Source organism: Nerophis ophidion, linkage group LG10 (genome assembly GCF_033978795.1).
Source record: "Nerophis ophidion isolate RoL-2023_Sa linkage group LG10, RoL_Noph_v1.0, whole genome shotgun sequence".
Lineage (NCBI taxonomy): Eukaryota > Metazoa > Chordata > Actinopteri > Syngnathiformes > Syngnathidae > Nerophis > Nerophis ophidion.
In genome coordinates this window covers 53,281,009-53,425,187 of record NC_084620.1, presented here as the reverse complement: position 1 = coordinate 53,425,187, position 144,179 = coordinate 53,281,009, and the positions used below count along the sequence as shown (strand labels likewise).

Here is a 144,179-nt window from a genome sequence, read left to right as displayed (position 1 = left end):
ACAGACAGTTGATGGGTAGAAAACAAAGATGCTAAACTGACAGTTGACAGGTAGAAAACAAAGATGCTAAACTGACAGTCGACAGGTAGGAAACAAAGATGCTGAACTGACATTGGATAGGTAGAAAACAAAGATGCTAAACTGACAGTTGACAGGTAGAAAACAGATGCTAAACTGACAGTTGACAAGTAAAAAACAAAGATGCTAAACTGACAGTTATCAGGTAGAAAACAAATATGCTAAACTGACAGTTGACAGGTAGAGAACAAAGGTGCTAAACTGACAGTTGATGGGTAGAAAACAAAGATGCTAAACTGACAATTGACGGGTAGAAAACAAAGATGCTAAACTGACAGTTGACGGGTATAAAACAAAGATTCTAAACTGACGGCTGACGGGTAGAAAATAAAGATGCTAAACAGACAGTTGATGGGTAGAAAACAAAGATGCTAAACTGACGGTTGACAGGTATAAAACAAAGATGCTAAACTGACAGTCGACAGGTAGGGAACAAAGATGCTGAACTGACATTGGATAGGTAGAAAACAAAGATGCTAAACTGACAGTTGACAGGTAGAAAACAGATGCTAAACTGACAGTTGACGAGTAAAAAACAAAGATGCTAAACTGACAGTTGTCAGGTAGAAAACAAAGATGCTAAACTGACAGTTGACAGGTAGAGAACAAAGATGCTAAACTGACAGTTGACAGGTAGAAAACAAAGATGCTAAACTGACAGTTGACAGTGAGGAAACAAAGATGCTAAACTGACGGTTGACAGGTAGAAAACAAAGATGCTAAACAGACAGTTGATGGGTAGAAAACAAAGATGCTAAACTGACAGTCGGCAGGTATGAAACAAAGATGCTAAACTGACAGTTGACGGGTATAAAACAAAGATTCTAAACTGACGGCTGACGGGTACAAAACAAAGATGCTAAACTGACAGTTGACAGGTAGAAAACAAAGATGCTAAACTGACAGTTGACAGGTAGAAAACAAAGATGCTAAACTGACATTGGACAGGTAGAAAACAAAGATGCTAAACTGACGGTTGACGGGTACAAAACAAAGATGCTAAACTGACAGTTGACAGTGAGGAAACAAAGATGCTAAACTGACGGTTGACAGGTAGAAAACAACGATGCTAAACTGACAGTTGATGGGTAGAAAACAAAGATGCTAAACTGACAGTTGACGGGTAGAAAACAAAGATGCTAAACTGACAGTCGGCAGGTACGAAACAAAGATGCTAAACTGACAGTTGACAGGTAGAAAACAAAGATGCTAAACTGACAGTTGACAGGTAGAAAATAAAGATGCTAAACTGACATTGGACGGGTAGAAAACAAAGATGCTAAACTGACGGTTGACGGGTAGAAAACAAAGATGCTAAACTGAAAGTTGACAGTGAGGAAACAAAGATGCTAAACTGACGGTTGACAGGTAGAAAACAAAGATGCTAAACAGACAGTTGATGGGTAGAAAACAAAGATGCTAAACTGACAGTCGGCAAGTACGAACCAAAGATGCTAAACTGACAGTTGACGGGTATAAAACAAAGATTCTAAACTGACGTCTGACGGGTACAAAACAAGATGCTAAACTGACAGTTGACAGGTAGAAAACAAAGATGCTAAACTGACAGTTGACAGGTAGAAAACAAAGATGCTAAACTGACAGTTGACAGGTAGAAAACAAAGATGCTAAACTGACATTGGACAGGTAGAAAACAAAGATGCTAAACTGACGGTTGACGGGTACAAAACAAAGATGCTAAACTGACAGTTGACAGTGAGGAAACAAAGATGCTAAACTGACGGTTGACAGGTAGAAAACAAAGATGCTAAACTGACAGTTGATGGGTAGAAAACAAAGATGCTAAACTGACAGTTGACGGGTAGAAAACAAAGATGCTAAACTGACAGTCGGCAGGTACGAAACAAAGATGCTAAACTGACAGTTGACGGGTATAAAACAAAGATTCTAAACTGACAGTTGACAGTTAGGAAACAAAGATGCTAAACTGACAGTTGACAGGTAGAAAACAAAGATTCTAATCTGACATTGGACAGGTAGAAAACAAAGATGCTAAACTGACGGCTGACGGGTACAAAACAAAGATGCTAAACTGACAGTTGACAGTTAGGAAACAAAGATGCTAAACTGACAGTTGACAGGTAGAAAACAAAGATGCTAAACTGACACTTGACAGGTAGGAAACAAAGATGCTAAACTGACAGTTGACAGGTAGAAAACAAAGATGCTAAACTGACACTTGGCAGGTAAAAAACAAAGATGCTAACCTGACAGTTGACAGGTCCGAAATAAAGATGCTAAACTGACACTTGAAAGGTAGAAAACAAAGATGCTAAACCGACAATTGACGGGTACTAAACAAAGATGCTGAACTGACATTTGACAGGTAGAAAACAAAGATGCTAAACTGACAGTTGACAGGTAGGAAACAAAGATGCTAAACAGACAGTTGACAGGTAGGAAACAAAGATGCTAAACCGACAGTTGACAGGTAGAAAACAAAGATGCTAAACTGATGGTTGACAGGTAGAAAACAAAGATGCTAAACTAACAGTTGACAGGTAGAAAACAAAGATGCTAAACTGACACTTGACAGGTAGGAAACAAAGATGCTAAACTGACAGTTGACAGGTAGAAAACAAAGATGCTAAACTGACAGTTGGCAGGTAAAAAACAAAGATGCTAAGCTGACAGTTGACAGGTCCGAAACAAAGATGCTAAACTGACACTTGAAAGGTAGAAAACAAAGATGCTAAACCGACAATTGACGGGTACTAAACAAAGATGCTAAACTGACAGCTGACAGGTAGAAAACAAAGATGCTAAACTGACATTGGACAGGTAGAAAACAAAGATAATAAACTGACAGTTGACAGGTAGAAAACAAATATGCTAAACTGACAGTTGACAGGTAGGAAACAAAGATGCTAAACTGACATTGGACAGGTAGAAAACAAAGATGCTAAACTGACAGTTGACAGGTAGAAAACAAAGATGCTAAACTGACAGTCGACAGGTAGGAAACAAAGATGCTAAACTGACATTGGATAGGTAGAAAACAAAGATGCTGAACTGACAGTTGACAGGTAGAAAACAAAGATGCTAAACTGACAGTTGACAGGTAAAAAACAAAGACGCTAAACTGACAGTTGTCAGGTACAAAACAAATATGCTAAACTGACAGTTGACAGGTAGAGAACAAAGATGCTAAACTGACAGTTGACAGGTAGAAAACAAAGATGCTAAACTGACAGTTGACAGGTAGAAAACAAAGATGCTAAACTGACAGTTGACAGGTAGAAAATAAAGATGCTAAACTGACATTGGACAGGTAGAAAACAAAGATGCTAAACTGACGGTTGACGGGTAGAAAACAAAGATGCTAAACTGACAGTTGACAGTGAGGAAACAAAGATGCTAAACTGACAGTCGGCAGGTACGAAACAAAGATGCTAAACTGGCGGTTGACGGGTATAAAACAAAGATTCTAAACTGACGGCTGACGGGTACAAAACAAAGATGCTAAACTGACAGTTGACAGGTAGAAAACAAAGATGCTAAACTGACATTGGACAGGTAGAAAACAAAGATGCTAAACTGACGGTTGACGGGTACAAAACAAAGATGCTAAACTGACAGTTGACAGTGAGGAAACAAAGATGCTAAACTGACGGTTGACAGGTAGAAAACAAAGATGCTAAACTGACAGTTGATGGGTAGAAAACAAAGATGCTAAACTGACAGTTGAAGGGTAGAAAACAAAGATGCTAAACTGACAGTCGGCAGGTACGAAACAAAGATGCTAAACTGACAGTTGACGGGTATAAAACAAAGATGCTAAACTGACAGTTGACAGTTAGGAAACAAAGATGCTAAACTGACAGTTGACAGGTAGAAAACAAAGATTCTAATCTGACATTGGACAGGTAGAAAACAAAGATGCTAAACTGACGGCTGACGGGTACAAAACAAAGATGCTAAACTGACAGTTGACAGTTAGGAAACAAAGATGCTAAACTGACAGTTGACAGTTAGGAAACAAAGATGCTAAACTGACAGTTGACAGGTAGAAAACAAAGATTCTAATCTGACATTGGACAGGTAGAAAACAAAGATGCTAAACTGACGGCTGACGGGTACAAAACAAAGATGCTAAACTGACAGTTGACAGGTAAAAAACAAAGATGCTAAACTGACAGTTGACAGGTAGAAAACAAAGATGCTAAACTGACATTGGACAGGTAGAAAAAGATGCTAAACCGACAGTTGACAGGTACGAAACAAAGATGCTGAACTGACATTTGACAGGTAGAAATCAAAGATGCTAAACTGACAGTTGACAGGTAGGAAACAAAGATGCTAAACAGACAGTTGACAGGTAGAAAACAAAGATGCTAAACTGACAGTTGACAATTAGGAAACAAATATGCTAAACTGACAGTTGACAGGTACGGAACAAAGATGCTAAACTGACAGTTGACAGGTACGAAACAAATATGCTAAACTGACAGTTGACAGGTAGAAAACAAAGATGCTAAACTGACAGTTGACAGGTAGAAAACAAATATGCTAAACTGACAGTTGACAGATAGAAAACAAAGATGCTAAATTGACAGTCGACAGGTACGAAACAAAGATGCTAAACTGACAGTTGATATGTACGAAACAAAGATTCTAAACTTGCAGTTGACAGGTACGAAACAAATATGCTAAAATGACACTTGACGGGTACGAAACAAAGATGCAAAACTGACAGTTGACAGGTACAAAACAAAGATGCTAAACTGACAGTCGACAGGTAGAAAACAAAGATGCTAAACTGACAGTCGACAAGTACGAAACAAAGATGCCAAACTGACAGTTGATGGGTAGAAAACAACGATGGTAAACTGACAGTTGACAGGTAGAAAACAAAGATGCTAAACTGACAGTCGACAGGTACGAGGTACGAAACAAAGATGCTAAACTTACAGTTGACAGGTAGAAAACAAAGATGCTAAACTGACAGTTGACAGGTGGGAAACAAAGATGCTAAACTGACATTGGACTGGGAGAAAACAAAGATGCTAAACTGACAGTTGACAGGTAGAAAAACAAAGATGCTAAACTTACAGTTGACAGGTAGGAAACAAAGATGCTAAACCGACAGTTGACAGGTAGGAAACAAATATGCTAAACCGACAGTTGACAGGTAGAAAACAAAGATGCTAAACTGACAATAGACGGGTAGAAAACAAAGATGCTAAACTGACAGTCGACAAGTATGAAACAAATATGCCAAACTGACAGTTGACAGGTAGAAAACAAAGATGCTAAACAGACAGTTGACAGGTACGAAACAAATATGCTAAACCGACAGTTGACAGGTACGAAACAAAGATGCTAAAATGACAGTCGACAAGTAGAAAACAAAGATGCTAAACTGACAGTTGACAGCTAGAAAACAAATATGCTGAACTGACAGTTGACAGATAGAAAACAAAGATGCTAAACTGACAATAGACGGGTAGAAAACAAAGATGCTAAACTTACAGTCGACAAGTACGAAACAAATATGCTAAACTGACAGTTGACGGGTACAAAACAAAGATGCTAAACTGACAGTTGACAGGTATGAAACAAAGATGCAAAACTGACAGTTGACAGGTATGAAACAAATATGCTAAACTGACACTTGACAGGTACGAAACAAATATGCAAAACTGACAGTTGACAGGTAGAAAACAAAGATTCTAAACTGACAGTTGACGGGTAGAAAACAAAGATGCTAAACTGACAGTTGACAGGTAGAAAACAAAGATGCTAAACTGAATGTTGACAGGTAGAAAACAAAGATGCTAAACTGACAGTCGACAGGTACGAAACAAAGATGCTACACTGACAGTTGACAGGAAGAAAACAAAGATGCTAAACTGACAGTTGACAGGTAGAAAACAAAGACGCTAAACTGACATTTGACGGGTACAAAACAAAGATGCAAAACTTAATATAGCTACGAACGAGGCATAATGATGTAATATGTACATACAGCGAGCCTAAATAGCATGTTAGCATCCTGATTAGCGCTCCACACAAGTCAATAACATCAACAAACCTCACTTTAGTGCATTACCCCACCGCATAAAAAAGTTTGGTGGACAAAACGAGGCAAAGAAGGAGCGGCAGCGTCGCAGAAAGTTGCGCATGTTAACAAACGACGGTGCGTTCAAGGACCGCCGAAAATTGTAGGACAAAGCGGCGCTCTACAAATACTCTCATCAGTGAAACATGGACGACTTAAAAAGTGGGATTTCTAACAATTAGGAAGGTTTGTGTCATGACAGAAACCATATTTTTTTTTGCCATTTTGATACATTTTTGAAAAAGCTCCAGGGCTGCAAGAGTGGATGTACTCTGCAGGAACAACGGCTGCTGACTGATAAACAACTCGTGATTCCTGCAGCTGACTTGGAGAATGTGGGCCATGGCGAGTGCATCTGAGTGTGCAGCCTCCCCGCGCACTCGGATACACTCCGCACTTTGTGCCTTGCGAAAGGTCAACGCACTCGCAGTGATTTCATCAAGCGGCGCACACCTCCCCTTACCGTATTTCCTTGAATTGCCGCAGGGCATATAGTATGCGCCTGCCTTCGCAAAATAATTAGCGCAAGTTTAGTATTACCACCGGGTCAAACTTGTGATATCACAAGTGACACTTCCCCTGTCATCATTTTCAAAACGGAGGAGGCTGATTTCAATACTGGTCATTTGATTAAGAGCTATTAAGTAGGATTTAAGGTCCAAGCTATTGAATGCTAAAAAGAACAGCTATGTTTTATTAATATGCCTGTGGAGCCGACGGTCCGACAGACAGGCAGGGCACGCTGGAGCCCGGCCCAAGATGGCGGCGGGGAGACTGCGAGCGAGCGGAAGAGCGACCTGGACTGAGGTTTTATTGAAAAATAAACAAAGTCAAACTCCTCAAGCCATGTCCTTCCTAGGTGGTCCTGGGAACCCGCAAGACGACGGCTTGAGACCGTCACAATACCGTAGCTGCGTCTGTCAAATATGAGTCGTCAAATGACTCCCGCCTGCTGGTGGTAGAGGGCGCTAGTGATCCTTCTTGCGACTACTCGGCTGCAGAAGAAGTGAAATGAGTGACGTGGTATAACGAAGGAAGATCTCCATCGAGACCGAGAGACTTTTAAAAATTAAGAAAGTTAAAGTACCAATGATTGTCACGATTGTGGCGAAATTATTCTCAGCATTTGACCCATCACCCTTGATCACCCCCTGGGAGGTGAGGGGAGCAGTGGGCAGCAGCGGTGATGCGCCCGGGAATCATTTGTTGTGATTTAACCCCCAATTCCAACCCTTCATGCTGAGTGCCAAGCAGGAAAGGAATTAGTCCCATTTTTATAGTCTTTGGTATGACTCGGCCAGGATTTGAACTCACGACCTACCGATCTCAGGGTGTACACTCCAACTGAGTAGGTAGACAGGGTAAGGAAGACTTCTATAAACAAGTTATCAATGCTTTTGATCAGAAGGAGCTGGCATGGACTATATTTATGAGTAAAGGTAAGACCATAATAACGTTTTTTTTTTAAATAAATGTGCTTTTCATGATGGTATCCTTACATCACACTCAATTTTTTACTGCATGCCTTTGGTAAGTGCCGGAATGAGAAGAGGTTTTAAAATAATTAGCGCATGCTTACTTTTACCGCATTCTTTTGGTAAGCGCAGGAGTGAGACTGCTCAAGCCATGTCCTTCCTTGGTGGTCCTGGGAACCCGCAAGACGACGGCTTGAGACCGTCACAATACCGTAGCTGCGTCTGTCAAATATGAGTCATTAAATGACTCCCGCCTCCTGGTGGTAGAGGGCGATAGTGATCCTTCTTGCGACTACTCGGCTGCAGAAGAAGTGAAATGAGTGACGTACCATGAATTGATTAACGTGGACCCCGACTTAAACAAGTTGAAAAACTTATTCGGGTGTTACCATTTAGTGGTCAATTGTACGGAATATGTACTGAACTGTGCAATCTACTAATAAAAGTATCATTCAATCAATCAATCAAAACATTTGATATGTGCTGGAGGAGGTAATAAAGGAAGATCTCCATCGAGACAGAGAGACTTTTAAAACTGAAGAATGTTTAAGTAAGCTTAAGAATGCTTACTTTTACCGCATGCCTTTGGTAAGTGCCGGAATGAGAAGAGGTTTTGAAATAATTAGCGCATGCTTACTTTTACCGCATGCCTTTGGTAAGCGCAGGAGTGAGAAGAGGTTTTAAATTAATTAGCGCATTAATAGGCGGCTCTTGTTGGGAGGGTGTGTTTTGTTTTGTGCAAAACGAAATCTGTGGCAACAATAACAAAGATTTGCTCAATATTTCTGTTTGCAGTGAAAAGATTCCGGGAGCCCGTGGGGATCCGGCGACCTTGGAGGATCTGGTTAGAAATATTTATTATTATCTCCACTGCTGAGCAAACACTTTTATTTCATCCATCCATTCTTTCATCCTCAAAATAATCTTATCTCATCGTACAAAATATGACTTATTTCACCATTTATTATTTATTTTTTGTATGGTGATTACTTATGAGGTGGCGACTTGTCCAGGGTGTACCCCGCCTTCCGCCCGATTGTAGCTGAGATAGGCGCCAGCGCCCCCCGTGACCCCGAAAGGGAATAAGCGGTAGAAAATGGATGGATGGATGGATTACTTATGGCAGGGGTGTCCAAACTTTTTCACTGAAAAATCTAAGCAAGCGGGGGCCATTTTGATATGTTTTTATTTCAAAAACCAATACAATATTTGTGTAAAAATATACATTTAGGCCTCCACTCAGGCTTGATCCCAGGGACCCCAAAGGATTTTGGTCCCAAAAATATTTAAAATGTGTCATTGTATTGTATTATTGTTATTCAAGGTTTAAATCTCAACATTAGGTCTATCTGTCAATATAACGTTTTTACAGATTTAAGTTGTATGCCATTTTTGTTTTGTTATGGGAAAAAAAATGCAATAGTTTACCCCAATATAATTTTAAAGTGGATTATTTGAGATTATAGAATAATTGGAGCATTAAAAATGTCAACACATAACACCATTGATTAAATTTTTTTTTATTTTTTTTATTTTTTTAAGCAATGACCAAAAAAATCACACTAAAATTATTGTGGATCAAAAGGGTCCCACTCAGTAAAAATAAAAAACTTTTTTTTTTTTTTACTGTTTACTTTAAACACAATCGTCTTGAGATCAACTTCAGATGCATCTGTCAATTATAATTTTTATTGCTGTTTGTTTTTTGGGCCAGCATAGCTCGCATGGTAGAGTGGCAGTGTCAGCAACTTGAGGGTTGCAGGTTCGATTCCCGCTTGTGCCATCCTAGTTACTGCCGTTGTGTCCTTGGGCAAGACACTTTACCCACCTGCTCCCAGTGCCACCCACACTGGTTTAAATGTAACTTAGATATTGGGTGTCACTATGTAAAGCGCTATATAAATATAATTCACTTCACTTTTGTTTGCTCTTGTAAGGCCCCTCTTTAGAAAAAATAAAAACTTTGTTTTTTATATGGCAAACAAAATATGCAACATTTTCCCCCCAAAATATCTCAAATTGGAATATTTATTGTGACATTGATTTTGATTAATTATTTTTATTAAAGAAAATAACAGCCTGCATGGCAGCTTTGTGTTATTAGAGTAAACATTGCCACATTTCACCTGTTTACTCTTTTATACAACTTTTACTGTTTTTTATTTTTTTAATCGTATTTTTAGAATGTGCTTAGGGCCGTTAAAAAATGACCCGCGGCCGCACTTTGGACACCCCTGACTTGTGGCGTATATTTTGAATAAATTGAGAACAAGAAGTGAACAAAAGTTTAAGCAACTGTTATGTAAAAGAAAAAGGGTTGGGATTAAATAAGCTCTGCTTCTTCCTACTCCTTTTACCAACATGTTGGAAAGAGAAACTGGAAATTGTGATGTATCATGTTGTATGCTTGCATGTTCCAAATGAACTCAAACATATAGTGTGTATTAGGGTTGTACGGTATACTACAATACTAATGAACTATATTCGGTACTATACCGCCTTTGAAAAATACGCATTTTGGCTTAAAAACTAACGATAAAGGTGAAGTTTTACCACTGAAACACCCTCCGGAAGAGGTGCTTTAAGACATGGCTAGCTAGTTAGTGAGTTTTATCACTTCTTAATCACTAATCCTCGCCTCCATGGCGACAAATAAAGAAAGTTTCTTACAAGTATCATTTTCACTAAAGGACGAGGAATAGCTAAACATGCTTCACTACACACCGTAGGAGGATACAATAGCTCACCGGCGATACAAAGGGTGGATCTACACCAGACGTCCACTGTAATGATACCAAGTACAACAGCGTATCTATGATTACATCGATATTTTTTATCGTCACAAAAGTATTTTTTCCTTTTTTCATATTATGTTTATAAACTCAGGACATATGTCCCTGGACACATGAGGACTTTAATATGACCAATACATGATCCTGTATCTACTTGGTATCGGATCGATACCCACATGTGTGGTATCATCCCACACTAATGTAAAGTATCCAAACAAGAGAAGAATAAGTGATTATTACATTTGAACAGAAGTGTAGATAGAACATGTTGAAACAGGAAAATAAGCAGATATTAACAGTAACTAAACAAGTAGATTAATAATCAATTTTTACAGTTTGTCCCTCATAACAGGCAGATAAATGACACAATATGTTACTACATAGACTAATTAGGAGCCTTTGTTTGTTTACTTACTACTAAAAGACAAGTTGTCTTGTATGTTCACTATTTTATTTAAGGACCTTGATAAGATAATTCTTCTCACTAAGCAGATTTTATGTTGGAGTGTTTTACTTGTTTTAAGGACTTTGGTCCTAAATGATCTCAGTAAGATATCACAGCTTATACAGAAAAGTGAATACAAGGCATCCTTGGTCAACAGCCATACAGGTCAAACTGAGGGTTGCCGTATAAACAACTTTAATTAACACTGTTACAAATGTGTGAACCCACACCAAACAAGAATGACAAACAGAGTTTGAGAGAACATCCGCACCGTAACACAACAGAACAAATACTCAGAACCCCTTGCAACACTAACTCTTCCGGGACGCTGCAATATACACACCCCTTACCCCCTAACCTTAACCTCCTCATGCTCTCTCAGGGAGAGCATGTCCCAAATTCCAAGCTGCTGTTTTGAGGCATGTTAAAAAAAAAAAAAAATGGCAGTGCCATGTTGGCATTTTTTTTCCATAACTTGAAGTTGATTTAATCTGGAAAACCTTGTTACATTGTTTAATTCATGGTTGTCAAACTCTGGCCCGTGGGCCAAATTTGGCCCGCCTTGTGATTTCATTTGGCCCTCGAGGTAATATCAAATTAACATTAGAATTGGTCCGCCGGTATTATACAGGGCCAGTGCCGCTGTAACAACGCATGTGCCAACCCTCCCGAATTTCACTGCCCCTCCCTGCCTTTAGCGTCCTCTACAACCTGTTGTCACGTCGGCTTTTCCGCCATAGAAACAATGTGCCGGTTCAGTCACATAATATCTGCAGCTTTACCACACACGAATGAATGCGAGCCATACTTGGTCAACAGCCATACAGGTCACACTGGGGGTGGCCGTATAAACGACTTTAACACTGTTAAAAATATGCGCCACACTGTGAAGCTACACCAAACAAGAATGACAAACACATTTTGGGAGAACATCTGCACCGTAACACACGTAATACCCAGAACCCGTTGCAGCACTAACTCTTCCGGGATGCTATAATATACACCCCCGCTGCCCCCCCCCCCTCCAATTTTTATTTAAATTGTACTTGATATGCCATTGATATTTTTAAATCATTATTGATAGGTTGATTGGAAACACTACATTGGCCCTAGTGTGCATGTTGTCTCTCGATCTGTCTTGGCCCTGTGATGAGGTGGCGACTTGTCCAGGGTGTACACTGCCTTCCGCCCGAATGCAGCTGAGATAGGCTGCAGCGGCCCCAGAAGGGACAGGCGGTAGAAAATGGATGGCTGGATGGATCATTTGAAACTGGACTTTGCATGTCACTATGCCATCAGCATGCCACTGTGAATTGTTCCTGTTTGCGGATGACTCGGCCCTCCTGGTATCCGGCAAGGACAAGTCACAGGTGGAACAAATCTTCAGTGCTGAACTCCTCAATATTTGCACCTGGCTCGCTGACGACAAGATATCCATACTCTTAGGTAAAACGGAATCCATCCTATTTGGGTCCCATATCAAACTTAAGAAGGTCAGTGACTTCACTATAAAAGTGGGTGACATTGTTATCACCAGGAAGGATGAGATCAGCTACCTAAGTTCCATTCTAGAGGCTAATCTTTCCTGTGATAAAATGGCAACCAAGGTGATCAAAAAGCTCAAGATTCCTCTACAGAATCTCCTCTCTGGTCAACAAAAGCACCTTGAGGATTCTAGCGGGAACTCTCATTCAACCCTTCTTCGATTACGCTTGCACCTCCCGGTACCCCAGCACCTCCAAAACCCTCAAATCTAGACTCCAAACATCCCAGAATAAGCTAGTCCGGTTACTTTTAGACCTCCCCCCCAGATCACACCTCAATCCAACCCACTTCTCCAAAGTGGGCTGGCTCAGGGTGGAGGACAGAGTAAAACAACTTGCACTGAGCCTAGTCTATAAAATCCGCTACACCTCCTTGATACCGAAGTACATGTCAAACTACTTCCTTAACGTAAATGACCGCCATAACCACAACACCAGGGGGAGCTCCACAAACCACATTAAACCCAGATTCCGATCTAACAAAGGTCTTAACTCATTCTCTTTCTATGCCACATCAATGTGGAATGCACTCCCAACAGGTATAAAAGTAAGTGCATCTCTATATTGATGTGGCATAGAAAGAGAATGAGCTACTTTTCAATTGACCAACTCGAGGGGATCTACCTCATTTATATATATCATTTATATTTATTTATTTATGAAAGAGACATTTTTGTAAACAAGTTAAATGTGTTTAATGATAATACAAGCATGTGTAACACATATAGATGTCTTTCTTTCACAAAGACAAGAATATAAGTTGGTGTATTGCCTGATTCTGATGACTTGCATTGATTGGAATCAGACAGTAATGATGATAACGCCCACATTTTCAAATGGAGGAGAAAAAAAGTTGTCCTTTCTGTACAATACCACATGAAAGTGGTTGGTTTTTGGCATCTAATTCATCCAGCTTCCATACACTTTACAAGAAAAACATTGGCGGCAAATTCCGTAGCTTGCTTGATTGACATTCACGGCACCCGAGGGTCTTGTGAGATGACGCTGGCTGCTGCCAGTTCATTATTATGAAAAAATGACAGAGAGGAAGGCGAGAAACACTTTTTATTTCAACAGACTTTCGCGCCGTCCCTTCCGTCAAAACTCTAAAGGCCGACTGCACATTTCCTATCTTCACAATAAAAGCCCTGCTTCATGCTGCCTGCGCTAACAAAATAAGAGTCTCGGCACTTGTGCACGCCAGCTTTCTGAGGGATCGCTTGTACACACCAGTTTTCCGAGACTGTATTTTGTTAGCGCGGGCAGCATGAAGCAGGGCTTTTATTGTGAAGATAGGAAATGTGCAGTCGGCCTTTAGAGTTTTGACGGAAGGTACGGCGCGAGAGTCTGTTGAAATAAAAAGTGTTTCTCGCCTTCCTCTCGGTCCTATTTTCATAATAATGATCTTGCAGCAGCAAGCGTCATCTCACAAGACCCTCCGGTACCGTGAATGTCATTTAAGTGACGTCTTGGTGAAGATTGATCATCACTAATTTTTAGGTCTATTTTTTTTAAAAGCCTGGCTGGAGATCGACTGACACACCCCCCGCGATCGACGTAATGGGCACCCCTGTTCTAATGTATATACTTGTTCTTATGCTATGTGAACTCACTATGTTCTCTGCTGGCTGTACATATCCTACTAAATAAGACCTACACTGTTTCAATGTCCACATTTCTCTGTTGATGCGATTGTTGATGACTGAAGTTCTGATATCAACCAAAGCTCCTCATCCCACCCCCCGGATTGTAAATAATGTAAATAATTCAATGTATATACTATGATGATTAACTTGTGTGATGACTGTATTATGCTGATAGTATATATTTGTACCATGAATTGATTAACATGGACCCCGACTTAAACAAGTTGAAAAACTTATTGGGGTGTTACCATTTAGTGGTCAATTGTACGGAATATGTACTGAACTGCAATCTACTAACAAAAGTATCAATCAATCAAAAACTATAAAGTTATATAAGCCTTGCTCGTTCAACCTTGGCACGCGGCTTTGTTCCATTTTACATTTTGGCCCACTCTGTATTTGAGTTTGACACCCCTGCTTTAATGCATCCAGCGGGGCATCACAAAAAAATTAGGCATAATAATGTGTTCATTCCACCACTGTATTTATCAGTATGGGTCAATATCGGAATTGGTAATTAAGAGTTGGACAATATCGAAAATCGACAAAAAAGCCATTATCAGACATCTCTAGTCTTATGTGACGTTGCGTAACAAAATGATTTAGTCCGACAAGATGTTCAATCCTTTGTAGGTTTTACGACACATCCAAGCAGGCCATCGGTGCTCTCTTCATCCACTTCGCCAACGTCTTTCTGTCCACGCTCACCAAGGAGGACCCGTGCTCGCTGTCAGTCCCGCCTCTTATTTCTTCTACTCGATAAATCAAATCCTGATAATAATCCTCTTTTTTTTTTTGTTCTTCTAGCTACCTGATGAACTTCCTGCTGGACGCCACAGTAGGGATGCTGGTCATCTGGCTGGCGGTTAAAGTGGTCTCCAAAGTGGTGGAGCACAAGCAGTGGACGCCGCTCACCTTTGGAGAGTACGGTGAGCGCAGGGATGCTCAAATGTGGCGTAGAACGCTCGTCTTGTCGTAGCATCAAAACACGGCTTGCTTATTATTCGTGTGCACTTTTGATAAAGGCGCCGCTTTGGCAGTAAACGGGCAATAAAACATGACAGCGCGTTGTCAATGGTGGAAAAAGCTCATTCTTAAAGCATTTTGGTTGCTGGGGGAGGTGACTAAATACTGCCATCGTGTGGCCAACCCATGCAAAGACGGCTTGGAATCTACTTTAAGATGGAACATTTTATTTGTTGTGTACATTTGGGACTCTAAGCCATACTTGCCAACCTGGAGACCTCCAAATTCGGAAGATTTGGGAGGGTGGGCCAAAGGGGGAGGAGTGTGTATATTATATATATATATATATATATATATATATATATATATATATATATATATATATATATATATATATATATACCTCAAATTTACTGAAATTCAAACATTTCTTATATATATTTCTTATATATATTATATTCTTCAAGTAAGAAAATATTACTTTAAAAAAGTAGTTTTATACTCTTGAGTAGAGATGTCCAATTCAATATTGGACTGCCGATATATGCTTTAATATCGGAAATTATCGGTATAGGTTTAACAATTATCGGTTTCAAAAAGTAGAATTTATGACCTTTTTAAGACGCATCTGTGTACGCGGACGTAGGGAGAAGTACAGAGGGCCAATAAACCTTAAAAGCACCGTCTTTGCGTGCCGGCTTAGTCACATAATATATCTACAGCTTTTCACACACAAAAGTGAATACAAGGCATACTTGGTCAACAGCCATACAGGTCAAACTGAGGGTGGCCGTATAAACAACTTTAACACTGTTACAAATGTGTGAACCCACACCAAACAAGAATGACAAATGCATTTTGAGAGAACATCCGCACCGTAGCATAACAGAACAAATACGCAGAACCCTTTGCAGCACTAACTCTTCCGGGACGCTACAATATACACACCCCTTACCCCCCAACCTTAACCTCCTCATGCTCTCTCAAGTAAGAAAATATTACTTTAAAAAAGTAGTTTTTACTCGTGAGTAGAGATGTCCGATTCAATATTGGATTGCCGATATATGCTTTAATATCGGAAATTATCGGTATAGGTTTAACAATTATCGGTTTCAAAAAGTAAAATGTATGACTTTTTAAAACGCCGCTGTGTACACGGACGTAGGGAGGACTATAGAGTGCCAATAAACCTTAAAGGCATTTCCTTTGCGTTCTGGCCCATTCACATAATATCTACAGCTTTTCACACACACAAAAGTGAATGCAAGGCATACTTGGTCAACAGCCATACAGGTCCAACTGAGGGTGGCCGTATAAACAACTTTAACACTGTTACAAATGTGTGAACCCACACTAAACAAGAATGACAAAACACATTTCGAGAGAACATCCGCACCGTAACACAACAGAACAATTACTCAGAACCCCTTGCAGCAATAACTCTTCCGGGACGCTACAATATACACACCCCTTACCTCCCAACCTTAACCTCATGCTCTCTCAAGTAAGAAAATATTACTTTAAAAAAGTAGTTTTATACTCGTGAGTAGAGATGTCCGATTTAATATTGGACTGCCGGTATATGCTTTAATATCGGAAATTATCGGTATAGGTTTAACAATTATCGGTTTCAAAAAGTAAAATGTATGACTTTTTAAAGCGCCGCTGTGTACACGGACGTAGGGAGGAATATAGAGTGCCAATAAACCTCAAAGGCATTTCCTTTGCGTGCCGGCCCAGTCACATAATATCTACAGATTTTCTCACACAAACAAGTGAATGCAAGGCATACTTGGTCAACAGCCATACAGGTCACACTGAGGGTGGCCGTATAAAGAACTTTAACACTGTTATAAATGTGTGAACCCACACTAAACAAGAATGACAAACACATTTCGGGAGAACATCCGCACCGTAACACAACATAAACACAACAGAGCAAATACCCAGAATCCCTTTCAGCACTAACTCTTCCGGGACGCTACAATATACATCCCCACCTACGCCCCGCCCACCTCAACCTCCTCATCCTCTCACAGGGAGAGCATGTCCCAAATTCCAAGCTGCTGTTTTTTAGGCATGTTAAAAAAATATTGCACTTTGTGACTTCAATAATAAATACGGCAGTGCCATGTTGGCATTTTTGTCCATAATTTGAGTTGATTTATTTTGCCAAACCTTGTTACATTGTTTAATGCATCCAGCGGGGCATCACAACAAAATAAGGCATAATAATGTGTTCATTCCACGACTGTATATATCGGTATCGGTTGATATCGGATGATATCGGAATCGGTTATTAAGAGTTGGACAATATCGGATATCGGCAAAAAAGCCATTATCAGACATCTTTACTTGTGAGTGTTGATGACAGATTTGCATCGGTTGATATTCCAGTTTCAAGCATGTTTTACTCAATATCGGTCATAAAATCTCAGCAACAATCTGTGATATCTTACTGAGATCATTTAGGACCAAAGTCCTTAAAACAAGTAAAACACTCCAACATAAAATCTGCTCAGTGAGAAGAATTATCTTATCACACAGAAAATAAACAAATATCACCCTTATTTGAGATATCTAATCTTACTTAGATTTCAGCTTTTGCAGTTAGGTCCTTAAATAAAATAGTGAACATACTAGACAACTTGTCTTTTAGTAGTATATCTGTGTTTGCCCTGTGATGAGGTGGCGACTTGTCCAGGGTGTACACCGCCTTCCGCCCAATTGTAGCTGAGATAGGCGCCAGCGCCCCCCGCGATCCCAAAAGGGAATAAACGGTAGAAAACGGATAGATGGATAAACAAACAAAGGCTTCTTATTAGTCTATGTAGTAACATATTGTGTCATTTATCTGCCTGTTATGAGGGACAAACTGTAAAAACGTGTTTATTTACTGTTAATATCTGCTTATTTTCCTGTTTCAACATGTTTTATCTCCACTTCTGTTCAAATGTAATAATCACTTATTCTTTTCTTCTTTGATACTTGACATTTGTTTTGGACGATACCACAAATTTAGGTATCGATCCGATACCAAGTAGTTACAGGATCATACATTGGTCACATTCAAAGTCCTCATGTGTCCAGGGACATATTTACTGACTTTATAAACATAATAGATTTTTTTTTTTTAATATTGTGAAGATAAAAAATATCGATGTAATCATATTAGTATCAACGAGATACGGTCTTGTACTTGGTATCATTACAGTGGATGTCAGGTGTAGATCCACCCACGGCATTTGTTTACATTCAGGCATCCTAGCTTTTGTTATTGTATCCTACGGTGTGTAGTGAAGCATTTTTAGCTGTTGCTCGTCCTGCAGTGATAATGATACTTGTAAGAAACTCACTTTATTCGTCGCCATGGAACAGAGGATTATCAATTTACCAATGTTTACTTATATAACCCTAAATCAAAAGTGTCTCAAAGGGCTGCACAAGCCACAACGATTAGGGATTTGGAAGTATCTAAAATACTGCCGACTGCGGATGAACGTTAGCCGCTAGCTATTTAGCTAGCCATGTCTTAAAGTACCTCTTCCTGGGGGTGTTTTAGTGTTGTATTTATCTTTATTCATTTTTAAGCCAAAATGCGCCCGTTCTCCCTTTTTCTGTCTACACACTGTGTCCGCTTGTAAGTACTCTGTGTGTGTGCGCTGCCAAACATGCTCCTCTGCTCGTAAAACCAGCAATGATGTTGGTTTTGCATAATCAAACCCCCTTTTAAGAGTTCATTACCAAATAAAGTTTTTTTTTCCGGTCCAGGTGACCCCCCCCAGGCGGCGGCGTGGCTGGGTCAGTGTGGCGTCTACCTGCTCATCATGGTGCTGGAGAAAGGCGCCATAAGCCTGGTGTTGCTGGTCCCGGGATGGTCCAAAGTACGTAAATCTCCTCCGACAGCCTGTGGGAAATAAAGAAGTTGGCGAATTTAGATTTTTTTTTTCCGGAAAAAACAACAATCTGATCGTCCTTCGCAGCTCCAGGCGCTTCTGCTGGGCTACATCGCCGACCCTCAGCTGGAGTTGGTGCTGGTCATGCTCATCGTGCCCTTCATCGTCAACGTAAGACGTTTTCCCGTCTTTCCCGGACTACAAAGCCCGTTTCCATATGAGTTGGGAAATTGTGTTAGATGTGAATATAAACGGAATACAATGATTTGGATATCATTTTCAACCCATATTCAGTTGAAAGCATTACAAAGACAAGATATTTGATGTTCAAACTCATAAACTTAATTTTTTTTTGTTGCAAATAATAATTAACTTAGAATTTCATGGCTGCAACACGTGCCAAAGTAGTTGGGAAAGGGCATGATCACCTCTGTGTTACATCACTTTTACTTTTAACAACACTCAATAAACGTTTGGGAACTGAGGAAACTAATTGTTGAAGCTTTGAAAGTGGAATTCTTTCCCATTCTTGTTTTATGTAGAGCTTCAGTCCTTCAACAGTCCTGTCGTATTTTACGCTTCATAATGCGCCACACATTTTCCATGGGAGACAGGTCAGGACTGCAGGCGGGCCAGGAAAGTACCCGCACTCTTTTTTTCACGAAGCCACGCTGTTGTAACACGTGCTGAATGTGGCTTGGCATTATCCTGCTGAAATAAGCAGGGGCGTCCATGAAAAAGACGGCGCTTAGATGGCAGCATATATTGTTCCAAAGCCTGTATGCACCTTTCAGCATTAATGGTGCCTTCACAGATGTGTAAGTTACCCATGCCTTGGGCACTAATACACCCCCATACCATCACAGATGCTGGCTTTTCAACTTTGCGTCGAAAACAGTCTGGATGGTTCGCTTCCCTTTCGGTCCGGATGACACGATGTCCCCAAAAAAATTTGAGATGTGGACTCGTCAGACCACAGAACACTTTTCCAATTTGCATCAGTCCATCTTAGATGATCTCGGGCCCAGAGAAGCCGGCGGCGTTTCTGGATGTTGTTGATAAATGGCTTTCGCTTTGCATAGTAGAGCTTTAACTTGCACTTACAGATGTAACGACCAACTGTATTTAGTGACAGTGGTTTTCTGAAGTGTTCCTGAGCTCATGTGGTGATATCCTTTAGAGATTGATGTCGGTTTTTGATAGGATCAAAGGTCACGGTCATTCAATATTGGTTTCTGGCAATGCCGCTTACATGGAGTGATTTCTCCAGATTCTCTGAACCTTTTGATGATATTATGGACCGTAGATGTTGAAATCCCTAAATTTCTTGCAATTTCACTATGAGAAACGTTCTTCTTAAACTGTTTGACTATTTTCTCACGCAGTTGTGGACAAAGGGGTGTACCTCGCCCCATCCTTTCTTGTGAAAGACTGAGCATTTTTTGGGAAGCTGTTTTTATACCCAATCATGGCACCCACCTGTTCCCAATTAGCCTGCACACCTGTGGGATGCTCCAAATAAGTGTTTGATGAGCATTCCTTCTTTGTCCCGTGTTGCTGGCCTCAAATTCTAAAGTTAATGATTATTTGCAAACAAAAATAATGTTTATGAGTTTGAACATCAAATATGTTGTCTTTGTAGCATATTCAACTGAATATGGGTTGAAAATTTGATTTGTATTCCGTTTATATTTACATCTAACACAATTTCCCAACTCATATGGAAACGGGGTTTGTATGACGTCAAACTTAAATCTTTTTCCCTCTGCAGTCCATCATGTTCTGGGTGGTGGACAGCCTGACCATGAGGAAGAACAAGAGCGTGGACGACTCGTGCGACAGCTCACTGAAGGCCGACCCGCTGCCCTGGGCCGTGGACGACGAGTCCCGGGTGAGAGGGACTATTCAACCAAGCGTGTTCATGTTGCTACGCTGCACACAGCCACTAGGGGGCGTACATGCACTGTCTTTGCCATCATTCAGTTATTCGGGGGTGTATTTTTTTAGCGTCTCACCTGATTGCGCCACTTTTTTGTGCCCGCAGGTTCTCCTCACAGTGGACACGGACACCGACGAGGCCCCGGGAGGTGAAGATGGCGAGCCTGGCGAGGCTTTGCCTGCGGTGCAGTACTCCGGAGCGACGCTGAGGCCCAGCTGGGTCGTGGTTTGAAGCTCTGAACACACACACACACACACCAAAAAATCCTACACACACGGTTACCTGGACAAATGAAATGTGCGAGCACCTTGGGCAGCGCGGTTCGGTTGGAGAAATAAGCCGTGCCAGCAACTTGAGGGTTCCAGGTTCGATCCCCGCCTCCGCCACCCTAGTCACTGCCTCGCAGGGCAAGACCACCTGCTCCCAGTGCCACCCACACTGGTTCAAATGCACCTTACTATGTAAAGCGCTTTGAGTCACTAGAGAAAAGCGCTATATAAATATAATTCACTTCACCTTTCAAGTGGGACCACCGCCACGTGAAGTCGTTTCAGGACCAAAAAGCACGACATCAGATCTTCCAAATGGAGGGAGATAAAAAAAATGGACTACCCACGTTCTTTTGGGGGACTTTTGGGAACACCCCCGCCCCCAAAGAGGAGCCAGAACTGCTTTTAATCCAGCTTTTGACGCAAGGTGTAATCATCACTCCTGCACCTTTTTCGCCCACTTGCAAGGAAGTTAGCCTTTATTACAAGACTGCGACGCTTCAATCGGTTCCTGTTGCGGAAAAAAAAAAAACAAGACATTTTATGGACAATTTCATGGGAAATAAGCAGAAAGAAAATACTTCTGTTTACATCTGTGAGGACTGAATGTGTTTTTGGAGATGAATGTTGATATTTGTTCAACACATACTTGCCAACCCTCCTGATTTCCATGGGAAGAGTCCTGAATTTCAGTGCTCCGCCCCGAAAATCTCCCGGGGCAACCATTCTCCCGATTTCCACCCAGGCAACAATATTGGGGGCGTGTCTTAAAGGCCTACTGAAAGCCACTACTAGCGACCACGCAGTCTGATAGTTTATATATCAATGATGAAATATTAACATTGCAACACATGCCAATACGGCCTTTTTAGTTTACTAAATTACACTTTTAAATTTCCCGCGAGGTATCCTGTTGAAAATGTCGCGGAATGATGACGTTTGCTTGTGACCAGCACCACTCACGGCTAAAATCGTCCGATTTAATCGCATAATTACACAGTATTCTGGACATCTGTGTTGCTGAATCTTTTGCAATTTGTCCAATTAATAATGGAGACGTCAAAGAAGAATGCTGTTGGTGGAAAGCAGCTGCGTTTAGCAACACAAACACAGTTGTGAAGCTTTAATATGGAACAGAGCGGTCAAGCGAACATGTTTCCCTACCACATGTCAACCCTGCTGGTTTTGGTGAGAAAATTGTGGTAATAAGTCGGCTCTTACCGGAGACATGAGTGGAGCTTGCGTCCTCCTGCAGCTGTCAAAGAGGCAGCTGCGACTTTCTTGGCTTCACTCAGAGACACTGGCGGTCACCACACCTGTCCGACTTTCAGGTCTGACTTTTATAATCTCACTAAAACACTAGTAACAGTATAAGCAGATAAGACATTTTCCAGAATTATCCTAGTAAATATGTCTAATAACATCTGCATTGCTCTCACTGCCCTCGCCCTTTTTTTTTTCTTCTAGTCCTTCACTCTCACTATCCTCATCCACAAATCTTTCATCCTCGCTCAAATTAATGGGGAACTTGTCACTTTCTCGGTCCGAATCACTCTTACTGCTGGTGGCCATGATTGTAAACAATGTGAGGAGCTCCACAACCCGTGACGTCACGCGCACATCGCCTGCTACTTCCGGTACAGGCAAGGCTTTTTTATCAGCGACCAAAAATGTGCGGACTTTATCGTGGATGTTCTCTACTAAATCCTTTCGGCAAAAATATGGCACACACACACACACACACACACACACACACACACACACACACACACACACACACACACACACACGGTCAACAGCCATGCGGGTCACACTGAGGGTGGCCGTACAAGCATTTTTAACACTGTTACAAATATGTGAACCCACACCAAACAAGAATGACAAACACATTTCGGGAGAACATCCTCACCGTAACACAACATAAACACAACAGAACAAATACCCAGAACCCCTCGCAGCACTAACTCTTCCGGGACGCTACAATATACACCCCTGCTACCACCAAACCCCACCCCCATCTCCCGAATTCGGAGGTCTCAAGGTTGGCAAGTATGTGTATACAATACGGACCAAAAGTTTGGACACACCTTCTCAATCAATCAATGTTTACTTATATAGCCCTAAATCACAAGTGTCTCAAAGGGCTGCACAAGCCACAGCGGCGTCCGTGGATCAGCGCCCACATAAGTGCAAGGAAAAACTCACAACACAGTGGGACGTCAATGAGAAACCTTGGAGAGGACCGAGACCTTGGAGAGGACCGCAAATGTGGGTAACCCCCCCCCCTGGATGCAATGGACGTCGAGTGGGTCTAACATAATATTGTGAAAGTCCAGTCCATTGTGGATCTAAAATAATAGTGAGAGTCCAGTCCATAGTGGATCTAACATAGTAGTGAGAGTTGGATTCACTATAGACTGGACTCTCACTATTATGTATGATCCACTATGGACTGGACTCTCACTATTATGTTAGATCCACTATGGACTGGACTCTCACTATTATGTTAGATCCACTATGGACTGGTCTCTCACTATTATATTAGATCCACTATGGACTGGACTCTCACTATTATGTTAGATCCACTATGGACCGGACTCTATTATGTTAGATCTACTATGGACTGGACTCTATTATGTTAGATCCACTATGGACTGTACTGTCACTATTATGTTAGATCCACTATGGACTGGACTCTCACTATTATGTTAGATCCACTATGGACTGGACTCTCAAACTATTATGTTAGCTCCACTATGGACTGGACTCTCACTATTATGCTAGATCCACTATGGACTGGACTCTCACTATTATGTTAGATCCACTATGGACTGGACTCTCACTATTATGTTAGATCCACTATGGACTGGACTCTCACACTATTATGTTAGATCCACTATGGACTGGACTCTCACTATTATGTTAGATCCACTATGGACTGGACTCTCACTATTATGTTGGATCCACTATGGACTGGACTCTCACTATTATGTTAGATCCACTATGGACTGGACTCTCACACTATTATGTTAGATCCACTATGGACTGGACTCTCACAATATTATGTTAGATCCACTATGGACTGCACTCTCACTATTATGCTAGATCCACTATGGACTGGACTCTCACTATTATGTTAGATCCACTATGGACTGGACTCTCACAATATTATGTTAGATCCACTATGGACTGCACTCTCACTATTATGTTAGATCCACTATGGACTGGACTCTCACTATTATGTTAGATCCACTATGGACTGGACTCACACTATTATGTTAGATCCACTATGGACTGGACTCTCACTATTATGTTAGATCCACTATGGACTGGACTCTCACACTATTACACTGCTGGAAACGTGCAAGAGGCCTTTGACTTGTTCTTTTCATTTTGACCCTTGATGGAAAAAGTTTGGACACCCCTGGTGTATGTACACATACTGTACGTAAGTGAAAGTCACCTTCTAGAAGTTCTCCTGTCATTAATTTACTTCTGCTGCTTTCACCACAGACACATGAGTTATTTCCCCGCTTCAGGTTAAACTTCAGCTTTTTCTTCAGAACATTCCGAACGCTGGCCATTTTACGTTGTATATTTGCACGATCCTTTCAGTATTTATTCTCATCATTTATGTGTACTTGAATTTTTTTTTTTTTTTTTTCCATACCGCAATTGTTAAAAGACTTGAATTCTTGTATCGTCATGTAGTTTTGTATCTTTTGGCGGCGGTCGCCATGGCGCTTCTTACAGGATCATTCTTGGATAGCTGTCACCGTAAATAAAGACAATTGACGCATGAGTGGCAGGTCAATTACCCGTGTGTGTGTGATTGTGGGCAGAGCCAGCGGCACAGTGACCTCCACCTGCTGACCTTATCGCAGCCCGAGTTGAGTTTATACCAAAAAGTTCTATTTTGGTTTCATCTGACCACATGACATTCTCCCAAACCTCTGCTGTATCATCCATGTATCCATTTTGGTATAAACTGAACTCGTCGTGTTTGGAGGAAGAAGAATACTGAGTTGCATCCCAAGAACACCATACCTACTGCGAAGCATGGGGGTGGAAACATCATGCTTTGGGGCTGTTTTTTCTACTAAGGGGACAGGACGACTGATCCGTGTTAAGGAAAGAATGAATGGGGCCATGTATCGTGAAATTTGGAGCCAAAACCTTCCATCAGTGAGAGCTTTGAATACTTATTTTCCACCATAATTTACAAATAAATTCTTTAAAATTCCTGGATTTTTTTTTCACATTCTGTCTCTCACAGTTGAAGTGTACCTATGATGGAAATTACAGACCTCTGTCATCATTTTAAGTGGGAGAACTTGCACAATCGCTGGCTGACTAAATACTTTTTTGCCCCACTATATATATACATATATATATATATATATATATATATGTCTTGATTGGATTATCCAGAGAATAGTGCTCGATACCGTGGTAGAGCGCAATATGTAGGTGTGGGAAAAATCACAAGACTACTTCATCTCTACAGAACTGTTTCATGAGGGGTTCCCTCAATCATCAGGAGATCATCTCCTGATGATTGAGGGAACCCCTCATGAAACAGTTCTGTAGAGATGAAGTAGTCTTGTGATTTTTCCCACACCTACATATATTTTTATATATATATATATACACCCATGACTTGTCCAGGGTGTACCCTGTCTTCCGCCCGATTGTTGCTCATATAGGCACCAGCACCCCCCATGACCCCAAAGGGAATAAGCGGTAGAAAATGGATGGACGGATGGATAAAAGGTTCTATATATACAGTCAAGAAAATAAGTATTAGAACATCCTGCTATTTTGCAAGTTCTCCCACTTAGAAATCATGAAGGGGTCTGAAATTTACACGGTAGGTGCATGTCTACTGTATGAGGGATAACCTAAAAAGAAAAATCCAGAAATCACAATCTATGATTTTTTAACAATTTATTCATTTGATAAAGCTGAAAATAAGTATTTGAACACCTGTCTATCAGCTAGGATTCTGACCCTCAAAGACCTGTTAGTCCGCCTGTATTATCCTGAATCAGATGCACCTGAGTGAGGTCGTTAGCTGCATAAAGACACCTATCCACCCCATACAAGCAGTACGACCCAAACATTCAGCATGGCTAAGAGCAAGGCGCTGTCCACAGACACCAGAGACAAAATTGTACAACTCCACGAATGGCTCTGGAGAAATTGCCAAGCAGCTTGGTGAAAAAAAAGGTCCACTGTTGGAGCAATCATTAGAAAATGGAAGAAGCTAAACATGACGGTCAATCCCCATGCAAGATCTCACCTGGCGGGGTCTCAATGATGCTAAGAAAGGTGAGGAATCAGCCCACGGCCGGACTTAGTCAATGACCTGACAAGAGCTGGGACCACTGTTTCCATGGTCACTGTTGGTAACACACTGAGGCATGGGTGTCAAACTCTGGCCCGCCGTGTAATTTCATTTGGCCCTTGAGGCAATATCAAATAAACATTAGAGCTGGCCCGCCGGTACTATACAGCGGCAGAGCCGCTGCAACACTGCCTTCGCCGCTAATACTCATACTTGCCAACTCTCCCGATTTTCCAACCATTCTTCTGATTTTCTCCAGATTTCCACCCGGACAACAATATTGGGGGGGCGTGCCTATAAGGCACTGCCTTTAGTTTGTCTACAATATGTTGTCACGTCCGCTTTTCCTCCATACAAACAGCGTGCCGGCCAAGAAAAATAATATACACACACTTAAGTAAATGCCAGCATACTTGGTCAACAGCCATACAGGTCAGACTGAGGATGGCCGTATAAACAACTTTACAAATATGCACCGCACTATGAACCCACACCAAACAAGAATGACAAACACATTTCGGGAGAACATCCGCACCGTAACACAACATAGACACAACAGAACAAATACCCTCAACCCCTTGCAGCACTAACTCTTCCGGAATGCTACAATATACACCCCCCCGCTACCACCAAACCCCGCCCACCTAATTTTGTATTTTATTTTAGAATTTATTAGCCTGCGGAAAAAGTTAATGTTGATATCTACCTCAGAAGGCTGCAAATAGAAAAGAGGCATTAATTTTTTAAATTACGTTTTATTTAATATACCACTAATGTTTTTTCGTTTGTTTTTTGAAAGTTGATTTTGCACTATTTTGTTATATAAGCTCTGCCTGTTCCATGGGAGGAAGCCCGAGTACCCGGAGGGAACCCACGCAGTCATGGGGAGGACATGCAAACTCCACACCAAACAAGAATGACATACACATTTCGGGAGAACATCCGCACTGTAACACAACATAGACACAACAGAACAAATACCCTCAACCCCTTGCAGCACTAACTCTTCCGGGACACTACAATATGCACCCCCCTGCTACCACCTAACCCCGCCCCCCAACCATCTCATTATTTTATTTTAAGATTTATTAGCCTGTGGAAAAATGTAATGTTACCTCAGAAGGCTGCAAGTAGAAAAGAGGCATTAAATGTTTTATTTAAATTTTATTAATTTTACCATTGATGTTTTTTCTTTTTTTGAAACTTGATTTTGCAAATCAGTGTAGCAAACTGAGCAATAACTTAACATTTTATTCATGCACTTTCTCTTGCTACTTCAAGGCTTGAATGTTTGATTCATTCATTATTGTTGTTTTATTTTCAAATGTATTATTAGCCTGTGGAAAAAGTTCATTTGGATATTTACCTCAGAAGGCTGCAAATAGAAAAGAGTCATTCAATTTTTATTTAAATTTTATTTGATATGCCATTGATATTTTTTTAATTATTATTATTATTTGAAACTGGATTTTGCATGTCACTAAAGTTATATAAGCCTTACTTGTTCAATATTCACGGTGGCAGAGGGGTTAGTGCGTCTGCCTCACAATACGAAGGTCCTGCAGTCCTGGTTCAATTCCAGGCTCAGGATCTTTCTGTGTGGAGTTTGCATGTTCTCCCCGTGAATGCGTGGGTTCCCTCCAGTACTCCGGCTTCCTCCCACCTCCAAAAACACGCACCTGGGGATAGGTTGATTGGTAACACTAAATTGGCCCTAGTGTGTGAATGTGAGTGTGAATGTTGTCTGTCTATCTGTGTTGGCCCTGCGATGAGGTGGCGACTTGTCCAGGGTGTACCCCGCCTTCCGCCTATTTGTAGCTGAGATAGGCGCCAGCGCCCCCCGCGACCCCGAAAGGGAATAAGCGGTAGAAAATGGATGGATGGGATGGATGTTAAGACCCGTCTTAAGTTTGCCAATTAATCAATTTGGATGATCCAGAGGAGTCATGGGAGACAGTTTTGTGGACGGATGAGACCAAAGTTGACCTTTTTGGTCATAATTCCACTATGCGTGTTTGGAAGAAGAAGAATGATGCCTACTAGAGATGCGCGGTTTGCGGTCTCATCCGCGGATAAACCGCGGGTCGGGCGGGTGACATGACGAAAAAATAGATTTTAATTAGATTCGGGCGGGTGGCGGTTGAACCATCCGGAAATATTTGATATACATGGTTCTGGGATCGGTATCCTTTGCCATTCAAAGAGCCATTAAAGACCCGTGTCATAAAGCGAAGAAGACAATAAGAGACGCAAATATACTCTAGACCACGGGTCGGGAACCTTTTTGGCTGAGAGAGCCCATCCATCCATCCATTTTCTACCGCTTATTCCCTTTTGGGGTCGCGGGGGGCGCTGGCGCCTATCTCAGCTACAATCGGGCGGAAGGCGGGGTACACCCTGGACAAGCCGCCACCTCATCGCAGGGCCAACACAGATAGACAAAGAAAATTCACACTCACATTCACACACTGGGGCCAATTTAGTGTTGCCAATCAACCTATCCCCAGGTGCATGTCTTTGAGCCATGAAAGCCAAATATTTCAAAATGCATTTCCGTGAGAGCCATATCATATTTTTTAACACCGAATACAACTAAATGTGTGCATTTTTAAGTATAAAAAGTCTCTTATTCTTTTTAATAACATTGTTATTCTGAATCTAACCAATAATAAATCAAATGTCATGTCTGTTGATCATGTTTTTGTTTGGCCATGTGCTGTTTGTCCTTTGGACTCTTTAAGTTCCTGTTTTTTTCCCATTCCCTTGTCTGGTTTCCTTGGTTACTCATTTTGTCCACCTGTCTCTGGTGGACAAAATGCCCGCTCACCTGCTTCCCGAGCACTAATCAGAAGCAGTATTTAAGCTCGTCTTTGCCAGTCAGTCGCCCTGGCGTAAATTTGATCTTTTCTTGCTCTGTGCTGACTTGTTTCATGCCTTGCCATAGTTTTGTGCTTCATGCCATGCCAAGTAAGTTTTGTTTGATTTATGTTGATAGTCTGTTTATGCGTTAGCTTTGTTCCTTAGCCCAAGTTGTGCCTCCGCTGTGAGCGATTTTTGTTTGTATCTTTTTTTAGTTTAAATTAAATCATGTTTTTACCTAAATTCCATGTCCCGAGTAGTCCGTCTGCCTTCCTGGGGGAACGACCCTGCAGCAAGCTGCGACCCCGCCCCATCGTGACATGAAATACTTCTTACCATTAATGCGACTTCTTGAACAGGTGCGGTAGAAAACGGATGGATGGATATAAATGCATGAGAATGTTTTATATTTTGCACGTTATTTTTAGCACTGTGATTACCAGCAAAATTATTCATAATTATCGCGTTAAGCAATGTCAGCTAAGATTTATCTGAGAGCCAGAAGCAGTCATCAAAAGAGCCACATCTGGCTCTAGAGCCATAGGTTCCCTACCCCTGCTGTAGAATGAATACCGGGAGTCACCCAGATAATAAGTATAAGGGCGTGCTGTGGAGTCATTGACTTTGTCGCCTACTACAACATGTAAGATCTGCTTGCCAGTCCAGCATCATGTTGTGTGTGGCTTCCGCAGCAACACGCACACGACTGCAAGGCATACTGGGTGACACAGAGTACACTAATGGTTGTGATAGAAACAATTTTTAACACTCTTAGTAATATGCGCCACGCTGTGAAGCCACACCGAACAAGATTGACAAACGCATTTCGGGAGGACATCCTCACAGTAACACAACATAAACGCAACACAACAAATACCCAGAATCCGTTGTATCCATGACAATTCCTGACTATTTTATAGCAGCAAACCCCGTCACCCACCCAGTGCGTCGGTAAGGTGGGCGGGGTTGGGGGCACGGGGGTGTAAAATATATTCAGGAAGTGTCACAGATACAAAGGATTCTGGGTATTTGTTGTGTTGCGTTTATGTTGTGTTACTGTGAGGATGTTCTCCCGAAATGTGTTTGTCAATCTTGTTGGGTGTGGCTTCACAGCGTGGCGCATATCAGTAAGTGTTAAAGTTGTTTATATCACAACCACCAGTGTACTCTGTGTCACCCAGTATGCCTTTCAATCTTGCACGTGTGTTTGCGGAAGCTGCACACAACGTGTTGCCGGACTAACAATCGGCAACACGTTGAAGGCGTCAAAAGGCAATGACTTCACAGCACGTCTGTCACGATCCGTGACTCGGATCGTTTATGGTTTTGCCCTTTTTATATGTTTCTGTTCATGTTTTGTTTCTGGACTCTGCCGATCCTTGTTTGAGCACTTCCTTGTTTGTGTTAGTCACCCTGGCAACGTATTGTGTTCCTTCGCACGGGCTCCCGTCACACACCTGTTTCTAATAATTATTTGTGTATTTATGCCCACCTGACTCCTTAGTTCGTCCTCGGTCCATTGTTTGCTTTTCGCAACACGTCACGGTTTGTATTTGGTATCATCGATTATTTTGTGCTAAGTTCCGCCTTAACTTGTGGCACGTCGTTTAATGTTTTCTGTTTCCTGCTACGTTTTAGCATTAGCTTTCCGTGCTTTGGCACGCGTTTTGTTTTTCCCCTTTTTTGCACCAGTGTTCTTTTGTTTTATTATATTAAAACTTGTTCCTACCTGCAATCCTGCTGACTGGACGTGTGTGCATCCACGAAGTGGCAACTCCGCGCAGCAAGTGCGCCGCGAAGCGTGACAACGTCCTTATTTTTGTCATCGGGATGAACTCCAATTGGATATTGGCGAGAACGTTAGCGGCTCCAATTCTCTTCGTTACTCTGTGAAACGGGTTTAAACAGCTCTGTGAGGGGCAAAGGTGGCCAACCTCTGATGTATTTCAGCGGGCGGATGCGTTTCTGATAAAATGTTGGTTCGGGTGGATGACGACTTTGGTGATGCGGTTGCGGATTATATAATTGCCTGTCCGCGCATCTCTAATGCGTACCATCCCAAGAACACCATCCCTACTGTGAATGGGGGTGGTGGTAGCATCATGCTTTGGGGCTGTTTTTCTGCTCATGGGACAGGACGACCGTACTGTATTAAGGAGAGGATGACTGCAGTCATGTATTGTGAGATTTTGGCCAACAACCTTCCTTCAGTCAGATCATTGAAGATGAGTCGTGGTTGGATCTTCCAACATGACCATGACCCAAAGCACACAGCCAGGAAAACCAAGAAGCGGGTTTGTAAGAACCATATCAAGATTCTGGAGTGGCCTAGCCAGTCTCCAGACCTAAATCCAATTGAAAATCTTTGGAGGGAGCTGAAAGTCTGTGTTTTTCGGCGAGAGCCCAGAAACCTGACTGATCTGGAGAAGATCTGTGTGGAGGAGTGGGCCAAAATTTGAATTTTCCTGAAGGAACTCTCCTGACGGAATATATAAAGTACTATCTAATCTAATCTAAAATCCCTCCAGCAGTCTGTGCAAACCTGGGGAAGAACTACAGGAAACCTTTGGACGGGGTCGGGTCCAATGACCATGGATGAAGTACTGGCTGTCCAGAGTCGAGACCCAGGATGAACCGCTCGCCTGTGTATCGGTTGGGGACATCTCTACGCTGCTGATCCGCCTCCGCTTGAGATGGTCTCCTGTGGACGGGACTCTCGCTGCTGTCGTGGATCCGCTTTGAACTGAACTCTCGCGGCTGTGTTGGAGCCACTATGGATTGAACTTTCACAGTATCATGTTAGACCCGCTCGACATCCATTGCTTTCGGTCCCCTAGAGGGGAGGGGTTTGCCCACATCTGAGGTCCTCTCCAAGGTTTCTCATAGTCAGCATTGTCACTGGCGTCCCACTGGATGTGACTTCTCCCTGCCCACTGGGTGTGAGTTTTCCTTGCCCTTTTGTGGGTTCTTCCGAGGATGTCGTAGTGGTTTGTACAGTCCTTTGAGACATTTGTGATTTGTTGCTATATAATTAAACATTGATTGATTGATTGATTGACCTTTGACCTCTGTAATTGCAAACAAAGGCTACTCTACCAAATATTAATGTTGGTGTTCAAATACTTATTTTCAGCTTTATCACACAAATAAATTGTTAAAAAAATCATAGATTGCGATTTCTGGATTTTTCTTTTTAGGTTATCTCTCATACAGTAGACATGAACCTACTGGGAACATTTCAGACCCCTCCATGATTTCTAAGTGGGAGAACTTGCAAAATAGCAGGGTGTTCAAATACATATTTTCTTGACTATATATATATATATATATATATATATATACACACACACACACACGTATACTCACACACACACACACACACACACACACACACACACACACACACACACACACACACACACACACACACACACACACACACACACACACACACATACACACACACACACACACACACACACACACACACACACACATACATTGTTTTTGGGTGATGTGTGGGAAGAAAGCGGGCAGGATAAGATCTGGGGTGTGGAAGTCTTCCTGGCTGTTTCCTGCCACTGGATCTGTTAGCTAAGACTGGAAAAACAGGTTTCAAAGTGGGAGACTGAAAAAAAGACAATGTTCATGAATCACAAGTTTGAAATTGGGATGTTTCATTCTGTAAAAGTCCTGACTTTTGACTTCTATCTGGAATCCACTTTTGAAAGAGCTCTAGCTCGGTGCTGGAATGGAAACACTTCTAATAGTTGTCATGCATCGTAAATATAAAGAACCATCTCCTGCTCATCACTGGGATGTGTTTTTAGTAACGCATTGTAAATATTAAATACTTGCACAAACCCCGTTTGTAATTTGCAAATCCTTTTCAACCCATATTCAGTTGAATATGCTACAAAGACAACATATTTGATGTTCTAACTCATAAACTTTGTTTTTTGTTTTTGCAAATAATAATTAACCTAAAATTTCATGGCTGCAACACGTGACAAAGTGTTCACCACTGTGTTACATCACCTTTTCTTTTAACAACACTCAATAAACGTTTGGGAACTGAGGAAACTAATTGTTGAAGCTTTGAAAGTGGAATTATTTCCCATTTTTGTTTTATGTAGAGCTTCAGTCCTTCAACAGTCTATGTCATATTTTACGCTTCATAATTTTCGATGGGAGACAGTACTGAACAGGGGCGTCCATGAAAAAGACGGCGCTTAGATGGCAGCATATGTTGTTCCAAAACCTGTATGTACCTTTCAGCATTAATGGTGCCTTCACAGATGTGTAAGTTACCCATGCCTTGGGCACTAATGCACCCCCATACCATCACAGATGCTGGCTTTTGAACTTTGCGTCGATAACAGTCTGGATGGTTCTTTTCCCCTTTGGTCCGTTGGACACGATGTCGAATATTTCCAAAAATGTGGACTCGTCAGACCACAGAACACTTCCACTTTGCATCAGTCCATCTTAGATGATCTCGGGCCCAGAGTAGCCGACGCCGTTTCTGGATGTTGTTGATAAATGGCTTTCGCTTTGCATTGTAGAGTTTTAACTTGCACTTACAGATGTAGCGACCAACTGTATTTAGTGACAGTGGTTTTTTGAAGTGTTCCTGAGCCCCATGTGGTGATATCCTTTAGAGATTGATGTCGTTTTTTGTTACAGTGCCGTCTGAGGGATCGAAAATCCCGGTCATTCAATGTTGGTTTCCGGCCATGCCGCTTACTGGGATGAATTTCTCCAGATTCTCTGAACCTTTTGATGATATTATGGAGCGTAGATGTTGAAATCCCTAAATTTCTTGCAATTGCACTTTGAGAAACGTTGTTCGTAAACTGTTTGACTATTTGCTCACGCAGTTGTGGACAGAGGGGTGTACCTCGCCCCATCCTTTATTGTGAAAGACTGAGCATGTTTTGGGAAGCTGTTTTTATACCCAATCATGGCACCCACCTGTTCCCAATTAGCCTGCACACCTGTGAGATGTTCCAAATAAGTGTTTGATGAGCATTCCTCAACTTTATCAGTATTTATCGCCACCTTTCCCAACTTCTTTGTCACGTGTTGCTGGCATCGAATTCTAAAGTTAATGATTATTTGCACAAAAATAAAAATGTTTATGAGTTTGAACATCAAATATGTTGTCTTTGTAGCATATTCAACTGAATATGGGTTGAAAAGGATTTGCAAATCATTGTATTCCGTTTATATTTACATTTAACACAATTTCCCAACTCATACGGAAACGGGGTTTGTAAATAAATGTCCTCTATATCGCCCACAAAGTCGTGTAAAAAAGACAGACCAACAGTACTCCGATAAGTGTCGTGACCTGAATATTAGTCGTGATATTGTTATTAGAAGAGTTATGACAGAGGAACTACTTTTAGCGGTGCCGTGAAAAAATGGTGTAAAAAAAAACAAAAAACATCAATTTTCTACCACTTGTCCCTCAGGGGGGGTCGCAAGGGGTGCTGGAGCCTATCTCAGCTGCATTCGGGCGGAAGGCGGGGTGCACCCTGGACAAGTCGTCACTTCATCACAGGGCCAACACAGACAGAATATATTCACACACTAGGGAGCATTTAGTGATCCCATAGAGCAGGGGTCAGCAACCTTTTTGAAACCGAGAGCTACTTCTTGGGTACTGATTAATGCGAAGGGCTACCAGTTTGATACACACTTAAATAAATTGCCAGAAAAAGCCAATTTGCTCAATTTACCTTTAATAAACAAATACATCTATATATAAAAAATGGGTATTTCTGTCTGTCAATTCCGTCGTACATTTTCTTTCCTTTTACGGAAGTTTTTTTGTAGAGAATAAATGATGAAAATAACACTAAATTAGACGGTTTAAAAGAGGAGAAAACAGGAAAAAAATGAAAATACAATTTTGAAACATAGTTTATCTTCAATTTCGACTCTTTAAAATTCAAAATTCAACCGGAAAAAATGAAGAGAAAAACTAGCTAATTTGAATCTTTTTAAAAAAAATTATAATAGAATTTATGGAACATCATTAGTAATTTTTCCTGATTAAGATTAATTTTGGAATTTTGATGACATGTTTTAAATAGGTTAAAATCCAACCTGCACTTTGTTAGAATATATAACAAATTGGACCAAGCTATATTTCTAACAAAGACAAATCATTATTTCTTCTAGATTTTCCACAGCAAATTTTTTTTAAAGAAATTCTAAATACTTTGAAATAAGATTTAAATTTGATTCTACAGAATAATTTTTTTAAAATTTTAATCATAATAAATTTGAAGAAATATTTCACAAATATTCTTCGTCGAAAAAACAGAAGCTAAAATGAAGAATTACATTAAAATGTATTTATTATTCTTTAAAATTAAAATAAAATACTTTAACATTGAGCTAAACCGGGGCGGTTTAGCTCGTTTGGTAGAGTGGCCGTGCCAGCAACTTGAGGGTTGCAGGTTCGATTCCCGCTTCCGCCATCCTAGTCACTGCCGTTGTGTCCTTGGGCAAGACACTTTACCCACCTGCTCCCAGTGCCACCCACTCTGGTTTGAATGTAACTTAGATATTGGGTTTCACTATGTAAAGCGCTTTGAGTCACTAGAGAAAAAGCGCTATATAAATATAATTCACATAATTCACTAAAGAATAGGAAGGTATTTAAAAGGTAAAAAGGTGTATGTGTTTAAAAATCTTAAAATCATTTCTAAGGTTGTATTTTTTTTCTAAAATTGTCTTTCTGAAAGTCATAAGAAGCAAAGTAAAAAAATAAATGAACTTATTTAAACAAGTGAAGACCAAGTCTTTAAAATATTTTCTTGGATTTTCAAATTCTATTGGAGTTTTGTCTCTCTTAGAATTAAAAATGTCCAGCAAAGCGAGACCAGCTTGCTAGAAAATTAAAAAAAATTTTAAAAATAGAGGCAGCTCACTGGTAAGTGCTGCTATTTGAGCTATTTTTAGACCAGGCCAGCGGGCGACTCATCTGGTCCTTACGGGCGACCTGCTGCCCGCGGGCACCGCGTTGGTGACCCCTGCCGTAGATCTTTAGAAATACCAAAACAACGTCAAAATTGTGACAAAGTGATCTTTAAACTTGTCATCGTTGAAATGTTGTGAAAACCTTCCTGCGTGATGAATGTTGTCTGTGAAGATAAAGGTGGACACCCAGATCCCACTAAATCACAGGCGGGATTACCCCCGTTCCGCCTCGTGCTTGTTACCGCCCCACAGCGTTGTGTGCAGCGCTGAGGAGCACCAGGCCTCGCGGTGGAGGAGGACAAGGACGCTGCGGGCGGGTGAGGAAGAACCGTGTGTGTGCGCGTTAGTGTGTGTGTGTGTGTGTGCAACATTCCTGGCATGCCCATGTCATGGAGGAGGATGATGAAGGACACGAGGACAGAAACGTTTGAGGAGATGAAGTCTAAGCTCAAATGTGGAACTGAAATGCCTACTGAAATGAGATTTTCTTATTTAAACGGGGTGAGCAGGTCCATTCTATGTGTCATACTTGATCATTTCGCCATATCGCCATATTTTTGCTGAAAGGATTTAGTAGAGAACATCGACGATAAAGTTTGCAACTTTTGGCCGCTAATAAAAAAGCCTTGCCTGTACCGGAAGTAGCAGACGATGTGCGCGTGACGTCACGGGTTGTGGAGCTCCTCACATCCGAACATTGTTTATAATGTGAGTCTCCAGCAGCAAGAGCTATTCGGACCGAGAAAGCGACAATTTCCCCATTAATTTGAGCGAGGATGAAAGATTCGTGGATGAGGAAAGTTAGAGTGAAGCACTAGAGAGAGAAAAAAGGCGATTCAGATGTTATTAGACACATTTACTAGGATAATTCTGGAAAATGCCTTATCTGATTATTGGGTTACTAGTCTTTTAGTGAGATTGTAAAGTCATACCTGAAAGTCCGAGGGGTTGTGAAGCTGCTCACATCTGAACATTGTTTACAATCATGGCCACCAGCAGCGAGGGCGATTCGGGCCGAGAAAGCGACGATTTCCCCATTAATTTGAGCAAGCATGAAAGATTCGTGGATGAGGAAAGTGAGAGTGAAGGACTAGAAAGAAGGGAAAAAAAAGGACAAGAGGGCCATGGGAGCGATTCAGATAGGGAAGATGCTGTGAGAGGCGCCGTAGTAGCCGTGGGGGTGGCAGGACCACTCGGCCAGGCCCAACCGCAACAAGGGATAGAGCCATTGTCACGCCTGTGAATCTGGTTTTATGTTTGATCATGTTTTGTTTTGTTTTTGGACTCTTGCGTCACGTTTTGCATTTCCTGGTTTTGTTTGTTTCCGTGCCAACCCATTGATTTTCACCTTGCCATCCTAGTCAGGCCCTGTCCCTCAGCTCTCACACCTGTTTCTCATTACCACTGCTACTATTTAAGGATTTTACTTTCTGTCCATCAGTCTGGGATTTTTGAATTCTGCTTCATGCCTTCACGCACCCTCAATTACCTTGCAATCCATGCCCCTTGTACCTATCACAGTAAGTTTTATTTTGTGTTAGTTATTCATAGTTTTGCCACAGTGCAAGTTTAAGTTTAGTTCATTGTCTTTCATGCCATCGAGCAGTTGTTTTGTTTTCCTGATTGTATTTTTCTAGCCAAGTTTTGTACCTCTTTGTGAGCGCCCTTAGTTGGTTTATTTTGGTATTTAGAATTCCAAATAAACAACATGTACCTTAATTCACGCCTGGCTCGTCCTGTAATCCCGCCGCGTCGAAGGAGCACACACCATCCATGTCCAAGCTTGACAGCCATACCGCTCTGAACCCGACGCTGACGGTGACGGTCAGGACGACGACATAGCTGGCCTTCAAAATACAGAATGGTAAAATGTTTTTTATTAATACACACAATACACTGTACTTTGTGTGTGTGGTCCACTCCAACTGTGTTCGCTGGACCGCTCTGTTCCATAGTAAAGGTTCACTGTCATCTTTCGGGAATGTAAACAATGAAACGTCGGCTGTGTTTGTGTTGCTAAAGGCGGCCGCAATACACGCTTCCCACCTACAGCTTTCTTCTTTGATGTCTCCATTGTTCATTGAACAAATGGCAAATGTGTTGCAATGTTAAGATTTCATCACTGATAGACTGCGTAGTAGTGGGTTTCAGTAGGCCTTGAAAGAATAGATGTGAGGGGGTGGGACCTCTCATCCATGTTGATCAGCCTCTCACAACTCTTGGAATACATGTCATACATATCATAAATGTTGTCAGGCTTGCCACTGACAGTTTATGTTTTAGTTTTTCCTCTGTGTTTGTTAGTATTTCCTGTTTTTAGTTCCTGTCAGCTGTCTTATTTTGTCTGTTCCCTGTTTTTTTTTTGTTTCCCCCTCAGCTGCAGCTGGCTGGCACCTGGCCACACCTGGTGTCAATCAGCCTGCTCCTATTTTACCTGCTTTGTTCCTCCAGTCAGTGCTGGATTATTGTCGATGTCACTTTTTGTCGCTCTTGTCGTTGCTACCTGTCCGGTCGTGTCGTAACATATCGTGTGAATGCAGCGTATCAAATATAGCGTTAAGCTATATTTGATAGTACTTTGTAGCTTATTGTCTTTTGTTCCCTGCTTCCAAGTTTGTTTTCATATAATAAGTATGACTTATGTTTCTTGCTCGATACCTGCTAGCCTCCACGCTAGGCCTTTTTGTTTGTTATCCGCCCACGTGAGCGCTTTTTGTTTGTACCCTTTCTTTGTTTTTTGTCTTAGTGTTTTAAATTAAATCAGGTTTTCTCACTCCATTTCTGCCTCCTTCTCTGCATCTTGGGGTTGGTCACAAACCAACTCTGACACATGTATGACATGTTTTTTATTACATATAATTTTCTGTGTGAAGCAATGGTGTTGAGGAGGCGGGTCATACCTGAGTGGATAAACAGCTCAGGGAAATAAACATGAAATCTTGGAATTCTTGCCTTTTTCACCATCACTTTCTGATCACTTTCACCTGTGTGCTTCTTGTTGGCCCCGCCCCTCTTTGACACTGTCAGCCAATCAGCTTGAAGTGTTTCCACCCAGCTGTGCTTCATCTCGCTAATGACTCTTTCAACTTTTCAACTCTTCTTTTCATACTTGAACGTATTGCTGCTATCTTTTTATGAGGACTGTTTTACTGCGCAATGACAAGTCAATAAGATACAGTATGTACAGTGACTACATACACACTGCAAGTATATATGTCATGTAGTAACAGACACCTTCATAACAATATGGAATACGTACAATATACACACCCACATATAATGTTAAGGTGTGGGACTGGCACTGGTGTGTATATGTATACATGTGTGTGTATATGTATATATGTGTGTATATATGTATACAATCTTGCACTTTCTGTTTTGGAAATGACATGAATGTTTGTGCCACTGTTTAATAAATACACTTTTGCTAAATTGACTTAGTTGTGATTTCCCTCTCTGCATGAAAGTTGAAAAGTAGCATATATTAATGCAGTATAAAGAATGTTTTAATATAGACACATAAAATCATCGTACTGCTGTGATTATACACATTATATATGTATATATACACATATATACTTACATATACATACACATAAATACATACAGATATATATATATATACACATACATACATATACATATATACACATACATACATACATATATATATATACATAAACATATATATATACATATAAATATACATATACATACATATACATATATATATATATATATATATATATATACATACATAGTGTATATATTATATATAAAATAAATGTGTGTATATACGTATACATATATATGTCTGTGCGTCTATATACATATATACGTTTGTGTACATATATGTATATGTATACGTGTATTTATGTATATATGTATGTGGTGTGTGTGTATATGTATATAAATATATATATAAATATATATATATTTATACACATATATATACACACACACCTATATACATATAAATATACATATAAATTCATATATACATACCTATATATACATATACATATATACATATATATATAAATACATGTGTGTATATATGTATACATAAATGTGTGTATATATATATATACAAACAGTATATAGGTTTGTGTACATATATGTATATGTATATAAATGTATATGTTTGTGTATTTATGTATATATGTATGTGTGTATATATATGTATATATATATTATAATATATATGTATATATACACATATATACATACATACGTATATATACATATATATACATACATACATATATACACATACATACATATATATACATATAAATATATACACATATATATATATATATACATAACTATGCATACATATACATATAAATATACATAAATATATATTTACATATACATACATATATATTATATATAAAAATAAATGTGTGAATATATGTATACATATGTAATATATATGTGTGTGTATATATACACATACATGTATGTTTTTGTACATATATGTATATGAATGTATATGTTTGTGTATTTATGTATATATGTATGTGTGTATATATATATACATATATATATATATGTGTGTGTATGTATACGGTATGTATATTTATTTTTAATGTGAACTGCATTATTATTACAGATTCATACAAAAGTCCAGCAGATATTAGATTATTAATTTTAAGACAAAACATGTTTGAAAAGTGTTCAATATGATGAGATGATGTTAACTAAAAAATATGTGGACTTACATGCATGTGTTTCATTCTGGTACATTTAGTAAGAAAAGGGCTTCATTGACAAATGTTATTTCCAGGCCTTGAGAGTGACAGCTGCCAGTGGACGTCTGCTGTGGATCACTCCGACAGTCAGAGGTCTGATAGAGGTCCTCTCAAGCCCTGATAGACAAGTATCAGTGTGTCTCCTCTCGTCCCTGCACTCACGCAGCATCACCTCCTTCCTGTCGCTCACCTCTGACCCCATCACCCTGCGAGCAGCGTCACCCCCAAAGTCGGGGGAGGAGGGCGCTGACTCAAAGGAGGCCCACATCTGGCACACAACTCCCTTGCAGCTCCAGATGTGGCTCCACTTGGTACCAGGCAAACGATAACAGGCCGTAAGATCCTCCCACAGTACTACTCATCACACCATTCAAGCATCACTGGACAGGCACATATCTCGTCGATACTATGATGATTACGTTGATATTTTTTATCGCCACAAAATATATATTATGTTTATAAAGTCAGTAAATATGTCACGGACAAATGAGGACTTTGAATATGAGCAATGTATCATCCTGTAACTACTTGGTATCGGATCCATACCTAAATGTGTGGTATCATCCAAAACTAATGTCAAGTATCAAAGAAGAGAAGAATAAGTGATTATTACATCTTAACAGAAGTGTAGATAAAACATGTAAACACAGAAAATAACGCGACACCTACCCTTTACATCAGTATTTATACATCAGTATTGGTTTATTAGGTATTATATTTTATTGTATCATCCTGTAACTAATTAGTATCGGATCCATACCTAAATGTGTGGTATCATCCAGAACTAATGTCAAGTGTCAAAGAAGAGAAGAATAAGTGATTATAACGTTTTAACAGAAATGTAGATAAAACATGTTAAATACAGAAAATAACGCGACACCTACCCTTTAAATCAGTATTGGTTTATTAGGTATTATGTTTTATTGCATCATCCTGTAACTACTTAGTATCGGATCCATACCTAAATGTGTGGTATCATCCAAAACTAATGTCAAGTATCAAAGAAGAGAAGAATAAGTGATTATTACATTTGAACAGAAATGTAGATAAAACATGTAAAAACAGAAAATAACGTGACACCTAACCTTTACATCAGTATTTCTACATCAGTATTGGTTTATTAGGTATTATATTTTATTGTATCATCCTGTAACTAATTAGTATCGGATCCATACCTAAATGTGTGGTATCATCCAAAACTAATGTCAAGTATCAAAGAAGAGAAGAATAAGTGATTATTACATCTTAACAGAAGTGTAGATAAAACATGTAAAAACAGAAAATAACGCGACACCTACCCTTTACATCAGTATTTCTACATCAGTATTGGTTTATTAGGTATTATATTTCATTGTATCATCCTGTAACTACTTGGTATCGGATCCATACCTAAATGTGTGGTATCATCCAAAACTAATGTCAAGTATCAAAGAAGAGAAGAATAAGTGATTATTACATCTTAACAGAAGTGTAGATAAAACATGTAAAAACAGAAAATAACGCGACACCTACCCTTTACATCAGTATTTCTACATCAGTATTGGTTTATTAGGTATTATATTTCATTGTATCATCCTGTAACTACTTAGTATCGGATCCATACCTAAATGTGTGGTATCATCCAAAACTAATGTCAAGTATCAAAGAAGAGAGGAATAAGTGATTATTACATTTGAACAGAAGTGTAGATAAAACATGTAAAAACAGAAAATAACGCGACACCTACCCTTTACATCAGTATTTCTACATCAGTATTGGTTTATTAGGTATTATATTTTATTGTATCATCCTGTAACTACTTGGTATCGGATCCATACCTAAATGTGTGGTATCATCCAAAACTAATGTCAAGTATCAAAGAAGAGAAGAATAAGTGATTATTACATCTTAACAGAAGTGTAGATAAAACATGTAAAAACAGAAAATAACGCGACACCTACCCTTTACATCAGTATTTCTACATCAGTATTGGTTTATTAGGTATTATATTTTATTGTATCATCCTGTAACTACTTGGTATCAGATCCATACCTAAATGTGTGGTATCATCCAAAACTAATGTCAAGTATCAAAGAAGAGAAGAATAAGTGATTATTACATTTGAACAGAAGTGTAGATAGAACATGTTAAAACAGAAAATAAGCAGATATTAACAAGTAGATGAATGATACATTTTTACAGTTTGTCCCTCATAATGTGTAGAAAATAATAGGTGTATAAATGACACAATATGTTACTGCATAGACTAATTAGGAGTCTTTGTTTGTTTACTTACTACCAAAAGACAAGTTGTCGAGTATGTTCAACATTTTATTGAAGGACTAAATTGTAATAATAAACATATGTTTCATGTACCATAACATTTTGTGTTGAAATAAATATAAATCCAATAATGTATTTTTTTTTTTTGTGGTGGTCCCCTTTATTTAGAAAAGTACCAAAATAATTTTAGTACCCATACCAAAATATTGGTATTGTTAAAACAATAATATATATATATATATATACATGTGATTGTTGTTTGTCTATCTGTGTTGGCCCTGTGATGAGGTGGCGACTTGTCCAGGGTGTACGCCGAATAAGCGGTAGAAAATGGATGGATGGATGTGTATATATATGTAATACATATATATATAGTGTTGGAGTCATGTTCCTTATGTATGAAACTTGGTGCTTTTTATAGAAGGTTAAGAGTGGATGTGGGCGGGGCCACAAGGAGACACACAGATGTGAAGAAAGAAGAGGAAAGGGAGGAGTGTGTGTGTGTGTGTGTGTGTGTGTGTGTGTCATAGTCCCTAAGCAAAAATGTGTGTGTGGGTGTGGGTGTGTGTGTGTGTGTGTGTGAGTGTGTGTGTGTGTCATAGTCCCTAAGCAAAAATGTGTGTGTGTGTGTGTGTGTGTGTGTGTGTGTGTGTGTGTGTGTGTGTCATAGTCCATAAGCAAATATGTGTGTGTGTGTGTGTGTGTGTGTGTGTGTGTGTGTGTGTGTGTGCGTGCGTGCGTGCGTGTGTGTGTGTGTCAGTCCATAAAAAAAGATGCAAGTGGATGTAAGACAAGCGAGGGTGCGGCTCAGGAAGCCATGGAGGGGAAAAAAAGCCTTTAAAGGCACTTCCTGTGCTTCTATGGCAGGAAATGACATATGTCCTTTCAGCCCTGACAGGAAAAGGGACATTTTCAAATGACTTGCGTTCACACACGATACACCGACATTGGATACCACGTACACACAACCGGATCACTCTAAATTCTATATAAAATACTACCTCCACAAATGACAACAACCGGATCACTCTTTATAGTCCAAACCCCGTTTCCATATGAGTTGGGAAATTGTGTTAGATGTAAATATAAACAGAATACAATGATTTGCAAATCCTTTTCAACCCATATTCCGTTGAATATGCTACAAAGACAACATATTTGATGTTCAAACTGCTAAACATTTTTTTTGTGTGCAAATAGTCATTAACTAGAATTTGATGCCAGCAACACGTGACAAAGAAGTTGGGAAAGGTGGCAATGACTACTGATAAAGTTGAGAAATTCTCATCAAACACTTATTTGGAGCATCCCACAGGTGTGCAGGCTAATTGGGAACAGGTGGGTGCCATGATTGGGTATAAAAGCAGCTTCCATGAAATGCTAAGTAATTCACAAACAAGGATGGGGTGAGGGTCACCAATTTGTAAGCAAATTGTCGAACAGTTTTAGAACAAAATTTCTCAATGAGCTATTGCAAGGAATTTAGGGATTTTACCATCTACGGTACGTAAAATCATCAAAAGGTTCAGAGAATCTGGAAAAATCACTGCACGTAAGCGATGATATTATGGACGTCTGAGCCTTCAGGCGGTACTGCATCAAAAAACGACATCAGTGTGTGAAGGATATCACCACATGGGCTCAGGAACACTTCATAAATCCACTGTCAGTAACTACAGTTGGTTGCTATATCTGTAAGTGCAAGTTAAAACTCTGCTATGCAAGCAAAACCCATTTATCAACAACACCCAGGAACGCCGCTGGCTTCGCTGGGCCCGAGCTCATCTAAGATGGACTGATGCAAAGTGGAAAAGTGTTCTATGGTCTGATGAGTCCACATTTCAAATTATATTTGGAAACTGTGGACGTGGTGTCCTCCAGAACAAAGAGGTAAATAACCATCCGGATTGTTATAGGCGCAGAGTTCAAAAGCCAGCATCTGTGATGGTATGGGGGTGTATTACTGCCCAAGGCATGGGTAACTTACACATCTGTGAAGGCACCATTAATGCCGAATGGTCCATACAGGTTTTGGAGCAACATATGTTGTCATCCAAGCAACGTTACCATGGACGCCCCTGCTTATTTCAGCAAGAAAATGCCAAGACAAGTGTTACAACAGCGTGGTTTCATTGTAAAAGAGTGCGGTTACTTTCCTTGCCAGCCTGCAGTCCAGACCTGTCTCCCTTCGAAAATGTTTGCCGCATTATGAAGCGTAAAATACGACAGCGTAGACCCCGAACTGTTGGACGACTGAAGCTCTACATAAAACAAGAATGGGAAAAAATTCCACTTTCAAAGCTTCAAAAAATTACTTTCCTCAGTTCCCAAACGTTTATTTAGTGTTGTTAAAAGAAAAGGTGATTTAACACAGTGGTGAACATGCCCTTTCCCAACTACTTTGGCACGTGTCGCAGCCATGAAATTCTAAGTTATTTATTATTTGCAAAAAATAAAAAATAAAGCTTATGAGTTTGAACATCAAATATCTTGTCTTTGTAGTGCATTCAACTGAATATGGGTTGAAAAGGATTTGCAAATCATTATATTCCGTTTATATTTACATCTAACACAATTTTCCAACTCATATGGAAACAGGGTTTGTAATTTGCCCTGAAACCAGACTGAAAGGGTTCACCGAAGTTGTTAGATGCTAAGTGTTCATTTAGCTGCTGTGCAACTATTTTTTCGAGGATTTTGGAAATAAAGGGAAAGTGAGACACCGGTCTGTAGTTTACCATGAGGTCAGGATGGAGGTTAGGTCTTTTGAGCAGAGGATGAATAATTGCTTCTTGGAATGCTAGGGGAACCGTGCCAGAGGAAAGTGATAAGTTTATTATATTTAGCACTGATGGACCTAATATTACAAACAGTTCCTTGATAAGTTTCCCAGGATGTGAGTCAAATAAACATGTTTGTTTTGTCCCATTTAGCACATGTTACAATTTGTCAGGTTTGTACCTGACAGTTTGGTCATGTTTTACTTTTTCCCTGTTTGTCTTATTTCCTGTAAGCGCTTTTATTTTGTCTTTATTTCCTGCTGTTATCCCTGAGTGATTTTCCCCTGAGATGTGGCTAATTGGCACCGGGCTACACCTGGTGTCAATCAGCCCGCTACCTATTTAGACCTGCTTGTTCCTCCACTCTGGGCTGGATTATTGTCACCACTACCTGTCAATGTCATTATTACTTGTCGTTGTAGATGTGTCTACTTCTGTTCACTCTGCTCATTCCATACTTCCTTCATGTCACAGTAAGTGTTTTTGTTCATAGCCAAGTTTGTTAGTGCCCTTTTGTTTGGTTTTGTTTAAGTGTTTAAATTAAATCATGTTTACCTGCACAATGCCTGCCGCCTTCTCTGCATCTTGGGGTTCGTCACAAACTCAATCTGACAAAATTCCTCTAATGTTATTTCATCAAAAAGACAGACTATTTTGGAGGGCAGTATCTGTCGTATGTACCGTACATGGAGTTTGTAGTATATACTTCTATACACCTTTTACTATATTGTAGTATTTGTAAGTATATACTTTTAAACATGATTCACTAGTTTGTAGTATCTTTGAGTAAATACTTGTATGCACCTTTCACTATATTGTAGTATTTGCTAGTGTATACTTCCAAACATATTTTACTAGTTTGTAGTATTTGAATATGTTACAAAGACAACATATTTGATGTTCAAACTGATAAACATTTTTTTTTTTTTGCAAATAATGATTAACTTTACAATTTGATGCCAGCAACACGTGACAAAAAAGGAATGCTCATCAAACACTTATTTGGAACATCCCACAGGTGTGCAGGCTAATTGGGAATAGGTGGGTGCCATGATTGGGTATAAAAACAGCTTCCCAAAAAATGCTCAGTCTTTCACAAGAAAGGATGGGGCGAGGTACACCCCTTTGTCCACAACTGCGTGAGCAAATAGTCAAACAGTTTAAGAACAACGTTTCTCAAAGTGCAATTGCAAGAAATTTAGGGATTTCAACAACCACGGTCCATAATATCATCAAAAGGTTCAGAGAATCTGGACAAATCACTCCATGTAAACGGCATGGCCGGAAACCTACACTGAATGACCGTGACCTTCGATCCCTCAGACGGCACCGTATCAAAATCTGACATCATCCTCTAAAAGGATATCACCACATGGGCTCAGGAACACTTCAGAAAACCACTGTCACTAAATACAGTTTGTCGCTACATCTGTAAGTGCAAGTTAAAGCTCTACTATGCAAAGCGAAAGCCATTTATCAACAACATCCAGAAACGCCGCCGGCTTCTCTGGGCCCGAAATGATCTAAGATGGACTGATGCAAAGTGGAAAAGTGTTCTGTGGTCTGACGAGTCCATATTTTAAATTTTCTTGGGAAATATTCGACATTGTGACATCCAGACCAAAGGGGAAGCGAACTATCCAGACTGTTATCGACGCAAAGTTCAAAAGTCAGCATGTGTGATGATATGGACGTGCATTAGTGCCCAAGGCATGGGTAACTTACACATCTGTGAAGGCACCAATAATGCTGAAAGGTACATACAGGTTTTGGAACAACATATGCTGCCATCTAAGCGCCGTCTTTTTTATGGACGCCCCTGCTTATTTCAGCAAGACAATGGCAAGCCACATTCAACACGTTACAACAGCGTGGCTTCGTGAAAAAAGAGTGCTGGTAGTTTCCAGGCCCGCCTGCAGTCCAGACCTGTCTCCCATCCAAAATGTGTGTCGCATTATGAAGCGTAAAATACGACAGCGGAGACCCCGGACTGTTGAAGGACTGAAGCTCTACATAAAACAAGAATGGGAAATAATTCCACTTTCAAACCTTCAACAATTAGTTTCCTCAGTTCCCAAACGTTTATTGAGTGTTGTTAAAAGGAAAGGTGATGTAACACAGTGGTGAACATGCCCTTTCCCAACTACTTTGGCATGTGTTGCAGCTATGAAATTCTAGGTTAATTATTATTTGCAAAAAAATACAAAGTTTATGAGTTTGAACATCAAATATGTTGTCTTTGTAGTGCATTCAACTGAATATGGGTTGAAAAGGATTTGCAAATCATTGTATTCCGTTTATATTTACATCTAACACAATTTCCCAACTCATATGGAAACGGGGTTTGTACTTCTATACACCTTTCACTAGTTTGTAGTATGTGTGAGTATATAATTGTATACACGCCTGACGTACTTTTTGCACGTACAATTTTTGCCTGAGAGTGTCAAGAAGAAGATGACAACTTCCTGTCCTCAAACGCTCGCTGCTGATGTGACCCCCGCACCATGGCGGGGGGGGGGGGACATTGTCTGGGAGTTTCCTTTGTTATTAAAAGCTCTGCAGGCTGGATAAGAGGCAGCTCGGCTTTGGGAGGTGACAACATCCCTGCTGCACACACACGGGGGGGAGAGAGAGAGGAGAGGAGAGGAGAGAAACCAAGGAGACGGCAGAAAAAAAGTTTTTGAGAGGAAGAAAAGCATTCTTGCCTTTCACTTTCAGGCAGGAGGAGACAAAAGGAGCAGCGTGGTTCACTTGCAACTGGAGCAGAAAGACGTGACGGACACTTTCATCACTCTGTGGCAACCATATCTACCATAGCAGCGATATCAACGATATCAGCGATATCGACATCCAGCAGAAGACAGGGAAAGTCTGAGGAGCGACCATGAAGTTTGCCTGCTTGATGCTCGCACTCGGTGAGTCTAATACTGCTCACTACCAGTACTGACTAGTAGTACTCAATGAATACTAGTAGTACTCTCAATGAATAGCAGTAGTACTCTCATTGAATACCATTAGTAATCTCAATGAATACTACAAACCCCGTTTCCATGAGTTGGGGAATTGTTTTAGATGTAAAAATAAACGGGATACAATGATTTGCAAATCCTTTTCAACCCATATTCAGTTGAATATGCTACAAAAACAAGATATTTGACGTTCAAACTCATCACCTTTTTTTTTTGCAAATAATAATTAACTTGGAATTTAATGGCTGCAACACGTGCCAAAGTAGTTGGGAAAGGGCATGTTCACCACTGTGTTACTTCACCTTTTCTTTTAACAACACTCAATAAACGTTTGGGAACTGAGGAAACTAATTGTTGAAGCTTTGAAAGTGGAATTCTTTCCCATTCTTGTTTATGTAGAGCTTCAGTCCTTCAACAGTCCGGGGTCTCCGCTGTCGTATTTTACGCTTCATAATGCGGCTTGGCATTGTCTTGCTGAAATAAGTAGGGGCGTCCATGAAAAACACGGCGCTTAGATGGCAGCATATGTTGTTCCAAAACCTGTATGTACCTTTCAGCATTAATGGTGCCTTCACAGATGTGTAAGTTACCCATGCCTTGGGCACTAATGCACCCCCATACCATCACAGATGCTGGCTTTTCAACTTTGCATCGATAACAGTCAGGATTGTTCGCTTACCCTTTGGTCCGGATGACACGATGTCGAATATTTCTAAAAACTATTAGAAATGTGGACTTGTCAGACCACAAAACACTTTTCAATTTGCATCAGTCCATCTTAGATGATCTTGGGCCCAGAGAAGCCGGTGCCATTTCTGGATGTTGTTGATAAATGGCTTTCGCTTTGCATAGTAGAGCTTTAACTTGCACTTACAGATGTAGCAACTAACTGTATTTAGTGACAGTGGTTTTCTGAAGTGTTCCTGAGCCCTTGTGGCGATATCCTTTAAAGATTGATGTCGGTTTTTGATACAGTGCCGTCTGAGGGATCGAAGGTCACGGTCATTCAATGTTGGTTTCCGGCCATGCCGCTTACGTGGAGTGATTTCACCAGATTCTCTGAACCTTTTGATGATATTATGGACCGTAGATGTTGAAATCCCCACATTTCTTGCAATTGCACTTTGAGAAACATTGTTCTTAAACTGTTTGACTATTTGCTCACGCAGTTGTGGACAAAGGGGTGTATCTCGCCCCATCCTTTCTTGTGAAAGACTGAGCGTTTTTATACCCAATCATGGCACCCACCTGTTCCCAATTAGCCTGCACACCTGTGGGATGTTCCAAATAAGTATTTGATGAGCATTCCTCAACGTTATCATTACTTATGTCCACCTTTCCCAACTTCTTTGTCACGTGTTGCTTGCATCAAATTATAAAGTTAATGATTTCTTGCAAAAAAAAAAAGTTTATCAGTTTGAACATCAAATATGTTGTCTTTGTAGCATATTCAACTGAATATGGGTTGAAAATGATTTGCAAATCATTGTATTTTGTTTATATTTACATCTAACACAATCTCCCAACTCATATGGAAACGGGGTTTGTAAAAAGAGAATACAACAAATCCTTTTCAACTTATATTCATTTGAATAGACTGCAAAGGCAAGATATTAAATCTTCACACTGACAAACTTTGGTACATGTTGCAAATACTAGCTCATTTGTTTCCAAAAAGCTGGCACAAGTGGCAAAAAAGACTGAGAAAGTTAAGCAAAGACTTATTTGGAACATCCCACAGGTGAACAGGCTAATTGGGAACAGGTGGGTTCCATGATTGGGTATAAAAGCAGCTTCCATGAAATGCTCACTCATTCACAAACAAGGACGGGGTGAGGGTCACCACTTTGTCAACAAATGCCTGAGCAAATTATTTAAGAACAACATTTCTAAGGTTAGGGATTTTACCATCTACGCTCCGTAATATGATCAAAAGGTTGAGAGATTGTGGAGAAATCACAGCACGTAAGCCATGATATTACGCACCCTCCATCATTCCGGCATCAAAAAGCCACATCAGTGTGTAAAGGATATCACCACATGGGCTCAGGAACACTTCAGAAAACCCCTGTCAGTAACTACAGTTGGTCGCTACATCTGTAAGTGCAAGTTAAAACTCTACCGTGCAAAGCCAAAGCCATTTATCAACAACACCCAGAAACGCCGCCGGTTTCGCTGGGCCGGAGCTCTTCTAAGATGGACTGATGCAAAGTGGAAAAGTCTTCTGTGGTCTGACGAGTCCACGCTTGATATTGTTTTTGGAAACTCTGGACCAAAGAGGAAACGAACCATGGGGACTGTTCTAGTGTGAAAGTGTAAAAGTCAGCATGTGTGATGGTACGGGGGTGTATTAGTGGCCAAGGCATGGGTAACTTACACATCTGTGAAGGCACCATTAATGCTGAAAGGGACAGTACATACAGCTTTTGGAGCAACATATGTGGTTATCATGGACGCCCCTGCTTATTTCAGCAAGACGATGGCAAGCCAGATGTTACAACAGCGTGGCTTCATGATAAAAGAGTGCAGGTACTAGAATGCCCTGCCTGTAGTCCAGACATTGACGATGGGAGACTGTTGTGTGTCACACCACACCATCTGTGTGTGTCACACCACACCATCTTTGTGTGTCGCACCACACCATCTTTAGGTGTCGCACCACACCATCTTTGTGTGTCACACCCCACCATCTTTGTGTGTCGCACCACACCATCTTTGTGTGTCGCACCACACCATCTGTGTGTGTCACACCACACCATCTGTGTGTGTCGCACCACACCATCTTTGTGTGTCGCACCACACCATCTTTGTGTGTCACACCACACCATCTGTGTGTGTCACACCACACCATCTTTGTGTGTCACACCACACCATCTTTATGTGCCACACCACAACATATTTGTGTCACACCACAACATATTTGTGTGTCATACCACACCATCTTTGTGTGTCTTACCATACTATCTGTGTGTGTCACATCACACCATCTTTATGTGCCGCACCACAACATCCTCATGTGCGTGTGTCACACCACAACATATTTGTGTCACACCACACCATCTTTGTGTGCCACACCACAACATCCGCGTGTGCGTGTGTCACACCACACCATCTTTGTGTGTCTTACCATACTATCTGTGTGTGTCACACCACACCATCTTTATGTGTCACACCACAACATATTTGTGTGTCACACCACACCATCTTTGTGTGTCTTACCATACTATCTGTGTGTGTCACACCACACCATCTTTATGTGCCACACCACAACATATTTGTGTCACACCACAACATATTTGTGTGTCACACCACACCATCTTTGTGTGTCTTACCATACTATCTGTGTGTGTCACATCACACCATTTTTTTGTGCCGCACCACAACATCCTCATGTGCGTGTGTCACACCACACCATCTTTGTGTGCCACACCACAACAACCTCATGTGCGTGTGTCACACCACAACATATTTGTGTATCACACCACACCATCTTTGTGTGCCACACCACAACATCCTCGTGTGCGTGTGTCACACCACACCATCTTTGTGTGTCACACCACACCATCTTTGTGTCACACCACAACATCCTCATGTGCGTGTGTCACACCACAACATATTTGTGTGTCACACCAGACCATCTTTGTGTGTCTTACCATACTATCTGTGTGTATCACACCACACCATCTTTGTGTGCCACACCACAACATATTTGTGTCACACCACACCATCTTTGTGTGCCACACCACAACATCCGCGTGTGTCACACCACAACATATTTGTGTGTCACACCACACCATCTTTGTGTGTCTTACCATACTATCTGTGTGTGTCACACCACACCATCTTTATGTGCCACACCACAACATATTTGTGTCACACCACAACATATTTGTGTGTCACACCACACCATCTTTGTGTGTCTTACCATACTATCTATGTGTGTCACATCACACCATCTTTATGTGCCGCACCACAGCATCCTCATGTGCGTGTGTCACACCACAACATATTTGTGTCACACCACACCATCTTTGTGTGCCACACCACAACATCCGCGTGTGCGTGTGTCACACCACAACATATTTGTGTGTCACACCACACCATCTTTGTGTGTCTTACCACAGTATCTGTGTGTGTCACACCACACCATCTTTATGTGTCACACCACAACATATTTGTGTGTCACACCACACCATCTTTGTGTGCCACACCACAACATCCTCGTGTGCGTGTGTCACACCACTACATATTTGTGTTTCACACCGTATTTGTGTGCCACATCACAACATCCTCGTGTGCGTGTGTCACACCATAACATATTTGTGTGTCACACCGCACCATCTTTGTGTGTCTTACCATACTATCTGTGTGTGTCACACCACACCATCTTTATGTGTCACACCACAACATCCTATGTGCGTGTGTCACACCACAACATATTTGTGTCACAACACACCATCTTTGTGTGCCACACCACAACATCCTCGTGTGCGTGTGTCACACCACACCATCTTTGTGTGTCACACCACCCCATCTGTGTGTGTCACACTACACTATCTGTGTAAGTTACACCACGCCATCTGTGTGTGTCACACCACAACATCTGTGTGTGTCACACCACAACATATTTGTGTGTCACACCATCTTTGTGTGTCTTACCATACTATCTGTGTGTCCCACACCACACCATCTCTATGTGCCACACCACAACATCATCATGTGCGTGTGTCACACCACACCATCTTTGTGTGTCACACCACACCATCTTTGTGTGTCTTACCATACTATCTGTGTGTGTCACACCACACCATCTTTGTGTCACACCACAACATCCTCATGTGCGTGTGTCACACCACAACATATTTGTGTGTCACACCACACCATCTTTGTGTGTCTTACCATACTATCTGTGTGTGTCACACCACACCATCTTTGTGTCACACCACAGCATCCTCATGTGCGTGTGTCACACCACAACATATTTGTGTGTCACACCACATCATCTTTGTGTGTCTTACCATACTATCTGTGTGTCACACCACACCATCTTTGTGTGCCACACCACAACATCCTTGTGTGCGTGTGTCACACCACACCATCATTGTGTGCCACACCACAACATCCGCGTGTGCGTGTGTCACACCACACCATGTTTGCGTGTCACACCAAACATTTGTCCCACTGCTGGTGAAAGGCAGCAGGGAGGGTAGTTGTGTGCTGCAGTGGCACGTGTTGGCGAGGTGGAGCGACAATAAGTTGGCCATAAAAATGTCAATCTGTTCCCGACCTTCTCCAAGTCAGTGCTGGAGAATGCTTGCAAAGTCATTGAAACGTGAGAAATAAAGATCATCACAATACTGACATAATTGAAAAAGTCACAACTCACGACAACGTCTTTAACTTGAAGACAAAATGTACTATTTGTATTTCAGACTGCAAATACTTCTGCAATAATGACAACTATTGACAATTATTGCTGCAATGAGGAGCCTTGTTAAACTACTCTTCAATATTACTCATCAATAATAACTCTCACACTAATGTACTGCAACATATTACACAAAAGTACACATTAAATATTAATAAATCATTCAACAACAAGTACCATTTATTGCCATATGAACGGGTGAAAACTTGTGGTTGGTGCTATACACCAGCATCAGTTCTACAGATGTGCCATATCACAGCGATACTGGAGCCGATAGGATACCAGCAGGACTTGTATCATTGAGTAGTGTGAAAGGATGAAAGAGAGAACGAGTGTGCCAACTAAATGTTGAAGTTTTTGTGTGAATGAATGAAGAAGTGGAGTAATCACTTCATCTCAAGGCATTTAAAGCCATCTGATGACAAGTGGCATCCATCCAAGGAAAGGAAAGATGATTATTTGGATATTAGACTTATATATATATTCATAATAATAAAAATAATAATAATAATAATAACATATTACATTTAAGTTGACTTTTCCTACGCTTTTCTTTTAAGGTGACAACATTAATTCACTCCAAATGAAGACTTATGTAGTTGCCATGGCAACACTGGCACACTGACAGCATCTCCAACCACCACCATTCATTCATACACATTTAATTAATTCATATTCCTACATCATTCATTCATATTCATACACCATTCATTCATTTATTCATTCATACATGCACTTAACATTAATTCATATTCATACACCATTCATTCATTCATATTCCTACAACAAACAATAAATCATATTCATACACCATTCATTCATTCATTCATATTAGTACAACAGACATTCATTCATTTATACATTATACATTTATATTCACTGCTGTACATGATATGACACACAAGTAAACACTCTGCAGGACGGCTTATATCACACATGATATCACACACAAGTAAACACTCTGCAGGACTGTTTGTATTGCACATGATATCACACACAAGTAAACACGCTCCAGGACTGCTTGTATCACACATGATATCACACACAAGTAAACACGCTGCAGGACTGCTTGTATCGCATGTGATATCACACACAAGCAAACACTCAACAGGACTGCTTGTATCACACATAAGATCACACAGACGTAAACACGCTGCAGGACTGCTTGTATCACACATGATATCGTACACGAGTAAACATGCTTCAGGACTGCTTGTATTGCACATGATATCACACACAAGTGAACACACTGCAAGACTGCTTGTATCACACACAAGTAAACATTCTGCAGGACTGCTTGTATCACACATGATAACACACAAGTAAACACTGCAGGACTGCTTATATCACACATGATATCGTACACAAGTAAACACGCTGCAGGACTGCTTATATCACACATGATATCGTACACAAGTAAACACGCTGCAGGACTGCTTGTATCACACATGATATTACACACACAAGTAAACACTCCGCAGGACTGCTTGTATCACACATGATATCACACAGAAGTAAACACTCTGCAGGACTGCTTGTATCACACGTGATATCACACACAAGTAAACACTGCAAGACTGCTTATATCACACATGATATCGTACACAAGTAAACACGCTACAGGACTGCTTGTATCACACATGATATCGTACACAAGTAAACACGCTAAAGGACTGCTTGTATCACACATGATATCACACACAAGTCAATACTGCAGGACTGCTTGTATCGCACATGATATCACACACAAGTAAACATTCTGCAGGACTGTTTGTATTGCACATGATATCACACACAAGTAAACACGCTGCAGGACTGCTTGTATCAAACATGATATCAAACACAAGTAAATACGCTGCAGGACTGCTTGTATCTCACATGATATCACACACAAGTAAACACTCTACAGGATTGCTTGTATCACACATGATATCGTACACAAGTAAACATGCTGCAGGACTGCTTGTATCACACATGATATCACACACAAGTAAACACTCTGCAGGACTGCTTGTATCACACATGATATCACACAAAAGTAAACACTCTGCAGGACTGCTTGTATCACACACAAGTAATCACTCTGCAGGACTGTTTGTATTACACATGATATCACACACAAGTAAACACGCTACAGGACTGCTTGTATCACACATGATATCGTACACAAGTAAACATGCTGCAGGACTGCTTGTATCACACATGATATCGTACACAAGTAAACATGCTGCAGGACTGCTTGTATCACACATGATATCACACACAAGTAAACACGCTGCAGGACTGCTGGTATCACACATGATATCAAACACAAATAAACACGCTACAGGACTGCTTGTATCACACATGATATCGTACACAAGTAAACATGCTGCAGGACTGCTTGTATCACACATGATATCGTACACAAGTAAACATGCTGCAGGACTGCTTGTATCACACATGATATCACACACAAGTAAACACTCTGCAGGACTGCTTGTATCACACATGATATCACACACAAGTAAACACTCTGCAGGACTGCTTGTATCACACATGATATCACACACAAGTAAACACGCTGCAGGACTGCTGGTATCACACATGATATCAAACACAAATAAACACGCTGCAGGACTGCTTGTATCACACATGATATCACACACAAATAAACACGCTGCAGGACTGCTTGTATCACACATGATATCGTACACAAGTAAACATGCTGCAGGACTGCTGGTATCACACATGATATCCCACACAAGTAAAAACGCTGCAGGACTGCTTGTATCACACATGATATCACACACAAGTAAACACGCTGCATGACTGCTTGTATCACATATGATATCACACACAAGTAAACACTCTGCAGGACTGCTTGTATCACACATGATATCAAACAAGTAAACACTCTGCAGGACTGCTTGTATCACACATGATATCACGCACAAGTAAACACTCTGCAGGACTGCTTGTATCACACATGATATCACACACAAGTAAACACGCTGCAGGACTGCTTGTATCCCACATGATATCACACACAAGTAAGCCCTCTGCAGGATTGCTTGTATAACACATGATATCACACACAAGTAAACACGATGCAGGACTGCTTGTATCACACATGATATCACACACAAGTAAACACTCTGCACAGGACTGCTTGTATCACACATGATATCACACACAAGTAAACACTCTACAGGACTGCTTATATCACACATGATATCGTACACAAGTAAACACGCTGCAGGACTGCTTGTATCACACATGATATCACACACAAGTAAACACTCTACAGGACTGCTTATATCACACATGATATCGTACACAAGTAAACACGCTGCAGGACTGCTTGTATCACACATGATATCACACACAAGTAAACCCTCTGCAGGACTGTTTGTATTGCACATGATATCACAGACAAGTAAACACGCTCCAGGACTGCTTGTATCACACACAAGTAAACACGCTGCAGGACTGCTTGTATCACACATGATATCACACACAAGTAAACACTCTACAGGACTGCTTGTATCACTCATGAGATCACACAGAAGTACACACGCTGCAAGACTGCTTGTATCACACATGATATCGTACACAAGTCAACATGCTGCAGGACTGCTTGTATTGCGCATGATATCACACACAAGTAAACATGCTGCAGGACTGCTTTTGTATCACACATGATATCACACACAAGTAAACACTGCGCATGACTGCTTGTGTGTGTGTGTGTGTGTGTGTGTGCGCACAGACTTTCATGCAGTGTGTGTGGTGAGGAATGTGTGTATCAGACAAGAAGGTGGAGGTCATCAGTTGGAGTGAGCAGATGAAGCATGAGGTGTCATCTTGTTGCTCAAACATGGAATGCAGGAGTGAGGAGGAGACAGAAGAAGAGCTGATAAAGTTGGTGCTGGTCTACACCAGCCTCCACCTCATCTACATCAGCCTCCACCTCATGTACACCAGCATCCACCTCATGTACACCAGCCTCCACCCCATCTATAGCTGTCTCCACCTCATGTACACCAGCCTCCACCACATCTACACCAGCCTCCACCTCGTCTACACCAACCTCCACCTCATCTACACCAGCATCCACCTCATGTACACCAGCCTCCACATCATGTACACCAGCCTCCACATCATGTACACCAGCCTCCACCTCATGTACACCAGTCTCCACCTCGTCTACACCAGCATCCACCTCATGTACACCAGGTTCCACCTCATCTACACCAGCCTCCACCTCATCTACACCATCCTCCACCTCATCTACACCAGCCTCCACCTCATCTACACCAGCCTCCACCTCATCTGCACCAACCTCCACCTCATCTACACCAGCCTCCACCTCATGTACACCAGCCTCCACCTCATTTACACCAGCCTCCACCTCATCTACACCAGCCTCCACCTCATCTGCACCAACCTCCACCTCATCTACACCAGCCTCCACCTCATGTACACCAGCATCCACCTCATGTACACCAGCCTCCACCTCATGTACACCAGCCTCCACCTCATGTACCCCAGGCTCCACCTCGTCTACACCAGCCTCCACCTCATGTACACCAGCATCCACCTCATGTACACCAGGTTCCACCTCATCTACACCAGCCTCCACCTCATGTACACCAGCCTCCACCTCATTTACACCAGCCTCCACATCTTCTGCACCAGCCTCCACCTCATGTACACCAGCTTCCACCTCATCTACACCAGCCTCCACCTCATGTACACCATCCTCCACCTCATCTGCACCAGCCTCCACCTCATCTACACCAGCCTCCACTTCATCTACACCAGCCTCCACCTCATCTTTACCAGCCTCCACCTCATGTACACCAGCCTCCACCTCATATACACCAGCCTCCACCTCATCTTTACCAGCCTCCACCTCATGTACACCAGCCTCCACCTCATGTACACCAGCCTCCACCTCATCTGCACCAGCCTCCACCTCATCTACATCAGCCTCCACCTCATTTACACCAGCCTCCACATCTTCTGCACCATCCTCCACCTCATGTACACCAGCTTCCACCTCATCTACACCAGCCTCCACCTCATGTACACCAGCCTCCACCTCATTTATACCAGCCTCCACCTCATGTACACCAGCCTCCACCTCATGTACACCAGCCTCCACCTCATGTATACCAGCCTCCACCTCATTTACACCAGCTTCCACCTCATGTACACCAGCCTCCACCTCATCTACACCAGCCTCCACCTCATGTACAACAGCCTCCACCTCATCTGTGGCAGCCTCCACCTCATTTACACCAGCCTCCACCTCATCTGCACTAGCAGATACCCATTATATAGATGATGTAGATCAGGAGTCGGCAAGCCGCGGCTCCGGCTCTTTGGCCACTCTGATGTGGCTCAGCTGCATAATCGCGGACCACCCCCCCCCCCCGATTTTTTCGGGAAGTTTCCGGATTTTGGTGCCTCTCCCGGAAATCACCCGGACTACAATATTGAGGGCGTGCCGTGATGGCTACACTTTTAACGTCCTCTACAAAATGTCATCGCGCCCGCTTTTACACCATGCTATATGCGTGCCGGCCGGACGCATGAATTTCGCTGCTTCTGTCATCACCCGTACCAGATTGCAAGGCATACTTGGTCAACAGCCATACACGTTACACTGAAAGTTGTGATATAAACAACTTTAACACTCATACTAATATGCGCCACACTGTGAACCCACACCAAACAGGAACGACAAACACATTTCGGGAGAACATCCTCACAGTAACACAACTTAAACACAACAGAAGAAATACCCAGAATCCCATGCATCCCTAACTATTCCGGGCTACATTATACACCCCCGCTAACACCAAACCCCGCCCACCTCAACCGACGCACGGGAGGGGGGGGTTGTGTATAATGTAGCCCGGAAGAGTTAGGGATGCATGGGATTCTGGGTATTTGTTCTGTTGTGTTTGTGTTGTGTTACAGTGCGGATTTTCCTCCCGAAATTTGTGTGTCATTCTTGTTTGCTGTGGGTTCACAGTGTGGCGCATATTAGTAAGAGTGTTAAAGTTGTTTATATCATAACCTTCAGTGTAATCTGTATGGCTGTTGAACAAGTATGCCTTACAGTCGCTTGCGTGTTGAGTCAGCAGCAACACAGTGTGTGGCCGGCCGGCATTCAGATAGCATAGTTTTAAAGCGGACGTGACGACATGGTCGAGAGGACGTTTAAGGCATTGCCACCACGGCACGCCCTCAATATTGTTGTCTGGGAGAGGCACTGAAATCCGGAAAAATGGGTGTGTCGGAAAGTATGCAGCTGAGCCACATCAGAGTGATCCAAGAGCTGCATGCGGCTCTGGAGCCGCGGGTTGCCGACCCCTGTTCTGAAGTGACTTGGTAAACAGAGCAACATCCCTAATAAGTAAGCATTGCCAGAACACGCACGCACACAAACGTAATAATAAGTCATAAGTAAGCATTGCCAGAACACACACGCACGCACGCACGCACGCACACACACACACACACACACACACACACACACACACACAAACGTAATAATAAGTAAGCATTGCCAGAACACACACACACACAAACGTAATAACAAGTAATAAGTAAGCATTGCCAGAACACACACGCACGCACGCACGCACGCACACACACACACACACACACAAGCGTAATAATAAGTAATAAGTAAGCATTGCCAGAACACGCACGCACACAAACGTAATAATAAGTAGTAAATAAGCATTGCCAGAACACACACACACGCACGCACACGCACACACACACAAACGTGATAAGTAATAATAAGTAAGCATTGCCAGAACACACACACACACAAACGTAATAATAAGTAATAAGTAAGCATTGCCAGAACACACACACACGCACGCACACACACACACACACACACAAACTTAATAATAAGTAATAATAAGTAAGCATTGCCAGAACACACACACACAAACGTAATAATAAGTAATAATAACTAAGCATTGCCAGAACACACATGCACGCACGCACGCCCACACACACACACACACACACACACACACACACACACACACACACACACACACACACACACACACACACAAACGTAATAATAACTAATAATAAGTTAGCATTGCCAGAACACACACGCGCGCACGCACGCACGCACACACACACACACACACACACACACACACACACACACACACACACACAAAGGTGTGGTGCTTCCAAGTCGATTGTGTGCGACATCCTGCGACTGTCACTATAAATAGAGCTGGATGAAGAAGATGGATGGTTCAAGCAGTACATTTTATACTTCTAATTAGACTTAAGTTACTTTTAAATCTGACCAAGTTTAGTATGATTAATATGTTTAATATGTTTTAATATGTTGAATATGTTTCAGTAAGTTGAATATGAGCAGTGTCCTCCTTGGCTCCAGTCATCTGTGATCATTTATTCAAACTCATTCAAATAGTTTTAGTTAAAATAATTGATTAAACACTTAAAAAAATAAATAAATAAAAAACACTCTTCATGCCAGTAACCCAATTGTTGGTATTATTATTACAGTTAGTACAGGATTGTTAAAATGTATTATTATTATGTTGTTTTTAAATAGTCTCTTCATGCTAAAAGCTATTTCCCAAACGTTTTGGGGGTCATTCACACTTTAGTCTTTTTTTTCTTTTTTTTTTAAGAATCCAACTAAAGTATTTTAAAATATATATTTTTAACGTATTCAAATGACATTCAAATTAATAAATATTATCATCATTATTTCCCAGCCTTCATATAGTAAGTCAACTGTATGCAATATTGCTCATTAATCATTCATTTATCCCCCCCAAATTAAAACTGATAGTAACTACTATTGTCAATATATTGACTAAAAATCTAACAAATAAAATAAATGTGAAATCCAGTTGAAATATTTAATTGAAGTGTATGCAAAACAATAATAGTGTTTACAGAGTGAATGAGACATGTAGTACATCACAAAACAATAATATTGTTTGCAGAGTGAATGTCACATGTAGTACGTCACAAAACAATAATAGTGTTTGCAGAGTGAATGTGACATGTAGTACATCATAAAACAATAATAGTGTTTGCAGAGTGAATGTGACATGTAGTACATCATAAAACAATAATAGTGTTTGCAGAGTGAATGTGACATGTAGTACGTCACAAAACAATAATAGTGTTTGCAGAGTGAATGTCACATGTAGTACATCATAAAACAATAATAGTGTTTGCAGAGTGAATGTGACATGTAGTACGTCCCAAAACAATAATAGTGTTTGCAGAGTGAATGTGACATGTAGTACATCACAAAACAATTATAGTGTTTGCAGAGTGAATGTCACATGTAGTACGTCACAAAACAACAATAGTGTTTGCAGAGTGAATGTGACATGTAGTACATCACAAAACAATAATAGTGTTTGCAGAGTGAATGTGACATGTAGTACATCACAAAACAATAATAGTGTTTGCAGAGTGAATGTGACATGTAGTACATCACAAAACAATTATAGTGTTTGCAGAGTGAATGTCACATGTAGTACGTCACAAAACAACAATAGTGTTTGCAGAGTGAATGTGACATGTAGTACATCACAAAACAATAATAGTGTTTGCAGAGTGAATGTGACATGTAGTACATCACAAAACAATAATAGTGTTTGCAGAGTGAATGTGACATGTAGTACATCACAAAACAATAATAGTGTTTGCAGTGTGAATGTGACATGTAGTACATCACAAAACAATAATAGTGTTTGCAGTGTGAATGTGACATGTAGTACATCACAAAACAATAATAGTATTTGCAGAGTGAATGTGACATGTAGTACATCACAAAACAATAACAGTGTTTGCAGAGTGAATGTGACATGTAGTACATCACAAAACAATAATAGTGTTTGCAGAGTGAATGTGACATGTAGTACATCACAAAACAATAATAGTGTTTGCAGAGTGAATGTCACATGTAGTACGTCACAAAACAACAATAGTGTTTGCAGAGTGAATGTGACATGTAGTACATCACAAAACAATAATAGTGTTTGCAGAGTGAATGTGACATGTAGTACATCACAAAACAATAATAGTGTTTGCAGAGTGAATGTGACATGTAGTACATCACAAAACAATAATAGTGTTTGCAGTGTGAATGTGACATGTAGCACATCACAAAACAATAATAGTATTTGCAGAGTGAATGTGACATGTAGTACATCACAAAACAATAACAGTGTTTGCAGAGTGAATGTGACATGTAGTACATCACAAAACAATAATAGTGTTTGCAGAGTGAATGTGACATGTGGTACATCACAAAACAATGATAGTGTTTGCAGAGTGAATGTGACATGTAGTACGTCACAAAATAATAATAGTGTTTGCAGAGTGAATGTGAAATGTAGTGCATCACAAAACAATGATAGTGTTTGCAGAGTGAATGTGACATGTAGTACGCCACAAAACAATAATAGTATTTGCAGAGTGAATGTGACATGTAGTACATCCCAACACAATAATAGTGTTTGCAGAGTGAATCTCATATGTAGCCTCTGATCAATACTTAGTTGATGCACCTCTGGCAGCAATTCCAGCCTCAAGTGTTGTTGAATACCATGCCACCTGCTTGGCACACCTATCTTTGGGCACTTTCTCTCTTTCCTCTTTGCAGCACCTCTCAATCTACATCAGGTTGGAGGGGAAGTGTTGCGTTTCATCCAGGATGTCTCTGTACACTGTGGTGTTCATCTTTCCCTCTATCCTGGCTAGTCTCCCAATTCCTGCCACTGAAAAGCATCCCCACAGCTTCATGCTGCCACCACCATGTTCACCATAGTCAGACTAGATATATGTACAACATAGTCATATATAGTCAGACTATATATATATTTAGAACATAGTCATGTATATTCAGACTATATATATGTACAACATAGTCATATATAGTCAGACTATATATATATTTAGAACATAGTCATGTATATTCAGACTATATATATGTACAACATAGTCATATATAGTCAGACTATATATATGTACAACATAGTCATATATAGTCAGACTATATATATGTACAACATAGTCATATATAGTCAGACTATATACAGTATATGTACAAAATAGTCATATATAGTCAGACTATATATATGTACAACATAGTCATATATAGTCAGACTATATATATATGTACAACATAGTCATGTATAGTCAAACTATATAAATTTAGAACATAGTCATGTACAGTCAGACTGTATTTTAGAACATAGTCATATATAGTCAGACTATACATATGTACAACATAGTCATGTATAGTCAGACTATATAAATTTAGAACATAGTCATGTATAGTCAGACTATATAAATTTAGAACATAGTCATGTATAGTCAGACTATATAAGATTAGAACATAGTCATGTACAGTCAGACTACATATATTTAGAACATAGTCATGTACAGTCAAACTATATTTTAGAACATAGTCATATATAGTCAGACTATATATATGTACAACATAGTAATATATAGTCGGACTATATATGTGTACAACATAGTCATATATAGTCACACTAAATACTGTATATTTAGAACATAGTCATGTATAGTCAGACTATATAAATTTAGAACATAGTCATGTATAGTCAGACTATATAAGATTAGAACATAGTCATGTATAGTCAGACTACATATATTTAGAACATAGTCATGTACAGTCAAACTATATTTTAGAACATAGTCATATATAGTCAGACTATATATATGTACAACATAGTAATATATAGTCGGACTATATATGTGTACAACATAGTCATATATAGTCAGACTATATATATGTACGACATAGTTGTTATGATCCGATTGCCGGATCATACCATGTTCTTGTTTTGTTCCATTTTTGTGTCGCCATGGTAGTTTATTAGTTTCACCTGTCCCTTGCTTTTTACGCACACCTGTTCCTGTTGATTACTGCCTTATTTAAGCCTGTCCCTTTTGTTATTTCGTCCTCGGTCCCTAATTTGCTCTCGTGCAACAAGTGACGACTGCTTTCCTTGCTCTACTCGCTAGTTTGCGCTACGCTTTATTTTATTACTAGTTCTCTTGCTAGTTGTTTGGTTTTCCCTTTTTGTGCCTTTGTGCCAAGTGGTAGTGTTTCTGTTAGTTTCTCTAGCTTCCATGCTAGCACCTTTTGTTTGCCTTTCCTGCCTAGCACCAGTATTTTTGTTCTTAGCCTTTTATTAGTTAAATACATCCTTTATTTCTTACCTTACGCTGTGTTCTTGCCCAACGCATCCACGGAAGAACAAATACGCCATCGCTATGCCCACCAAGTCTCACAATAGTCATATATAGTCAGACTATATATGTACAACATAGTCATATATAGTCAGACTATACATATTTAGAACATAGCCATATATAGTCAGACTATATATATGTACAACATAGTCATATATAGTCATACTATATATATATTTAGAACATAGTAATGTATAGTCAGACTATATATATTTAGAACATAGTCATATATAGTCAGATTATATATATTTAGAACATAGTCATGTATAGTCAGACAATATATATGTAGAACATAGTCATATATAGTGAGACTACATATATTTAGAACATAGTCATAATAATAATAATAATAATAATAATAATAATAATAATAATAATAATATGTACACGCCTTCCGCCCGATTGTAGCTGAGATAGGCGCCAGCGCCCCCCGCAACCCCGAAAGGGAATAAGCGGTAGCAAATGGATGGATGGATAATATGTACACGTGTGTTTTGCAGGTCTTACATATCACACCGAGGTAGGAGGATCTCTGCTGACCACACATGTCAACTCCACAAATCAACCAGTGGGAGCCAAAAGCACTGCAGCACTTCCAAGTGCCCGGCACACCATGACACCCAACTCACTAGTCACCATTCCTAGCGTCACTAAAACCACCACTGACAAGGCAGCACAAGCCACCAAGATACCACTTGCCGCCTCAATGGTAGCTGACCCTACCGCCTCAGTGGTAGAAGACCCTGGCACCGCAGGACCGACAGGCGCTGGCGCCGCAGGACCGGCAGTACCTGGTGCCACAAGACCGGCAGACCCTGCCGCCGCAGGACCGGCAATACCTGGCGCCACAAGACCGGCAGACCCTGCCGCCATAGGACCGGCAGACCCTGCCGCAATAGGACCGGCAGACCCTGCCGCCATAGGACCGGCAGACCCTGCCGCAATAGGACCGGCAGACCCTGCCGCCATAGGACCGGCAGACCCTGCCGCCATAGGACCGGCAGACCCTGCCGCCGTAGGACCGGCAGACCCTGCCGCCATAGGAACGGCAGACCCAGCAACTGTAGGACCGGCAGTCCCTAGCGCCGCAGGACCGGCAGACCCTGGCACCACAGGACCCGCAGACCCTGCAACTGTAGGACCGGCAGTCGCTAGCGCCGCAGGACCGGCAGACCCTGGCACCACAGGACCCGCAGACCTTTCCGCCACAGGAACAGCAGACCCTGGCGTCACAGTACCGGCAACCGCGGTTGCCATTCAAGCAGATCCGACAAGCAACACAAAGGATCCTCAAAGCTCTCTTGTGCCACCTACTGGTGCCCCAACCTCCGGCCCAGCAAAATTCCACGGCCGAGTGGCAGGATCTTCATACTTGGCCACAACACCACAAGGTTCTCCAGTGACTACTAGAACCCTAGCTCGCCACACTACGGCCACGTTGCAAGCACACGCCCACACAGGTGAGACCCTCCTTCCCTTTTGACACATGCTCAATGCCTTCCAGGGCATGATTCCACTATCAATGTGATATTATCAAAGATGTAGACTATAGATTCCAGTATCAATGTGATGATATGAAAGATGTCAACTATAGATTCCAGTATCAATGTGATGATATGAAAGATGTCAACTATAGATTCCAGTATCAATGTGATGATATCAAAGATGTTACTTATAGATCCCAGTATCAATGTGATGTAATGAGATGTCGACTATATATTTCAGTATCAATATGAAATGAAATATGACAACTATAGATTCCAATATCAAGGTGATGATATGAAAGATGTCAACTATAGATTCCAGTATCAATGCAATGATATGAAAGCTGTCAACTATAGACTCCAGTATCAATGTGATGATATCAAATATGTTACTTTACGATTCCTGTATCAATGTGCTGATACTATTATGCCAACAATAGATTCCAGTATCAACGTGATGATATCAATGCTGTCAACAATATGTTCCAGTATCGAATGGGATGATATCAAATATGTTACTTAACAATTCCTGTATCAATGTGATGACATCAAATATGCCAACAATAGATTCCTGTATCAATGTAATGACGTCAGAAATTGTGACTTGTAGGTTCCAGTATTAAAGTGATGATATTAATTATTTCAACAATAGATTAGAGTAGCAATGGGATGATATCAAAATTGTTACTTAATGATTCCTCTATCAATGTGATGATATCAAACATGTCAACAATAGATTCCAGTATCATCGTGATGGCATCAAATATGTTACTTGTAGGTTCCAGTATTAAAGTGATGATATTAAATATGTCAACAATAGATTAGAGTAGCAATGGGATGATATCAAATTTGTTACTTAATGATTCCTCTATCAATGTGATGATATCAAATATGTCAACAATAGATTCCAGTATCATCGTGATGGCATCAAATATGTTACCTGTAGGTTCCAGTATTAAAGTGATGATATTGAATATGTCAACAATAGATTACAGTATCATTGTGATGTAATGCCATGTCAACTATCTATTTCAGTATCAATATATGAAACATGTCAACTATAGATTCCAGTATCAATGTGACGATATGAAAGATGTCGACTATAGATTCCAGTATCAATGTGATGATATGAAAGATGTCAACTATAGATTCCAGTATCAATGTGATGATATGAAAGATGTCAACTATAGATTCCAGTATCAATGTGATGATATGAAAGATGTTAACTATAGATTTCAGTATCAATCTGATGATATCAAAGATGTTACTTATAGATCCCAGTATCAATGTGATGTAATGAGATGTCGACTATATATTTCAGTATCAATATGAAATTAAATATGACAACTATAGATTCCAATATCAATGCGATGATATGAAAGATGTCAACTATAGATTCCAGTATCAATGCAATGATATGAAAGCTGTCAACTATAGATTCCAGTATCAATGTGATGATATCAAATATGTTACTTTACGATTCCTGTATCAATGTGCTGATACTATTATGCCAATAATAGATTCCAGTATCAACGTGATGATATCAATTCTGTCAACAATATGTTCCAGTATCAATGGGATGATATCAAATATGTTACTTAACGATTCCTGTATCAATGTGATGACATCAAATATGCCAACAATAGATTCCTGTATCAATGTAATGACGTCAGAAATTGTGACTTGTAGGTTCCAGTATTAAAGTGATGATATTAAATATGTCAACAATAGATTAGAGTAGCAATGGGATGATATCAAATGTGTTACTTAATGATTCCTCTATCAATGTGATGATATCAAATATGTCAACAATAGATTCCAGTGTCATTGTGATGGCGTCAAATATGTTACCTGTAGGTTCCAGTATTAAAGTGATGATATTGAATATGTCAACAATAGATTACAGCATCATTGTGATGTAATGCCATGTCAACTATCTATTTCAGTATCAATATGATATGAAACATGTCAACTATAGATTCCAGTATCAATGTGACGATATGAAAGATGTCAACTAAAGAATCCACTATCAATGTGATATTATCAAATATGTCAACTATAGATTCCAGTATCAATGTGATGATATGAAAGATGTCAACTATAGATTCCAGTATCAATGGGATGATATCAAAGATGTTACTTATAGATTCCAGTATCAATGTGATATCACATTTGTGACTTGTGGGTTCCAGTATTAAAGTGATATTAAATATGTCAACAATAAATTACAGTATCCACGTGATGACGTCAAATATGTTACTTGTAGGTTCCAGTATTAAAGTGATGATATTAAATATGTCAACAGTAGATTACAGTAGCAATGGGTTGATATCAAATATGTTACTTAACGATTCCTGTATCAATGTGATGATATCAATATGTCAACAATAGATTCCAGTATCAATGTGATGACATCAAAAATGTTACTTGTAGGCTCCAGTATTAAAGTGATGATATTAAATATGTCAACAATAGATTACAGTAGCAATGGTATGATATCAAATATGTTACTTAACGATTCCTGTATCAATGTGATGATATCAAATATGTTACTTAACGATTCCTGTATCAATGTGATGATATCCACATGTCAACAATAGATTCCAGTATCAATGTGATGACGTCAAATATGTTACTTGTAGGTTCCAGTATTAAAGTGATGATATTAAATATGTCAACAATAGATTGCAGTAGCAATGGGATGATATCAAATATGTTACTTAACAATTCCTGTATCAATGTGATGATATCAAATTTGTCAAAAATAGATTCCAGTATCAATGTGATTACGTCATATATGTTACTTGTAGGTTCCAGTATTAAAATGATTATATCAAATATGTCAACAATAGATTACAGTAGCAATGGGATGATATCAAATATGTTACTTAACGATTCCTGTATCAATGTGATGATATCCACATGTCAACAATAGATTCCAGTATCACTGTGATGACGTCAAATATGTTACTTGTAGGTTCCAGTATTAAAGTGATGATAGTACATATGTCAACAATAGCTTACAGTAGCAATGGGATGATATCAAATATGTTACTTAAAAATTCCTGTATCAGTGTGATGATATCAAATTTGTCAAAAATAGATTCCAGTATCAATGTGATTACGTCAAATATGTTACTTGTAGGTTCCAGTATTAAAGTGATGATATCAAATATGTCAACAATAGATTACAGTAGCAATGGGATGATATCAAATATGTTACTTAACGATTCCTGTATCAAATTTGTCAAAAATAGATTCCAGTATCAATGTGATTACGTCAAATATGTTACTTGTAGGTTCCAGTATTAAAGTGATGATAGTACATATGTCAACAATAGCTTACAGTAGCAATGGGATGATATCAAATATGTTACTTAACAATTCCTGTATCAATGTGATGATATCAAATTTGCCAAAAATAGATTCCAGTATCAATGTGATTACGTCAAATATGTTACTTGTAGGTTCCAGTATTAAAGTGATGATATCAAATATGTCAACAATAGATTACAGTAGCAATGGGATGATATCAAATATGTTACTTAACGATTCCTGTATCAATGGGATGATATCAAATATGTCAAAAATAGATTCCATTATCAATGTGATGACGTCAAATATGTTGCTCGTAGGTTCCAGTATTAAAGTGATTCTATTGAATATGTCAACAATAGATTACAGCATCATTGTGATGTAATGCCATGTCAACTATATATTTCAGGATCAATATGATATGAAACATGTCAACTATAGATTCCGGTATCAATGTGATGTCTTACAACACAGAGGAAAGCACTACAAGCCTGAGACAGACAACAGAAACAAGGACCTTGCGGCCAGCGGAGAGGACGGGGCCCCCCATTGGGACGCCCACTGGGGCCCCAGTGCCAACAACAGCTTCTGCAGTGGAAGCCTTCAACTCCAACTCCAACTCCAACTCCAAGCCTCAGAAGTACTGGGTAAGACATCAGGTCATGTGACTCCTACATGACTTGCACGCTATGTTTGTGACTAACCACACTTCATCTCTGTCTTTTATCTCTACATTGTAGTACTCTCTCAACAATGGGCACCAGGTACTATACTCTCTCATCTCATCTCATATACTGTATTACACATTTTACATACATCTACACCAGGTACTATACTCTCTCATCTCACACACACACACACACACACACACACACAAGTCATATATATATATATATATATATGACTTATTCCCTTTGGGGTCGCTGGTGCCCATCTCAACTACAATCGGGCGGAAAGCGGGGTACACCCTGGACAAATCGCCACCTCATCGCAGGGCCAAAGTATACATACAGCAATGTTAATATTTGCTTTCATGTCGCTTGACAAGTTTCACTACAATGCGGCGCTTTTGGTAGCCATCCACAAGCTTCTGCTTACATTTTTCACCACAAAATTGCTGCAGTTCAGTTTAGCTAAATGTGTTGACGTGGACTTGTTTCTTCAGCATTGTCCACACCTTTAAAGGCCTACTGAAATGAGATTTTTCTTATTTAAACGGGGATAGCAGGTCCATTCTATGTGTCATACTTGATCATTTCGCGATATTGCCATATTTTTGCTGAAAGGATTTAGTAGAGAACATCGACGATAAAGTCCGCAACTTTTTGTCGCCAATAAAAAAGCCTTGCCTGTACCGAAAGTAGCAGACGATGTGCGCGTGACGTCACGGGTTGTGGAGCTCCTCACATCTGAACATTGTTTACAATCATGGCCAACCAGCAGCGAGAGCAATTTGGACCAAGAAAGCGACGATTTCTCCATTAATTTGAGTGAGGATGAAAGAATTGTGGATGAGGAAAGTGAGAGTGAAGGACTCTATTTATATATTAAAAAAAAAGACTATACAGTGGGAGCGATTCAGATGTTATCAGACAAATTTATTAGGATAATTCTGGAAAATCCCTTATCTGCTTATTGTGTTATTAGTGTTTTAGTGACATTATATGGTCGTACCTGTACAACCTGAAGGTCGGCCCGGCAAATTTCTTCAGCACCAGTCGACAGGTGCTGGCGATGCCCATCTCTGCCCTTCGCAAGGGAACCTCTTTGAAACACGATCTTTCGAAATGATCGCTGCATAATACACTGTACTTTGTGTGTGTGGTTCAATCCAACCGTGTTTGCTTGACATCTCTGTTCCATAGTAAAGCTTCACCGTCATCTTTCGGGAATGTAAACAAGGAAACAGTGACCGTGTTTTTGTTGATAAAGGCGGCCGAAATACACCGCTTCCCACCTACAGCTTTCTTCTTTGACGTCTCCATTATTCATTGAACAAATTGCAAAAGATTCAGCAACACAGAAGTCCAGAATACTGTCGAATTATGCGATGAAAACAGACGACTTATAGCTGGGAATGGTGCTGGAACAAAATGTCCTCTACAATGCGTGACGTCACACGCACACGTTATCATACCGTGACGTTTCAGGATACTTTGCCGCGAAATTTAAAATTGCAATTTAGTATTGGCATGTGTTGCAACGTTAAGATTTCATCATTGATATATAAACTATCAGACTGCGTGGTCAGTAGTAGTGGGTTTCAGTAGGCCTTTAAGTCAGGACTCTGGGAAGGCCATTCTAAAACCTTCATTTTAGCCCGATTTAGCCATTCCTTTACCACTTTTGACCTGTGTTTGGGATCATTGTCCTGTTGGAACACCCAACTGCGCCCAAAGCATCATTTTACCACCCCGATGCTTGATCGTAGGGATGGTGTTCCTGGGATTAAAGGCTTAAATTTGGTGATTTGAAAAACTATATATATATATAAAAAATGAGGAGGGTATATACACTATGCACATGTTGACTCCAAGAGTGTGCAAAACACAATGAGAAAATATTTATATACACTATAACCACATATAAATATATATACACTATAACCACATATAAATATATATACACCATAACCACATATAAATATATATACACTATAACCACATATAAATATATACACTATAACCACATATAAATATATATACACTATAACCACAAATAAATATATACACTATAACCACATATAAATATATATACGCTAAAACCACATGTAAATATATATAAACCACATATAAATATACATATACTATAACCACATATAAATATATATAAACCACATATAAATATATATACACACTATAACCACATATACATTTATATACACTATAACCACATATAAATATATATAAACCACATATGAATATATATACACTATAACCAAATATAAATAAATAAATATATATAAACCACATACAAATATATATACGCTAGAACTACATATAAATAAATATACACTATAACCACATATAAGTATATATACACTATAACCACATATAAATATATACAAACTACATATAAATATAAATAAAAAACCACATATAAATATATATACACTAGAACAACATATAACTATATGTACACTATAACCACATATTAATATATATATACTATAACCACATATAAATATATATACGCTAAAACCACATGTAAATATATATAAACCACATATAAATATACATATACTATAACCACATATAAATACATAAAAACCACATATAAATATATATACACACTATAACCACATATAAATGTATATACACTATAACCACATATAAATATATATAAACCACATATGAATATATATACACTATAACCAAATATAAATAAATATATATAAACCACATACAAATATATATACGCTAGAACCACATATAAATAAATATACACTATAACCACATATAAGTATATATACACTATAACCACATATAAATATATACAAACTACATATAAATATAAATAAAAAAACACATATAAATATATATACACTAGAACAAGATATAACTATATGTACACTATAACCACATATTAATATATATATACTATAACCACATATAAATACATATAAACCACACATGAATATATATACGCTATAACCAAATATAAATATATACAAACCACATCTAAATATATATACACTAGAACCACATATAACTATATGTACACTATAACCAAGTATAAATATATATAAACCACATAAATATATATACACTAGAACCACATATATAGATACAATATAACCACATATAAATATATACAAACCACATATAAATATAAATAAAAAAACACATAAATATATATACACTAGAACCACGTATAACTATATGTACACTATAACCGCATATAAATATATATAAACCACATATAAATATATATACACTACAACCACATATAAATATATATATACACTACAACCACATATAAATATATATATACACTAAAACCACATATACATATATATATACTATAACCACATTTCGGCTTCACGGTGGCAGAGGGGTTAGTGCGTCTGCTTCACAATACGAAGGTCCTGCAGTCCTGGGTTCAAATCCAGGCTCGGGATCTTTCTGTGTGGAGTTTGCATGTTCTCCCCGTGAATGCGTGGGTTCCCTCCGGGTACTCCGGCTTCCTCCCACTTCCAAAGACATGCACCTGGGGATAGGTTGATTGGCAACACTAAATTGGCCCTAGTGTGTGAATGTGAGTGTGAATGTTGTCTGTCTATCTGTGTTGGCCCTGCCATGAGGTGGCGACTTGTCCAAGGTGTCCCACGCCTTCCGCCCGATCGTAGCTGAGATAGGCGCCAGCGCCCCCCGCGACCCCAAAAAGGGAATAAGCGGTAGAAAATGGATGGATATAACCACATTTAATATATATAAACCACATATTAATATATATACACTATAACCACATATAAATATATAAAACCACATATAAAAACAATATATATAGACTATAACCACATATACACAATATATAAAGCATGTGTAAATAGAGTAAAGGTGTTAGATGTTGTGAGCGTGTACTTACCTGGTGTAGGAGGAGGAAGACAAGGACTTGATGGAGGTGTGCAGGCGCCTGATGGCTCATCTGAAGGAAGGAAACTGCACGCTGACATGGCGCCACCACCAGGGCAAACTGATCTTTGACTGCGTGGAGATCAACGGCAAAGGTAGCAGCGCCTCATCAACCACACACACACACACACACACACACAGAGAGACACACAAAATAATGTGTCACCTTCATAGTGTCACAGCCATGCACACCTAAACACACACCCCAGTACAGTGGAATTGAAGAAATACACACATTACCCTTTATTTACCTTTAAACAGCATGCTAATTAGTCAGCCGTGCATCAAGTTGACAAAAGCAGTTATTCAATACAATAAATGATCTTGTTTTACATGAGCTCAAATGAACATTTACAAATATGCTGTACTTCTTTTTAGCCTTGAAAGTACACTCTACTACTAGCTGGGCTGTGTACTACTACAAGTACAATGGTGTAGTGTGTGAAGTACATCAAACATACATATTGTACACATACATGTACATATACATTCACTGTACAAACATACATATACACATGCTGTACATATGCTTGTACAAACCCCGTTTCCATATGAGTTGGGAAATTGTGTTAGATGTAAAATACAAACGGAATACAATGATTTGGAAATCCTTTTCAACCCATATTCAATTGAAAGCACTACAAAGACAAGGTATTTGATGTTCAAACTCATAAACTTTATTTTTTTTTTGCAAATAATAACTAACCTAGAATGTCATGGCTGCAACACGTGCCAAAGTAGTTGGGAAAGGGCATGTTCACCACTGTGTTACATCACCTTTTCTTTAAACAACACTCAAACGCTTGGGAACTGAGGAAACTAATTGTTGAAGTTTTGAAAGTGGAATTTTTTCCCATTTTTGTTTTATGTAGAGCTTCAGTCGTTCAACAGTCCGGGGTCTCCGCTGTCGTATTTTACGCTTCATAATGCACCACACATTTTCCATGGGAGGCAGGTCTGGACTGCAGGCGGGCCAGGAAAGTACACGCACTCTTTTTTTTGCAAAGCCACGCTGTTGTAACACGTGCTGAATGTGGTTTGCCATTGTCTTGCTGAAATAAGCAGGGGCGTCCATGAAAAAGACGCCGCTTAGATGGCAGCATATGTTGTTCCAAAACCTGTATGTACCTTTCAGCATTAATGGTGCCTTCACAAATGTGTAAGTTACCCATGCCTTGGGCACTAATGCACCCCCATACCATCACAGATGCTGGCTTTTGAACTTTGCGTCGATAACAGTCTGGATGGTTCTCTTCCCCTTTGGTCCGGATGACACGATGTCGAACATTTCCAAAAACAATTTGAAATGTGGACTCGTCAGTCCACACTTTTCCACTTTACATCAGTCCATCTCAGATGATCTTGGGCCCAGAGAAGCCGGCGGCGTTTTTGGATGTTGTTGATAAATGTCTCTCGCTTTGCATAGTAGAGCTTTAACTTGCACTTACAGATGTAGCGACGAACTGTATTTAGTGATGGTGGTTTTCTGAAGTGTTCCTGAGCCCATGTGGTGATATCCTTTAGAGATTGATGTCGGTTTTTGACACAGTGACTGTCTGAGGGATTGAAGGTCACGGTCATTCAATGTTGGTTTTCGGCCATGTTGCTTATGTGGAGTGATTTCTCCAAATTGTCTGAGCCTTTTGATGATATAATGGACCGTAACTGTTGAAATCCCAAAATTTCTTGCAATTGCACGTTGAGAAACGTTGTTCTTAAACTGTTTGACTATTTGCTCACGCAGTTGTGGACAAAGGGGTGTACCTCACCCCATCCTTTCTTGTGAAAGACTGAGCATTTTTTGGGAAGCGGTTTTTACACCCAATCATGGCACCCACTTGTTCCCAATTAGCCTGCACACCTGTGGGATGTTCCAAATAAGTGTTTGATGAGCATTCCTCAACTTTATCAGTATTTATTGCCACCTTTCCCAACTTCTTTGTCACGTGTTGCTGGCATCAAATTCTAAAGTTAATGATTATTTGCAAAAAAAAAAAAATGTTCATCAGTTTGAACATCAAATATGTTGTCTTTGTAGCATATTCAACTGAATATGGGTTGAAAAGGATTTGCAAATCATTGTATTCCGTTTATATTTACATCTAACACCATTTCCCAACTCATATGGAAACGGGGTTTGTAGATCATCATATGTAGATGAGATGTGGATCATGTGTAGATGAGAGGAAGTAGTAGAATAGTGATGTAGTTGTTGTCGTTGTTGTGTGTGACAGTGAAGACTGCGCTGGCGACTCAGTACTATGAAGACATCAGCAAGGTGAGTTTGTGACCATGCTGCAGGACAACACCTGCACTGACCTCTGACCTCTGCTCCTGCCCCCTAAAGAAAGCCACGGACAACAAGACGCTGATCGCCATCTTGGCGTCCTGTGGCGCTCTGCTCATCATGATCATAATCCTGGCCGTTTGTGCCTCCCACCACCGCAAACCCTACTCCCCCCAACAGGTGTGTCTCATGCTGCCATCTTCTCATTTAACGCGGCCCACCACTTCATTTAAAATTAGTTTATTTTTTGACTTTTTTAGTAGTGTCTTAAATATTTGATTGAGTTTTTTCAGCTGCTTCTATCAGCCTGTTGTCCATCCATCCATCCATTTTCTACCGCTTATTCCCTTTTGGGGTGGCGGGGGGCGCTGGCGCCTACCTCAGCTACAGTCGGGCGGAAGGCGGGGTACACCCTGGAAAAGTCGCCACCTCATCGCAGGGCCAACACATATAGACAGACAACATTCACACTCACATTCACACACTACGGCCAATTTAGTGTTGCCAATCAACCTATCCCCAGGTGCATGTCTTTGGAAGTGGTAGTAAGCCGGAGTACCCGGAGGGAACCCACGCATTCACGGGGAGAACATGCAAACTCCACACAGAAAGATCCCGAGCCTGGATTTGAACCCAGGACTGCAGGACCTTCGTATTGTGAGGCAGACGCACTAACCCCTCTGCCACCGTGAAGCCCCTCAGCCTGTTGTGTGACATGTTTAACCTGTTAAATGTTTGTATTCATTCAATTAAGCCAGGGGTCGGGAACCTTTTTGGCTGAGAGAGCCAATAATCCAAATATTTTAAAATATATTTCCGCAAGAGCCATATAATATTTTTTTCGACACTGAACACAACTAAACGCGTGCATTTTTGAGTGAGACCAATTTCTACCGTATAATAAGTCTCTTGTTCTTAGTAATAACATTGTTATTCTGAAGCTAACTGTGGACGGGGCGTGGCCTGCGGGCCTGCAGCGAAGCGGGGTGTGCCAGGACCGGCCTCGAAATCAGCGACAGGTGCGTTAATGGCCCACCTGGGCCTTGTTATCTAATCACCTGTCGCCCTGTTATAAGCAGCAGCCAGGAGGAGAGACAGGGTTGGGGCTGGAGCCAGAGTGCGAGCGAGAACGAAAGAGAAAAAGACAATTGCTGGAAAGCAACGGAGAGACTTATTGAAAAATAAAAAATATTGCAACCCTGAAACAGGCTCTCATGTCGGTGCTTGGTGGTCTGAAGAACCCCCGGGAGGGCAAGCCCTAAACTAACCAATAATAAATAAATCACTTCTTACCCTTAATGCAACTTCTTGAACAAGTGCGGTAGAACAAAAGGTGGACGGATTCAAATGCATGAGCATGTTTTATATTTTGAACGTTATTTTTAACACTTTGATTACAAGTGGAATTATTCGTTACTTATTGTGTTAAGCAATGTCAGCTCAGATTCATCCGAGAGCCAGATGCAGTCATCAAAAGAGCCACATCTTGCTCCCGAGCCATAGGTTCCCTACCCCTAGATTAAGCAATGTTTCTAATTGTGTTCACTCCAACTGCTTTCTAAAGCAACTCTGTCCCACGATGATTCATGGTCAGCCCTCACTGGATTATTCTCTCATTAACAGAATTTTACCAAGCAATCACATCCTTGTCTTTGCTGATTGGCTGAGTAAGATCACATGACTTCCATTTCCACGTGTGTTACCAAAGAAGACTTGCACAGATGCATACAGTGGGGCAAAAAAGTATTTAGTCAGCCACCGATTGTGCAAGTTCTCCCACTTAAAATGATGACAGAGGTCTGTAATTTTCATCAACTGGGAGACGGAATGTGGAAAAAAATCCAGGAATTCACATTGTAGGAATTTAAAAAAATGTATTTGTAAATTATGATGGAAAATAAGTATTTGGTCAACCATTCAAAGCTCTCACTGATGGAAGGAGGTTTTGGCTCAAAATCTCACGATACATGGCCCCATTCATTCTTTCCTTAACACGGATCAATCGTCCTGTCCCCTTAGCAGAAAAACAGCCCCAAAGCATGATGTTTCCACCCCCATGCTTTACAGTAGGTTTGGTGTTCTTGGGATGCAACTCAGTATTCTTCTTCCTCCAAACACGACGAGTTTATACCAAAAAGTTATATTTTGGTTTCATCTGACCACATGACATTCTCCCAATCCTCTGCTGTATCATCCATGTATCCATTTTGGTATAAATTCAACTTCAATCAATCAATCAATCAATGTTTACTTATATAGCCCTAAATCACTAGTGTCTCAAAGGGCTGCACAAACCACTACGACATCCTCGGTAGGCCCACATAAGGGCAAGGAAAACTCACACCCAGTGGGACGTCGGTGACAATGATGACTATGAGAACCTTGGAGAGGAGGAAAGCAATGGATGTCGAGCGGGTCTAACATAATACTGTGAAAGTTCAATCCATAATGGATCCAACACAGTCGCGAAAGTCCAGTCCAAAGCGGATCCAACACAGCAGCGAGAGTCCCGTTCACAGCGGAGCCAGCAGGAAAACATCCCAAGCGGAGGCGGACCAGCAGCGCAGAGATGTCCCCAGCCGATACACAGGCGAGCAGTACATGGCCACCGGATCGGACCGAACCCCCTCCACAAGGGAGAGTGGGACATAGGAGAAAAAGAAAAGAAACGGCAGATCAGCTGGTCTAAAAAGGGAGTCTATTTAAAGGCTACAGTATACAAATGAATTTTAAGGTGAGACTTAAATGCTTCTACTGAGGTGGCATCTCGAACTTTTACCGGGAGGGCATTCCAGAGTACTGGAGCCCGAAATGAAAAAGCTCTATAGCCCGCAGACTTTTTTTGGGCTTTGGGAATCACTAATAAGCCAGAGTCCTTTGAACGCAGATTTCTTGCCGGGACATATGGTACAATACAATTGGCAAGATAGGATGGAGCTAGGCCGTGTAGTATTTTATACGTAAGTAGTAAAACCTTAAAGTCACATCTTAAGTGCACAGGAAGCCAGTGCAGGTGAGCCAGTACAGGCGTGTATGGTGTTCTTGGGATGCAACTAAGTATTATTGTTCCTCTAAACACGACAAGTGTCTTAATGAAATTAAACAAAGGATGTCCGCTAACTTTTTGCAACTCAACGCCAAAAAAACGGAAATGCTGATTATCAGTCCTGCTAGACACCGACCTCTATTTAATGATACAACTCTAACATTTGACAACCAAAAAATTAAACAAGGCAACATGGTAAAGAATCTGGGTGTTATCTTCGACCCAACTCTCTCCTTCGAGTCACACATTAAAATTACTGTGAAGCATGGGGGTGGAAACATCATGCTTTGGGGCTGTTTTTCTGCTAAGGGGACAGGGCGATTGATCCGTGTTAAGGAAAGAATGAATGGGGCCATGTATCGTGAGATTTGGAGCCAAAACCTCCTTCCATCAGTGAGAGTTTTGAATGGTTGACCAAATACTTATTTTCCACCATAATTTACAAATAAATTCTTTAAAATTCCTGGATTTTTTTTTCTCACAATCTGTCTCTCACAGTTGAAGTGTACCTATGATGAAAATTACAGACCTCTGTCATCATTTTAAGTGGGAGAACTTGCACAATCGGTGGCTGACTAAATACTTTTTTGCCCCACTGTAGTTGTATTGTCAATATTGTTGACGTCAAGTGCTACAAACAAACAATGTGAGGAATTCTTCGACCCCTATGAGTGTTAGACTTGATTCACGTCTGGAAAATGTTCTTACACAAACAATGCACTATCTGTCTTTTGAGCTGAAATGCATCATGGGTAATGTAGGTGGTGACTTATGTGTTATTTTTAATGACATCATTACTATCCATACTTTGATGAAAGATGCACACAATGTGAGCCGGTTGTGTATGTGACGTGATGTTTTGCTCACCAGCAACACCTGACGGAGGAGCTTCCCACGATGGAAAACGGTTACCACGACAACCCCACGCTGGAGGTGATGGAAGTGCAGCCGGAGATGCAGGAGAAGAAGGTGGCTATGAACGGCGACTTTGGCGACAGCTGGATTGTGCCCATGGACAATCTGCTGAAGGAGGACCTGCCTGACGAGGAAGACACGCACCTGTGAGAGGGAGGAGCCACCTGGCACACCTGTGGAAGCGTGTGGAGGAGGACACACATTTACCCTGAACATTGAGTGACTCCTTTCTTCACGCCATCATATTTCATCCTGTACGCCCAACTATCAAAGATGGCCTCTTGAAATGAACACTGTCAATATTTGGGAATAGCATAGTTCCCTTCAACCATCCACAGTATACCGTACCTGTCCCAGGTGTATTGGACTGGTGATATGTCATACATGTACACACACTGTATATATAAACTTAAAGTACCCGTGAATGTCACACACACACGCACACTAGTGCTGTATGTGATGCATGTACAAACCCGTTTCCATATGAGTTGGGAGATTGTGTTAGATGTTAATATAAACGAAATATAATGGTTTGCGATTCATTTTCAACCCATATTCAGTTGAATATGCTACAAAGACAACATATTTGATGTTCAAACTGTGTGCAAATAATCATTAACTTTAGAATTTGATGCCAGCTACACGTGACAAAGAAGTTGGGAAAGGTGGCGATAAATACTGATAAAGTTGAGGAATGCTCACCAAGCACTTATATGGAACATCCCACAGGTGTGCAGGCTAATTGGGAGCAGGTGGGTGCCATGATTGGGTATAAAAGCAGCTTCCATGAAATGCTCAATAATTCACAAACAAGGATGGGGCGAGGGTCACCACTTTGTAAGCAAATTGTCGAACAGTTTTAGAACATTTCTCAACGAGCTATTGCAAGGAATTTAGGGATTTTACCATCTACGGTCCGTAAAATCATCAATAAGTTTAGAGAATCTGGAGAAATCACTGCATGTAAGCGATGATATTACGGACTTTTGATCCCTCAGGCGGTACTGCATCAAAAACCGACATCAGTGTGTAAAGGATATCATCACATGAGCTCAGGAACACTTCATAAAACCACTGTCAGTAACTACAGTTGGTCGCTACATCTGTAAGTGCAAGTAAAACTCTACTATGCAAAGCAAAACCCATTTATCAACAATATCCTGAAACACTGCTGGTTTGGCTGGGCCCGAGCTCAACCTTAGATGGACTGATGCAAAGTGGAAAGGTGTTCTGTGGTCTGACGAGTCCACATTTTAAATTATATTTGGAAACAGAGGACGTGGTGTCCTCCAGAACAAAGAGGAAAATAACCATTCGGATTTTTATAGGCGCAAAGTCCAAATGCCAGCATCTGTGATGGTATGGGGGTGTATTAGTGCCCAAGGCATGGGTAACTTACACATCTGTGAAGGCACCATTAATGCTGAAAGGTACATACAGGTTTTGGAGCAACACATGTTGTCATTCAAGCAACGTTATCATGGACGCCTCTGCTTATTTCAGCGTGGCTTTGTAAAAAAAAAAGAGTGCGGGTACTTTCCTGGCCCGCCTGCAGTCCAGACCTGTCTCCCATCGAAAATGTGTGGCGTATTATGAAGCGTAAAATACGACAGCGGAGAGCCCGGACTGTTAAACGACTGAAGCTCTACATGAAACAAGTATGGGAAAGAATTCCACTTTCAAAGCTTCAACAATTAGTTTCCTCAGTTCCCAAACGTTTATTGAGTGTTGTTAAAAGAAAAGGTGATGTAACACAGTGGTGAACATGCCCTTTCCCAACTACTTTGGCACGTGTTGCAGCCATGACATTCTAAGTTAATTATTATTTGCACAAAAAAAAATAAAGTTTATGAGTTTGAACATCAAATATATTATCTTTGTAGAGCATTCAATTGAATATGGGTTGAAAAGTATTTGCAAATCCTTGTATTCCGTTTATATTTACATCCAACACAATTTACCAACTCACGTGGAAACGGGGTTTGTACACACTGTATATATGCTGTATGTGATGCATGTTCACACACTGTATATATGCTGTATGTACATGTACACACACTGTATATATGCTGTATGTGATGCATGTACACACACACTGTATATGATGCATGTACATACTGTATACATGCTGTATGTGATGCATGTACACACAGACTGTATATGATGCATGTACATACTGTATACATGCTGTATGTGATGCAAGTACACACACTGTATATATGCTGTATGTACATGTACACACACTGTATATATGCTGTATGTGACACATGTACACACACTGTATGTGATGCATGTACACACACTGTATATATGCTGTATGTGATGCATGTACATACTGTATACATGCTTTATGTGATGCATGTACACACACTGTATATATGCTGTATGTGATGCATCTACACACACTGTATATATGCTGTATGTGATGCATGTACACACACTGTATATATGCTGTATGTACTGTACTGCATGTACACACAATGTATATATGCTGTATGTGATGCATGCACACACACACACTGTATGTGATGCATGTACACACACACACACTGTATTTATGGCTGGTTTGCTTGTACAAGCGAACAACAGGGGTCTGACACACTGGAAGCTCACACACCTTTTGCAAATAAAATGTATTTTTGTCACCAAGCCGACCTGCTTTTTGAAGGCAATGCTGACAGGCGGCCAGAGGAGGGCAGCACCGAGCCAAGAATCGAAGAAAAGCTGAAGAAAATACAATCTTTATTCCTTATGTACATTACATACAATGCAATACTACAAGGCCATGGAGAAGTGCTGGCACAGGTGAGGGCAGCCCACTTCTCCACAGAGAAGAACGAGACGGGACCTTAAGGAAACCCCGAAAACAGCATTTCATATTTGGCATTGTTTTGAAACCAAGGTGCTTTTTGTTTTGTTTTTACAATATGATAATTTGTGATAGCTTTTGCAGACAACAAAACACCAACATGACCAGTGTTAATGCAAAAGACTAGTATTCATATTACAGTCGTTACTACCGCCCTTTTTTTACACCACCGACGCTTAAAGCCACACTGAACAGAAAAGTATAAGAGTAGAGGGGGTTAGTTATATGCTTATCATTTTGTCAGAATAAAGTGAGGATATGAAGATGAAGTTGTGAAGTCCGAACTTTACCAGTCTTTTCTATTTCATCTTTACATTCAGTGAGCAAAATTCCTACATTGATTAGGAATATTATTGTGTACAAAAAGTAAAGATGTATTGTCACTAGGGTGTCATTTAATGACACCAATACAATTTTATAGAAAAAATGCTCAAAAGACCTTTTCCCAGCAGAAATTATGAGAATGTCATTGGTTGCAATATTGACATGTTGTATTCTGAAAATAATCCTTTTATGAGAATACATTTGTCGTTTTAGGGGGGAAAGTCAACATTTATGATATCATCGTAATAAAGTCACCATGACAATATAATTATGAACAGCCTTTTGAGACAAAATAGTCATAATCTTACAGTGGGACTGAGGAGGAGATAAGTCACCATGTTGAAAGAAAAAGGTTGTATTCATAAAAGGAAAAGTTTGTAACTCAACTACGGAAGGGGCTTTTAAAACAACGATATTGTAGGAGGAAAATTGTCATTATACGTGTCTAAAGTCAGAATATTGTATTGTCAATATTAAGAAAATACCTTTTTTTTTTTTAAGAAGACATTTTAGCACAAAGCTTTGTCATGATTTAACAAGAAAGAAAGGAGTCTTGAGAACATTATTAGAATAAAAATACAACCTAACATACCGAAACGTTGTAAAAATGAGAAAAGTCACAACAACAAAAAAGTAAAAGGTGGAAGGTTTGAAAGAAGCTTCTAGTTTGACGTCATTTCACCCAGCCGTCTTTAGAAAGAATCCTTTTTCTGTTCAGTGTGGCCCCAAAAGTGTTTCAATAATGCTACAGTACCATCAAATATTCTCTGCAGGGGGAATAAAACCTGCTACAACTATTCACACAACGCATGGATCCCAACTCTTATTCAGCGCTACTGAGTTAGGCTGGAGCATAAAAAGTCATATTTGACCAAAATATATCACTGTAATGTTTTATCATCTCAAGGTTGGATCCAAATTAATTGTACAGTCGTCCCTCGCCACACGGGATTCTATGCAAACCTTTTTTCAAGTATTTGTTACACCTAAATAAGCATAAACATGTCAAGACTACAGTAGTATTGACATATTTTATGATATATATATATATATATATACACACAAACACATATATATACAAATATGTATATATATATATATGCATATATATACATATGTATTTATATATATATATACATACACATATATATACATATGTATATATACATATGTATACATATATATACACACACACATATATATATAGATATATACACACACACACATATGTATGTAGACATACATATATACATACATATACATGTATATACATACATACACATGTACATACATACATAAATACATACATATACATACATACAAACACACACACATATATATATATATATATATATATATATATATATATATATATATATATATACTCTACAGTTAGTTAAACCTACATAAGCATAAAGATGTCAAGACTAGAGTAGTAGTGGCCAACAGATTAAACCACTGTTCAGTATGGTGGCCACTGATAGGCTCAGCCTCATTCAGTGTTACTAGGTTGGATGAAAGAGTGTAATATTTGGTGACTAACAAGCTGTCAAATTGTTCATCAAGTTATTTAGAAGGTTGATGAATGATATGTCCGGAGCCAATTAAGAGTGATAAGCGAGGGAGCTGTGTATGTGCACTAAGTAGCATCCTGCCACATGGAATATACATTATTGGATTGTTGGTTGGGATGCAAACGTGGCATGACGAAAATCAACCGGTTTCTAAACAGTAGGCAGAGATCCCACGTGGTAGAACCCACAGACAGTAGGAGGACACACATGGTAGAACTCACAGACAGTAGGAGAACACACATGGTAGAACCCGCAGACAGTAGGAGGACACACATGGTAGAACTCACAGACAGTAGAACACACATGGTAGAACCCACAGACAGTAGAAGGACACACATGGTAGAACCCACAGACAGTAGGAGGAGGACACACGTGGTAGAACCTACAGACAGTAGGAGGAGGACACACGTGGTAGAACCTACAGACAGTAGGAGGAGAAGACACATGGTAGAACCTACAGACAGTAGGAGGAGAAGACACATGGTAGAACCTACAGACAGTAGGAGGAGAAGACACATTGTGGAACCTACGGCTGCTGCTTCCATCCACTTAACACTTTTCTACTTGGATGTATTTCATGTACTGCCCGGAGAGGGTGGGGGTCTTGAACACTAACAGTTGTTGGCCAGAGAAATACCTGCTGTCCCTCGCTCGCTCTCTCTCTCTCTCTCTCTCTCTCTCTGCCTCCTGTGTGTGTGTGTGTGAGTGAGTGTGTGTACGGTAAGGGGGGGGAGGAGTCTGTCTTGTGAGGGAGGGGCTAGAGGGTGATGAGGTCCACCAGGTTGCCCTTGGGCGGCGTCATGCTGTCAGGGAAGAAGTTGACCAGCGTGTCGAAGAGCTGCGTGCGCTGGGCGTACTTCTGGTCCATGTCGGAGAACCCTGAGGGGAGCAGCCAATCAAACAACTTGAGGGAAACAAAATGGCCAGCAGGTGACAGCCTAGCTCGACATCTTCAGACTTTCCTTCACTTTTTAAATCTACAATTTCTTGTTTGATGATGTTCTAACTAGAACATGTGTTCCTACAGTCTGTTTATAATCACCCATCATCTTATTTGATGATGTTCTAACTAGAACATGCGTTCCTACAGTCTGTTTGTAATCACACATCTTATTTGATGATGTTCTAACTAGAACATGTGTTCCTACAGTCTGTTTGTAATCCCACATCATCTTATTTGATGATGTTCTAACTAGAACATGTGTTCCTACAGTTTGTTTATAATCACACATCTTATTTGATGATGTTCTAACTAGAACATGTGTTCTAACTAGAACATGTGTTCCTACAGTCTGTTTGTAATCCCACATCTTATTTGATGATGTTCTACCTAGAACATATGTTCCTAGTCCGTTTGTAATCACACATCTTATTTGATGATGTTCTAACTAGAACATGTGTTCCTACAGTCTGTTTATAATCCCACATCATTTTATTTGATGATGTTCTAACTAGAACATGCGTTCCTACAGTCTGTTTGTAATCCCACATTATCTTATTTGATAATGGTCTAACTAGAACATGTGTTCCTACAGTTTGTTTATAATCACACATCATTTTATTTGATGATGTTCTAACTAGAACATGTGTTCCTACAGTCTGTTTGTAATCCCACATCATTTTATTTGATGATGTTCTACCTAGAACATGTGTTCCTAGTCTGTTTGTAATCCCACATCATTTTATTTGATGATGTTCTACCTAGAACATGTGTTCCTACAGTCTGTAATCACACATCTTATTTGATGTTCTACCTAGAAAATGTGTTCCTACAGTCTGTTTATAATCCCACATCATTGTATTTGATGATGTTCCAACTAGAATATGTGTTCCTACAGTCTGTTTGTAATCACACATCTTTTTTGATTATGTTCTAACTGGAACATGTGTTCCTACAGTCGGTTTATAATAACCCATCATCTTATTTGATGATGTTCTAACTAGAACATGTGTTCCTACAGTCTGTAATCCCACATCATTTTATTTGATGATGTTCTAACTAGAACATGTGTTCCTACAGTTTGTTTATAATCACACATCATCTTATTTGATGATGTTCTAACTAGAACATGTGTTTTAACTAGAACATGTGTTCCTACAGTCTGTTTGTAACCCCATATCATCTTATTTGATTATGTTCTACCTAGAACATGTGTTCCTACAGTCTGTAATCACAAATTTTATTTGATGATGTTCTACCTAGAACATGTGTTCCTACAGTCTGTTTATAATCACACATCATATTATTTGATGATGTTCTAACTAGAACATGTGTTCCTACAGTCTGTTTGTAATCACACATCTTTTTTTATTATGTTCTAACTGGAACATGTGTTCCTACAGTCGGTTTATAATAACCCATCATCTTATTTGATGATGTTCTAACTAGAACATGTGTTCCTACAGTCTGTAATCCCACATCATCTTATTTGATGATGTGGGATTACAGACTGTAGGAACACATGTTCAAATAATAACTAGAACATGTGTTCCTACAGTTTGTTTATAATCACACATCATCTTATTTGATGATGTTCTAACTATAAGATGTGTTTTAACTAGAACATGTGTTCCTACAGTCTGTTTGTAACCCCATATCATCTTATTTGATTATGTTCTACCTAGAACATGTGTTCCTACAGTCTGTAATCACACATCTTATTTGATGATGTTCTACCTAGAACATGTGTTCCTACAGTCTGTTTATAATCACACATCATATTATTTGATGATGTTCTAACTAGAACATGTGTTCCTACAGTCTGTTTGTAATCACACATTTTATTTGATGATGTTCTAACTAGAACATGCGTTCCTACAGTCTGTTTGTAATCACACATCTTATTTGATGATGTTCTAACTAGAACATGCGTTCCTACAGTCTGTTTGTAATCCCACATCATCTTATTTGATGATGTTCTACCTAGAACATGTGTTCCTACAGTTTGTTTATAATCACACATCATCTTATTTGATGATGTTCTAACTAGAACATGCGTTCTAACTAGAACATGTGTTCCTACAGTTTTTTTTATAATCACACATCATCTTATTTGATGATGTTCTAACTATAAGATGTGTTTTAACTAGAACATGTGTTCCTACAGTCTGTTTGTAACCCCATATCATCTTATTTGATTATGTTCTACCTAGAACATGTGTTCCTACAGTCTGTAATCACACATCTTATTTGATGATGTTCTACCTAGAACATGTGTTCCTACAGTCTGTTTATAATCACACATCATATTATTTGATGATGTTCTAACTAGAACATGTGTTCCTACAGTCTGTTTGTAATCACACATTTTATTTGATGATGTTCTAACTAGAACATGCGTTCCTACAGTCTGTTTGTAATCACACATCTTATTTGATGATGTTCTAACTAGAACATGCGTTCCTACAGTCTGTTTGTAATCCCACATCATCTTATTTGATGATGTTCTACCTAGAACATGTGTTCCTACAGTTTGTTTATAATCACACATCATCTTATTTGATGATGTTCTAACTAGAACATGCGTTCTAACTAGAACATGTGTTCCTACAGTTTTTTTTATAATCACACATCATCTTATTTGATGATGTTCTAACTAAAACATGTGTTCTAACTAGAACATGTGTTCCTACAGTCTGTTTGTAATCCCACATCTTATTTGATGATGTTCTACCTAGAACATGTGTTCCTAGTCTGTTTGTAATCACACATCTTATTCGATGATGTTCTACCTAGACCATGTGTTCCTACAGTCTGTTTATAATCCCACATCATCTTATTTGATGATGTTCTAACTAGAACATGCGTTCCTACAGTCTGTTTGTAATCCCACATCATCTTATTTGATGATGGTCTACCTAGAACATGTGTTCCTACAGTTTGTTTATAATCACACATCATCTTATTTGATGATGTTCTAACTAGAACATGCGTTCTAACTAGAACATGTGTTCCTACAGTCTGTTTGTAATCCCACATCATTTTATTTGATGATGTTCTACCTAGAACATGTGTTCCTAGTCTGTTTGTAATCCCACAATTTTATTTGATGATGTTCTACCTAGAACATGTGTTCCTACAGTCTGTAATCACACATCTTATTTGATGTTCTACCTAAAACATGTGTTCCTACAGTCTGTTTATAATCCCACATCATTGTATTTGATGATGTTCTAACTAGAACATGTGTTCCTAGTCTGTTTATAATCACCCATCATCTTATTTGATGATGTTGTAACTAGAACATGTGTTCCTAGTCTGTTTATAATCCCACATCATCTTATTTGATGATGTTCTAACTAGAACATGTGTTCCTACAGTCTGTTTGTAATCACACATCATTTTATTTGATGATGTTCTAACTAGAACATGTGTTCCTAGTCCGTTTGTAATCACCGAGTGTTTCAAAAAGACATCATATGGTTTATCCACTTACTGAAACTATAGTCTTCTCAATGTTTACATTTTGTTTGCAAATGAAGTCTTTTTGGTGTAAAAAGAAGAACATTTTACGACAGAGTGTTGCTAAGAGTAAGATGCAGTAAATGTTGTTCATCAGATAACTGAAAAACCTGTTCATCTGTGTCATTTGTATTCCCTGCTTTCTTTAAAAAGCAGGGGGAGATCAATCAAATTATTGGTGACAAAATATTTGCATTTATTTAGAGGCCATATTGCCCAGGCCTTCAATGAATGAATTGATGGCCTACTACAGTCGCTGCGTTTCCATGCACTAAAGGAGTCTGATTAGTCAAATAGTTGAGTATTTTCACACCTTCACCAGTAATTCCACTATTGGTCATAATCATGAGCCTCCAGTACACTGGGGGGCGCTTACTTCTGTCCTTTTCCAGTTGACCTATGACCTCACAGCACCCAAATGTGGCTCCTCACAACTTCTTTGAAGTGATATTGGCACAGGTCTGTCACTGCTTCGTTGATATTAAATAGAAATGATCTTGAACATGACACTACTACAAAAGGAAGAGGGAGTTGTTTTGAAGGGATGCTCAGACAGAGAATCATGGAAACAAAACTTGAGAACGTTTCAAAGTTCATTCATGAGGTTCTGTGGATTGACGGAAGTCAAAAAGCCTTCTTGTTCCGACTGATACTGTTGCAGAGGAAGTGTGCTACGATTGTGGATTATCTTGTGGAATACAGAGCTGTTGTTCATCAGTTTGGAGTGCAGTGTGAAGAGGTTTAGTATTCACCGAAGTACATGTCAAACTACTTCCTTAAGTAAATGACCGCCATAACCACAACACCAGGGGGAGCTCCACAAACCACGTTAAACCCAGATTCAGATGTAACAAAGGTCTTAACTCATTCTATGCCACATCAATGTGGAATGCACTCCAAAAGTGCATCTCTATATTCCTTCAAAACCGCTCTAAAACAACACCTCCAGGCCACTTCAACCCTTTACTAATACCGTCCTCCATTCACATCCCATCTCCCCGGATTGTAAATAACCTAATGTAAATAATCAAATGTACTTCTAATGTATTTACTTGTTCTTATGCTATCTGAACTCACTATGTTCTCTGCTGGCTGTACATATCCTACTAAGTCAGACCTACACTGATTCAATGTCCATTTCTCTGTTGATGCAATTGTTGATGACTGAAGTTCTGATATCAACCAAAGCTCCTCATCACGACCTCCAGATTAAAAATGATGTAAATAATTCAATGTATATACTATGATGATTAACCTGTGTGATGACTGTATTATGCAGATAGTATATATTTGTACCATGAATTGATTAACGTGGACCCCGACTTAAACAAGTTGAAAAACTTATTCGGGTGTTACCATTTAGTGGTCAATTGTACGGAATATGTACTGAACTGTGCAATCTACTAATAAAAGTATCAATCAATCAATCAAAACCTTTTTATACCATGGCTTTCCTTTGCTCTGTTTCTTCCTTCCTCCCATCCATGCACTTGAAAATGTTCTTTTCTTTTCATTTGTGAAGCAAAAAAATGTTCTCCTCTTCTCTGCTTCAGGCTTTTCTTAGAGAGCGGAGCATGTAGGATGTGAAGGGTCCCCTCCAGAGGTCTGCTTTCCAATGTCATAATCCAGCTGTGTTAGTCCCATTTTTCAAAAACTGAACACGATGGGCTTATTTAAAACCAAACTCTTAGAGAAATCAGACTAATTTAGTGCATGGACACGTACTGAGAAATGCCATCATTAGTGTAAAAGCCAAGAGTGGGGCTTACTGGAGTGTCTCAATGCCAGGATGAAGATAATTCCAACCTCCTATTGTGCTACCTTAGACAGATCATTTGCAAACATGATTTTAGCTCATTTGCTACTTGATCACATGCAATTGTGCTGCTCTCTTCCACTATTTTGTCACCAAACACATGTGAAATCCGATGAGAGGCTCACCAAGTGGGATGAAATCGTTGCTGGACTTGAAGAGAGCCGAGGGCAGGAGCTGAAACTATATTGCAACATCAATATTATCAACTGTCAGCAGAGTGACAATAGAGCTCCACAAAAGATTAATCCAGAACCTCTTGAGTCTCCTGGGGGTCTGTGTGGTCCACAGTGAGCGAGAGGTCATCTTGCAAGTATTTGAGCGCGCTCAGTGGCTCAGATTGGGCTTTCTCTTGGAACCTGGCAGAGCAAAAGACACACTGCAGTCCTGACAAATCATGTTTCTGCAGTCCACAGTGAGACGACCTAATGAAAGGGCAATACAGTGTTCCCTCCTTTAACACTGTGGTTACCTTCCAAATAATACCCGCTTTAAGTGAAATTCCTCCACAAGAAGTGGATTTTTCACGTGTTTTCCTTCATTATATATTTTTTAAGTTTACAGGTAGTTGTTTTTTTATTATGTGTTTTTTTCCGTTTACAGTCCTGTACAGTATATGTTTTTTCATTTCTTATATGTGTTGTAAGTCTGTAAAAACCCTAACCACACACTTTTCTCAGACAGGCATTAAAGGGGAACATTATCACCAGACCTATGTAAGCGTCAATATATACCTTGATGGTGCAGAAAAAAGACCATCTATTTTTTTCACCGATTTCCGAACTCTAAATGGGTGAATTTTGGCGAATTAAACGCCTTTCTGTTTATCGCGCTGGAGGGGATGACGTCAGAATGTGACGTCGCCGAGGTAACACACCCGCCATTTTCATTTTCAACACATTACAAACACCGGGTCTCAGCTCTGTTATTTTCCGTTTTTTTGACTATTTTTTGGAACCTTACAGACATCATGCCTCGACAGTGTGTTGTCGGAGGGTGTAACAACTCTAACAGGGAGGGATTCAAGTTGCACCACTGGCCCGAAGATGCGAAAATGTCTGCCGCTAGACCCCCATTGAATGTGCTGGAGTGTCTCCACATTTTACCGGCGATGCTAAGGCAGACATGGCACAGAGATGTATGGATAACCTGCAGATGCATTTGCAACGATAGTCAACGAAATCACAAAGGTGAGTTTTGTTGATGTTGACTGCCAGCTAATCGATGCTAACATGCTACGTTAATCGATGCTAACATGCTATTTACCGGCGGTGCTAAAGCAGACATGGTACAGAGATGTATGGATAACCTGTAGATGCATTTGCGACTATATTACGTTTCCCTCCACCCACATTTAATGCGAAAAAAACACTTACCAATCGACGGATTTAAGTTGCTCCAGTGTCACAAGATGCAAAAGTCCTGATCGTTTGGTCCGCACATTTTACCGGCGATGCTAAAGCAGCTATTCGGCCATGCTATGGCTATGAATAGCGTCAATAGCTATTCGCTCAATAGCTTCAGTTTCTTCTTCAATACTTTCATACTCCAACCATCTGTTTCAATACATGCGTAATCTGTTGAATCGCTTAAGTCGCTGAAATCCGAGTTTGAATCCGAGCTAATGACACTATATCTTGCTGTGCTATTCCCATTGTTTGTTTACATTGGCAGCACTGTATGACGTCACAGGGAAATGGCCAGTGTCTTCGCAGAGAGCGAAAATAAGGCACTTTAAAGCTTTATTTAGGGATATTCCGAGACCGATACAATTTTGAAAAAAACTTCAAAAAATACAACAAGCCACTGGGAACTGATTTTTATTGTTTTTAACCCTTTTGAAATTGTGATAATGTTCCACTTTAACATTTTCTCACGTTTCTCTCATTTAAACACTCTCAAAGTTCAAATCTTGGTGGATTTAAACAAATAAGTACAGTACACTACTGTATTAAACAATGGAACCAAAGATTAAAACCTGTTTTTTAGGGCTCTCAGATTTTTTTTTTTTTAATCATAAAGCCCGCAGCATTTCCACACAGAACCAGGGTCACACAATCTTTTTGGGCCTTAAATCCTGCACTTTGTGCAAGAGGGCATTAGTTTCCAAATTTTCATCCATATTAAAAACTTGTTCAGAATGATACGCCCATATAAATCTGTATTTATAATTGAATCACTTGTGTATTTTTCAACAAGTTTTTAGTTATTTTTATATCTTTTTTTCCAAATAGTTCAAGAAAGACCACTACAACTGAGCAATATTTTGCACTGCTATACAATTTAATAAATCAGACACTGATGACATAGTGCTGTATTTTACTTCTTTATCTCTTTTTTCAACCATAAATGCTTTGCTCTGATTAGGGGGTACTTGAATTAAAAAATGTTCACAGGGGGTACACCACTGAAAAAATGTTGAGAACAACTGCTTTAGCGAATCAGGACGCAGAACACAATGCGCGTTCAAACGCTGTAAAAAAGTCTGTAAGAGCGAGGCAGTGTAGAGTGAAGCGTGCGGTAGCGAGGGAACACTGTCGGTGAAAAGCACTGCATGCACTGGAGGGCTCACAGACCTGTACTTCCTGATGAGGTATCTGCAGTGGCGGAGGAGGTACTCCTTAGAGGGTCGGCACAATTTGAGCGACCAGAAGTCATCCAGGCGCATCTTTGGAGAACAAGATTTCCCTGGGTTGCCGCCAAATAAGTAATGCACCTGAGAGAGCAAACACTAAATAGTTCAGAATCATGCTGAGTTGTTACATGCTGTTTTTTCTGCAAATACAATACTTCAGTCTGGCTTTGCATGATAGCTAACAAAGGAATATACCAACTTTAACCACAGAGGGCTGCACCATTTGGAGAAAAAAATACCTCATTGCGATTTTTCTCAACATATAAATGCATTCTTGTGTCAAGGTATTTCACATTAGAACAACATTTCCATTCATTGACTTCTTCCGCTAATCCAAGGTCGCGGGGGCAAGATCCCAAGCAAGGAAGCCCGGACTAATTTTGACTTGAAAAAAATGTTTGGCTTTATGCAGACAGACTTGGACTCGGAGCTTGTGTCAACATCATGCTCTTAAACTGAAGGAATAAACTATACAGTGATTATAATGTCATGTAATCCTGCAAGAAACTATTTCAACTTTTATTTCTCATTACTTTACAATTGTTTACTACTGTCATTGGAAGGTAAATAACTGTGTTACCCTAAAACAAAAAATACAACAAACTCATCTATGTAAGCAAAACTTTAACTGGAAGTGCACTTTTCCCCAGTTAGAAAAATAAGTTTTTTTTTGTTTGTTGCTATCACGGCATTCTCGCTCCTTCATATGTGCCCATCCCATTTGAAGCTGAAATATTACCACCAAGGAACGTTCGGATGTTTTTCTCCTAATTTTGGTCAGAACTTGTCACTGGCGAGTAGGGAGGCACTCTGTCCCACTCATACTTGCCAACCTTGAGACCTCCGATTTCGGGAGGTGGGGTGTGGGGGGTGTGGTCGGGGGTGGGGCGGAGGCGTGGTTAAGAGGGGTGGCGTATAATTCACCAACTCGAGTATTTCATATATATTTCATATATATATACAGTATGTGTGAAATACTTTACTTTCAGTGAATTCTAGCTATATATATTTATTTTATTATATATAGAAATAAAATAAATAGTTGAATTTCCGACGGCACCTATCAAATACACAGTAATAAAAACACAGTTCTACTAACTATACTGTGCTTGCTGGTTACTAAAAAAACAACAACACTTACCTTTCACTATTTGAGTAACCTCTGTTCTGCCATTTGCGTATTGGCGAACAATCTCCGAATCCGGGAACATCCTTCACGGATTTGTTGTAGACATCCGCAAATGAGAACGGGATGTTGCTTCCAGCTATCAGCATAGCCATCTTTGTCTAAGCATAAGATACACCATCGGGTCTCCATTTTGCGAGGTGGGCCATAATACTGGGTTGTGAACGATGCTGCGCTGCAAACACTTTGTGCTTCGCTGACCGTTCATGGCTGAGTATATCCGTTCGGCCGCCGTGTTCAATGGAGAAGTTTGTTCTACAAAATTTACAGGCAACATGCCCCTTCCCCTTTCAAAATCTCCTGGATAAACTGAAATTCTTGTTTCCAATCGTTCTGGAACTTGCAAGCGTATTTCTTCATTTTGCTCGTCGAAGGTATAATATATTGGGTAGAGTCAATAACCAGGCGACGTGATGAAGTTACGTCTCTATACTGTGGGCTTCAGAACAACAGACTCCCTAATGCATGTTCCTTGACTGCACTTAAATGTACAATATATTTACATTCTATTCTATGTACTGTACAGTAGATGGCAGTATTGTCCTGTTTAAGATGGTCACAACATTGAGTCAGGTCTGGAGCTGGAGGGGGCGTTGCCTCCAGCTACGCCTGAATTTCGGGAGATCTTTGGGAGAAAATTTGTCCCGGGAGGTTTTCGGGAGAGGCGCTGAATTTCGGGAGTCTCCCGGAAAATCCGGGAGGGTTGGCAAGTATGGTTCCGCTTCCTGTGTGCTCTCCGTCCACCCAGACAAAGATTGTGCATGACTGAGAAGAGGGCTCACTGTGTTTAGATAACAGTGGAATTAACAACACAGAGTGAGACCTCTTTCTCTTTGAAGCGAAACATCAACAATTTTGATTGGCCAACATGTCTGTCATTCACATGCCGGGAGAAAAAAAAACACTGCTTCCTCTTGAATGATTTGTGTGGCAGTAATTAAAACCTTGATGAGGCGCAGGTTACCTTGTGCATCTCGTCGTAGACCAGCTGGTGTGCGAAGCGTGGACACGGCTCCTCCTCCTGCAGGACCTTGCTGGGGTTTTCTTTCACGACCTGGTCGTTCTTGTACACGCAAGACCTTGGATGGGTAAAAATAAAAAAGACATGGCACTTTGAATACAGACTTGTGAAAGGAAACATGGGCCATAATAAAAGCAACAGCAGTTTGTTGACATGGTCATTTGTGTATATTTGTATTCTTTTGATGTTACCTAACAGCTGTTCTGGTCCTTTTGTTGTATGTATTGACTACATAAAACTTTGATAAATCTTGCTTGTAATAATGGCTTTGGCATTTCGATAGTGAGTACAGTGCATAAAAATCAGCTACAATTGTTAACATGGCGAAACGATTTAAAAATAATAATAATAATATATATATATATATATATATGTATATATGTTAATACTAATTAAAAAATAACATATTTGTTTTAGATGTATGTATACATTGATTGAGACGATTTAAAGAAAACCATATTGTCAGAGCAAATTATGTACATTAAATAATGGCGACATGGTGACCACCGCCAAGGTTATCTTGACAGCCTCGGGTAAACCCTGCCTGACTGCCAAGCCCTGCTACCAGAGGCATCCAAAGAAATAAGCACAGAGATGGCTGACTGCCATGTATGAATGTGCCCACAGAACTACCAACATCATGGCACAAGGATGAACAACCAATATCATCAATCTTATCTACACCTTTTTGCATCTCACTGCCTATAACTGTAGTGCGTTCAAAGACCCTTAGTTGAAGTTACCAACAGAGGTGTCACTCGGTTTTAAAGACATGGTGCTTTTAATAATTGTATATTAGTCACAACAGTGTATTGTTATAATAACAATAATAATAATAATAATAATGGATTAGATTTATATAGCGCTTTTCTGGACACTCAAAGGGCTTCCCAGAGAAGTGAGAATCCATCATTCATTCACACCTGCTGGTGGTAAGCTACTTTCATCATTCATTCACACCTGCCTGTGGTGGTAAGCTATGTTCATCATTCATTAACACCTGCTGGAGGTAAGCTACCTTCATCATTCATTCACACCTGCTGGTGGTAAGCTACTTTCATCAGTCATTCACACCTGCTGGTAGTGGTAAGCTACGTTCATCATTCATTAACACCTGCTGGTGGTAAGCTACGTTCATCATTCATTAACACCTGCTGGTGGTCAGCTACTTTCATCATTCATTCACACCTGCTGGTGGTAAGCTACTTTCATCATTCATTCACACCTGCTGGTGGTAAGCTACTTTCATCATTCATTAACACCTGCTGGTGGTAAGCTACTTTCATCATTCATTCACACCTGCTGGTGGTAAGCTACTTTCATCAGTCATTCACACCTGCTGGTAGTGGTAAGCTACGTTCATCATTCATTAACACCTGCTGGTGGTCAGCTACTTTCATCATTCATTCACACCTGCTGGTGGTCAGCTACTTTCATCATTCATTCACACCTGCTGGTGGTAAGCTACTTTCATCAGTCATTCACACCTGCTGGTGGTAAGCTACTTTCATCATTCATTCACATCTGCTGGTGGTAAGCTACTTGACGGAAGCGTGGCTGCCAGTTTGCGCCTATGGCCCCTCCGACCGCCGCCCATCATTCATCATTCATTCAGCAGTGTGAGCGGCACTGGGGGCAAGGATGAAGTGTCCTGCCCAAGGACACAGCGGCAATGATTTGGATGTCAAGAGGTGGGGAGCGAACCTGCACGGCCGCTCTACCCACTCTGCCCTGTGGTAATATCCATAGCAGTTCATCTCTACTTCTCTCACAAGTAAAGGGAAATTAGGTGAATATATTTTAAGTCATATTCTGATCACTTCTATTGAATTTGTTGGCACTTTTTGGAGAAATAAAACTACCCTTTTTGTTAAACAAAAGCAAATAATTGTTTCTGAATGTTAGTCCTATTTTTTAAATAATTACTTTTTAGTGCATGGAAACAGATGAAGTGTGTGTTTATGTAACAGATGAAGTGTGTGTATATCCTCCCTAGTGGAGGATTAAGGAAGTGCTTTTGATTGATTGTTTGATTGATTGATTGATTGAAACTCTTATTAGTAGATTGCACAGTACAGTACATCCATCCATTCATATTCTACCGGGTATTCCCCTTTGGGGGCGCTGGTGCCTATCTCAGCTACAATCGGGCGGAAGGTGGGGTACACCCTGAACAAGTCGCCACTTCATCGCAGGGCTAACACAGATAGACAGACAACATTCACACTCACATTCACACACTACGGACAATTTAGTGCTGCCGATAAACCTATCCCCAGGTGCATGTCTTAGGAGGTAGGAGGAAGCCGGAGTACCCGGAGGGAACCCACGCATTCACGGGGATCACATGCAAACTCCACACAGAAAGATCCCGAGCCCGGAATTGAACCGACTATTCAGGACCTTCGTATTGTGAGGCAGACGCACTAACCCCTCTTCCACCGTGAAGCCCATATTCCGCACAATTGACCACTAAATGTAACACCCGAATAAGTTTTTCAACCTGTTTAAGTCAAGGTCCACGTAAGTCAATTCATGGTGGCTGTTTCGATTTTTTCTCTGGCAAAGAGATGGTAGTCAGCGAGTGTAGAGTCCTACCAGTTGTTCCGGGCGATGTCGTAGATCCAAAAGGAGTTGCGGACGTTCTCCTCGCGTTTATCCTTGTCCTTACTGAGGCCTGACAGGACGTGGATCTCGTTGAGCTCAGGGTCGATGGTGGCTCTCTGGGTGAAGCCGGTCATTGGCACTAGGAAGCAAGGAAGCGACCGTCATTATTCAAAAGTACAACACGCTAGGTATGAAAAAGATTCAAATGAGCTGCATTAATTATCACACTTGTTTCCACAGTGAGAAAAAAAACTAAAACAGCAAGCAGCAAACGAGCAAAAACAGCCTGCCGACATGGCCATTTTTTATTTTCCTGAGAAAATTCTCCTGAAGGAATCAATAAAGTACTATCTATACATCTTTGGCAGGGGTGTCCAAACTTTTTCCACAGAAGGCCATTTTAATATTTTTCATTTTCAAACCATAACAAAATATATGGATTTTTTTTTAATCCTCAGGGCTCCTGGGGAGCATTGTGGGTTCTCTAAAATGTTCAAAATAAGTCAAATTATTTTTTATTTATTTATTTAATGCTTACAGTAAATCTCTATATCAACTTGAGGTTGATATAAAGTAAAACAAATAAGGTTTTAGGCCTTTTCTGTCAAAGACAACTTTGCTTTTTATAGTAAAACTGAAATATGCAGTATTTGGATGGATGGATGGATGGATAGATAGATAGATAGATAGATAGATAGATAGACAGATAGTACTTTATTGATTCCTTCAGGAGAGTTCCTTTATTTAGCAATTAAGGCCTTCAAAGATCAATAATGCAGGACACCATTGATTTTAATTATTTAATATTTTTGAGTAATCACAGTGAAAAGTTAAATAAAATCCTACTAAATATATTTGAGAGCCAAAAGATACCCCACTCATAAAGTGATACGTTTTTTTTTTTTTTTTTTTTTTACTTTTAACACTTAAATTTCAAAGATCAACTTCCGATACATCTGTCGATTTTAAGTTTGAACTATAATTTTGTTTGTTTTATGCTCTCTTGTCAAAACTTTGATGTTTTTCTATGGCAACCACACAACATACGCAATATTTTTTCCACTTAAATCATTTTAAAGTGATATTTTTTAAGTAATAATTCATTATAATATAGATTTTTTTGTCCTTTTTTTTTGGAGCAAAGGAAAAAAAAGAAAATAAAGACAAAAGGAACAAAAAAACTGCCTGCATGGCAGCTTTGTGTAAACATTGCCACTTTTTCTCATTAGATTTCACCTCATTCCACTTTTTTTTAAATGTTTTTTAAAATGTGTGCAAAACTATCAATTTTGTAATTTTTGCAGGATGTGTGGCGGGCCGGTAAACGATTAGCTGCAGGCCACAAATGGCCCCCAGGCCGCACTTTGGACACTCCTGATCTATGGCAACAAGCACTGACGGACAGAGTGCTCAGCATGCATATTCATCCCGATTTTAACAGCCTTTATTTGCAATACGTCTTTACGCTCAATAAATACTTTTCATAATTAACACATAAATACAACTGCTTCACTTATTAATAATAAGCCTTTCCAGCATGCTGAATAAAGAAGCACGTCAGGGACACAAGACAGAGAGCTCCATTGATTTAGCTTACGCTAACAAGCTCATACTCCACACCCTGAGGGGAAATACATCTTTACCCTTCTAAAGTGCAACACTGTAAATACTTCAGTTAGGATTAACAACTTCAATTCACACTGTGGGGAAATAAATATTTACCCTTTTAAAGTGCAAAACTGGTAACTTAATTTAGGATTAAAAGCACTACTTTAGTGTAACCTTTCCTTTTATTTTACTGATGTATTAAACATGAGGTCTAAAGTGTGTTATTTTTAATGCTTGGATAAGAAAACCTAATCACAACTGGGTGCAATTGTGCAAAATTCTCTCAATCAAATGTAGATTTGAATGCATTGTTATGGATTATTATATACATTTATTTTGACTGTGGAACTAATAAAGGATCACATTCATTGTTGTTGATGCAATGCCAATAAATACTATTCTAGTCTGACAAAGTGACTGTGATTGATTAGAAGACCAGTCAGTTTAAAACATGAAAAATATTTGCAGTTACATTTGAAGAATTTGTATTTATTATATGTATTGTATTTAATGCAATTCAAGCTATCGACAGATGAAGTCTTACTGTGTTTTTAATGCTACGGTAAAAAAAAAGGAATGATCAGAATCAGATGCAAAAACCCATGTCTTATATGCCAACCGTTCTCATAAATAAATATCTAATAAAAAAGTAGCATGCACTGTTGTTGTTTATGCAGTGGCATAAACAATTCAATGCTATGTGGGCCCCTGCCAACATCCTAGGCACTGCTTTAAACATGTTTCATATTGTAAATGGCTTTAGAGAAAAGGGCTATATAAATAGATTTCACTTCTTTGGACTGTGACGGTTTAAAAGAGGGTTTCCCCAACCTTGATTGAGGAAAAAGTCCCACAGGTACACATGATGTATTTGTTCTGCCCGTCACTTTGAATATCAACAAAGACTTAGTTTGTCCAAAAATGACTTTTCAGAAAAGTCTTCCACTAGATAGCCTAAGTAGAGGATGAATTCCATTAGCTGCATGTATGCTGCTGAGAGCCATTTATAGGCCAGAGAGAAAGTGCTTCCTGTCTTGTCCTCTACCTTGCAGACACAGAGAGTGAAGGCTTCTAACTGCCTGCAATGGCAATACAACCGCATTTATCATCCAAAATGTTCACTACCACGTGTCATTGTGATGCAGGGGAAAGCAACAAAACACCAGTTTTCATGAAAAAAACCACATCATCTAATCAAAGCATGAATGTTTGGTTTTAGAGAGCGATGGAAAAAGTATGCAAACAGTGACATCAAGTGGCCAACTGACGCAAAGACGCTGAGTTTTGTTTTGCAAGGCCAACACGGACTTTTCCAATAGGGACAATTTACCCTACATTCCAGACAATAAGTCGCTACTTTTTTCCTACCATTTGAACCCTGAGGCTTATAAAACGGTGCTGGTAATTTATGGATTTTTCTTTGCTGACGGCAAACAGTTTTCATTAACACCTGCAAAGACACTGAATAGGTGCGCTACTGTTTGTGCTACGGCGCCATCTTATGGACGTGTTAGCTTGTGAATGCCTAAAAGTGTTTCCTGCTGTTCAAAAGTTTGGACGGGAAGTAGAAGTGGTGTTCTGTCTTCTAGCCGTCCATAGAATTTCTACTCGTGTTGATTCATCATGACTCCAAGCAACGTTTTTAAGGTTTACAATATAACTAAAACAATTCTTACTTACTAAAGCGTCCCAAGTGTGATTTCTGTAGGAGTGTTTTCATGAACATGCTATCGTAATGTAATGACGCTAGCGTTGTGAGCATTCTCTAATATGATAACAGGTTTACGAGTGTCTGTGTTAGTATTATTAACTTACAATGACATTCTTTTTGTATTGATTCAGTTTCACAAATTATTTAGTAAATTCAGCAAAACATCAGCGTGGAGTTATTGAGTCTGTTAAACTGATTGGAGAGCTAGCTTGAGCAGCTAGTGGGTCCAAGACCATGACTTCTGTTTTGTTTGATCAGCCGTTTTACTGCCGTGTTACAAACACCATTTGGAAATATGGTATAGGTATGTAAATTAACATTTACAAAATATTTCTTTGTAAATAACACATTTTACAATGTATATATCTGCGGCTTATAGTCCGGTGCGGCTAATATATGGAAAATGTTTTTCTTCTAAACTGTAGTGGGTGCGGCTTATATACCGATTGTATTTTCCAGACTATATCCTATAGTTTGGAAAATACAGTATTTGTTGTGTACGTAGTTATTACTGGAGGACTCGCCTGGTTTTGAAGGAAGATTCAAATAAATCATACATTATTCTTTGTCATTTGCTAAATGTGTACATTAGTTTGTGAATCAGGCATTTTAAATGCATATTCTAAGTTATAAGGTTTCACTCCATTACACATTTTTACAGTGACCAAATTAAAATATTCTTGGATTGTGGGTGATTTTAGACCCATCCATCCATCCATCATCTTCCGCTTATCCGAGGTCGGGTCGCGGGGGCAGCAGCCTAAGCAGGGAAGCCCAGACTTCCCTATCTCCAGCCACTTCGTCTAGCTCTTCCCGGGGGATCCCGAGGCGTTCCCAGGCCAGCCGGGAGACAGTCTTCCCAACGTGTCCTGGGTCTTCCCCGTGGCCTCCTACCAGCTGGACGTGCCCTAAACACATCCCTAGGGAGGCGTTCGGGTGGCATCCTGACCAGATGCCCGAACCACCTCATCTGGCTCCTCTCGATGTGGAGGAGCAGCGGCTTTACAGTGAGCTCCTCCCGGATGGCAGAGCTTCTCACCCTATCTCTAAGGGAGAGCCCCGCCACCCGGCGGAGGAAACTCATTTCGGCCGCTTGTACCCGTGATCTTATCCTTTCGGTCATGACCCAAAGCTCATGACCATAGGGGAGGATGGGAACGTAGATCGACCGGTAAATTGAGAGCTTTGCCTTCCGGCTCAGCTCCTTCTTCACCACAACGGTGAGGCGTTCGGGTGGCATCCTGACCAGATGCCCGAACCACCTCATCTGGCTCCTCTCGATGTGGAGGAGCAGCGGCTTTCCAGTGAGCTCCTCCCGGATGGCAGAGCTTCTCACCCTATCTCTAAGGGAGAGCCCCGCCACCCGGCGGAGGAAACTCATTTCGGCCGCTTGTACCTGTGATCTTATCCTTTCGGTCATGACCCAAAGCTCATGACCATAGGTGAGGATGGGAACGTAGATCGACCGGTAAATTGAGAGCTTTGCCTTCCGGCTCAGCTCCTTCTTCACCACAACGGATCGATACAACGTCCGCATTACTGAGGACGCCGCACCGATCCGCCTGTCGATCTCACGATCCACTCTTCCCCCACTCGTGAACAAGACTCCTAGGTATTTGAACTCCTCCACTTGGGGCAGGGTCTCCTCCCCAACCCGGAGATGGCACTCCACCCTTTTCCGGGCGAGAACCAAAGTGTAAAATAACAATGGAAAAGGTTAGTGTAGAGGAAAAAGGTATCTTACCCATGCCCGAGTCCTTCTTAGTACCATCAGATATGATCTCCACATGGTCCCCATCCACGTCGTAGCTGAAGAAATCATTGAGGTAGGTCTTTGACCTCTGACCGCCAAACACATAAAGACAGCGGTTTCTCTGCCAGAGAAAATGTGATTAACATGGAGGATTCTTTCCAACAGAGCAATATGTCCTCCAGATTTACAGTGTGGAAGAGCATGCAGTGTCCAATACGGGACTGGATGTCCTCTGGGCCGGCGTTGCAGGAGTCTTCCCGCAGGAGGCTCCAGGTACCGGCTTGGCAGTGGTAGGCGTAGAGGCCGCTGAACTGGGGCTCCGACGTGCGGCTGTCCTCCACGCTTCCGTTGCACGTCAGTATTCGCCCGCCGAAGGTGTAGATCATGTGCTTTTCAGAGTCCATGCACATCTTAGGACAACATGAAGGGCAAAATGAACTGCTTTTACTAAAACAATCACATGACCCAGAGGCACTTCAGTCTGGAGCCCCATTAGGCTACTCTTTATTTCCCTGAATCAACCAAAATGTGGGCGTATTTTTAAAGGTTCCGCGGCAAATATATAAGCCGTACAGCCATGTGGATCGATATTATACTTTGTACAGCCGTGTAAATCGATATTATATTTTTATAGCCGTGTGGATCAATATTATACCTTGTATGGCCGTGTGGATCGATATTATACTTTGTACGGCCGTGTGGATCGATATTATACTTTGTACGGCCATGTGGATTGATATTATAATTTGTACAGCCATGTGGATCGATATTATACTTTGTACAGGCATCCATCCATCCATCCATCATCTTCCGCTTATCCGAGGTCGGGTCGCGGGGTCAACAGCCTAAGCAGGGAAACCCAGACTTCCCTCTCCCCAGCCACTTCGTCTAGCTCTTCCCGGGGGATCCCGAGGCGTTCCCAGGCCAGCCGGGAGACATAGTCTTCCCAACGTGTCCTGGGTCTTCCCCGTGGCCTCCTACCGGTTGGACGTGCCCTAAACACCTCCCTAGGGAGGCGTTCGGGTGGCATCCTGACCAGATGCCCGAACCACCTCATCTGGCTCCTCTCGATGTGAAGGAGCAGCGGCTTTACTTTGAGTTCCTCCCGGATGGCAGAGCTTCTCACCCTATCTCTAAGGGAGAGCCCCGCCACACGGCGGAGGAAACTCATTTCGGCCGCTTGTACCCGTGATCTTATCCTTTCGGTCATGACCCAAAGCTCATGACCATAGGTGAGGATGGGAACGTAGATCGACCGGTAAATTGAGAGCTTTACCTTCCGGCTCAGCTCCTTCTTCACCACAACGGACCGGTACAACGTCCGCATTACTGAAGACGCCGCACCGATCCGCCTGTCGATCTCACGATCCACTCTTCCCTCACTCGTGAACAAGACTCCTAAGTACTTGAACTCCTCCACTTGGGGCAGGGTCTCCTCCCCAACCCGGAGATGGCACTCCACCCTTTTCCGGGCGAGAACCATGGACTCGGACTTGGAGGTGCTGATTCTCATTCCGGTCACTTCACACTCGGCTGCGAAACGATCCAGCGAGAGCTGAAGATCCCGGTCAGATGAAGCCATCAGGACCACATCATCTGCAAAAAGCAGAGACCTAATCCTGCGGTTACCAAACCGGAACCCCTCAACGCCTTGACTGCGCCTAGAAATTCTGTCCATAAAAGTTATGAACAGAATCGGTGACAAAGGACAGCCTTGGCGGAGTCCAACCCTAACTGGAAATGTGTTCGACTTACTGCCGGCAATGCGGACCAAGCTCTGGCACTGATCGTACAGGGAACGGACCGCCACAATAAGACAGTCCGATACCCCATACTCTCTGAGCACTCCCCACAGGACTTCCCGAGGGACACGGTCGAATGCCTTCTCCAAGTCCACAAAGCACATGTAGACTGGTTGGGCAAACTCCCATGCACCCTCAAGAACCCTGCCGAGAGTATAGAGCTGGTCCACAGTTCCACGACCAGGACGAAAACCACACTGTTCCTCCTGAATCCGAGGTTCGACTATCCGACGTAGCCTCCTCTCCAGTACACCTGAATAAACCTTACCGGGAAGGCTGAGGAGTGTGATCCCACGATAGTTGGAACACACCCTCCGGTCCCCCTTCTTAAAGAGAGGAACCACCACCCCGGTCTGCCAATCCAGAGGTACCGCCCCCGATGTCCACGCGATGCTGCAAAGTCTTGTCAACCAAGACAGCCCCACAGCATCCAGAGCCTTAAGGAACTCCGGGCGGATCTCGTCCACCCCTGGGGCCTTGCCACCGAGGAGCTTTTTAACTACCTCAGCGACCTCAGCCCCAGAAATAGGAGAGACCACCACAGATTCCCCAGGCACTGCTTCCTCATAGGAAGACGTGTTGGTGGGATTGAGGAGGTCTTCGAAGTATTCCTTCCACCTATCCACAACATCCGCAGTCGAGGTCAGCAGAACACCATCCGCACCATACACGGTGTTGATAGTGCACTGCTTCCCCTTCCTGAGGCGGCGGACGGTGGTCCAGAATCGCTTCGAAGCCGTCCGGAAGTCGTTTTCCATGGCTTCCCCGAACTCTTCCCATGTCCGAGTTTTTGCCTCCGCGACCGCTGAAGCTGCACACCGCTTGGCCTGTCGGTACCTGTCCACTGCCTCCGGAGTCCTATGAGCCAAAAGGACCCGATAGGACTCCTTCTTCAGCTTGACGGCATCCCTCACCGCTGGTGTCCACCAAGGGGTTTTAGGATTGCCGCCCCGACAGGCACCAACTACCTTGCGGCCACAGCTCCGATCTGCCGCCTCGACAATAGAGGTGCGGAACATGGTCCACTCGGACTCAATGTCCAGCACCTCCCTCGTGACATGTTCAAAGTTCTTCCGGAGGTGGGAATTGAAACTTTGTCTGACAGGAGACTCTGCCAGACGTTCCCAGCAGACCCTCACAATGCGTTTGGGCCTCCCAGGTCTGTCCGGCATCCTCCCCCACCATCGCAGCCAACTCACCACCAGGTGGTGATCGGTAGAAAGCTCCGCCCCTCTCTTCACCCGAGTGTCCATAACATGAGGCCGCAAATCCGATGACACAACTACAAAGTCGATCATGGAACTGCGGCCTAGGGTGTCCTGGTGCCAAGTGCACATATGGACACCCTTATGTTTGAACATGGTGTTTGTTATGGACAAACTGTGACGAGCACAAAAGTCCAATAACAAAACACCACTCGGGTTCAGATCCGGGCGGCCATTCTTCCCAATCACGCCTCTCCAGGTTTCACTGTCGTTGCCAACGTGAGCGTTAAAATCTCCCAGTAGGACAAGGGAATCACCCGGGGGAGCACTTTCCAGTACTCCCTCGAGCGTTCCCAAAAAGGGTGGGTACTCTGAACTGCTGTTTGGTGCATAAGCACAAACAACAGTCAGGACCCGTCCCCCCACCCGAAGGCGGAGGGAGGCTACCCTTTCGTCCACCGGGTTGAACTCCAACGTACAGGCTTTGAGCCGGGGGGAAACAAGAATTGCCACCCCAGCCCGTCGCCTCTCACTGCCGGCAACGCCAGAGTGGAAGAGGGTCCAATCCCTCTCGAGAGAAGTGGTTCCAGAGCCCTTGCTGTGCGTCGAAGTGAGTCCGACTATATCCAGCCGGAATTTCTCGACTTCGCGCACTAGCTCAGGCTCTTTCCCCCCCAGTGACGTGACGTTCCACGTCCCAAGAGCTAGCTTCTGTAGCCGAGGATCGGACCGCCAAGTGCCCTGCCTTCGGCTGTCGCCCAGCTCACAATGCACCCGACCTCTATGGCCCCTGCTATGGGTGGTGAGCCCATTGGAGGGGGGACCCACGTTGCCTCTTCGGGCTGTGCCCGGCCGGGCCCCATGGGAACAGGCCCGGCCACCAGGCGCTCGCCATCGTGCCCCACCTCCAGGCCTGGCTCCAGAGGGGGGCCCCGGTGACCCGCGTCCGGGCGAGGGAAATCTGGGTCCATGATGTTTCTTCTTCATAAAGGTCTTCGAGCTGCTCTTTGTCTGATCCCTCACCTAGAACCTGTTTGCCTTGGGAGACCCTACCAGGGGGCTTTATGCCCCCGGACAACATAGCTCCTAGGATCATTGGGACACGCAAACTCCTCTACCACGATAAGGTTGCAGCTCAGAGAGGAGTTGTACAGGCATGTGGATCAATAATATGCTTTGTACAGCCATGTGGATCAATATTATACTTTGTACGGCCATGTGGATCGATATTATACTTTGTACGGCCATGTGGATCGATATTATACTTTGTATAGCCATGTGGATCGTTATTACACTTTGTACAGCCATGTGGATCGACATTACACTTTGTATACCCATGTGGTTCGTTATTATACTTTCTACAGCCATGTGGATCGATATTATACTTTGTATAGCCATGTGGATCGATATTATACTTTGTATAGCCATGTGGATCCATATACTTTGTACAGCCATGTGGATCGATATTATACTTTGTACAGCCATGTGGATCGATATTATACTTTGTATAGCCATGTGGATCCATTTAATTTGTACAGCCATGTGGATCGATATTATACTTTGTACAGCCATGTGGATCGATATTATACTTTGTATAGCCATGTGGATCGATATTATACTTTGTACAGCCATGTGGATCGATATTATACTTTGTATAGCCATGTGGATCCATATACTTTGTACAGCCATGTGGATCGATATTATACTTTGTATAGCCATGTGGATCCATTTAATTTGTACAGCCATGTGGATCGATATTATACTTTGTACAGCCATGTGGATCGATATTATACTTTGTATAGCCATGTGGATCGATATTATACTTTGTACAGCCATGTGGATCGATATTATACTTTGTATAGCCATGTGGATCCATATACTTTGTACAGCCATGTGGATCGATATTATACTTTGTACAGCCATGTGGATCGATATTATACTTTGTATAGCCATGTGGATCCATTTAATTTGTACAGCCATGTGGATCGATTCTATACTTTGTACAGCCATGTGGATCGATATTATACTTTGTATAGCCATGTGGATCCATATAATTTGTATAGCCATGTGGATCGATATTATACTTTGTATAGCCATGTGGATCCATTTAATTTGTACAGCCATGTGGATCGATATTATACTTTGTACAGCCATGTGGATCGATATTATACTTTGTACAGCCATGTGGATCGATATTATACTTTGTACAGCCATGTGGATCGATATTATACTTTGTACAGCCATGTGGATCGATATTATACTTTGTACAGCCATGTGGATCGATATTATACTTTGTACAGCTATGTGGATCGATATTATACTTTGTATGGCCATGTGGATCGATATTATACTTTGTACAGCCATGTGGATCGATATTATACTTTGTACAGCCATGTGGATCGATATTATACTTTGTATAGAAGAAATTTAGTTAATTTTCTGCCATGTTGAAAATTTGGGGTGTGATAATAGATGATAAAATTAGCTGGAAATTGCATCTAAAAGTGAGGGAAGAGTGGATCGTGAGATCGACAGGCGGATCGGTGCGGCGTCTTCAGTAATGCGGACGTTGTACCGATCCGTTGTGGTGAAGAAGGAGCTGAGCCGGAAGGCAAAGCTCTCAATTTACCGGTCGATCTACGTTCCCATCCTCACCTATGGTCATGAGCTTTGGGTCATGACCGAAAAGATAAGATCACGGGTACAAGCGGCCGAAATGAGTTTCCTCCGCCGTGTGGCGGGGCTCTCCCTTAGAGATAGGGTGAGAAGCTCTGCCATCCGGGAGGGACTCAAAGTAAAGCCGCTGCTCCTACACATCGAGAGGAGCCAGATGAGGTGGTTCGGGCATCTGGTCAGGATGCCACCCGAACGCCTCCCTAGGGAGGTGTTTAGGGCACGTCCAACCGGTAGGAGGCCACGGGGAAGACCCAGGACACGTTGGGAAGACTATGTCTCCCGGCTGGCCTGGGAACGCCTCGGGATCCCCCGGGAAGAGCTAGACGAAGTGGCTGGGGAGAGGGAAATCTGGGTTTCCCTGCTTAGGCTGTTGCCCACGCGACCCGACCTCGGATAAGCGGAAGATGATGGATGGATGGATGGATGATGGATGCATCTAAAAAATGCAATGACAAAGACAAAATATGCTCTTGACCAAACATGACTTCATATTGTCTACTGTTAGAGAGTGTTACCGTATCTAAGTTATTGTGTACAAATATGGGGAAATAATTAGAAAAGTACACCAAATGTGTAACAAAAAAGATCAGTTAGTATAATACATCATGTTGGATACATAAAACAAAGACTCATTTAAAATATCAAAATTCAATGGTTTGAATCTGCTCGCCAAGAATGTACAACAACTCTTCTCCACTAAAGAAAAATCTAACTTGAAACCTTTGAACGCACGTACAACACTTAAAACTGTTAGCGCGTCAGTATGTGGAACTACATTATGGGATGGAGTAAGCAAAGAAGTCAAACAATGTCAAGTACAAGAAGAAGGAGGAAGAAATATGATAAATGTCTTGAACTGTTTGAAAATGAGTCAAAACTGACTTGACTATAAAAAGAAGTGTTGTATTGATTGATGTAAGAACAGGAAGTGAACATGTGTGTTAGTCATTGAAAAGGGGTAAGATCAAATGAGTTTTGCTTCTTCCTACTCCTTTTCGGAGCAGGAGTTGTTCCTTGGGCACGTGTGTCCCACACAATATGGAAGTGTCTGCCTAAGCGTGGAACAATCTCAACTAAGTGCCCTGATTGGATGGACACAAAAGCAGGAGCAGAATAGTGCAGTAGTGAGCTACCTGGTGGTCGAACACGAGCTTGGGCCCTCCGTCCGCCGACGTGTCCTCGCTCAGGAGTGTCCAGGTGTTGACTTGGATGTCGTAGCGGTAAAAGTCGCTCTTCAAGGACTTGCTGTTCCTCACGCTGGAGTCCAGGTAGCGGCCTAATGTGTAGATCTGACGTCGCTGGGAGTCGATGCACATCTTGTGGCAGGAGCGGGCGCTGGGACCGCTCTGAACGGAGCACAGGTGTGGCTTGCTGAAGGTGGAGGCTTAAGGTCCATGTTATGTGTGGGTGCCTTTATTACCTCTTTCTCAGTGTCCCTGGAGATGCACACCCACTGGTTTTCCTGCACACTGTAAGCCCAGAAGTCGGCCAGGTCCTGTGTGCCGTCCCAGCCCCCAAAGAGGTAGACCGTCTCTGTAGAACACAATTGGAAAAATGCTTGATAGATGGCAAGCGTGACAGCGCCACCTACTTGAGGCGATGCAGAATTCAATGACCACCCATGATATTTGCCATTTTGTCCTATAGCAGTATCATTCTTTTTTTTTTTTTTACAACTACAACAGAACTACATCAACATAGTACCGTATTTTCCGCACTATAAGGCGCACCGGATTATAAGGCGCACCTTCCTGTCGGCATGTTGGATGCTGTATTTGCCCAACTGTTTGATTGGAACACTGAAGAAGAAGAATTTGAGGGATTCGTGGATGAGGAATAACTTAATAAAGTGAGCTTTACATGTTTATTTTGTGTGTTGTGTTGTGTGACATTATCGTTTGAGCAACGTTGAGTTATTGATATATCATTGCTTTGCACTATTTTGAGTGTTAATATATTGTGATTGCACTAACGTTTGATTTACCGTAACAGTATCAGACTGTTTTTTACGTGTTTATTGAATCGGGGAAAATAATAAAACAGCTGTTTATTCATTATGGGAGTGAACGGAGTTGTCAGAACGCTGGTTTGTAATCTATTAATAAAGTTTGACTGACCTACTGTACGTGCAGGAGTCCAGAATTGTTTTTATTAAAATGTTGACAATATTTAACGATGAAAACTTACAATCTATTCAATCCGTACAGTGTTATACAATGGAGTAGATGAGTTACTGTGATAATGAATGTGAAATGTCATATTTTGACCAATTTTCCCAGGGTATGTTCCAAATTTTGAAATCAAATGTTGATGTTCCTCTTAAACACACCTAATAAAGGTGTTTGGTGTGTTTAATTTTAGCAGCAAAACACAACATCAAACTTGATGTCACTACCTTCTTAGAAAATAATAATAATTGTCCAGATGTTTAGTGAGCTGTCTATCAGAGGCATATATACAGTCATGGAACAGAAAACTGTGACACCTATTGAACATTTCAAACTGCACTGAAACTAATCACACAATTACATTATTCAGATGTCTTTTTTTGTCCATGGTCTGTGCTTACGGTATGCTTGGAATGTGTAATGTCTTGTGATTGATGTATTCTTTTGTAGAATCTTTACTGTATTACCTGCCTTAGGACAACGGATGAAAATGAGCTATTGTGCTAACTCCGGCATATTTACATTCTTGCTCTATGTTCATGAATATGTATTGTCCCAATTCAAATAGATAAATACATCCAATATTCATGTTTAAATAATGAACATCACCTCCACATATGGCTTATAGGCCTCCTTGACTACTAATAATGGGTTATTGGCCCTGACAAGAACCCATCAGTGGGTCTGTAGTAGCTATCAGGTCCTTGGTGATGTGTGACACTTCAAAAGCGAGCATCTTCTCTCAACAGTGGAGCAAAGAAGACGATAGTTTCCTCATGTTTGGTGCTGACACATTAATCCAGTGGTTCTTAACCTGGGTTTGTTCAAACCCTAGGGGTTTGGTGAGTCGGGCTCAGGGGTTCGGCAGAGGTCAAGACGTGTAAATAAAAACTTCTCCCTATCGGCATATTACGGATACGGCAACAGCAGAAGTCACACTGATTTGCAGGTGTGTAATTTGTTGTGAGTTCATGCACTTTGAACAAGGTGATGTTCATGCATGGTTCATTTTGTGCACCAGTAAAAAAACATGGCAACACTTAAGTATGGGGAACATATTCACCATTAATTAGTTGCTTATTAACATGCAAATTAGTAACATATTGGCTCTATTAGGTACTTATTAGTGCCCTGGCCCTAACCAAATAACTCTAAATTAAAGGCCTACTGAAACCCACTACTACCGACCACGCACTCTGATAGTTTATATATCAATGATGAAATCTTAACATTGCAACACATGCCAATACGGCCGGTTTAGTTTACTAAATTACAATTTTAACACAGCCGGTGTTTCTTTGTTTGTTGTGAAGCTTTAACACAGAGCGGTCAAGCGGACATGTTTCTCTACGTCAACCAACAAGTTTTTGGATGGGAAAATTGTGATATTAAGTCGGCTCTTACCAGAGACTTGAGTGGACTACGCGACCTCATCCTGCAGCTCAAAAAGGCAGCTGTGATCTTGGCTCCTCAGCTTCTCTCAGAGAAACTGGCGTTCACCGCAGCCATCCGACTTTCAGGTATGACTTTATAATCTCACTAAAATACTATTAACACAATAAGCAGATAAGGGATTTTCCAGAATTATCCTAGTAAATGTGTCTAATTACATCTGAATCGCTCCCACTTCCGCCGCCTGGAGCCGTCACCTTTTCTTTTCTTTTTAGTGCTTCACTTTAACTTTCCTCGTCCACGAATCTTTCATCTTCGCTCAAATTAAATGGGGAAATCGTCGCTTTCTAGGTCCGAAATGCTCTTACTGCTGGTGGCTCACATTATAAACAATGTGAGGAGCTCTCACACCGGTGACGTCACGCGCACATCGTCTGCTACTTCCGGTAGAGGCAAAGCTTTTTTATTAGCGACCAAAAGTTGCGAACTTTATCGTCGATGTTCTTTACTAAATCTTTTCAGGAAAAATATGGCAATATTGCGAAATGATCAAGTATGACACATAGAATGGACCTGCTATCCACGTTTGTATAAGAACATCTCATTTCAGTAGGCCTTTAAGTCTTTGTTACTTAGAATATGTTTATATTTCACTAAAGAAGGGTTCAGTGAATTCGCATATGAAACTGGTGGGGTTTGGTACCTCCAACAAGGTCAAGAATCACTGCATTAATCCATCCATTTCCTACCGCTTGTCCCTTTTTTCTATTTTGTGTTCAAAAACTGAAAAGGGTGCGTGCTTAGCAATGTCTTCTAAGTCCCTCTGTGGCACACCAAACACTTCTTGTCAGAATAGCAGCAGGAAGTACACAAACGGAAGAAGAAAAGCACGTCATTGTAAGTCTTTCTCACCGGTCTGGACGTCAATAACCATCTGATGTCCTCCCCTCATCCCTGGCCTGTTGTCGTCAGCATCACCTGCAGAGAGCAGAGGAAGGCGGGTCCCAGGACAGCATGTGAGCGTGGATGCAAGGAGGATGGGGAAGCCACACACAAAAGGAAGGCAGCATTGTTTCAGCTACAAACTTTTGACAGTATAGTCTTTCAATAGATGGGCTCACTGTTCACGTCGTCCCTGTTGCTTTCTTGGGCGCTTGTACCTTTGTTGCATTTGGGGATGATCTGACTCCACCTGGGCTTGTACTCCTGCTGGCTGATGTACTGGTTAAACAAACCGTCTGGCAAGGAGAGAAGAGAGTTGAATGGTCACCACTTCAAATGGCCATGGAGCCACCGCCGGACTCTTCACCTCTTACGGCTTTGTCTATGAGGTCTTCGCAGGCGTCGAAGTCTCCTTGCAGCACCAGTCGCTCGTGCAGGTGGGTCAGCATCGGGTGTTCAAGTGCGATCCGGGTCTTCTTCTGCAGTGACTCAAAGGCCTCGGTGTAGTTATGCTGACGGAAGTGTTTGAGGCAGAGGCGGATGGCTTCCTGTTCTCTGTACTGCAAAGGCAGGAAGATATTTCACCACAGAGTGGATGGCTGCACGTGGGTGTGGAACAACACGCCCGCTTGTGCCTTGACAATACCCTCAATTGGTCATGATCACATTTAATCACACTTTTGAACGGGAATTATCATGATTAACTAAAGATTATTAGGAATCATTTGAACCCACTTAAAAAGGGCCCAACAGTTGGACACAAATGCAATTTCATTGTCAAAATGTCAATATTTACTTGAATGCGCAATATTTATTTGGTAAAAGTTACGTTTGTCTGGGAGTGTCAGGAAGTGAACTTTGTCTCCTTACTCATCTTTGACCATGGGCGGTCAAAGAGTCATTAATACTCTCATGTGCTTGTAATGCTTGTTGGGGACAAGTTTCTTGAAAACACCCTAAAAACACCTTGGTCTTGTTTTCCTCTCAGTTTAGGACAGGGGTCGGCAAACTTTACCACTCAAAGAGCCATTTTGACCCGTATCACAAAATAAAGAAGACAATGGGAGACACAAAACTCTTTTGAAATTTAAAATGAAACAACACAACATAAAGAGTTTTTTTTTTTTTTTGCTTTGTGCTATGTGTAAACCAGGGGTCTTAGAAAACCGGCCCGCGACTTTTACATGACTTCCGCTTGACAGCATTACACTTTCCAACCCTCACAAATTTTCCGGGAGGTTCCCAAATTCTCAAGCAACCATTGTCGCCAATTTTTGCTGATGGCCACTCTGATAACAATAATAAGGGCGTGCTGTGAAGCCACTGCATTTGACGCATTCTACAACATATACACACAGCTTGCAAGCCCAGTGTTTTGTTTTATGTGGCTTCCGCAGATACACTTAAACCACTGCAAGGCATGGTTGTTCAACAGCCATACAGTTCACATTGAAGGTTGTGATATAAACAACTTTAAAACTCTTACTAATATGCGCCCACACTGTGAACCCACACCAAACAAGAATGAAAAACACATTTCGGGAGAACATCCGCACTGTAACACATAATTAACGCAACATTACAATTACCCAGAATCCCAAGCATCCATGACTATTTTTCTGACTATATTATACACCCCGCTAGCACCAAACCCCCCGTCCCCCCTCCGTGCGTCGGTTGAGGTGGGGGGGGTTGGAGGCGCGGGGGTGTACAATATAATCAGGAAGACTCATGGATGCAAAGGATTATGGGTATTTGTTGTGTTGCGTTTATGTTGTGTTACTGTGAGGATGTTCTCCCGAAATGTGTTTGTCATTCTTGTTTGGTGTGGGTTCACAGTGTGGCACATATTAGTAAGAGTGTTAGTTGTTTATATCCCAACCTTCAGTGTAACCTGTATGGCTGTTAAACAATTATGCCTTGCAATCTCGTATGTGTGACGATAGAAGCAGTGAAATGCATGCGTCCGGCCGGCACGCATATAGCATGGTGTGAAGCTGGGCGCGATGACATGTCGCAGAGGACGTTAAAAGTAAAGCCATCACGGCACGCTCTCAATATTGTGCTCTCAATATTGTAGTCCGAGTGAAAATCGGAGAATGTTATCCCCGAGTGATGTCCGGGAGAGGCACCAAAATCCGGAAACCCCCCGAAATAATTTGAGGGGTCGTCGATTATGCAGCTGAGCCACATCAGAGTGGCCAAGGAGCCGCGGGTTGCCGACCCCTGGTTTAGGATCACTCTGTGCCGAGGCAGCAGTTTGTTGTTTCAAGGTTCACAATGAAATCTCTTGCTGGATTTACATAAGTTTAGATCGGGCTATGTCCTTTCTTAATAAGGGGAAATACGTTAATGACTCTTGTTTTCATGTTAGCATTTAAGCTAGCGAGCTGGCGCCAGTCAGTCTTTTTATCAAAGTGCAGTTATTAATTTTGGTTACCTCATTTGAATCCAAAGATTCGGGTATCTCCTCTCTTAATAAGGGGAAATACGTTAATGACTCTTGTTTTCATTTAAGCTAGTGAGCTGGCACCAGTTATTAATGTCCTTTCTTACCTCATTTTAATCCAAAAGCGTAATACTAACCGTCTGGAGTTTTACCACGGTTCTCAATATTATTGTTACATCCCTAGTTAGCGGCTACATCAGCTGCTAAATTAGGGTCCTATTATCATTGATATGCTAAGTAATCTGTGGTTATTAAGGCTGGAGGCTGCTAAATGTATTGTTATATGGATTTTGGTGGGCATCACCATGACATGTTTGTAATGTCCACCTGTTGAAGCTGATGGTGAAGTTGAAGTGTCTGACCTTGCTATACCAGTTAAGGCAGGGCTGCACCACATCTGGATCCTCGATGCCATGTAGCTCAATGTACCAAATGCTGAAGTTGAAACTGGGCCCCCATGACATCAGAGGCACTGGGGCACAAATGTACTTGTCGTCAACAAAGATGGGAAGTACAACCGCACAAACAGGAAATCCCTTCTTTTTACCTATTTTGACAAATCTGCAGGGAAACATTTGCTCGTCAATCTTGTGCTTTAACGTGAACGTTTCCTTGTTGTAGTCGTTCTTAAGGCCACTGGTTGGGGGAAGAAAAACAGAGGCCACTCTTTCACAACTCCAACTGTCGGATGTGAGGACTTCAGCCACTTTCTCGTAAAATTGCTTAACATTCGAACAAAAGCATTTTTTCTCATTGCCATCTTCTTCTTCTACGTCTTATGATTATTCCATTTGATAGGAAGCAGCTCCACCTCACCTGGACAAAAGCTCCGTCATGTTTTCTTCACTCATCCCACCAAACACTTTGAATTTCTTCAGGTTGCAGACGTGCGTTTTCTCATACTTCCCAAAGGTGATGCTCTGAACAATCGCCGGCCTTTCCAGTTTCAAGACTAAAAACTGGGCAGTAAGACAGACAGTTTGCATATCAATTCACACTAACGGCAGAAATCCCCATGTGTCATTTTATACCACCAGGAATGAACTTTATTTTACCTGTGGAGGGTAGTTGCTCTCAGAAGACCACCTGGACGACTGATCATTCGGTTTGTCCACCAAAATGTTCCTTTATGACATTTAGAAGAGAAACAAGTAAAGCTGTTCAGACGTTACACAAGCATTCATTCAAAGGAAGTTCTCAGATTGAGAAGATTGTAAAGAAGGTCAAATAAAAACAACCATGCGGGCCAAAAAAGCTGATTCTGATATCAGCAATGAAGCAAAATGCTTGGATAAAACCGGCGATTATAGCATTGGAGTAAATGTTTCCAATAGACTTACTTAAGCAAAGAAAAGAACAAAGCAAATCCTTACAAACAATGTTTAAAGTATTATACATCCACTTTTTCACAAAATACATCATGTTATAATAAAATGAACAGAAGGATATCCTTGGTGCACATATGTCCACAAAGGGCTCAATTCGGCCCGATACACAACAGTGTTATATTTGATTGTAACCCAAATATATTTCAGGTAAAACAGGCATAAATGATTGTTTAAATCAGAAATAGAAATTATTTTGACCGGTTGTTTACAAGGCGCAGCGCACTGCATTGTGGGTAGTTGACAGTCCATAGTGACAAAGGTTTGCATTCACGAGAAAAGACACTCGTACATTACATGCAACTTGATATATGGATACATAAGTTGATATATGGATACATAACTTGATATATGGATACATAACTTGATATATGTCTACATAACTTGATATATGGATAAATAAGTTGATATAAGGATACATAACTTGTTATATGGATACATAACTTCATATAAAGATATATAACTTGATATACGGATACATAACTTGCAATATGGATACATAACTTGATATATGTATACATAACTTGATATAAAGATACATAACTTAATATACGGATACAGAACTTACAAAATGGATCCATAACTTGACATATGGATACATACCTTGATATATGGATACATAACTTGATATAAAGATACATAACTTGCAATATGGATACATAAGTTGATATATGGATACATAACTTATAAGTTGATATATAGATACATAACTTGATATACGGATACATAACTTGCAATATGGATACATAAGTTGATATATGGATACATAATTTGCAAAATGGATACATAACTTGATATACGGATACATAACTTGATATACGGATGCATAACTTGATATATGGATACATAACTTGATATATGGATACATAACTTGCAATATGGATACATAACTTGATATTAGGATAGATAACTTGCAAAATGGATACATAACTTAATATATGGATACCCAACTTTATATACGGATACATAACTTGATATATGGATACATAACTTGATACACGGATACATAACTTGATATACGGAGGATACATAACTTGATATACGGATATATAACTTGATATATGGATTCATAACTTGATATAAGGATACATAACTTGATATACGGATATATAACTTTATATACGTATACATAACCTGATATACGGAGGATACATAACTTGATATACGGATACATAACTTGCAATATGGATACATAACTTGATATGAGGATAGATAAGTTGATATATGGATCCATAACTTGATAAACGGATACATAAGTTGATATATGGATACATAAGTTGATATATAGACACATAGCTTGATATATGGATACATAACTTGATATAAGGATAGATAAGTTGATTTATGGATACATAAGTTGATATATGGATACATAAGTTGATATATGGATACATAAGTTAATATACGGATACATAAGTTAATATACGGATACATACGTTGATATATGAATAGATAAGTTCATATATGGATACATAAGTAGATATATGGATAGATGAGATGATACATGGATAAATAAATTAATATATGGATTATTAAGTTGATAAATGGATAGATAAGTAGACATATGGATAGATAAGTAGATATATGATAGATAAGTTGATATATGGATAGATAAGTTGATAGATATATGGTTATATAGGTTGATATATGGATACATAAGTTGATATATGGATACTTAAGTTGATATACGGATACATAAGTTGATATATGAATAGATAAGTTGATGTATGGATACATAAGTTGATATATAAGTTGATGTATGGATACATAAGTTGATATATGGACACATAGGTATATATATGGATGTATAAGTTGATATGTGGATAGATAACTTGATAAATGGATACATAAGTAAATATATGGCTAGATAAGTTGATATATGGATACATAAGTTAACATAAGGATACATAAGTTGATATATGGATATATAAGTTAATATAAGAATACATAAGTTGATACATGGATAGATAAGTTGATATATGGATATTTAAGTAGATATATGGATAGATAAGTAGATGTATGGATAGATAAGTTGATATCTAGATAGATAAGTAGATATATGAATAGATAAGTTGGTACATGGATAAATAAGTAGATATATGGATAAATAAGTTGATATATAGGTAAATAAGTATATATATGGATAAATAAGTTGATATATGGGTAAATTAGTAGATATATGGATAAATAAGTTTATACATGGAAAAAAAAGTAGATAAATGGATATATAAGTTGATACATGGATGGATAAGTAGATATATGGATACATAAGTTGATACATGGATGGATAAGTAGATATATGGATACACAAGTTGATTCATGGATGGATAAGTAGATATATGGATAGATAACTTGATATAAATAAGTAGATATATGGATAGATAAGTTGCAATATGTAAAGTTGATGTGCGGGTTTGATGGCTATAGAAAGGCAGACAGTTTACAAGATGAACTTGCCAGCCTGCTGACTGCTGCCTTTCGGAAGTGTTCATATTTCGCAGCAATACAACCGCACTTTCTGCAAAAGATGTGGAATGTCTGGGGAAATGTCAAAATATGTGGAATGTTTGGGGAAATGTCAACAATTGCGCGCATGTAGTAAATGAAGCCGTGCATGTCGCTACTTCTGCGTGATGTTAAATGTCAGAGATACAACGCATCGGAAACAACAATACCTCTTCATTTAATAGCATTCAAACGATAAACCGACATTATTATTTGGAAACGACAGATAGCGCTTAGAAAGCCGGAAAGAAAGTGGTTAGCTAATGCTAATGCTAATGCTAGGGTGCTATGGAAGGCGAGCTACGCCAGTTAGCTGCTAACAAGGCACAAGTGAGCACAATGGCGACGACAAACATTCCAAGTGAAACAATGTGAAAATGACTCACTCGGGCAAATAGGTGGAGGAGTAAGAGCTCCATTTAAAAAGGCTGAAAGTAAGAACACTGCTCTCTGGAACGGCAGCCATCTTGTTGCAGGAAACAAACAAGCAGGGGCGTCAAGCTAGTCCTTAAAGGTACAGTACACCTTTTTTACCACCTTAACATCTTTTACCATCTTATAACCTTTTTTTTACCACCTTACTAACACATTCTTACCATCTTTTATAATAGTTTAATGAAAATGTCTTTAAACTGTAACATACAAGTCAAGCTAGTCCTTAAAGGCACACTACACATTTTTTACCATCTTACCATCTTTTATCCTCTTATAACCTTTTTTACCACCATACTATCACATTCTTATCATCTTTTATCATCTTATAACCTTTTTTACCACCTTACTTGTCAGGCCGGTCTCTGACAGTTTGTTTGTGTTCTAGTTTTTTCCTGTGTGTGTAGTATTTCCTGTCAGCGCTCTTTTGTTGGTTTCTTGTCTTTCTCCCTGAGCGCTGTTTCCCCTTACCTGGCCATACCTGGTGTCAATCAGCCCGCTCTATAGGAAACTGTTTTTTCCTCCAGTCGAGGGCTGGATTAAAGTTAAAAAGTTAAAGTACCAATGATTGTCACACACATACTAGATGTGGCGAAATTATTCTCTGCATTTGACCCATCACCCTTGATCACCCCCTGGGAGGTGAGAGGAGCAGTGGGCAGCAGCGGTGCCGCACCCGGGAATCATTTATGGTGATTTAACCCCCAATTCCAACCCTTAATGCTGAGTGCCAAGCAGGGAGGTAACGGGTCCCATTTTTACAGGATATTATTGATGTATCGTCGCTTCTGTATTGTCGCTCTTGTCGTGTCATACCGTGTCGTGTCTTTGCAGCGTAGCGGTAAGCTATATCCGTTAGATGTTTGTAGCTTACTGTTTTTTGTTCCCTGCTTCCAGTTTGTTTTCATATTACAAGTACAACTTCTGTTTTCCTGCTCCCTACCCGCTAGCTTCCACGCTAGGCCTTTTTTGTTTCTGCTAGCTTCCATGCTATGTTCCTTTTGTTTTCTAGCTCCCATGCTAGCTCTCTTAGTCAGTTATCCGCCTTGTGCGCGCTTTTTGTTGTACCCCTTTGGTTTGTTCTTGTTCTAGTATTTTAATTAAATCATGTTTCCCTGCAAAATGCCTGCCTCCTTCTCTGCATCTTGGGGTTCGTCACCAACCAACTCTGACATTACTATACATTCTCACCATCTTTTGTAATAGAGTAATTAAAGTCCTCTGTCTTTAAACTGTAACATACAAGTCAAGCTAGTCCTTAAAGGCACACTACACCTTTTTTACCACCTTACTAACACATTTATCAGGCTTGTCCCTGACAGTTTGGCTATGTTTTAGTTTTTCCCTCTGTATTTGTCTTTAGTTCCTGTCAGCACTCTTATTTTGTTCTGTTTCCCCTCAAATGTGGCTGATTGGCACCAGGCCACACCTGGTGTCAATCAGGAGAACACCATAATCAAGTTCACCAATGACACAACGGTGGTTGGTCCCATTACAGGGGGGGATGAGTCTGCATACAGAGATGAGGTTCTGAAACTATCAGCGTGGTGTTCAGTGAATAATCTGGCACTGAACACCACAAAAACCAAGGAACTCATCTTTGACTTCAGGAAAAACACTGCAGACCCCGCCCCTCTCTACATCAACGGCGAGGAGGTGGAGAGAGTCAGCTCCCTCAAGTTCCTCGGCCCCTTCATATCTGCTGACCTGTCCTGGACCCAAAATACAACTGCGGTCTTCCGGAAGGCCCAGCGGAGACTCCACTTCCCGAGGGTGCTGAGGAACAACAGACTGGAGAGGCAACTGATGGTGACCTTCTATCGCTCGGCTGTTTAGAGCCTGCTGACGTATTGCATAACAGTGTGGTACGCCAGCTGCACTGAAGCAGACAAACAGGCGATTCAGAGGGTCATAAAGTCTGCACAAAAAATCATCGGGTGACCCCTGCCCTCCCTGAAGGATTTACATAACTCCCGTTGCCTCAAGAAAGCAAAAACCATCACTAAAGACAGCACACACCCTGGCTACCACCTGTTCCACCTGTTACCATCGGGCAAGTGCTTCAGAGCCAGAAAAAACAGGCTCAGAGACAGCTTTTTTCCCAGAGCTGTCACCATGTTGAACTCCTTAAGTTGGAGTCTTTAATCTCGTTATATGCAAATATAATGACAATAAAGTATATTCTAATTCTAATTCTAATCAGCCAGCCACTATTTAGACCTGTTTTCTCCTCCAGTCAGGGCTGGATTATTGTCGTGTAGATGTCACCACTACCTGTCTTGTCGCTTGTAGCTTTGTCTATTTCTGTTTACTCTGCTCATGCCATAGTTCCGTCCCGTCACAGTAAGTGTTTTTGTTCTTAGCCAAGTTTGTTATCCGCCTTGTGCGCGCCTTTTTTTTGTACCCTTTTGGTTTGTTCTTGTTTTAGTGTTGAATTAAATCACGTTTTCTTACGCAATGCCTGCCTCCTTTTCTGCATCTTGGGGTTCGTCACCAACTCAATGTGACAACATTCTTACCATCTTTTATAATCTTACTAATATAACCTTTTTTACCACCTTACTAACACATTCTTACCATCTTTTGTAATAGTTTAATGAAAGTGTCTTTAAACTGTAACATACAAGTCAAGCTAGTCCTATACAGTATGTGGTAGTGGCCCTATGGTTAAAAACATTATACAGTATGTGGTAGAGACCCCATGGTTAAAAACATTGTATAAAATGTGATAGTGGCCCTATGGTTAAAAACATTGTATAAAATGTGGTAATGGCCCTATGGTTAAAATCATTATACCGTATGTGGTAGTGGCCCTATGGTTAAAAACATTGTATAATATGTGGTAGTGGCCCTATGGTTAAAAACATTGTATAAAATGTGGTAGTGGCCCTATGGTTAAAAACATTGTACAAAATGTGGTCGTGGCCCTATGGTTAAAAACATTGTATAAAATGTGTCAGTGGCCCTATGGTTAAAAACATTATACAGTATGTGGTAGTGGCCCTATGGTTAAAAACATTGCATATTATGTGGTAGTGGCCCTATGGTTAAAACATAATACAGTATGTGGTAGTGGCCCTATGGTTAAAAACATTGTATAAAATGTGGTCGTGGCCCTATGGTTAAAAACATTGTATAAAATGTGGTCGTGGCCCTATGGTTAAAAACATTGTATAAAATGTGTTAGTGGCCCTATGGTTAAAAACATTATACAGTATGTGGTAGTGGCCCTATGGTTAAAAACATTGCATATTATGTGGTAGTGGCCCTATGGTTAAAACATTATACAGTATGTGGTAGTGGCCCTATGGTTAAAAACATTGTAAAATATGTGGTAGTGGCCCTATGGTTAAAACATTATACAGTATGTGGTAGTGGCCCTATGGTTAAAAAATTATACAGTATGTGATAGTGGCCCTATGGTTAAAACATTATACGGTATGTGGTAGTGGCCCTATGGTTAAAACATTATACAGTATATGGTAGTGGCCCTATGGTTAAAAACCTTATACAGTATGTGGTAGTGGCCCTATGGTTAAAAACATTATACAGTATGTGGTAGTGGCCCTATGGTTAAAAACATTGTATAATATGTGCTAGTGGCCCTATGGTTAAAACAATATACAGTATGTGTTAGTGGCCCTATGGTTAAAACATTATACAGTATGTGATAGTGGCCCTATGGTTCAAACATTATATAGTATGTGGTTGTGGCCCTATGGTTAAAAACATTGTATAATATGTGGTAGTGGCCCTATGGTTAAAACATTATACAGTATGTGGTAGTGGCCCTATGGTTAAAAACATTGTATAATATGTGGTAGTGGCCCTATGGTTAAAAACATTGTATAAAATGTGGTAGTGGCCCTATGGTTAAAAACATTGTATAAAATGTGGTCGTGGCCCTATGGTTAAAAACATTGTATAAAATGTGTTAGTGGCCCTATGGTTAAAACATTATACAGTATGTGGTAGTGGCCCTATGGTTAAAAACATTGCATATTATGTGGTAGTGGCCCTATGGTTAAAACATTATACAGTATGTGGTAGTGGCCCTATGGTTAAAAACATTGTATAAAATGTGGTAGTGGCCCTATGGTTAAAAACATTGTATAAAATGTGGTCGTGGCCCTACGGTTAAAAACATTATACAGTATGTGGTAGTGGCCCTATGGTTAAAAAACATTGCATATTATGTGGTAGTGGCCCTATGGTTAAAACATTATACAGTATGTGGTAGTGGCCCTATGGTTAAAACATTGTAAAATATGTGGTAGTGGCCCTATGGTTAAAAAAGTATACAGTATGTGATAGTGGCCCTATGGTTAAAACATTATACGGTATGTGGTAGTGGCCCTATGGTTAAAACATACAGTATGTGGTAGTGGCCCTATGGTTAAAAACCTTATACAGTATGTGGTAGTGGCCCTATGGTTAAAAACATTATACAGTATGTGGTAGTGGCCCTATGGTTAAAAACATTGTATAATATGTGCTAGTGGCCCTATGGTTAAAACAATATTCAGTATGTGTTAGTGGCCCTATGGTTAAAACATTGTACAGTATGTGGTAGTGGCCCTATGGTTCAAACATTATACAGTATGTGCTAGTGGCCCTATGGTTAAAACATTATACAGTATGTGGTAGTGGCCCTATGGTTAAAAACATTGTATAAAATGTGGTAGTGGCCCTATGGTTAAAAACATTGTATAAAATGTGGTAGTGGCCCTATGGTTAAAAACATTTTACAGTATGTGGTAGTGGCCCTATGGTTAAAAACATTGTACAAAATGTGGTAGTGGCCCTATGGTTAAAAACATTATACAGTATGTGGTAGTGGCCCTATGGTTAAAAACATTGCATATTATGTGGTAGTGGCCCTATGGTTAAAACGTTATACAGTATGTGGTTGTAGCCCTATGGTTAAAAACATTGTAAAATATGTGGTAGTGGCCCTATGGTTAAAAACATTATACAATATGTGGTAGTGGCCCTATGGTTAAAAACATTGTATAATATGTGGTAGTGGCCCTATGGTTAAAACATTGTACAGTATGTGGTAGTGGCCCTATGGTTAAAAAAAAATATACAGTATGTGATAGTGGCCCTATGGTTAAAACATTATACAGTATGTGGTAGTGGCCCTATGGTTAAAACATTGTACAGTATGTGGTAGTGGCCCTATGGTTAAAAAAAAAATACAGTATGTGATAGTGGCCCTATGGTTAAAACATTATACAGTATGTGACCGTGGCCCTATGGTTAAAAACCTTATACAGTACGTGGTAGTGGCCCTATGGTTAAAAACAGTATACAGTATGTGGTAGTGGCCCTATGGTTAAAAACATTGTATAATATGTGCTAGTGGCCCTATGGTTAAAACAATATACAGTATGTGTTAGTGGCCCTATGGTTAAAACATTGTACAGTATGTGGTAGTGGCCCTATGGTTAAAACATTATACAGTGTGTGATAGTAGCCCTATGGTTCAAACATTATACAGTATGTGGTTGTGGCCCTATGGTTAAAAACATTGTATAAAATGTGGTAGTGGCCCTATGGTTAAAAACATTGTATAAAATGTGGTAGTGGCCCTATGGTTAAAAACATTGTATAAAATGTGGTAGTGGCCCTATGGTTAAAAACATTATACAGTATGTGGTAGTGGCCCTATGGTTAAAAACATTGTACAAAATGTGGTAGTGGCCCTATGGTTAAAAACATTGTATAATATGTGGTAGTGGCCCTATGGTTAAAAACATTGTACAGTATGTGGTAGTGGCCCTATGGTTAAAAAAAATATACAGTATGTGATAGTGGCCCTATGGTTAAAACATTATACAGTATGTGGTAGTGGCCCTATAGTTAAAACATTATACAGTATGTGACCGTGGCCCTATGGTTAAAAATCTTATACAGTATGTGGTAGTGGCCCTATGGTTAAAAACATTATACAGTATGTGGTAGTGGCCCTATGGTTAAAAACATTGTATAAAATGTGGTAGTGGCCCTATGGTTAAAAACATTGTATAAAATGTGGTAGTGGCCCTGTGGTTAAAAACATTATATAAAATGTGGTAGTGGCCCTATGGTTAAAAACATTATACAGTATGTGGTAGTGGCCCTATGGTTAAAAACATTATACAGTATGTGGTTGTGGCCCTATGGTTAAAACATTATACAGTATGTGGTAGTGGCCCTATGGTTAAAAACATTGTATAATATGTGGTAGTGGCCCTATGGTTAAAAACATTGTATAATATGTGCTAGTGGCCCTATGGTTAAAACATTATACAGTATGTGATAGTGGCCCTATGGTTAAAAACATTGTATAATATGGTTAAACATTGTACAGTATCTGGTCGTGGCCCTATGGGCCCTAACTTAACTTAACAGTATTTAGATTCACCTGGTCACAACATTAGGAACCCCTGCACATTGACAACGGCATTAAAAAAAAAAGTGCTATTTTTGTCAGCAGAGCTCAACCACATGTCCAAATAAGTACTTCCACCCCGCTGTGACATCACAGCGTAGCCAGACTGCCAGACCCCGTGAGCAGAAGCATCCAAAACTGCATGCAAGAACTCTTTTGATTTTATTCTTTAAAGTACGAGTATTCTACTTTGGAACATCCACGCCGTCATAACTGCTGCCTTACACCACTACCTTTGCATCACCCTTTTTTGCAGTGGTGGCATCATGTGCAGTGTGTCTCTGTGCAGTGTGTCTCTTTGCAGTTGTAGCATCATGTGCAGTGGTTGTGTTATGTGCAGTGGTTGCATCATGTACAGTGGTAGCATCACGTGCAGTGGTTGCATCATGTGCAGTGTGTCTCTTTGCAGTGGTAGCATCATTTGCAGTGGTAGCATCATGTGCAGTGAGTCTTTCTACAGTGGAAGCGTCATGTACACTGCGTTTCTTTGCAGTGGTAGCATCATGTGCAGTGTATCTCTTTGCAGGAGTAGCATCATGTGCAGTGCGTGTCTTTGCAGTGGTAGCATCGTGTGCAGTGTGTCTCTTTGCAGTGGTAGCATCATGTACAGTGGTGGCATCATATGCAGTGGCTGCATCATGTGCAGTGGTAGCATCATGTGCAGTGTGTCTTTTTGCAGTGGTAGCATCATGTGCAGTGGTTGTGTTCTGTGCAGTGGTTGCGTAATGTGCAGTGGTAGCATCACGTGCAGTGGTTGCATCATGTGCAGTGCGTGTCTTTGCAGTGGTAGCATCGTGTGCAGTGTGTCTCTTTGCAGTGGTAGCATCATGTACAGTGGTGGCATCATATGCAGTGGCTGCATCATGTGCAGTGGTGGCATCATGTGCAGTGTGTCTTTTTGCAGTGGTAGCATCATGTGCAGTGGTTGTGTTATGTGCAGTGGTTGCGTAATGTGCAGTGGTAGCATCACGTGCAGTGGTTTCATCATGTGCAGTGTGTCTCTTTGCAGGAGTAGCATCATGTGCAGTGCGTGTCTTTGCAGTGGTAGCATCGTGTGCAGTGTGTCTCTTTGCAGTGGTAGCATCATGTACAGTGGTGGCATCATATGCAGTGGCTGCATCATGTGCAGTGGTGGCATCATGTGCAGTGTGTCTTTTTGCAGTGGTAGCATCATGTGCAGTGGTTGTGTTCTGTGCAGTGGTTGCGTAATGTGCAGTGGTAGCATCACGTGCAGTGGTTGCATCATGTGCAGTGCGTGTCTTTGCAGTGGTAGCATCATGTGCAGTGTGTCTCTTTGCAGTGGTAGCATCATGTACAGTGGTGGCATCATATGCAGTGGCTGCGTCATGTGCAGTGGCTTCATCATGTGCAGTGGTGGCATCATGTGCAGTGTGTCTTTTTGCAGTGGTAGCATCATGTGCAGTGGTTGTGTTATGTGCAGCGGTTGCGTAATGTGCAGTGGTAGCATCACGTGCAGTGGTTTCATCATGTGCAGTGTGTCTCTTTGCAGTGGTACCATCATGGGCAGTGGTTGCATCATGTGCAGTGTGTCTTTTTTACAGTGGGAGCATCATGTGCAGTGTGTTTCTTTGCAGTGGTAGCATCATGTGCAGTGTATATCTTTGCAGAGGTAGCATCATGTGCATTGGTAGCATCATGTGCAGTGCGTCTCTTTGCAGTGGTAGCATCATGTGCAGTGCGTCTCCTTGCAGTAGTAGCATCATGTGCAGTGTTTCTCTTTGCAATGGTAGCATCATGTGAAGTGTGTCTTTTTGCAGCGGTAGCATCATGTACGGTGGTGGCATCATGTGCAGTGGTGGCATCATGTGCAGTGTGTCTATTTGCAGTGGTAGCATCATGTGCAGTGGTTGTGTTATGTGCAGTGGTTGCATCATGTGCAGTGTGTCTCTTTCCAGTGGTAGCATCATGTGCAGTGGTAGCATCATGTGCAGTGTGTCTTTTTACAGTGGCGGCATCATGTGCAGTGTGTTTCTTTGCAGTTGTAGCGTCATGTGCAGTGTGTCTCTTTGCAATGGTAGCATCATGTGAAGTGTGTCTTTTTGCAGCGGTAGCATCATGTACAGTGGTGGCGTCATGTGCAGTGGTGGCATCATGTGCAGTGTGTCTATTTGCAGTGGTAGCATCATGTGCAGTGGTTGTGTTATGTGCGGTGGTAGCATCATGTGCAGTGGTTGCATCATGTACGGTGGTGGCATCATGTGCAGTGGTGGAATCATGTGCAGTGTGTCTATTTGCAGTGGTAGCATCATGTGCAGTGGTTGTGTTATGTGCAGTGGTTGCATCATGTGCAGTGTGCCTCTTTCCAGTGGTAGCATCATGTGCAGTGGTAGCATCATGTGCAGTGTGTCTTTTTACAGTGGCGGCATCATGTACAGTGTGTTTCTTTGCAGTTGTAGCGTCATGTGCAGTGTGTCTCTTTGCAATGGTAGCATCATGTGAAGTGTGTCTTTTTGCAGCGGTAGCATCATGTACAGTGGTGGCGTCATGTGCAGTGGTGGCATCATGTGCAGTGTGTCTATTTGCAGTGGTAGCATAATGTGCAGTGGTTGTGTTATGTGCGGTGGTAGCATCATGTGCAGTGGTTGCATCATGTGCAGTGTGTCTCTTTCCAGTGGTAGCATCATGTGCAGTGTGTCTTTTTACAGTGGCGGCATCATGTGCAGTGTGTTTCTTTGCAGTTGTAGCGTCATGTGCAGTGTGTCTCTTTGCAGTGGTAGCATCATGTACAATTGTGGGATCATGTGCATTGGTAGCATCGAGTGCCGTGGTGGCATCATGTGCATTGTCTCTTTGCAGTGGTAGCATCATGTACAATGGTGGGATCATGTGCAGTGGTTGTGTTATGTGCAGTGGTAGCATCACAAGCAGTGGTTCCTTTGATTGTCGAACACAACCAAAGACTTGGCGCTCATTATTTTCTTCTTGTCTCAGTTTGTCAGTCATGAGTCAGTCCAAAGATGTACCAAGTCCTAGCACTTGGACTTTGCCAAAGTTTTAGTCCAGTCGGCTTTGAAGTCTTGCCAGATGTGACCGTGGGGGTGTATCGGCCTGGGCAAGGCAAGCATTCTCCACTCAAGAGAGCCTGGGGGCCTTCCTGTCCTGAGACTGTGTGTCAGATGTCGGGGCCAAAGCCAAGGTGCGCTAGCTCACACCCCCACAAGGGCCACAAAAGACGGAGGTATGCAGTGTTCCTCTTAGAACCAGGCACAGTCATCTCAGCTATGCCAAGACATCAAAGGTTTTATCAAGTCTATGTCAGCATGTTTAGACTCTGGTCGGTCAAACCTGCAGGTACTACCAAGTACTGCTTCCTGTCATTTATCCAGCTTATGTCAGCATGTCCCGCGACCTCAAAGGGAATAAGCGGTAGAAAATGGATTGATGCATGTCAGCATGTCTAGACTCTGGTAGGTCAAACCTGCCGGTACTACCGAGTACTGCTTCATGTCATTTATCCAGTCTATGTCAGCATGTTTAGACTCTGGTAGGCATACTTGCCAACCTTGAGACCTACGATTTCGGGAGGTGGGGGGCGTGGTTAAGAGGGGAGGAGTAGATTTACAGCTAAAATTTACCAAGTCAAGTATTTCATATATATATATATATATTATATATATATATATATATATATATATATATATATATATATATATATATATATATATATGCTGCCATCTTGAGACGGAAGCAGCGCAGCAGCATCAGCGTAGCCGTTCTTTTAAGGCTCGTTAAATCAAAACCAGAGTGGTTAGAAAAACTGTTTGCGCAACTTTTAATCAGGAGGGGTCAATCTCTTTCATGTGCGAGTTTGAAGCCGACACAACAAACGCGCTCAGAGGAGATCATGTTTGAAAAAAGGTGACGGGTTTGACAAAACTTTTGTTTTGAAGGGGTAATTGCCAACTTCTTGTTGATTTTTGCTGAAAGATGTCAATGAATGAGATGTAGGTCTAGGTGAGACCTACATAAAGGTTTTTGTTTCATGTCTCTACAACATTCTTACCGGAAGTTACAAGCAGTTTTGTCTGTGTTTTCTTCCTATGAGCAGTTTTGTCTGCGTTTTATTCCAAGGGGGCACTAAAGCGCAATTTTAAGTTTTGGGGTTTAGTTTTTTATTAGATGGCAATTTTCGCCAGTCCTGATGTGTGAGTTCAGTTTGGTGAGTTTTGAAGCATTTTAAGGGGGTCAAATTACATCTCAAAGAGGCAAAAATGACATTTTTTAGGAAACTTTTGTTTTGAAGGGGTGTTGGCCAACTTCCTGTTGATTTTTGCTGAAGGAAGACAGTGTGTGAAATCTAGGTCTAAGTGAGACCTACATAGAAGGTTTTTTTTCATGTCTCTACGACATTCTTAATGGACGTTACAAGCAGCTTTGTCTGTGTTTTCATCCTAAGGGGCGCTATAGCGCCATTTTGAGTTTTTTTTTGTTTGTTTTTTTATTAGATCGCAATTTTCGCCAGTCCTGATGTGTGAGTCCAGTTTGGTGAGTTTTGAAGCATTTTAAGGGGGTCAAATTACAGCTCAAAGAGGCAAAAATGACATTTTTTAGGAAACTTTTGTTTTGAAGGGGTTTTTGCCAACTTCCTGTTGATTTTTGCCGAAGGAGGTCACTGAAGGAAATCTAGGTCTAAGTGAGACCTACATAGAGGTTTTTGTGTCATGTCTCTACGACATTCTTACCGGAAGTTACAAGCAGTTTTGTCTGTGTTTTCTTCCTAGGAGCAGTTTTGTCTGTGTTTTATTCCAAGGGGGCGCTAGAGCGCAATTTTAAGTTTTGGGGTTTAGTTTTTTATGAGATGGCAATTTTCACCAGTCCTGATGTGTGTGTCTAGTTTGATGAGTTTTGAAGCATTTTAAGGGGTCAAATTACAGCTCAAAGAGGCAAAAAGGAAATTTTTTTAGGAAACTTTTGTTTTGAAGGGGTTTTTGCCAACTTCCTGTTGATTTTTGCTGAAGGAGGACAGTGTGTGAAATCTAGGTCTAAGTGAGACCTACATGGAAGGTTTTTTTTTCATGCCTCTACGACATTCTTAACGGACGTTACAAGCAGTTTTGTCTGTGTTTTTTCCTAGGGGGTGCTAGAGCGCCATTTTGAGTTTTTTTTTGTTTTTTTTATTAGATCATAATTTTCGCCAGTCCTGATGTGAGAGTCCAGTTTGGTGAGTTTTGAAGCATTTTAAGGGGGTCAAATTACAGCTCAAAGAGGCAAAAATGACATTTTTTAGGAAACTTTTGTTTTGAAAGGGGTGTTGGCCAACTTCCTGTTGATTTTTGCTGAAGAAGGACAATGTATGAAATCTAAGTCTAATTCAGACCTACATAGAGGTTTTTTTTTCATGTCTCTACAACATTCTTAACGGACGTTACAAGCCGTTTTCTCTGTGCTTTCTTCCTAGGAGCAGTTTGGTCTGTGTTTTATTCCTAGGGGGTGCTAGAGCGCCATTTTGAGTTTTTTTTATTAGATCGCAATTTTCGCCAGTCCTGATGTGTGAGTCCAGTTTGGTGAGTTTTGAAGCATTTTAAGGGCGTCAAATTACAGCTCAAAGAGGCAAAAATGACATTTTTTAGGAAACTTTTGTTTTTTAGGGTTTTTGCCAACTTCCTGTTGATTTTTGCTGAAGGAGGTCACTGAATTAAATCTAGGTCTAAGTGAGACCTACATAGAGGTTTTTGTGTCATGTCTCTACGACATTTCTAACGGACGTTACAAGCAGTTTTCTCTGTTTTCTTCCTAGGAGCAGTTTTCTCTGTGTTTTATTCCTAGGGGGCGCTAGAGCGCCATTTTGATTTATTTTTTATTAGATCGCAATTTTCGCCAGTCCTGATGTGTGAGTCCAGTTTGGTGAGTTTTGAAGCATTTTAAGGGGGTCAAATTACAGCTCAAAGGGGCAAAAAATACATTTTTTAGGAAACTTTTGTTTTGAAAGAGTGTTGGCCAACTTCCTGTTGATTTTTGCTGAAGGAGGACAGTGTGTAAAATCTAGGTCTAAGTGAGACCTACATAGAAGGTTTTTTTTCATGTCTCTACGACATTCTTAACGGACGTTACAAGCAGCTTTGTCTGTGTTTTCATCCTAGGGGGCGCTAGAGCGCCATTTTGAGTTTTTATTTTATTTTTTTATTAGATCGCAATTTTCGCCAGTCCTGATGTGTGAGTCCAGTTTAGTGAGGTTTGAAACATTTTAAGGGGGTCAAATTACAGCTCAAAGAGGCAAAAATGACATTTTTTAGGAAACTTTTGTTTTGAAGGGGTTTTTTTGCCAACTTCCTGTTGATTTTTGCCGAAGGAGGTCACTGAATGAAATCTAGGTCTAAGTGAGACCTACATAGAGGTTTTTGTGTCATGTCTCTACAACATTCTTAATGGACGTTACAAGCAGTTTTCTCTGTGCTTTCTTCCTAGGAGCAGTTTTGTCTGTTTTTTATTCCTAGGGGGCGCTAGAGCGCCATTTTGATTTATTTTTTAATTTTTTATTAGATCGCAATTTTCGCCAGTCCTTATGTGTGTGTCCAGTTTGGTGAGTTTTGAAGCATTTTAAGGGGGTCACATTACAGCTCAAAGAGGCAAAAATTATATTTTTTAGCAAACTTTTGTTTTGAAGGGGGTGTTGGCCAACTGCCTGTTGATTTTTGCTGAAGGAGGTCACTGAATGAAATCTAGGTCTAAGTGAGACCTACATAGAGGTTTTTGTGTCATGTCTCTACGACATTTCTAACGGACGTTACAAGCAGTTTTGTCTGTGTTTTCTTCCTATGAGCAGTTTTGTCTGCGTTTTATTCCAAGGGGGCACTAAAGCGCAATTTTAAGTTTTGGGGTTTAGTTTTTTATTAGATCGCAATTTTCGCCAGTCCTGATGTGTGAGTCCAGTTTGGTGAGTTTTGAAGCATTTTAAGGGGTCAAATTACAGCTCAAGGAGGCAAAAATGACATTTTTTAGGAAACTTTTGTTTTGAAGGGGGTGTTGGCCAACTTCCTGTTGATTTTTGCTGAAGGAGGACAGTGTGTGAAATCTAGGTCTAAGTGAGACCTACATAGAAGGTTTTTTTTCATGTCTCTAGGATATTCTTAACGGACGTTACAAGCAGCTTTGTCTGTGTTTTCATCCTAGGGGGCGCTAGAGCGCCATTTTGAGTTTGTTTTTTTTCTTTATTAGATCGCAATTTTCGCCAGTCCTGATGTGTGAGTCCAGTTTGGTGAGTTTTGAAGCATTTTAAGGGGGTCAAATTACAGCTCAAAGAGGCAAAAATAACATTTTTTAGGAAACTTTTGTTTTGAAGGGGTGTTGGCCAACTTCCTGTTGATTTTTGCTGAAGGAGGACAGTGTGTGAAATCAAGGTCTAAGTGAGACCTACATAGAAGGTTTTTTTTCACGTCTCTACGATATTCTTAACGGACGTTACAAGCAGCTTTTTCTGTGTTTTCCTCCTAGGGGGCGCTAGAGCGCCATTTTGAGTTTTTTTTTTTTTTTTAATTAGATCGCAATTTTCGCCAGTCCTGATGTGTGAGTCCAGTTTGGTGAGTTTTGAAGCATTTTAAGGGGGTCAAATTACAGCTCAAAGAGGCAAAAATGACATTTTTTAGGAAACTTTTGTTTTGAAGGGGTTTTTTTGCCAACTTCCTGTTGATTTTTGCCGAAGGAGGTCACTGAATGAAATCTAGGTCTAAGTGAGACCTACATAGAGGTTTTTGTGTCATGTCTCTACAACATTCTTAATGGACGTTACAAGCAGTTTTCTCTGTGCTTTCTTCCTAGGAGCAGTTTTGTCTGTTTTTTATTCCTAGGGGGCGCTAGAGCGCCATTTTGATTTATTTTTTAATTTTTTATTAGATCGCAATTTTCGCCAGTCCTTATGTGTGTGTCCAGTTTGGTGAGTTTTGAAGCATTTTAAGGGGGTCACATTACAGCTCAAAGAGGCAAAAATTATATTTTTTAGCAAACTTTTGTTTTGAAGGGGGTGTTGGCCAACTGCCTGTTGATTTTTGCTGAAGGAGGTCACTGAATGAAATCTAGGTCTAAGTGAGACCTACATAGAGGTTTTTGTGTCATGTCTCTACGACATTTCTAACGGACGTTACAAGCAGTTTTGTCTGTGTTTTCTTCCTATGAGCAGTTTTGTCTGCGTTTTATTCCAAGGGGGCACTAAAGCGCAATTTTAAGTTTTGGGGTTTAGTTTTTTATTAGATCGCAATTTTCGCCAGTCCTGATGTGTGAGTCCAGTTTGGTGAGTTTTGAAGCATTTTAAGGGGTCAAATTACAGCTCAAGGAGGCAAAAATGACATTTTTTAGGAAACTTTTGTTTTGAAGGGGGTGTTGGCCAACTTCCTGTTGATTTTTGCTGAAGGAGGACAGTGTGTGAAATCTAGGTCTAAGTGAGACCTACATAGAAGGTTTTTTTTCATGTCTCTAGGATATTCTTAACGGACGTTACAAGCAGCTTTGTCTGTGTTTTCATCCTAGGGGGCGCTAGAGCGCCATTTTGAGTTTGTTTTTTTTCTTTATTAGATCGCAATTTTCGCCAGTCCTGATGTGTGAGTCCAGTTTGGTGAGTTTTGAAGCATTTTAAGGGGGTCAAATTACAGCTCAAAGAGGCAAAAATAACATTTTTTAGGAAACTTTTGTTTTGAAGGGGTGTTGGCCAACTTCCTGTTGATTTTTGCTGAAGGAGGACAGTGTGTGAAATCAAGGTCTAAGTGAGACCTACATAGAAGGTTTTTTTTCACGTCTCTACGATATTCTTAACGGACGTTACAAGCAGCTTTTTCTGTGTTTTCCTCCTAGGGGGCGCTAGAGCGCCATTTTGAGTTTTTTTTTTTTTTTTAATTAGATCGCAATTTTCGCCAGTCCTGATGTGTGAGTCCAGTTTGGTGAGTTTTGAAGCATTTTAAGGGGGTCAAATTACAGCTCAAAGAGGCAAAAATGACATTTTTTAGGAAACTTTTGTTTTGAAGGGGTTTTTGCCAACTTCCTGTTGATTTTTGCCGAAGGAGGTCACTGAAGGAAATCTAGGTCTAAGTGAGACCTACATAGAGGTTTTTGTGTCATGTTTCTACGACATTCTTACCGGAAGTTACAAGCAGTTTTGTCTGTGTTTTCTTCCTAGGAGCAGTTTTGTCTGTGTTTTATTCCAAGGGGGCGCTAGAACGCAATTTTAAGTTTTGGGGTTTAGTTTTTTATTAGATGGCAATTTTCGCCAGTCCTGATGTCTGAGTCCAGTTTGGTGATTTTTGAAGCATTTTAAGGGGTCAAATTACAGCTCAAAGAGGCAAAAATGACATTTTTTAGGAAACTTTTGTTTTGAAGGGGTTTTTGCCAACTTCCTGTTGATTTTTGCTGAAGAAGATCAATGTATGAAATCTAAGTCTAAGTGAGACCTACATAGAGGTTTTTGTGTCATGTCTCTACGACATTCCTAACGTAAGTTACAAGCAGTTTTGTCTGTGTTTTTTCCTAGGGGGGCGCTAGAGCGCAATTTTGAGTTTTTTTTTGTTTTTTTTTTATTAGATGGCAATTTTCGCCAGTCCGGGTGTGTGTGTAAAATTTGGTGAGTTTTGAAGCATGTTAAGGGGGTCAAATTACAGCTCAAAGAGGCGGCGGTATAATAATATTAATAAAACCTTAGAAATTTAATAGGGTCCTCTGTCCTAAAGGGACATTCGGTCCCTAACAAGAATCTCTGCTTCATTTATGCTCTTTTGGATGAAAATAGGCGTTGAAAACATTCAGTGAGAATCGGGGCAGTGATTATTGATCAAGCTCATTTAGTATTGACACTATTGATCATACAAGATGTTGTGATGCTCCACTTAAACAATGAAATACTTCTATTCCTATTAGTCTGTCCTATTTTTTATATTTATTCACATCTTTTTGACATTTTGTCTCTGACACTTTTATCTCATTTTGATGCCTTTTGAAGTCATTTGACCGCCAACGTCTTCAACCGCAGTAAGTCTGCATTGTTGGCGGCAGAAGACAGAATTAAGGCAGAGGAATGTTGGGCCAGCTGACGTTGGATTCAGCACAACCGTGGCACACCTGGCGTAACTATGAATGTTTTACTCAGCACTCCTTTGTGACGTAAGATGCCATTAAAGGCAGCAGCAGCAAGAGCAGATGATGAATCATGAGAGCTGCAGTGAGGAGAGCCAGAATGGAATGGAGGGAAAGTCAAATACAAAGAAGACTAAAGTCCCGATTGCTAAAATGAGGTTTTAACTCTTTTTACTCTAAATTATTATGAATCATTAAGAAAGAAAAATGTTGTTTCATAACAAGAAAAAAAGTCATTTTTATGACAACAAAATAACACGGTAACACTCTTGAAATGAAGTCACAATATTATAAGAAAAAACATTTTTATAGAAATATTCTGAGAATAAATGACTTGATTTTAAAGACTGAAGTGAAGAAGATGGAGGATCTGTCACAATGGTGGCGCATATTGGATGGACGTTTTGTCCACCCCAAGATGCAAATGGACCAGAAGGGACAGGAATAGCAGGTAAGAGCTTAGTTTAATTAAAAAAAAAAGATAACACTGGTACAAAAACGGACAAAAGAAAACACGTGCCTACGCACGGGAAGCTAAGCTAAAACTTTGCACGGGAAACAGAGTCCAAAAATAACGTGCCGAGCGCACAGGAAGCTAAGGAGCTACTTAGCATAGAGACGAGATTTAGGAAACGCCAACGTGAGTGTTGCTTACCGCAAACAAAGGATGAAGAACGAACGGAGGGAAAAGGCAGGCTTAAATAAGGGCAGTAGTCAGGAATCACAGGTGCGCGACGAAAACCAGAGCAGGTGGAACAAATCAGAAACTGTGGTAAGAAGGTAAATAAGGAAGAGCTAAACTAGGGGTCGGAAGAGTCCAAAAACAGACAGAAAACACAAAAGGACTCAAAAACCAAAATAACATCTGATCCGGGCGGCGTGATCATAACAGGATCATCACTCAGGTGAAGAAGATGGTCCTTCCTTCCATCCAACTTGTATTAATGTGTTCATAGAGTCCCTCCTTTCATCCAACTTGTATTAATGTGTTCATAGAGTCCCTCCTTCCATCCAACTTGTATTCATGTGTTCATAAACTCTTTCCTTCCATCCAACTTGTAATAATGTGTTCATAAACTCCTTCTTTCTTTCCATCCAACTTGTATTAATGTGTTCATAAAGTCCTTCCTTCCATCCAACTTGTATTAATGTGTTCATATTCCCTCCTTCCATCCAACTTGTATTAATGTGTTCATAGAGTCCCTCCTTTCATCCAACTTGTATTAATGTATTCATAAAGTCCCTCCTTCCATCCAACTCGTATTCATGTGTTCATAAAGTCCCTCCTTCTATCCAACTTGTATTAATGTATTCATAAATTCCTTCCTTCCATCCAACTTGTATTAATGTGTTCAAAGAGTCCTTCCTTCCATCCAACTTGTAATAATGTGTTCATAAAGCTCCTTCCTCCATCCAACTTGGATTCATGTGTTCATAAACACCTTCCTTCCTTCCATCCAACTTGTATTAACATGTTTATATAGTCATTCCTTCCATCCAACGTGTATTTATGTGTCCATGAAGTCACTCCTTCCATCCAACTTGTAATAATGTGTTCATAAACTCCTTCCTTATTTCCATCCAACTTGTATTAATGTGTTCGTAAAGTCCTTCCTTCCATCCAACTTGTATTAATGTGTTCATAGAGTCCTTCCTTCCATCCAACTTGTACTAATGGGTTCATAAAGTCCTTCCTTCCATCCATCCAACTTGTATTAATGTATTCAGAGTCCTTCCTTTCATCCAACTTGTATTAATGTGTTCATAAAGTCCTTCCTTCCATCCAAAATGTAATAATGTGTTAATAACTCCTTCCTTCCATCCAACTTGTATTGTGTTCATAAAGTCCTTCTTTCCATCCAACATGTATTAATGTGTTCATATAGTCCTTCCTTCCATCCAACTTGTATTAATGTGTTCATAAAGTCCTTCCTTCCATCCAACTTGTATTAATATGTTCATGGAGTCCTTCTTTCCATCCAACTTGTAAAAATGTATTCATAAACTCCTTCATTCCTTCCATCCAACTTGTATTAATGTGTTCATAGAGTCCTTCCTTCCATCCAACTTGTATTTATGTGTTCATAGAGTCCCTCCTTCCATCCAACTTGTATTTGTGTTCATAAAGTCCTTCCTTCCATCCAACTTGTATTAATGTGTTCATAGAGTCCATCCTTCCATCCAACTTGTAATCATGTGTTCATAAAATCAGCATATAAAATAAATATGTATAAAAGGTTGTCAATGTTAATGCAGAATATAAAATAAGTATATTGATTTCAAAAAAGTATTTTCTAATTTCCAAACAAAATAATAGATTTGTTTTGTTTCTACAAAGTAATATTTGACATAAAATATAATACTAATTTATTCCTACAAAGTAATTATTTTTACATATAATACTATTTTGTTCCTACAAAGTTGTATTTGAGATGTAATAAAAAACTATTTTGTTCATAAAAACAAACATTTGTGATCCAACATTTTCTCCTCACATTACATGTTTGCTCTTTTATTTCACATTTGATGTTTGTGTTGTTTTTTGTTAAAAATAGTATTTTTTCAACAATACAAATAGTATTTTTAGAATGTAACAATTAGTACTTTTAGAAGGTAACAAGTAGTACTCTGAGAAGGTAAAAAATAGTACTTTTAGAAGGTAAGAAATAGTTTTTGTGAAGGTCCTGCTGTTAGCACTTTGTCTTAACGCTTGTCCATCCATCCATCCATTTCCTACCGCTTATTCCCTTTTTTGGGGGTCGCGGGGGGCGCTGGCGCCTATCTCAGCTACAATCGGGCGGAAGGCGGGGTACACCCTGGACAAGTCGCCACCTCATCATGAATCCCAAAATGATGAATTCAGCTTTTATGATTCAACACCTCTACATCTTTCATTATTATTAAGGACCGAATGTTCCACTTGGGACAGAAGACCCTATTGAATTTCTAAGGTTTTATTATTATTATTATTCTTTATTATTATTCCGCCGCCTCTTTGAGCTGTAATTTGACCCCCTTAACATGCTTCAAAACTCACCATATTTGACACACACATCAGGACTGGCGAAAATTGCCATCTAATAAAAAAAAACCCCCAAAACTCAAAATTGCGCTCTAGCGCCCCCTAGGAATAAAACACAGACAAAACTGCTCCTAGGAAGAAAACAGACAGAACTGCTTGTAACTTCCGGTAGGAATGTCATAGAGACATGAAACAAAAACTTCTATGTAGGTCTCACCTACATTTCATTCATTGACATCTTTCAGCAAAAATCAATAGGAAGTTGGCAATTACCCCTTCAAAACAAAAGTTTTGTAAAAACATGTCACCTTTTTCAAACATTATCTCCTCTGAGCGCGTTTGTTGTGTCGGCTTCAAACTCGAACATGAGAGAGATTGAACCCTTCTGATTAAAAGTTGAAAATAAGGTCTTGATTTTACGTGCCTTCAAAGAACCGCTACGCTGATTGATGATGCTGCGCTGCTGCCGTCTCAAGATGGCCGCTTAAAAGCAGGAAGCACCAGCGTGACCACACAATGCAGAGAAGGTATGTAATGTGCGGGTAAAGATATGTTAACTGGGTGAAAGAAGGAGGCACCAGTTTGACACCAAGATACAGAGAAGGTAGGTAATGTGCAGGTAAAGATATGTTGTCTGGGTGATGACAGGAAGCACCAGCGTGTATGGGTGAAAAAAAGGAGCACCAATGTGACCCCAGGATGCAGGGAAGGTAGGTAACGTGCAGGTAAAGATATGTTGACTGAGTAAAGGCAGGAAACACCAGCAAAAGTCGGTCCCGTCCATCGCAACTTGCAGTTTTAATTACTATTATTTCTACTACTATTATCATATTTTTTTATTATTATTATTACGATTTATTTCATTGTTACTATTATTTTTATTACTATTATTTTATTATTACCAATTTGATCGCTGTTATTATTTTATTATTATTATATTGTTGCTATTACTATTATTTGCATTACTGTTATTATTATTTTACTGTAATCATTTCTGTTATTTTATTACTGCTAGTTTACTATTATTATTATTTTATTATTATTACTATTTTGATCACTGTCATTATTTCATTGTTGTTATTACTTTTATTTGCATTACTGTTATTAGTACTATTTTATTTTTATTATTGCTATGATTTTATTGTTATAATTTTATTATTATCATTACAATTTATGTCATTGTTACTATTGTTTTTATTACTATTATTAATATTCTTTTATTATTATTCCTAATTTGATCACTGTTATTTTTATTATTTTATCGTTGTGAATACTTCTCTTTGCATTACTGTTATTACTATTTTATTGTTATTATTGCTATTATTTTATTGTTATAGTTTTATAATTATTTTTATGACTGATGTCACTGTTACTATTGCTTTTATTACTATTATTTTATTATTACTACTAATTTGATCAATGTTATTATTATTTTTTTATTATTAATTATTGTTGTGAATACTATTTCCATCACTGTTATTACTATTTTATTGTTACTATATTATTTTATTGCTATAGTTTTATGATTATTATTATTATTTATGTCATTATTATTGTTTTTATTACTATTATTATTTTATTGTTACTAATTTGATCAATGTTATTATTTTATTATAATTTTATCATTGTGATTACTATTATTTGCATCACTGTTATTATTACTATTTTATTGTTATAATTGCTTTTGTTTTATTGTTATAATTTTATAATTATTATTACGACTTATGTCATTGTTACTATTGTTTTTATTACTATTATTTTGTTGTTAGTATTTTATTATTATTATTAATTTGGTCACTGTTATTAATATGTTATGGTTGTTATTACTATAATTTATGATATTATTTTATAGTTATTGATATGATTTTACTGTTATAATTGTATAATTATCACGATTTATGTCATTGTTACTTTTGTTTTTATTACTATTACTAATCTGATCCCTGTTGTTATTTTATTGTTGTTATTACTATCACTTGCATTACTGTTATTATTATTTTATTGTTATAATTGCCATTATTTTATTATCATTATGATGATAGTCGTGTCACACTTTACATTGTCTCATTCCACACGTTCTCCTGGCACACCAATCTGCATCTGTCCACACACACACACACACACACACACACACACACACACGGTTCGGAGTGTGTGTTGGCGTTCACAACTGGGTGTTGACCCCGGAGGATGACCTGGGCGACATGACGCTCGGTCACCCATTTGCCGGAAAACTTTCTGTGTGCACAAATTGTGTGTGTGTGTGTGTGTATGTTAGTGTGAGTCTGTGTGTGTGTGTGTGTGTTAGAGGGTGAGTTTCCATGTGACGCGGGTGAAAGTGTAGCTCCAAAGAAGGCCTTTTCTACCAAGCTTGTTAGAGGAATCCACACAAAGGTGTCGGCCCCTCCCCCGCCCGCCAGGTAATCAGTATGCAGGTTTCAGGTGATCTTCAGGTGACCCCCGCTGGGCTGAGAGCAGCAGATGATTGATTCTCACACTTGACAATGATGAAGTCATCTTCTTCTTTCCTTTCAAGTCCACCCTCCACATTGTGCGCCTTATAAGGGCGTGTGCGCCTTATAAGGGCATACACTGTGTGCACATCAT

General features: G+C 40.3%; 3 protein-coding genes across 5 annotated transcripts in view; 2 read left to right on the top strand and 1 right to left on the bottom strand.

The window, feature by feature from the left end:
- Positions 1-24,946, top strand: part of tmem110l (transmembrane protein 110, like) — a 29,228-nt gene extending 4,282 nt beyond the window's left edge. Inside the window, exons 2-8 of one of the 2 annotated variants that reach the window (XM_061914113.1) lie at positions 8,431-8,479; positions 14,696-14,791; positions 14,870-14,991; positions 18,800-18,912; positions 19,012-19,095; positions 20,696-20,815; positions 20,969-24,946. In XM_061914113.1, the coding sequence (XP_061770097.1) occupies positions 8,431-8,479; positions 14,696-14,791; positions 14,870-14,991; positions 18,800-18,912; positions 19,012-19,095; positions 20,696-20,815; positions 20,969-21,094 (710 nt within the window). In that variant the 3' untranslated portion in view covers positions 21,095-24,946. The remainder of the gene's footprint in view (positions 1-8,430; positions 8,480-14,695; positions 14,792-14,869; positions 14,992-18,799; positions 18,913-19,011; positions 19,096-20,695; positions 20,816-20,968) is intronic. The other variant, XM_061914114.1, reaches the window with a different exon arrangement.
- Positions 24,947-48,704: 23,758 nt separating this feature from the next.
- podxl (podocalyxin-like) lies at positions 48,705-84,170 on the top strand. The gene is made up of 8 exons (XM_061914109.1): positions 48,705-49,048; positions 66,341-67,300; positions 71,114-71,286; positions 71,380-71,403; positions 75,236-75,368; positions 77,508-77,551; positions 77,621-77,740; positions 81,477-84,170. Exons 1-8 carry the CDS (start codon positions 49,018-49,020, stop codon positions 81,669-81,671), a joined length of 1,680 nt encoding a protein of 559 aa, XP_061770093.1. The 5' UTR covers positions 48,705-49,017; the 3' UTR covers positions 81,672-84,170.
- A 76-nt stretch (positions 84,171-84,246) lies between these two features.
- On the bottom strand, positions 84,247-122,147 carry mkln1 (muskelin 1, intracellular mediator containing kelch motifs). Of its 2 annotated transcripts, none has more exons than XM_061914107.1 (18): positions 121,995-122,147; positions 118,774-118,843; positions 118,535-118,677; positions 118,266-118,354; positions 118,081-118,190; positions 115,637-115,829; positions 115,449-115,565; positions 115,240-115,305; positions 112,188-112,300; positions 111,901-112,113; positions 105,273-105,494; positions 105,076-105,205; positions 100,004-100,151; positions 97,349-97,463; positions 95,140-95,279; positions 92,820-92,922; positions 92,692-92,746; positions 84,247-87,167 (listed from the first exon to the last, which is right to left on the bottom strand). In XM_061914107.1, the coding sequence occupies exons 1-18, from the start codon at positions 122,072-122,074 to the stop codon at positions 87,046-87,048; spliced, it is 2,229 nt and encodes a 742-aa protein (XP_061770091.1). In that variant the 5' UTR covers positions 122,075-122,147; the 3' UTR covers positions 84,247-87,045. The 2 variants fall into 2 exon arrangements, with proteins under 2 accessions (XP_061770091.1, XP_061770092.1); XM_061914108.1 differs by having other exon boundaries at positions 115,488-115,565.
- Between the last annotated feature and the right edge of the window lie 22,032 nt (positions 122,148-144,179).

Excerpts from the sequence above, each read along its gene's own strand:
- podxl (XM_061914109.1), top strand. The coding sequence starts at position 49,018 with ATGAAGTTTGCCTGCTTGATGCTCGCACTCG. Across the intron at positions 67,301-71,113 it reads GCAAGCACACGCCCACACAG|AGGAAAGCACTACAAGCCTG; the intron begins GTGAGACCCTCC and ends CTTACAACACAG. Across the intron at positions 71,404-75,235 it reads CTCTCAACAATGGGCACCAG|GAGGAGGAAGACAAGGACTT; the intron begins GTACTATACTCT and ends TACCTGGTGTAG.
- mkln1 (XM_061914107.1), bottom strand. The coding sequence starts at position 122,074 with ATGGCTGCCGTTCCAGAGAGCAGTGTTCTTACTTTCAGCCTTTTTAAA. Across the intron at positions 118,191-118,265 it reads CTGCAGATTTGTCAAAATAG|TGCCTCTGATGTCATGGGGG; the intron begins GTAAAAAGAAGG and ends TTTGTGCCCCAG. Across the intron at positions 97,464-100,003 it reads GACATCGCCCGGAACAACTG|GTCTTGCGTGTACAAGAACG; the intron begins GTAGGACTCTAC and ends TACCCATCCAAG.